Genomic DNA, 109,198 nt, shown 5'->3' with positions numbered 1-109,198 from the left:
TTTTTTTTTGTTGCTTTTTTTCAATTCTGTCATTGATGTTCCCCACCAAATATTTTACCTCAATATTTTTCCCCCTTCAATTTCTATTTTTTTGGTCATCTATTTTTTCCATGTCTACTTTTTCAACAGACTTTATTTACAACTAAGATTGTTTCCGCCTTTTGGTTTCTATTTTTATGAATTAGTATTTCTTTATTTTAGGTGTCCTTTTTGTACTAATACCATTATCTTTAGCATTATTTTAATCTGTTTTTCTGGTCTACAAGGTACTTTTTCTTCCTGAGTATTTTCATGTTTTTTTTTTTTTTTAATGCCTCATTGAGTTAATTCCCTTTCAGAATATTTAAATGGATTGAATTTTATTTTTTAAATCATTCAAACTTTTTTTTAGATTTGATTATTTTGACATTTTAATTCATACATTTGTCTTTCAACTATTTTTAAAATTGTTTTTATGGCCTTCAATTTATTTATTTATTTTTTTACTGTTTTTTTTGTCATGTTTATTGAGTTAACATGTTATTCCTTTTGTAATGGCCACAGTATAATTCTAATAAACATCATTTTTATTATTTTAATTGAATTTAATTGGTTTCTATTTTTATGGATTATTATTTGGACATCCCCTTGCTGGCACGCGACTTTCTTTTGTATGCTTGACCCTGATAGTGATCTGAATTTGAGGGTTCTATTCCTCCGTGCTGTTGAGCAGGATGTTTATCCTCGATCAGCAGTCAGCTGCTCCTCGGGTCACCAACTTTTCAGCTCCTGACTCCTGCAGTGTGTTTTCCCCGTAACTCAGCAGGACGTTATTGCTCACGACACAATCCAGTCGACTCTGCAGCGCTGAAACAAACGCTGACCCAGAAACCCTCCTGAAAGTCGTACGAGCAGAAGCTCCGACCATTCTTCAGGAGGAACAATCCACCTCTGAGATTGTGATCTCCCAAACACCAGCGGAGACTCTTATCAGGCCTCGGCAGCTTCAGCGCCGCACAAACGAAACACAAGAGTCATTGTTTGGGATTAGATCATCGCTGTGTACTCGGGGAGAGAAGCAGATTTGTGCTCTTGTTAAAGTCACAGTCAGCAGTTATTTCAGTTTGTTGCTGACAGAGTCGGAGGTTCAACAGCACAGCCTCACTTCATTCTTCTGTGTGAAGATCTGACTTCACCAAACTGACATTTAGTCAAGAAGTAATAAAAGCAAAATGTTCCAGCTGAGAAACACGTTGAGCTGTGGAGGACTGGGACTTGTTGTTAGGGAGGTCCCTGATCACACCTGCTGCGTGAGATACGCCGTGTCGTGGGGGTGGAGCTAATGCTTCCAACTTCATTCTTGGTTCCTCAGCACGTCGGCTGCGACAACATCCTAGGATCAGACGCCAAGGAGGACCGGTGTCGGGTATGTGGTGGCGACGGGAGCACATGCGAGGCCACGGAGGGACTTTTCAACGAGTCACTGCCCAGAGGAGGTGAGTCCTCCGCCGCTGGGGACTAATCACTTCCCTGCTACTTTCAAAAAATGCGACCGATCTGATGAGTCGAGACATTGTGTACGGTAAATTCCAGACTATAGAGTGCACCGGAATATATAATATTAGTCATCAGAATCAGAAATACTTTATTAATCCCATGGGAAATTGTGTTCGTAACATGCTCTGTACACAACATATCACAATAAATTAAAAAAGAAATAGTATTATAAACAGTAAAAAAGAGACAATGTGAACAATGTGCAAGAAAATGAGGTTCAGTTTGGTCTTTCTCATGCATAAGCCGCGGGTGCAGTGGTTTTGTCTGTGCCGTAGAAAGGTCAGTGGTGCACCTGGCTTAAAAATGCATGAGGGTCACTTCTATAGTAGTTTTGAAAAGGGAGTCCAGCATGAAGACTGACTCATGAAACAAACTGAACTTGAATCAGGAACTCCTCGCGTCTTTTATGAACATTAAAGCACTCAAAATGCGCTGTTTTCATGCGCGTATCTGAAGTTCTGACACCACAGCTGGTCTCAGCTGCTGCTTCTCGTCTCCGGTCCTCCAGGAGACTGGCTCCGTTGGCGGAGCTGCAGACACGCGGGCAAAAACAGCTTTAAGGTCAATAGAACGGTTGTGATTTCATCACTTTGATGTGACGGGGCTCAATGCTTTGTCAGCATGATGCTCTTTAGCCTGTAAAACTCCATATATTAGCTATGTCATTGTAAAAGCTGCAGGGTTCAGACCACGAGGAAAAAGGTAGTGGCTTATAGTCTGAAAATTGTGGCACATTTCTTTTCGTAATGTAGCGAGAACGTTAACACATTTGACTGAAATGGACTCTACTTTAAGTGGTTTTGCTAACAGCAGTCTCTGAGTTCCGACTCCTTCTGCTCACATTTATTTTAGAGCTGATTCCGCCCAAGTTGGAGCAGTATGTGAACAATCAATCCCCGAAGAAGAAACCGCGCTGGTTTGCATTTGTATTCCTGCCTCGCCAAACTACCGACGACACAACTGAACTCTCATCTCTCATTGCTCAGTCGTGCTGGCGACGTCACTGTGTTGCATCTTTTGTGCCGAGTCGCCTCAGACTCAACACACTACCCTTCGGACAGAAGAGTGCTGAACCAGATCACCTTAGAACGTATCTTCCCGTTTGTCGGAAGCGAGTATATATATTGCAAGTCTTCAGCTATCGAAAAAGTGTCAAGTAGAAAGTAGAAAAACGAGACACGAGACACATAGTTAATAAACTTCTTGTGTTCTCTGATACCCGACCTCAAGTGCACACGCAACTCCGCCGCACGGCATCCCTAGTCTCAGTTTAGATGCACGTCATGATGCACCAAATACTTAAAATGCCTCTTAAACGTCAGCTAGCTCCAACAGTTCATTGCAAAGAGCCGACTGTTACCTGTGTGTTCCATTGTGTGTATAGCAGAGCTACTCTGCATATAGTGATCTTCAGTCAGAGAAATACTACGTCTTGCCTGTGTAACGCTTCAAATGTGTCACGCGATGAATTGAATGCATTCGGTTCTTAGAAGTCGGGTGGGGGGTGGGGGGTACGTGTTGCTGGAGCATTGTGGAGAAAACGCAGCTGAAGATATTGTACAAAAGGAAAAAAACAATTTGCAGATACAAACTGATTGTAGATCCAAACATTTTAAGTAAACCTCGATATCATTCATTTATAAAGTTTAATAACTTTGGATCCAAAATTTTGGACTTTTCGAATTCAACACTTTTGACCTTGATTTAGCAGCGTAACTTTTCAGCTGTGTGAAATCTGGTCGTAGAGGAGAAGTGAAGACTGGTAAATACGGTTTGGATCAAAGACTGTGAGTAGAAAAAAATAAAATCAAAGTGGGAAGTACAAAAAAAATCTGATGATCAAAAAATGAAAAAGGTAAACAAAAAGGTGATGAGTGAACCAAAGTTTTCAGTGGCGAGAGAGTAAGGAAATGAGGTTCTGGGAGAAGCTGGGAAACGAAAGCCTGTCAAAGGCAGTCGGAGTTCAAAGTTCAAAAGTTAAGAAAACCAAAGTGTATAGACTCTTTCTGCATGTTTAGAGTCACTCCTGACTGTGACGTGCGCCACACTCTCTGAGGGGTCCTCCTTCAGAAAGCCCATGTGCGAAGTCTGGCTTGTTCTCCCGCCACAGCTGGAGCGAGTCCTTGTCAGGTTGAAAGCGCCGTGTGGCTGTAATATAGGATAATATATGACACGCTGATTACACGGCGGAGAGGGAACAAATCAGAAGTCTGGCTGTCGGCGGCAGCCTGAGGCCGTCCATATGAGCCTCGCGGAGGGAAAACATATTTCTCCTTCTATGGTATGACTCGTAAACCATCTAAAAATACGGAGTCCACATGTGTGACTGAGGTGCTGCTGTGGCTCTGTCCTTTTTGGGTGATTTGGATGGCGTTCTATAGGTGCCGTCGCCATGCATCGAAGGCTGAAAATAGCTTTTTTTTCTTCTCCTCCAGGATACATGGAGGTGGTCCAGATCCCCAAAGGCTCCGTGCACATGGAGATCAAGGAGACGGCCATCTCTAAGAACTACATCGGTGAGAGTCAACACTTGTGAAGACGCGACATGCCAGGACTCGGGGCTTGATCTGTCCTAAAACAGTCACAGCAGCATTAGATTTATATCAAAGGCTTGTGATCAGGAGATGAACATAATGCAGGTCCTCCAGCGCTGGTGTACCACTGCAGCATGCCCCGGGAGAGGCGTCCTGACCAGGGCGTCCTCAACTGTCTCCTCCTGGAGGACCAGATGACTGGGCTTCTCTCTCTGAGAGAGATTAACCATGAGTCATTGATCTGGATCTTCAGTTGCTCCAGCAGGGAGGACTTCACGAAACAAAGACGCAGCCATTTTGGTTGCCTTCTGTGCTCCACATCTGGAGATGGTCCTCCAGAGTATGATGAGGAGCTGAGCTAGGACATTAGATTAACAGCTTAACAAAGGTTGGATGCCTTCTTCATGTCGCCGTGGCAGCAGCCTCATCTCACCAGAGCAGCCTCCTCCAGCTCTTCCGGAGAACGACTGAGCTGCTCCCAGTTTAGGATGCGTCATCTCTCCAGCGTGTCCTGCACTGGTGCCCAAAACATCTCACTAGGGAGGCAACCTAATGAGATTTGTCTTCTCTTGAGGAGCAGACATTCTAGTGGACCTCTTCTAGAGTCTTTCCTGGATGACTGAGCTTACAGAGAGTCCATGCAGAGAAACTCTTGTTCTTTGCGTCACTCCAAATCTGGTGACCTCAGGTGGGAGGAGACGTCCACCGACTGGTGAAGAGCTTTATCTTCTGGCTCAGCCCTTTCTCCACCACAGACACAATCCTCCTGACCACCCTTCCCTCTCTTAAACAAGACCGTCAGATTCTTGAACTCCTCCACCTGAGGAAGATCTCGACTAGGACCTAGGACCTAGGACTAGGACCTAGCTTGACACCATTGTTCCCGGTGGGAGAAGTACCCTGTCCATCACAATGACGAACAGAAGCAGGAACAGGGAGCTGGTGAAGTGAGACGTGGGTCACTTGAAACGCTGAGCCATCTGTCAGACTCGACTCTCCTCTCCTCCAAGTTCACTCAGATGCCCACAAAAACCCAGGTCTAATCCACAGGTCCAGACCAGCAGGGCCATCCTCCGCCTCTAATGGAGCAGTGAGGACGTGTGTATTTATAGCGTGTTGTGCTTAGAGACTCACCTTTGCTTTGACTACCAGACCTGAGATCAGATGCTGGCATCCACCTCACTGCCTTTGACTTCCCAAATTAGATCAGCCAGCGTGTCCACACACGTGCGCCTCTCGCCGGGCACATGTGTGCGTTTCTGCTGAGATGATGGGGAAAAGACTGCGGTGACATCATCCTCCTCCATCTCTGGGTTTTTTCCCCGCAGCGCTCAAGTCTGAGGGAGACGACTATTACATCAACGGTGCCTGGACCATTGACTGGCCGCGCAAGTTCGACATAGCTGGGACGGCGTTCCACTACAAGAGACCCACGGACGAACCCGAGTCACTGGAGGCCCTGGGGCCCACCACCGAGGACCTGTTCGTCATGGTAACTTCAGCTTCAACAGATTTGCCTGTATGTTTAAGAGGGGAAACCAGACTGCCTCAAAAAGGCAACGAGTCCCGGACGAAGACTTGACATAATGTGTCCTGACTCATGTTGAACATGCAGCTCTCTGTCCGTCCGGTTCATGGCTTTTGAGTCAGCCACCTCTGAATAGTGAGTCTCACCTTGCCATTGGACTCATGGGTCAGTTGATCGAGTGAGTCTGAACACTTAGTTCATATCAGAATAGTGAGTCGTGATTCAGCTGTGACTCATGAGTCTTTAACTTAAAGGGAGTCTTAATTTATTTTTGAATTAGGAGAAATGGTCTCGACTTAAATATCATTCATGGAATCTACAATCTGCATGTGCTGTGACTCGAGTTTCGAGTGTCCAACTAAATCACGCAAGACAAAGATGAACTAGTCCTTAACCAGGAGTCAAAGCCAACTGAGATGTCAGCCCACCGTTTCATTCTTGGAAGTGTATTTTTAGCAGAACTGCCTCTGTTTTTAGACTCAGTGTCAAGACTCACAGTCTAGGATTGTCAGGTCAAAAATGACTGATGCCATGACCCTCGAGTTTGGCTCGGGTGTTGCGCACTCTGAGTCAGAAAGGAATCTTGATTGTAGCCCATTTCTTGACCCAGGATTTCTTGACTTGAACTGGTGAAAAAAACGCCCCTCTAGGGTTAAACACTGGCATTTTAGGAGGAAGAACAAGAAGAGCTACATATTTTCGGGTGAAACTGATGATGAGTAAAGCCATCCAGGAATATTGGTGTCTTTCAGATCCTGCTTCAGGAGCAGAACCTGGGAATCGAGTACAAGTTCAACGTGCCAATCCAGCGAACGGGAAGCGGTGACAACGAGGTGGGCTTCAGCTGGCACCACCTGCCCTGGTCCGAGTGTTCTGCCACCTGCGCCGGAGGTGAGACTCGCCTGCCCGCGGCTCCATCCTGGCATGGCGCACGCGTCATTCTTGTGTCCCGTCTGAGCGCTGTGGCTCAGACTCCTGGCGTGAAACTGTGATCTGGACCTGAACGTGGTGGTTTGAGCGGCGGCCTCCTCTCTGGCTTCCACTCAGACCACGGTAACATCAGCTAATCGTGAGTTGTTGTTGGTGTTTATCACAGCGGTAATAAAATCCATGACAAAGACTCTCTGACAAAAACTCCTTCTTTCCTCCTCATTTCTCCCGCGAGCACACGTTTTCTGTATTTTACGCGCTGGCCTCCGTATCACATTACGAGTGCCAGACCAGTGGAAGTGTCCCCGGAGGAGCGCACACACACGTACAGTAGCGCTCCCTCCCGCCGCCGGCAGCCAAAGTAAAGAGCTCCCGCTTCTGTAAAAGCGATTTGCCAAGTTATCCGCCGGAGCAGCAGGAATTTTCAGTCTGGATCTGCGTCCCAGACACGCCGCTCACCATGACGACGGCCGTCTCGGTTTTCCGACTCGGAAGATCGCCCTGTGTGCTTAAACGGTGTTTCCCTCTCTGACAGGGTCCCAGAAGCAGGAGCTGGTGTGCAAGAGGCTGGACGACAACTCTGTGGTCCAGAACAGCTACTGTGACCCCGACGGCAAGCCTCCGGAGAACCAGAGAGACTGCAACACTGAGCCCTGTCCGCCCGAGTACGTACCTGACCTCAGCCTCGCCCTTGGACCGACCCTCCAGTGACATGAGAAACACGAGGTCCAGAGTGGGACAGGGCCCGGCCTCGACCTTTCAATGACCTCAGAGTGTCGTCCAAGTAGACTTATGAAACAGGAAACAATTCTGACACATAATGAATCCAGGCGCAGAACACAGCTTGTGAGTCATGACTCTGAGTTGTTCCTGTGTCAGTGACCTGACTGTAGAGTATGGACCTCAGTCACGGGTCTAGACTCGATTTCAGTCTCGACTTCTGTATCAGGGCTCAAGTGTTTAGTCAATATTTGACTTCATATCAAGTATTTACTATTGGGTCATACTCAACATGTTGTGGGTCTTGACTTGCAGTTCTTCACTTACTGTTTGTTAGAGTCATTCTGAAATGCCTCGTTTGTGCGAGTCTTTCTCTGTAAGTGATGTGACTGGTGACAATTGACTTGACATATGGATTCTCTTTGTCTTGACTCTTGAGTCTAGTCCGGTGCTCGAAGGTACAAGTTTGTAATAACTGCTGAGTCATGGCTTTTACTTGGTGCATACCTTTAGGGTTTTACCTTGACTCATGGGTCTAGACTCATAATTGACATAAGAAGTTTGACTTGTATGTTAATGATTCTTTTTGAATCGTGTCGCAATGAAGAAGCACTGACTTACACTTATGAGTATTGTGACTTGACATGTGACTTGTGAGTCCTAACTTGGGACTTGACTTGGTATTCAATGTGACTTGTTAACCAAGTCACTGAAATGACTGCATAACCTGGACTCAAATCTGTGAAGTTGTTTGTGAAGGTTTTAGCTGCTGCTGCTGCTGCTCTGAGATTGGAGTCTGAGCTGCTGCGTCATCTCGAGTGTTCTGACTCACACTCGACAGCCGAGTGTACTCCTCTACTAAGTGTTCCTCATAATCCCGCTGTGCTACTTGTTAGTGAGTCTTACATGAAGAATCGTCTTGTGAAATGTCACCGACTAGATTCATAGCTTCAGATGTGAAGTGTTTCGGGAGCTGCCAACAATAAGAGGCCTGAAGACTGACCACCTGCGTTTGACGGCTCTGGCTCCCTCTACAGTCCTGGAGGGCTGTGGTGCAGGTGCAACACGAGTCGGCGTTTAGCCGCCAATTGTTCACTGCTAACTGAGGCCTAGGTCTTCGGTGGGCTGACTGGTGCAGGCGGGTATCTTGGAGGTGAATTTAGGTCGACCACATGACCAACCTGAATGAGGAACGTGTACCTGACTCTGTGCTTCGTAGATGCTCCATGAGTCTTGACTAATGTATTGTGAGTCTTGTTCGTGATATTTTGTGCTGCATTCTGCTATAAGAATCAAGACTAGTGAATCGACTAGAATCGCACCTTCTCCTTGTGTTTTGACTCGCGAATCTTGATCGCCAGCTGTCATTTGAGTCGTGAGTTTTGATATGAACTTGACATCTCACTCATGAGTCATGACTCCAACTTGACATCGGAACAGTAGGTCTTGATTTGCAACTCATACTTAACCAGTACTTGCTTCTCAGTCCTGACATTTAATTTATGAGTCACTAGTCAGGAGTAGTACTCATGTGATTACTGAGACTTGAGCTGAACCTGATTTGTGTCACACACATCTTTTATTTGTCACTCTTGACTTGGACCTAGGAACTCTTTATCTTCTTTTCTTGCAACGAGTCTTTCACTTGTGATATAGACTGTGAGTCTCGAGTCACTCCTGCCATCTGAACTTGATCTTCTTGAATTTATTTGAGAGCAAGACACATTTTTCTACTCACTTTTTACAGGTCATGACTTGGACTTGGCATCAACACTGAGAAGACATGACTTGTCTGGACTGAACTTTTCAATGCTTGACTTGTATATTCAAAAGACTGCCGGTGGTCCAGTGGGACTTGAGTTTGACACCACCAGGCTTGATTGAAGACTTGTAAAACTTGACTTGGGGCGACTTGACCGAGAGCAACGGCACACTTGATGTGCCTCTGGTCTTCATGACGCCACACTAGAATAACAACCACTTGTTCTTTCTCTTCTCGACGGAGCACAAAGACCTGAGACTCGTAAAATACAGATTCCACCGCGATAAAATTGCTTTATCGCTTCAACTGCAATTTGTTGTCAGACTTGGCGCGAGCCAAGTGTGTGTGTGCGCCGGCGAGCGCGTTTGCGTGTCGTCTGCAGCCGGGGGGGAAAGTCCAGCTGAACTGGGCCGTGTAGACACCATTGTTGTTGGAGATCCAGGGTTTTACGGCCTCGGCCACGAAGCCGGCGCAGATGTTTGAACACGTTGTTAATTCTGTATACATTCCTGCCGATGATGTCACTTCTCGCTGCGCTGCACTTTCACCAAAACCTGCTGATACGGCGGAGGATTAAGTAATTTTCTGGAGGTGAAGAATGTCTGCTCTTCCAAGAGTTCACATGCGTGTTAGTAACACCTTTAAATCATTAGTTCTTCTCCGCCGCTGTCAGACAGCGTCTGCTTGTTTTGGGATTAACTCTAAACTAATAGCACATGAAAAGACACTTTCACTCTCAAGCTTACAGAGTTCTGGTCTGATTCACCGTTTGTTAAATCACTGAGATGAAGGGTCTTTTGGAGCCAAACAACATTTGCCAAAATCGAGTAGATGAGTCTTACTTATGAGTATTGTTTTGGAGATCAACGCCTGAGTCTGAGGCCATGACTCTCAGTCAGAGAGTTGGAGATGATCAGGTAGAGCAGTTCATCTGAGGATCTTGCTCTCGAGTGAGGGAAGAATAGAGAGTGTTAAGTTGTGGGGACTCTGAAGACTTTTCTTTAAGAAAGAGGAGATCCAGGAGAAACTGGGAGTAGAACCTCTGCTGCTCCAGTTGAGGGCTCCTGAGGGAGGTGTCCAGCTGGAAGGAGGTCCAGACCCAGGACATGTTGCAGAGATGGTGTCAATGTGGGAACCCCTTGGTGTTTCCCCTGAAGAGCTGGTGGAGGTTTCTGCACTAGACATGGGCTACAGAGTCTGGACTTTATCTGACTCATTGTAGAAGTTTCCGACAGTAGTGGGCTGATGTTCTCATGGTGGCAGCCCATCCTCACTCCCATGGCCTAACAGATTGGTGTTGGGACACTGAAGGCAGCCTTCAGCGTTGCATGTAAGACAGTCTAATGTAAGTCAGTGAAGAGAGCGTTCGAACCTCCGCCTGGATGCTACATGGGACAGAAGGCGCCTTCGTTGTCAGCATGGGATGCAGAAGTCCACTTTCCCAACGTCAGTCTATTACGCCATGGGAGTGAGGATGGGTTGATGGAGGAGTGATGAAGACTTGTGGTGCTGCCAGTCGGATCAGAGCCTTCGACCCTTCTCACCCTGGTCATGGACTGTTTGTTCCTCCTCCCTCTGGCAGGAGGCTACGGTCCATCCAGACCAGAACCTCCCGTCACAGGAACAGCTTCTTCCCCTCGGCCCTCAGACTGTTGAATTCATGAACAGCCTTGTTGTTTTATTTTATTTAATTTTATTTTAATTTTTGTCAGCACTTTATTCCAAAACACTTTCCCAGTTGGTGGGATCCGCACTGACCATGGCAATAAATTTGACTCTGACTCTGATTCTGGTGACGGTCTCCCGGTGTCTCCTCACCTCTGAAATCTTTACCCAGTCAGACTGATTTGTCTGATAACATCTGGACCCCTTGTTTATGCCTGAACAACTGGCACCAGGGTTGGCTGTGGCCATGATCAAAAGTGTGGTCTGATATGGGTTTGTTCTCGCCACACGTCTCTACGGCAGGTGGTTCATTGGCGACTGGACGGAGTGTGGGAAGACATGCGATGGCGGCACCAGAACTAGAACCGTCTTGTGCATCAGGAAGATCGGCCCTGCTGAGGAGGAGACGCTGGAGGACACCCACTGCCTCACTCACCGACCCATCGAGCAGGAGGCCTGCAACAATCAGTCTTGCCCGCCCAAGTGGGTGGCTCTGGATTGGTCCGAGGTAAGAGAGCATGGTGTTGGCTGGCCTGCTGGTCAGATCTCAAACCTCCTCCACCTCCTTCTGCAGTGCACGCCGAAATGTGGCCCTGGATTTAAGCACCGCATCGTCCAGTGCAAGAGCAGCGACCTAATGAAGGCCTTCCCGTCCGCGCACTGTTCCAGCACCAACAAGCCTCCGGTCCGAATGCGCTGCAGCTTAGGCCGATGTCCTCCTCCACGCTGGATTCCTGGTGAATGGGGACAGGTAGGTTCTTCTTATCCTTTTTGGGGCACCTTCACTTGACTGTGAACCCTACTGCTCACGGGAGGCAAGGAGCTGCTGGAAAATGTGGGGGAAAAGCCAAAGCTTGCCTGGCAGACAGTTTGATCCTGGCCCTGGGGATGAACCCCGATATTCCAGCTACTGTTACACTGCTGAGAATAAGATGGTTCTGATCCCATGGTTGACATGAGAATGGCTCCCTCAGGTTTGCGGTGCCCCTGGATGTGTACTTGTGTCGCACGAAAATACTTCTTTTACTGCAGAGAAGACTGCACCAGCAAGCCTTTGATCTGAATTCATGTGGCGACCTGAAGTGTTGGGGGGGGTCACCTGGTTGTAAAGTTCCAGTCCCCGTAAAGAAGCCCGAATGTTTGACAACAGTACCGGTGAACCGTTGAACCTCTGCGCCTGCTTGACCTGCACGTGCAGCAGGGAGTCTGTGCTGGAGTCCAAGTTCCACACCAGGCCTGGAGTGTGTGATCTGTGGCAGCAGAATCCTCCGGGCCGTTTCAAGTTTATCTCCACAGACCAGACCCCTCCGTCACTTCCAAGAACTGGGGTCAGTGGAAGAGCGATGAGTCGCATTCTTGGGCTCAGCCTGATGTGACTTAGTGCGAAGCTATGAACACTTCACAAGACGGCTGACTCACGTTGGCGAGGGCAGGCCAAGAAGTGTGCGTCAAAGAGCGCAGCTTGTTATTCTGCAGGCTTTGTTAATAATTCAGCGCAAAAGAGGAATTTTAAACACTGCGCTCTGGTGTTTAGAGGACGCTAGGATGCCGCGCTGCTCGTGATGTCATGGGTTTTCTTCTGCTGAAAAGTGAAAGGTCAGACATCAGCGCGCTTTTACGGTTTCATCTGTGCTGTAAACAGTCGTAAACAGAGCAGAGCTGACTGATAACCTCAGCCAGCGCCATCAAAGCGCGGGCCGCGAGCGGAGCAGAGCCGAGGTTAATGCCTGGCAGAGCAACAGCTGGAGTTACACAGCACTTTCTCAGGCTCGGCGGAGGTGTGCGCTCCGTCTCCACCTCCTCTCGCCTTAGCTGTAATTACAGACTCAGAAAGGAGAGATTGTTGCCAACGAGCGGACCAAAAGGTCAACGCTTGAAATCCTGCTTAAGTCGCACCATTGACGTACACCATCTGTCATGGTGGGCCCTAATAAGGACTCTCTAATTGGGAAGGGATGACATGTGGGATCAGGGGTGTGCGGCAGCCAGAGAGGATCATTGAAGGTGACAGGAAGCCGCTCCGCTCTCTGCATTTCTTCACATCAGACGCCGGCGGACGGCGAGCAGGTCTTTGATGCGAGCGAAGCAAGGCGCCGTCGACTCTGCTGAAGGTGTGTTGGCACCCGCGGCGGCACATGACGGCAGGTGTGCGCTCGTGTTTGGTGTTGAGCTGGTGCCACATGAGTGGTGGAGGTGAAGACAGCAGCTGAGTGTTGACGCGCAGCAACACCCGGCCACATGTAGGGCTCAACAGAGCTGAGCTAGAAGGAGACGCCTTGACATTGTTTGCATTGTTCTATCGACAGTACAAAAAATATGAAACATTACACACAGTCATCATTAGTTTGTTTACTATCGATCACCTTTTTGCTAACGTTTTTGTCCACTTCTCCGTCAACGTTCTCGTGTCCATCCATGGCCTCGCTGGCTTTTCCACGCTTGACTTGACGACGGTTTAGCCTTTAGAAGCCGTGAAGGTTTAGCATGGCCGTGACCTTGTCACATATACTTGAGTCTTTTGCCGCACTTCACTTCAGCGTTAATGGGGAGGTCTGAGAATGACATTTTGCCGGTACAATGAACCCGGACACACCAATAAGAACCGAAAAACCGAAACCGATATTTAAAACCGATATACAATGAACTCTCTCCAGTCAGCAGCAGTCCGTCTCTTCGCATGTCCAGCCAGAATGCACAACTTTAGTTGTGCAAGCAACAGATTTCAGTCATTGTGATGTTTTTTTTTGAAAATTTTCCATCACAAACACTCCTCCAACATGTCCATCTCCATGTTGTTCTACGTGTTATGCATTTGTTTTAATGTTTCCTCTTCGTTTTAATACATTTGATCATGTTAGATTTCATCTTTAAAAAAAGTGGTCATTATTCTGACAGCTGTGTGACAGCTCTCATTTAAACCGCGGCGATACGGAAACCCTGGTGAGAACACTGCTTCAACTGAAGTTACACAAAACGCCGGCATTTTCAGCACATTCAGCAACACCATTTTTCATTATTGGCGTGAAAACCTGCAAATATCAGGCCATTCATCCCTATTAGGTTTTGGTGGAGATGACATCTATTTATTGATGTTAAAAAAACAAGACTTACTGGACAGTGAAGATGAGCGAGTGAAACCTTTGGGGTCAGTCACCAGAGCAGAGCAGCAGCTTCACAGGAGAGCAGAGGTGAGGATGCTGAGGTTCTCACTGGCAGAAAGAAGAAGATCAGAAATGATTTTGGGGACTAAGAGAGGAAGGACAGATGTTTTTGTTTGTGTTGGGAATGCAACCCCCTGAACTGTAGTGTGGGTCACCTATCATCATCTTCATGAGCATGCTTTGTGATCCTGTAAAAACTGTATCGAAGGAGTGTTTCTGCTCACGACCCGTTACTGATGTCCTGATGGTGGACTTTAACATCAGCAGGTCAGTCTTGAAAGCACTTCTCCAGCCTCCTTGATGTCCTCATGTTGGCCGTTTGCTGACTCAGCTGAGCGTTGTGTGTGGCGGCGGGGCATCAAGGGCCGTCTCAAACCGACCTATTTCCTGTCTGCTCGGGTGGTTTTTAAGTGGCCTCCAACATTAAAGACAGTGGTGATGTAGCCCAATAAATCCTCTCTGGGAAACACAAGAACAAATCTTGGAGTGGAATATCAAAGGTGTGTACCAGCTGCATGGTCCCTCCTGATTGAGAAGTGAGTCACATCTGTCCCTCCAGGAGTAGGCGATGTTGCGATCGCAACTATGAACGCCATTCCAACCAATCCCCATAGGCGCTGCAACTTTGTCCAATCGCTGCGACTTAGTCTCCTTTCGCCGACTCCTCTATGCGGCATATGCGGCATCATATTCCCTCCCTCCTTGTTGAGTTGAAGTCATGTGCGACGCCTCTTATTTGCCCACAAATATTGCTGCCAAGGGTCGCGATTCTGAATTCTGAAGGATTCTGAGTCCATTCATAAATGTCTAAATTCCTATGATTGAAATGTAGAAAAGACGGAACTGAAAAGTGGAGCTCACTAGTGCAGCGCACCGTCACCCGAGCACAAACACAAACAAACATGGCTGACCGTGTGATCCATCTCTCTCCAGACTGTTTCACAATCCCGACCCTGTGGAACATATCAGCAGTTAGTGTTTTAAATGGTTGTATGAATGAGCTGCTGAACAACTCCGCTCACACACACACAAACATTCCTCCGTCCTTGTGAGGAGCTGCGTGACAAAACAACAAGCGTTCACTACACACTGTCAGCTCAGAAACTCATCATCATAAAAAAGATGGACTTATTTTGTCATCAGTTTTTATTTTCTTTTTTTCAAGAGATCATTTCATTGCTTGTTTTAGGCTTTGTAGCTTTTTTTCTGGCTAAAATCTGACTCTATTTTTTACAAGCTCATTTGCAGCCTATTTTCCGTCATCATACATGATCGCAACTTTCACTGCAATTTATTTTAAAAAATCTGCGGCAAATGTACACTCTTCCCAAGTCAGAAGCGGTGAATGAAAGGGCTCAGCTGTTGGTCCCGACCTGCAGCTGATATGAAGGGTGGGAACAGGCGGCTAATCTCTGCACTAAGTCAGTTATGTCATGCTCGTGACCTGGGATGCTGAGGCATGAGAGCTGGTGGGATTCCTGAGCCTCTTTCCTTCAGGTGCCGGCCCCGTGACCCCACGTCGCTCAATGAACCTGGACGATGTGTGGCATCAAAGTTGCAGCTCGCCAGTTTCCAAGATCGCGTCTAAGGTCCAATGCCAGATAAAGATGTCCATTCCTCTTAATTGCTTTTTCCAGAATTTACTTAGACCCAGAGAGTAATGACGAGGTGCTGCCATGTTGCATGGTCGTACCCAGAGTACTTACATTAGTGAGTCGCGGATATTTAGATTCAATTAGCAAATTAGATAATGGCGAGCCGACGCCAACCTCGCTCGCTCAGAAGAAGTGTTTTATCAAAAACAAGGCACTTAGAGTGGCAGATGAGGTCGACGTCCGGAAGGACGACGGTCCAGTGGGCCCAAACATGAGGATAAAAGTGGCCCCATTATTTCAAAAACGCGTCATTTACCATGATAAGAAGCTCCACGTCAAAACCTAATGGCGTCTTCTCCCACGGAGTGGAAGCCACTTCTGTAAAATCAAATGTCGCTGACAGGACGCCAGCAGAGTCACGGTCACGCCGTCCACTCGAGTGGTCCAAACCATGATTGATTCGTTCATCGATCGGATCAGTGTTTGTGTTCGTCGCAGCTGGGTTTTCCTCATCAGCCTCTGCTGGCTCCGGACTCAGCTCTCCTCTGTCTCTCGCAGTGTTCGGCGCAGTGCGGCCTGGGCCAGCAGATGAGGACGGTGCAGTGTCTGTCGTACACGGGGCAGCCGTCCAGCGAGTGCGCCGAGTCCCTGCGGCCCGCCACCATGCAGCAGTGCGAGAGCAAGTGCGACGCCACGCCCATCTTAAACACCGACGGTAAGTGGACGCAGAACTGACAGATGTAAATGTAAAAGCAGAGAAGTTTGAATTCCATGTGCCGTATGAGGCTTCATGAAACGGTGTCAGCATCATCCGAATTTAGGAGTTGGCACACAACCTGTGAAAAGGTTGTTTAACTTATTGTTTCATTCCTGAGTTGATGTAGAGTGTGCTCTGGGGGAAGCCATCTTTGAATGTGAACTCAGAGCTGGTGAGGTTTCTCTGACTCTCCAGCTTGGAAATCCAACTCCCGGCTAGGGTTGAGACTCGGTTGTTCCAAGCACGACTGGAACGTCTTATTACAAGCTCGCTCATGTTTGGATGCGACAGTCGTGAGGATACATGGCAGAGTAGAGGTGCAATGTTTATGGTGTTAGTGGTCCGGTTCCATGGCACAACTTAAGCCCCATTCGCCCGCTTAATTCCACTTGGACAGGGTGGGCTCCTCCCCCTCTTCTGGGGGACATGGTGGCGTTCCACTCAGAGACATCCAGGGTCTACCCTGGGCCTCCTCCCAGCTGTACCCCTCACTAGTCCAGGACACCAGAGCCTGAAGTCTCTCCTCTTGAGGCGCACTCTGAGTCTCTCCCAGTCAGAGTTTTCTGTCGCTGATGGGCCGTGGGAAACCTGTTTGCGGACCCATCGCCAGACTTTAGACGTCCACCGGTGAGCCTGGTGAGGCTCGTGCTTGGTGAGGTGGGAGCGTCTGAAGGCATCAGTGAAGAGGAGCTCTGTCGGTGACAGGAAGTCAGCGAGCGTCACATCACTTGGGAGAAGTTCCCCTGGTTAAAAACAGGTCCTCTGTTGAGCTAAACAAGTCGAATGACAAACTCCTCCACACTTGGCCATTCATCTTCCGAGGTTGGACGCTGCTCAGCTCTGCATTTATACATGCGTGTGGTTTGGTGGACGCACGGCGAAGAGCCGCCTTCGATCAGCGCGGTGGAAAAAGCGCGAGCGGTGGCTAATGGGATTAGCTGTAGGCTAATTGTTCCTTTACCGAGGGCAGTGAGGCAACGTCTCGTTCCACTGGGCTGCGCCGAGGCCGTGGTCAGAGCCTAATAAGGGAAGACACTCTGATCGTGATAAGGCATTTAGAGCTCTGCCTGTCCAGCATCCAAAAAGCAGCGTGCTCGCATGTGTGTGTGTGTGTGCGGCGGCGGCGATGGCAGGAAGCCCAGCTGGAGAACAAGCCAGAATCTCTTCCTCGCCGGCCAAGTATAGCTGCAGCCGTGTTCAGTGGAGGTCTGAGGGAGGTGCTGTGGACCTCCAGTGACAGGTTATCCCCACTTTGTGCCTCACAAGTTTAACCGCCACATTGGAGACGACTGCTGGAGGAAAAAAATGCCTTCCAGATTCCACAGACGATTAAAGTGGAACACAAGAAACAGAGAAATCCAAAGTCCTTTTTATGAGTGGAGCAGCCACCCAGAGTGACCCCTCGATCGGGACGTCAGTCTGAGGTCGTGGTTCTGTGCCTGTAGCCACGTGAAGGCTCAGACACCGAACTGGACAGATGCCGCCGTCGTGACAGGTTAAAGAGTCGTGACTCACTCGGTCGAGTGAGTCTGCTGGAGCTGTCACTTCCTTTATGCTGCTGGGATTTCAGAATAAGAGTCTGTCAACAGTTTTCTCACAGAAACACTGAAGTGACTTTTACTGACTTGAACATTAAACTGGACCCTTGAGCAAGTTGAAAATACCACACTCAAAGGTCACCTCCCACCAACAGTTTTTCTTTTTTACTGACAATCTTTGTGTGATGATTTTCCTGTTGTTTCTCCAATCAAGTTGTTTTTAAATTATTATTATTATTATTATTATTATTAAATTAATTCATTTTGTTTTAGATTTTGTCAATTTTCTCATTTTTTTCTTTCAATTTTTTAAAAATAATTATTATTTTATAATAATGAAATGCAAATGGTAAAATAAGTGAAAAAAAAATACAAATCAAGACCACAAATAGGAAATAAAAATGGCCTGACTTCACAGCAGAAGATAAAAATAAATACACATATAAAAATACAACCTTGCAGAGTATTAAAAAAATATATATAAAATGGAAAAAAATATATATATTTTGACCAAACGATAAATTTAGTTTTAAAAAAAATGATGTATGGATGAAATTAAACTGTATTGTTCCCACACCAGCGAACAAAGCACAGACAAAAAGAGACAATTATGTAACAAACATACAAAACAACTGCAGTTTAACGTGATAAAGTCAATACATATAGATAAGATAAGTATATAAAAGATAGTGTGACAGTGACGTTGTGGTGACACGGCTGTCTTGTGTATTCGCAGAGTGCAAAGACGTCAACAAGGTGGCGTACTGTCCGCTGGTGCTCAAGTTCAAGTTCTGCAGCCGGGCCTACTTCCGACAGATGTGCTGCAAGACCTGCCAGGGCCACTGACCACTGCGGCTGCCTGGCCCTCCTCCCCCCTCACCACTGCTCAGCACCGCAAGCTGACAAACTGTTCAATTCCACTTCTGTGAAGTGCAACCTGGAGAAGATGTTTTATTATAATAATAATTATCGTTGCTGCGAGTCGCCCTCTGAGTATTTTAGGAATCCAAAGTGCTGGACACGTCGCTCCGAGGGGGCGACTCCTTGCCACGCTGGGACCGAGACGGTGCTGTCGGACTTGTATGCACTTTTTCATCGAGATACTTTGCCAAGGCGACGGAGAAGTCCGCTCAGCGTACTGTATATTTATTGTACAACCTCTAAAAAGAGCCGCGAAGGGAATCTGATTGTGAACTTGTTCCTCCGAGCTGGACCGAACATGCTGTAGAACCAGTTCTAAAAATGGCCGAGAAGATTTCCCCTGTGCCTTAGTTGGCCGCCGACGTTCACCAAACTGGCCTTCGCTGGTCCTCGGAGACAGCCTCCAAGTCTGAACCGGAAACCCGAGACTGTTTGAGTTTACCAAACGTTAGGTGTGACAAAATGGAGGCGTTAGTTGTTTATGGTTAGTTTAAACACGTCAACAAATCCAGTGAAATTGGATGGGCTAAAAAAGTTCTCTGTGAAAAGGCTACGCTGCCACCCAGCGAAGCAGTGTGCCAAATCTGAGGGACTGTTTATTCTGGTCTGGTGACGTGAAAGCAAAGAATTTGCTCAAAAACTCTTCTAGCCAATGCTAATCCTAAAACTGGAATTTTATTGGTGAATCAAAAATCGAAAGCCTCTATCCTCGTACGTAACGTTTGGCGACCGCTATCTGCTCGATCCTGAACTGCGGATGTACGACTGTAACAAAGTTGCAGAGTCCAGCACTCAGCTCCTGCTTGACCTCAGTCCCGATTCCTCTCAACCGCATCATTTTCTGTCAGTTCCGCGGAGCGCTTTGTTCGCCCTCCCAGTCTGCTCCGAGGGTGACGGCCTTCCCAGACTCCTGGTGCTAACAAGTGGGTGCTAGCTTAAACGCCAGGCTGGATCCAAACTTTCACAGTCAGTGCTGGTCATGTCGTGCATTTGTTACCTCACACTGGGAGCTCAATGTTGAGATTATCGCCCGGCCGCCTCCCGGCTGACATTCCTCTTGTGGATCCCTTGAAAGGTGTTCAGTTGTTTTGCTGCTGCTACTTTTTCGTCGCCACCTTCAATATGACAGTGGTTACTGGACCCATCGCGGGCTGTCGTTTGCGAGGACAGGAAGGTGGCTCACAAGGACTGACTCACCCACTGGCGGGAGCGAAGCCTCCAAGAAGAAGAAGAAGAAGTGGTACTCGTTGCTGTGAACTTTGGCTGTTTGAATGTCATGTTGCTTATATCTGTACCTAAAGTGCAAAAAACAAAAAAAAACAAAAAAAAAACAACAAAAAGAAAACGTTAAGAAAGCTTCGATGCGTATATTTTATATTCAGTATTACTAATTTTTCTAAGTGTAAATTATATGCTAATTTATTGTGTTGTCTCACTCGTACGTTTATTTCACTGCATGCAACTGAATTATAGCGTAGTGAAACAAATGCAGTGATACGAAACTTCACCAACTTTTTTAGAATACAATAAAGAAAAACAAGCAGCTGTTCATCGAGTCGTCTCTTTCTCTAACCGCCGCGGTAACCTCAGGAATGGCCCAGACCTGAGTGACTCTGCAGCACGACTCGCTTTATTGGCTTTCCACTCAAGCGAGCCTCCTCGTCGGAACCCTGCGTTACAGGGAGTCACTGAAACGTGCGATTCAGAAGCTTCCCGAGTTGTAAGGACGAATCGAAGAAAGCAACGACAGTGATGTTGAACCCAGTTACAAGGGAAAGGTGGACGACATCAACGAATCAGACTTGCTCCATGTCAAGATCGCCGACTTACATTTATGCCCCTCTTACATATATATATACAGATCCGGATCCAGACGGGTTTCCATGAAGCTTACGGGACAAATGGTGCAGTACCACTGGGGGGGCAGTGTTGCTGTTACCACCCGATACGTAGCTCTAATGAGACACGAAGAAGACATAACTATGGTGGAAATTCTCCAGGGGCCATATATTTGAACGGTCTTGTGGAAGAGATACTTCTTCCACAGTTGCCATGTTGGTTTAGGATTTTGCTGTTGTCATAAACCAAACGACTCAGGGCTGCTCCCCCTGGTGGATATATTGCTGAACAGCAATACTAATATAAAGAATGCACGGAAGCATGTGATCAGTGACAGTAATGTAGTTTGAAAAGGGCACATTTTCGTATGTAGAGGGAGCAGAAATAGGCCTCTGCAAGGACTTTTTCCTCGGATTGACTCGAGTCTGAGGGACTCACATGGAGTCCGACCACTCAGATCACGAGGAGTCACTCAGATGGGTGGGATTCAGAGGCTGCATGAGCAGGAAATCACTTCATGTCCTGCTACTTCTGCTCAATGATTCCACAAGGCCTGAGGAATTGCTCATGTGCACTTTGGGTTTCAAGTCCTCCATCAGGTACATTTGATGCCATGAGTGCAACTCACTACTGGCTCGAGATCGTACAAGACACTCACAAAAGTCAGGTTCGGCTTTTGGTCCAAGAACATGAGTCACTCAAACAGATGCGACTCAGTTGTTCCACGCGATGAAACTTCCTGTCTGACTCGCTTCCTGTCTAGCGACTTGTGAGAGAATTCATAACACACCCAGGTCAGAGCCAAGGACTCATTGAGGTCTGTGCGAACCTCTTAAACCAAGCCAAGCCAAAGGGAAACTATTCGGGTGAAATGCTGGACGGTCTTCATGTTTACTTCCTGTTTCATCGCTCAGCCGTGACTACGTTTGTGATGCAAATTCTTCTTTCTCTTTGGGCTTCTCCCTTGAGGGGTGATCATCCTCCTCCACCTCCCCCTGTCCTCTGCTTCCTCTCCTCTCAAACCTACAAACCTCATGTCCTCCTTCACCACCTCCATCAATCTCCTCTGTGGCCTTCCTCTCCACCTTCTGCCTGGCAGTTCCAACATCTCAACATCTTCATCTACCAATGTACTGGCTCTCTCTCTCCTCTGTCCATGTCCAAACCATCTCCATCCAGCCTCTCTGACTTGGTCTCCTGAACACCTGAGCACATGTGCTGTCCCTCTGATCCTATCATCATCCCAGAGAGAAGCTCAGCATCTTCATCTCTGCTACCTCCAGCTCTGCCTCCTGTCTTCTCCTCAGTGCCACTCTTTCCAAACCATACAACACTGCTGGCCTCACCACCCTTTTGGACACTTTCCCTTTCATCCTTGCCGACACCCTTTTGTCACACATCACACCTGACTCCAATGATTCCATCCTGCCTGCACCCACTTCTTCACCTCTTTCTCACACTCTCCATTGAGCCTCAGTACTTCAAACCCCCCACCTTCTTTATCTCTGCATCCTGTGACTTCACCTGTCCACTTGGCTCCCTCTCATTCACACACATTTGTGATGCAAATGCAGCGTTAATTCATACAGTTCATGTGGTATTGCGCACCACAACATGAAAATCTGTACTACATTGTACATGGTAGTTGTATGAAGCTTTAGAGTCTCTTTTTCGAAGAGCTAGAGGTGCAGAGCCCGCAGAAGATGCGGGTGGGTGGGTCATCTACGATGAGACATGACATGAGCGTCAGATGTGAAAGCCATCACGCTAGAGTTTAAATGTCTCCAAAAAAGTCTGCAACAGTGGCTTGCCAGCGCTGAGCCTGAAACCCGAGATAGCGGCGGTGTTACTCTTGGCACGGCGGCCCAGGAGCCTCCGCTGGAAGACAGTAGCTGTGTACTCAGCCCGACTGTGAGGTGTAAGGATTAGCCTGCTGACAGATCCCCACGAGAGCCCGCCGTCTTTCCTCAAAGACCACCGCTGAGTCCTTCACGAGAGCCTCGAGTGGCCCGGGCCCTTGAGCACAGCGGAGCTGCTCTCGATGGTGTGGCGGGAGACGAAGCATTCCGCTGCTCTGACAGGCTGGAATGCTGGACATGGATGGGAAGGTCACGGCTCCGGCACCTGCTATCTGCCCGGGTCTGTTTGGGCTCGTTTTTCCCACCGCTGAAAACCTCCTGGAGTTCCCCCCGCACCACGACCCGGAAGACAGTTGACACCGAGCCGCTTTCAAAGAGCATTAGCAAGCAGACACTTGGACTGGAAGTCGGAAGGGCACGTGCGTCCCGGCGAGTCGGCGTTCCGGTCAAACTCTTTGACTGTTCCTCCAGAAACAGGTGGTGCTGGCAGCTGGGTGACAAAGTGCCGTCCAGAGGTTCTTCCCGCCGTGGTGCAGTCGGCGCTTCTGTTGTCATGTGAGATGTCGGGCAGTTCTCACAGCAACTCACTGGTTAAAAGTCCATCACTTGCTGTCAGGACATTCCTACACCGTATTAAAGTCATGTCGCACAAGCCTTCAACTTCCGCGTGTTTATGAGGGACAGCTCGACACGTTAGCATCGGGCGTTTCTGTCGCAAGTAAACTGAGCCTCCAAGCGGCTCAAGCCCTCCACAGAGATGTTAGCATGCAGCTAGCCTCCGGGGCCGACCTACTCTAACAGCAGCAACGCCAGCTAACATGACTCTCCGCCCATTTCTCCCTCTCAACTGATGTAGTGGCGCCACAGTTAGCTTAGCTTCTTCAAATGAAACATTTAAAACTCGCCTTGGCTTTTCATTTATTTATCTATTTTCTTTAGAAATAACATTCTAGTTACTTGTCGGGACGTTTTATCATTAACTTCTTTTCTATGAACAATTTTTAACTGTTCTTTTTTATAAAGTTATTTTTTAAGTTGTAATTTCAGTGTTTAAATGCAGGTTGAAAGCATTAATTTATTTTCACTGTTTGACATGGACATTTTCAGATTTGTTTGAATTCCCGATGACATCATCAGTATTTCCTGTTCACCTGGATCCGGAACTGGGTCAGAACCACCTGTGGAGACAAACGTGGAGTGGAGTGCTGCCGCAGGTGGATCCGGACTTCAACTCTGGACCAGGATGTTTGTCGGTCAGCTCACGTCCCGCTTCAGCAGGCAGGTGGGTCACCTTTACGGGACGACTCCCGCTTCCAGGACTGTCAGCAGGTAAGTGGATTAGATGTCTGAGGAATCAATAGCCAATCACTTAGGCCGGTGGAGGACAGCCAGGCGCTCCGGAACAGCACGCTCCGTGTGTGTGTGTGTCTTAAGAACATTATTAAATCCACTGAGAATGAATCATCCGGCCTTGGGAGCTCCGAGTGGCCGCGGCTGATAAATGACAGCCGGCTAATGAGGACGGATGATGATGGCGGTGAGGAGGAAGGCTGTTGGTTCTCAGTCGTCATGCGAGTCACGTCTCCACGAGTCCTTCCAGATTATGCAGGAGACACAAGGACGTCCAAGGGCTGGCCCCGGGGCCACGAGAGACGGCAGAGGAAGAGAAACAAGGAGATGCTGGGACTCGCTCCGACACCTGTCCGACGCTGAAGGCTACTGAATGGGACCAGGCCCCTGAGGACACCAGACCTGCAGCGAGCGGGCGGCCCCGTGGCCCTCAGGTTTGTTGAGAAGTGCCCGACTCTGGAGGGTCAGCCATGAATCTCTTTGGGCCTCCAGGCTAAGAGCTAGAATCAGGCATGAATGTGTGCGGTTCAGCCGGGACACCAGGCGGGTCACAGGGTGCAGCGACGTATCCTTCAGATATTTAAGACATATCAAAGACTTGATGATTCTCACAATTACTTTATTAAAAAATGCTTTGATTTTTATTTCTATATTTGATTTTTCATTTTTCTATTTTACAAATGGGCCTTTGTAAATAAAAGCATATCTTTCATTGAAGGTGTCATTTTTTTTTTCATTCTTAACACTGTTCTCTTCGTTATAATGACATCTACGATATTATTTTATGACTAGTCTGACACTTCTGCCTCTAATACATTTGATTCTTCCATCCATTCAGATGAATTCTGTGACTTATGACTCTCTTGTTTGCCCACAAAGCTGTTTGCACTTTACATGACTTTTGTCCACCAGCTGTAAGCAACAATTCATTTTGGTTTCTTGGTCTCACTATTCAGACGTTTCTTTAAAAAAGAAAAAAAATCTCAGAAACTAACTTCATTTCTCCAGGTGAAGTTCTTTCAAATAGGTCAGTTTTGTTGTAATATAATAATAACCAGTCCCTTTGATCTCTCAACTCTTATAAGAGTATGTTTCATCTCGAGTCTTTGTTAAAAGGATGTCGAACTCATCTGGGTGTTGATTTCAGTGTTGGACTCTGGAGCAAATGAAGCAGACTGACCGGACCAAAGTGGACTGGAACTGAGCCACACCCAAGTCACCAGACTGGAGTGAACAAATTGGACCCAACAGAACCAAACTACCAAGACAACAAAGCAAAAACCAAATTGTCCCTAGCTGAACCTGACTCGACGGTACCACAATGAACCATTCCAGACCCGGCAGACTGATCTGAACCAGGATGAACCGAACCGGACCCACCTACATCAGAACAAACCAGACTCCTTAACAGTGTGAATCTTTCCATCTGGAGGTTCTCAGATCCAGTGACAGCAGCCGTGTGAGCGCGAGTCAAAGGTCAGGCCGCCATCCATCAGGAGGGTCTCGGTCGATGAGCGTGTCCTAAATACGTCACTCAGAGGCGCCCCGACACCTCCGCAGTTCCCCAAATATCTGAGTGTTTGACCCGGTAATCCAGGATTTTACCCCCTTGTCCGTCAAACGTCTCTGGCTCAGCTGATGATGGAGACGTCCTGCTCAAGGGTCACAGGCAGAAGTGGATTCCTGCCACCGCTTGTCCCGCTAACCGGAGCGCTCTCGGAGGTTTGGAGCGACGGAATGGAAAACATCTCGGAGGGGAGACGGGTGAAGGTGCTTTCTCGGAATCCACAGGTCGGAGGACCGATCCTGTTACTGAGCCACCGAGGGCTCGTGTGACGTGGAGATCCCCGAGAACCTTTCTTTGAAAGGCATTCTAAAATGTAAAGATAGAATCTGAAAACTGAAAAAAAGAACCCGGAAAAAGAAAAAAATGTTCATAATCTGGTGGGAGAATAGCTCGATAACTGCTGACAAAAAAATCAACAATCTTTAAAAAAAAGATTTAAAAAAGGCCAGCAAAAACATTCAAACAATTTCAGACAGACTGGAAAAAGAACAGAACTAAACAAAACAACAAACAAGGGGAAAAACAATCTTCCAAAATTATTCCAAATACAAACTACTCTACAACTGAACTCAGTCAAAACATGATAGAAGTGCTGATATTTGGAAATAAAAAAATGAGAAAATACGAAATACATTTTTTTTCAATAAAATGAAAACAAGAAGAAAAAAAACAAAACTATGGAAATAAAAATAGAAATACATTTCAATGGCAATTCTTATTTCCACAAGCCATAAACTACAGTTAAAAAAATACATGCTTAAAAGAAAAAAAGCTGATACGTGACAATGAGGAAAAATATTGACAGAAAATATAAATAAAAAATGGTTGGCAACTTGATTATAAAGTTCAATAATTACTAGGAGAAAAATGCTTTTAGTGAAATATGACCCACAAATCCTAACTTATTAGGGGAAAAACGTCTGTAGTTGAGTGAGAAAAAAGGAAAATAAATGAATATTAAAGGGCGTGATGAGCTGACAAACAGGTGGGAAGCAGTTCTTCTCTGGGACCCTTCACTCATTTCAAAGGAACTCAGGAATGAGTGAGTCACAGCTGGAGGTCGGACAGAAACATTTTGGGCCCATCGTCCTGTTTGTTTGTCTGCGGAGTCATTTATTGTTGACGCTGGTTTCACCTTCAGCAGGAATCGTTCTCATTCCTCACGCCGCAGAAGGACTCGCAGGACCTCGTGTCTGTCCACCGAGGAGGGAAAGCGTATGTTTCTGTGCAGGCGCGGGCCTCCGGGGAAGGAAGTCTTGTTTTTCTGGGGCTGGCGCGGCGCAAGCGGAAGCCCAACGCCAGACCGGGACTCGTGTTCGGCCGCTGGAGCTGATGTAACACAAGAGTTGTTGGCTTTGGAAAGTTGGCCTCAAAAGACTTCTGCCAGAGAAGCTGAAGGAAATTAGATTTCAAAATACAAACAGTGACAATCCCACTTAGGAGGCCAGTCCATCTGAGGCTGGGCCTGGGCCGGCTCAGATCCCGGGTCGTCTGCTTCTGTCGCGTACGCTCCACACTCCAAAATCCCTCAGGACATTGAATGTTGCTCCACCAACCAGCCAGCAGGAGGCGCCATGATTCTGGCTCGTGGAAGGAGATGTCAATCTTAGACATAGGTTATGAGCCAATCAGTGAGAGGCATTGAGCAGCTCAACCAATCAGGAGGCTGCGCTCCGATCTAAAGCGGGCGACGCGTTCAAGCTTCGGTCGGCAGACAAGAAGAAGGACTGGCGCCAAGTGGACGAATGTTTGACAATGATGGAGTCCCTCACTCTCCCAGCTCATCCTGACGTTCAGATCTTTTTCAAAATTTTAAATGTCATTTTTTTTGCATGTTCAAATTCATATAAAATATATATATATTTTATATATATATGTATAATTTTTCCCCCCACACTTTTTCTTTTATTTCATTCTCGTTGCCTTTTTTATGGTTGTGACTTTATTTTGTTTGAAATTTCATTTAACAATCATTTATTTATTTATTACAATTACACTACAATAATTCCATTTTGATATAATATGAAAATGTGCTGAAGTTGCTTATTTTCTCTTCAAACAAAAAGCTTTATCTTCCAGGCTGCCATCTTTTTTTTATGTCCATGACTCATCTTTGCAACCAGCACAGAGAGACATCATGTCCCCCAGGTCGGCCCCAGGGCCTCCCCCGAGTTGAAAACCTCCTCTTGTCATGGAGCGGCAGCAGTCCTCCTCTGAGTCTCTCCTGGATGACTGAGCACCTCTCTCAAAGAGACTCCCTTCACAAAGACCTTGGATGGAAGGAGAAAAAGAGCTTTGGCTCCTGGCTCAGCTCGGTCTCCAGCAGAAGCATCCATTACCAGCGCTATCATGAGCGCGGCAGCCCAGTCGCGGACACGTCTCTGGAGTGGATCAGAGCCTGGTCTGGACCTGGACCTGGACCTGGAGCTCTTACAGGCTGTTAACCCTCCGGATCACCTGGTTCAGATTTAAAGCCGCTCGAGCCTCATAATGTAACATTAACTCTCCTTCCTGTTCCTGTATGCAAAGTTGAGCATCATCCCAGAAGCGCAGTAAAGATAGAGGTCCCAGGTCCTGGTCACACACGGTGGCAGATCATTTTCCAAAGTCTTTGGTTTAAACACTTTCCTTTACAAACTACGACTGCTCTGAGGCGACCCGAGCGGAGGGCAGCAGCCAGAGTCACCCTGGCTAGCTGGGAAATCTCACTCCACCAACACCATGCATGACTCCAGGGGAAAAAAACAGTCTTTTCACAGGTGACCTTCAGCTACAGGAATGAGTTAGTGAAACACAAAAGCACAGGTTTACCAGGGTTACACTTGTGTGTGAGGAACACTGCTGTCATGGTGGGTGGGCATCCACACTGAATCGTGTTCAATTTCCCATTTAGCTATTTTACTTTAACACTAGTTTAATATTTTTCACCAAGACCAAATGTTCAACTCCAAAAATAGAAAATTGTGTTTAATTATACATTTTTAAAAGATTCCTACAATTCAATTCCGAATCACTTTTGGATTTATTTTCAAATCTTCACTGGTTGGTGACCACACATGGATTCAAACCCTCCACCTCCTGATCTTCCCGTGAGCCAACCAGAAGAGACGTGCCTGTGTGGCCGTCACAGCGCGGGCTCAAAAGCACGACACTGAAAATGAAAGAGAAACGCGATGACCTGGAAGGCTTTGATGAAACGTTATCTCCCCGTGTTGGTGCTAAGCAGGTCGACCTCCGGAGGAATCGCTGAAGCAAAGACAACAGACGTCGGGGAGCAGAGGATTTATTTGAGTCTGACTGAAGCTCCAGACGTCTTGGACTGAGGCGCAGCTGACAGAATCAAACGATGATAACTCTTCTGGCTGCAGATGTTCCCACTGAAGGAGACTTTCCAGCCGATTACAGGGACGGCCGGCTCTCAATCACAGTCCAGATGTTCCCCGCAGCAGGTTTGAAGTGGCGGAGAAGTGACAGGCAGGATGCTGAATGACCACTTCTTCTTCGCATGGACGCGACCTCCGACCCCGCGACCTCACCTCTTGGCCTTCTTCTCCTTCATGATCTTCTTGCTCTCCTCTCTGCGCCGCTTGTTGACGGGGTTCCGCGGGTCGTAGATCTCGAACGTGTCCTCGTCCTGCATGTTGGCATCCTTGACTTTTCTGGTTTGCTCATCAAACTGCAGAACGTGGGCCATCCTAAATCAGACAGAGGGTTCAAAGGGCGGCGGAGGAGGGGTCAGTAAATCACGGCTGGGAGCGCAATCCGCTGACTTTGATTCTTATCAAAGGCACGACTGGGGCTGCGTTTGTTGTCTGCGGCAGCCATTAGGACGCGGCTCGCTGGTCACGTGACCGGAGCGCTTGAGTTACAGTCTCAGCGTGGCGCTACAAACCCGAGCTCATAAAAGTGTTGTTTCTGTTCTGTTTCTGTCTGTTACTGTTGTGTGCCTCGGCATTCACTGAATAAAAACATTACACTTTCATTCAAATGATTTAACAAAAACTTTCAGGGTCAAGAACACATTATTACGATGTTATTACAGCCATGAGTACTCTCAACATTGTTATTGAGAGTTTTATTTATTAGAGTGCTGTAGTATGGTTGTCATGACGACCTGCTAGCTGCTGCTTTCTAAAGTTGTTTTTGAATGTGACTTTGTGTCTCATCTGTCTACTGCCACACACTGTTGTTGCTTCATGTGGTGTTGTTGCTGTTGGATTTCATTGCAGTAAAAGATGATGTTGGGGGTTGTTTTTAACAGTAACCTCCACAAATCACAGCTTAGTGGTGAAGGCCATCCTTCAAGGTCGGAAACAACTTTGATGATTGTGGTCCTTCAGTCAGCTTCAGTCACTCACAAACGTTCTCAAAATCTTCCCTCTGACTTCCGCTACTTCCTGTCACATGACCGGCTCCAGTTAAAGTCGAGCACAGGCCAGAAAACTTGGCGATATAAAACACAACATACATATGACTCACTGAGATCATCAACATTACGAAGGTTTTCTCATTCATCGTGCTGCAGCGAGTTGTTTCTACGCTGACGGAGCTCAGCCAAACCACCGCCACCTGCTGTGCGACTGAACTCAATGCACTCAGAATATAACTGCCACGAATGACGTGGACAGACTATGTCCTGCACAACAACAATATCACAAACACAGCCAGGGTGGGAATGAGCGTCTTGGCGATGGTGGGTGCTGCAACAGCGTCTCTGGTTCACTTGCTATTGTTGAGAGCTGTTTCGATTTGTTAGCTATCCATCCATCCATTAAGTTACTGGTGCTGAAGTCAAGGTCACTTTAGTTGTTGTTTTGTTCGTACTAAACACTGCGTTTATAGCTTATTCTGTGTAGATCATGGTAGTTTCAAAGGTCATGTGCGCCGCCTCTTTTTCAGAGAGGGAACAGATCAGAACCGTGGTTCCATGTGGACTGCAGTTTGTGTCCTCAACTGTGTCTTCTTGCTCAAAATGTGACAAAAATAAAACACACAAAACACCGGCAGCAGAGGAGCGATTCGGATGAGGGTGTTGCGCCCAACACTAACAAATCTTTTCCACCACACACTAAAATGTCCTTTTCAAGTGGCACGGTGACCCACAAACTTGGCTCAGGTTGGACCCGTTTTCTTCTGCGGGCAATAAAGTTTATCTTATCTGGAGTCTGGTTCCGATCCGCACGCGTCTGGAGAAGCTGCTGCAGGTCAAGTTAGCTTTTTTTTTTCTATTCTTTTAACGATCATCACTGTTTCCTGGACAAAGTTACGGGCGCGTGGAGTCTGGATGTGCTGAGATAAGAGTGCACTTGAAGATAGTGAGACGTTTGTGTCTCAGATCTGCTGCTGCTCTTTCAGGGCCCAAACACATGAAAGAATTTCAACTTGACCAGGGTCTGAATGATGGGTCAATGAACTGACATGGATGAAAAATGTTAAAATAATAAAATGAATGAATTCCATGATCATTAATATTTTTGAAAATAACATTAATTTATCATTGATTTATCAAGGTTTCTCAAATAAATACAATGTAATTTATTATTATTATTCTGTAGATTATATATATTTTAAAAATACATAAATATCTGAGAATTACAATAAAATATTTTTTGAAATTATATTTGAAAATAATATACAAACATAAACATAAACAAAACCTATTGACAAATAAAGCATTTCTTTAATTTTCTACGAGAATGTTGATGATGAGAAAATTAAATTTGCCACATTCATTAATTAATTAGAGCTCTTTTTTCGAACTACAATGCAAAATGATGTTTTCCATGATCAAGTGGGGAAAAAAAAGAAAATTATACCCACGGAATAAGAAGAAACTAAATAATTTCTGAGGAGCATATTTTCAATGTAGTACAATATCAATTTTAGATTATAAACCCTGCTCTTAAATCAACAACATTTTTTCTTTTCAAACTAGAATATAAATTCCTTATAAATATAAATAAAACAGGTACATTACAAATAACTTCCATATAAATATAAATAAATAAATATAAACAAAATATTATCAATAATATAAATAAAAAATATTTTTTATTGTTTGCATTTTAATAATATTCACTGTATTTTTCAGTGGAAGGCAAAATATCGAAAAAAAATACTTTTTATTTATTTATTATAAATACTACATTATAACATAGATATATAATATAAATATTTGATTCCATTGAAAGGTGAACCATTTGTTTAAATCCAAAATGTAGTCACAAGAAACAGGAAAGGACTGAGCGCACAGTTCTGAGGAAGGCAGTCCTGCGTGCGTCACGTGTGTGAGTCTGCTGCACAGCTTCTCCAGTGTTCACCTGAAAACGGCAGGAGTTGTGACAGCTCATCTAAACGTCCTGGCTAGACTCTGGCAGACCCCTGAGACTCCTGCTGCGTCAGCGTCCCGCCTCTGGTAATTTGTCTAGCAGTCTCAGTGATGACAGCCTCGCCGGGCCGAACCGACCCGAGCCTCCCGTCTCACCGTCGCAGTACGAACCTCAGTGACGTGAAGCCTCTCGTCCTCTATAATGGGGTGAAGGAATTAAAGCGACGGTCTAGGAGCAGGCGGAGGAGGTGTGGGGGGAGTAAGGGGGTCTACAGTGGGAGTAGACGCAGACACAGATGGAATAGTTTACCTCCTCTGGCCCAGACTTGACTCCTAATGTCTGACCTGTCGTAACCCACATTCTGTTTGGCGGCGCTGCAAGAGTGGCACTGGCTTCCCGCCGCTGTTTTTCCACCAGTGCTGCCGCTCCCTACCTGGCGGGGGAGGCACGCTGAGGTGTCTGACTCTTCTCTCAAATTCATTAGGGGCCCCCCACACGCTGACGGGCTGCACTTCAAGGGGGCTTCGGGAGACTAATAGCAAGTGCAGATTTTGTTATTCCAAATCTCTGGAGCGCAGACACTTTGCACGGACACATGGTTTTCATTTTAAGCGCTCGTCCCCCCGTGTGGCGACCAAAAATTGAGTACAGGAGGAAAACACGGGGTCGGGGGCTGATCTCCTGACGGCCGGTCTGGTGGCTGCAAGATGCTGGCCACATGACCTTTCACATACATTTATCAGCATAGGTGAGGTGCTTCACGGAAGACGCTGATGAGTTCAAGTCGAGCAGAAGGGACAGTCAAAAATACTGTCATCTTCTGACCTGGTTCATGAAACTCACTGCCACTGTCAATTCAGTCCAAATCTACCACCAGCGATGAAGACATCAAAGTGGAATAAAAGAAAGTTCTGAAGTCGCAGTGGAGTATTAGCCCCTGGCCAACAAGGGCCTCAAAAAGAGACACACACCATGTCAGCTCGGCACAGCCACAGTCATAACACTGTCATATCTACTCACTCAGATGTGTGGGACTCACTGCTGTCAAGAAATGGGTCCCTTTTTGTGCATTTTTGGGTGTGTTGCTCTTATAAAACTCTCCTCATCTATTCATTAGTCTGAAGCCGGGGATCTCACATCCATTCACAGCTAAACATTCCCACATTGTAATTGCACAGTGTTATTTTTGTCACATTCATGAGTAAACACATTTGAAACTCGGCGGCCATCTTAGTCAACAGTTTGCGCTCTCTTGTCCTTTCCTCTAAACTGGCAGGAGCAATCAGATCTAGTCTCAAAGATCGGTCTACACGAGTGTGAGGGTGCTCACCAGCCTTTGTCGTCGTCCTCTCCCAGTTCCTCCTCTTCCGGCTCCCCCTCTGGATGTTCTGAGATGGCTGACGACAGCTTGGACTTGAAGCGATCCAGAAGAGCCATGGTCTGTGTGTGAGAGCGTCATCATCCATCATGTCTTCCACACCTGAAATGAGTGCTCGTACCTGCGCCTCTCTGTTGGTGCCTTTCTTGGACTTCTTGGTCCTCAGTTCCTCGTACTTCTTTCTGCCCTCGAGGTACTCGGCCACCGCCTCACTGGTGGGTTTCTTCTCTGCAGGAGGAAAAAAGCTTTGAGCAACAACAACAACAAAACATCCTCATCTGCTGCCAAGTTGAAGGGTTTTCATCAGGGAGTGGACTTGAACACACCATCCTTTGTCAGCTGTTGAAAGTCAATTATAGTGATGATGTGTGCCATCCATCCTTCCTCTTATTTGAGGGTCAACATCATCTCTCCAGGGACTTTCTCCCAGTTGAACATATCACACATCCAGTCCTGAACTGACTTCCCTTAGAAGGAGTGCAGATTCTCCTGGGAGTCTCTCTCCGATGACTGAGATTCTCACTCCTTGACAGAGTGCAGACAGAGACAACTCTGGTTTTTAGGGTCAGTATAAAGCAGGTGACCACAGCCGAGGGCAGAAATGCACCCATCAGCAGACAGCTTCGTCTTCTGGCTTAGCTCTTTCTTCACCACCACAGACGATACATCTGAAGAAGCCAGTCCGGCCATCGTCTGTTCCCACAGTCACAACGCGTTACATCATGATCAAAACAAAAGGCAGCCAGCTCTGGAGCAGCATTTTAGGGCAGGGAAAGTTCAAGATAAACGTAAATTAAATTAGTTCAAAGAGATGACTAAAAATGAGATCTGAGATCTTCCTCCCAATCACATGACCCAGATCAACAACTAGTCGGAATGAAAACAGCCTGAAGACCAACACAAGCCCGTCAGGCAGGAAGCAAAGCAGGTCGGCGATAACCATCCAGTCCTGATGGAGCGTCAAGATAATGTCTCAACTTCATTTGGCTTCCTCCTGAAAAACAAGTGATCTGAGCGCAACAACAGCAGCCTGGTGAATTCTAAGAATGGCCCGATGAGTGCGACTCCCTGCAGCGAGAACCGGCTTCATAAGCTTGACGGATGACAAGATTTGACCAGAACATGATCTGAGGGTGAAGATGAAAGAAAGCAGGACTGGGTCCAGCTGTGACAGCCTGCGCAATACTGACCAGACAATGGCTGGGGCGACCCAATGAAGCCGCCCAGCCGAGATTCCTCTCATCTATGACTGACAGCTTCTATTTGGATCCTCCAGCCTTTCAGATCCGCTGTGATGTAGTGGAGCGATGCTCCAACCCAGTAACCTCTCACTTCATCTTGCTCGCTGATGACCTACATTACTGCAGCTACCTTATGTAATTAATCGCCCGCAGACAAGGAAAGACCCCAGTAATCTGAAACAGAGACAGACCTGCTGAGCTGCGTTGGGAGAAGAGCAAAGCCGGTTTTGTGAGGAACCAGAGAAAACACGCTGAACACACGTACCGGACCTCAACTTGTTGCAGTTGGTTGAGGACGAACGTCTGGTGGGACGTGGTTTCGTTGCACATAAACCGAAAACAGCCTTCATTTCGAGCTTCAAAGGGACAAACACAAATTGCTCTCAGAACTTTTTAATAGTTTTAAAAATAAAACAAAGGCAATCTGAGCAATTGCAGAACTCCAGATTTAAGAAGAACAATATGGACTGGTGGACCATGTGGGATTTATTTATTCGTAGAATAGGCGTTTTCCTGTCCATTACACTGCTTGTGACGCTATTAACCACATTCTCCGGGGTTCAGGACAGTCAGACTTAAAGCTAGACATGACAATGATGAACCCAAGTGAACACATCAGAACAGAACCTCGGCTACATATTGTCTCTCTAAACAGAGTACTGTAGCATAGTCTTTGTAAGTCTGTTGTAAGAACTTGAAACAATCCAAAAACTTGACAAAGAAAGTAATGAGTGGACAACAATGACGCCACAATCAGCATCAAGAACAAACTCTGAGTCACTGGTCGCACACAAGGACGGGACACTCGCCACCACCGCGACATGCGTCTGATGCAGACCAATGCCAGACCAGGCTGTTTTCTGCCATAACACCCATAGTCAAAAGATGAAGTACTGATCATGTACCTCTGGCACAAAAGAGGAAACAGAGGCAGAGTTGCAGGAGGTGGTGGTCAGTGAGGCCATTATATATCGCCACTGGAGGACGGAGAATTTCCGCCATTGTTATTTCTTCTTTGTGTCTCATCAGAGCTACGCATCGGGTGGTAACAACAACACAGCCATGGTTTCAGGTGTTACTGTGCCGTTTGGTCTGTATCCATGTGCTCTGTGGAAATATGCAGAAATATGGTGGAAAGGAAAGCAGAGCGCTGACAGAAGGATCCGTCCAGATCCGGATATGTAGAGCATAAATGGGGAGTGAGAATGAATGGCCAGTGCAGTTCCAGTGTCTTCAATGATGCCATCTAACAGCTCTTGTCCCTGACACCTTTTTAAGCTGTCCTACTCCTGATTTTTAACACGTTGTCACCATTGAAGCTTCATATATTGACGATCATCAAACAGACTTTAGCGTACCAGGTTGAGACCAACACACCCAGACCACTACAGTAAACAAACAACCTCAATGAAGTGGAGGAAAAGAAACCATTTTCCACCAGAGGTAGGAAGGTGGAATCATTTCTCATCACGACGGTCGCTCCATGTCCAGACTGTGAACCTGTGAGGTCACCGGGCAGTAGACAGTGACACACACTGTTTCACTCTGAGACAACACGTAATGTCACGCAGTGCGGCCTCAGAGGAGCTCACCACACTGGCCCCCGGCTGACCGGCGTCTGACTGAATGTTAAAACATTCAACGGCAATAAACAGATGACAGAAGCTGCACTCGGCAAGATCTTAGGCGTTGATATTGTGCCAAGTCATTGGAGCTAACTTCAAGAACCATAAGGACGTGGCAGCGGGTTGCATGCTGAGTGGCATCGTTGTACCCTACACCAGTGGTCACCAACCTTTTTATCACCGCGGACCGGTCTACGCTTGACCATCTGAACGTGGCCCGGGGGGTATGAAGTAGCCACTTTGAACTGTCAGATAAGGCCTCTGCATGTTTGTGTACTTGGCACGTGGGACTCACCGACCATGATAAATCCATATTTCAAGTACGACTCCTGCTATTGTCTGTTAAAAACGTTCTTCTTCATGGAAGTTGTGGGCTCTTCTTCTGACTTTTCACTGAGCCTTTTCCTCTTCGCAAAGAAACTTCTCAAAGACATTTTGCGAGCTTGTGGGTTACATTTTGGCTCTCAAGTGACTGAGGCTTAACCAAGAGAATCCAGTTATTTTTCAAAATAAAAGGTTTTTCAAGATGAAAGATCATTCAAACTCAGATCCGGTACCAATTGGCAGCATCATATGTAACGCCCACCTGACTTTGGCTGGACAGACAAAGCAAAAGTTCACATGATGCAACACAAAAAAATCTATAGTAATCTATAGTAAGTAGTCGTAGAAAGTATGAATGTCCGAGTCATGGTTCACCTTCATCAACTCCTGCTGCTGCATCCACTTCTCCACACGCACATGATCTATGCTACCTCATACTGTCGGAGACCTCCAGTCATCGAGTTTCAGAATCCGCTCATAATAAACCCACAAAGCGTGTCACTTCCTGTCCAGTCAAGCCGAAAGGTAAAATGAGTTCCGACAATCCAAGCTAGACAACAATTGACTTTTGTCACACAACATACAACACTAACATTGAAGTCTTCCCCTCAATAGTTGACTCGGTTCAGGTACTCATTCATGCAATCCGTCATCCCGTGTCGTCCTTGTTAGATTTCATGGCCTGGATTGACAAATTCACCTTTGTGTTTGTGTTAAGCTAACCATGACTGCAAACCCACTCGAGTCGCCCCGCCGGCAATTTCACAAATTCTGAAGCAATCACTGGAACTCCCTTTGAAACATGAGCATCCACTTCCCCCGGTGTCAACTCTGAAGTCTGCTGTCTTGCTCAGAGGGGGCAGACCTTTTATTCTCTGATTTATCGAGAGCAACAAGTGATCCTCCTCCATCAGTCTCGCAGCCCGCTGCTGTGCCTGCTGCAGTCTGTGACATGCTGGATGCTGACTGATGACGCCCCCGGGGTCCAGCATGAGGAGCACACATCACCATCTCCAGCTGTTGTCACTAACTACCATCTTTTGAGTTTGATGGCCTTTCTAGCTACATTCCTGGGCTCTCCTGTCAACCGCAACAAATCACGCCGCTGATGTTGTAGCAACCGAGGGCTGTTGTGGACGACCAACGCCTCTTCCACCAGATAAAAAGGACTCGCGTCACTGCGGAACAATCGGCAGGTTGTTAAAGGGAAGTCGGCGCCGGGCTGGGACACAACATCACTGCAGATCGTCAATCACAGACGCGCATTTGTCAGTTAGTGCTTTAAGGTCACCACTGGCCGTTTAGGATTATGCAACTACCGCGTTTACACAGGAAGCTGGAGGTGAAGTAACAGAGAGCAGAGATCAGCCCAGTAAAAATACATTGTGTTAGACGTGATGTGTGCTGCGGCAGCTGAATCACCAGAGGAAGATAAAAAAAAAACATTGTAAGTGGATGTGAACTGAGCAAGAGAGTTCATTGAATCACAATGCTGAGTCGATCGACGCTCTCACTGTCGTATTCCATGACCGCAAAATCTCCACATCTACTTCTTCTTCATTGACTAGTTTGTTCTCTGTCTAACCAATGACTCATCTATTGTGTTACAAGTGGATCAGGACCCACTTGGGTGGCACCGCGACACGACCCCAGAGAAGAAGAACATGGATGGACAGATCGTCTGTGTTCTTAAAAAGGAATCAACCAAGCTGCCAGTCCTGTTTTTATTCCAGCTCAAACTTACGCTTACTGCAGCCACACTCTATCGTAGATCAAAAAGCTGGGTTTCTGTGACATGTAAACAAGCAACATACTGTACATATCCCAGTGAGGCAGGAATACACCCTCTCGCCCAATGACCACTGGGCGAACACACAGCATTCAGCTACACACACAAACACACACACACTCGCAAGGACCAATTAACCTAGTGAGCATGTCTTTGGGCTGTGGGAGGAAACCGGAGTACCCAGCGAAAACCCACGCAGGCACAGGAGGAACATGCAGACTCCACCCAGAAATGTCCAGAGCTGGTTTCGAACCTGGAACCTTCACGCTGAGCCGTGCTAACCATTGCTCCACTATGCTGCCCACCTTCACAATAATGATCTCTCTTTAAAGATGAACTCTCATGTATTAAAATAAAGTGGAAACAAATAACGCATCATCAAAGTGGACATGACTCAAGTGGTTTTCAACGTGTTTTTAACAGAAAAAATCCAGAAGAACTATACAGGAATTAATTTCTCATGATTAAAAACTAGTGTTTTTATTGTCCTCACTTCAATAAATGTCAAAACTCCACCCTTTGCTTCCTTGTTTCTCTGCCGGGAGATCGGGTACGTTCCTTTTTTTTCCCGCAAGGGGTGGGGGGCAGGTGTCTGTGGTCTCCGCTACAGTTACGAAAAATCTTGGCGGAAACCCTGGAAAGTGTCAAATAACTCAAGAAGACGAACCAATAACTGGCTGATCACGAATGCATGTAATTGGTGTCTCTCATTCGACTGTGTTGCAACACGTCGTCTAAATCAACACTGGAGCTGAGGAGGTGTTGAGGAAATTAAACGCATCTGAGAGCAGACGGCTCTCTCTCTCTCTCTGGAGTGGACTGGAGACCCTTCTGTTTCTGGCTGGCAACAGACGACAGAGATTTGCGGTGCAGTCCGAGAAATCAAACCCAAACTGACTTTTATTTTGTAGTACTAGTGAGTGCTCCTAATCTTGGGGCCTCTGCACTTGAACGTCGCGCCATGATAGTCTGCTATTGCGTTTTACACCGTGAAATTCAAATGAAAAACAACTTGTTTCATCTAATCCCAGCGGAGAAGGAGCACAACAGTGAAGTGCTTCACGTTGTCGTAGCTGGCAGCTTAAATCATCCCACCATCTCTCTCTGTCCTTTGACCTCTCACCCTCAGTCTGCACTCACATGCCTCTCGAGCTGCTTGCTACGGTTCACCTCTTACATCTGATGGCAGATATGAGAGCTGTAACTCACGATGGTTTTTGGGGAGCAAACATAGCTTCTAGACATCACTTGGTCCTCTGAAAGTCAGGCACCATAGTCAAACTACAATCAACTTTAATGATATTTTACTTTAGTTTTAGTTGACTTTTGATCCAGTTCCACATTCTCAGGCTCAGGTTTTGCTGTTCACATGCGGTGGTCTGTTTTGTGACCGTCACAGACATTACTTTTGTTGTGAAAGTTACTTTTTTAAAAATGTCTGTTTCTATTTCTATTCTGCATAAACACTTAGACACATTACATTTTCACACACTTTTTTATGAGGCATTTTTCTTTTTTAATTTCAAAATGCGTTTGGCTAACATTTGTTGCACTTCCTTGCACCATTTTTACATGCTCCTCATTCTTATGGCTGCATGGCTTTTTTTTTTTAAACACACCGATGGTTCTGAGATAGATTTTTACACGCAAGTCAAGTTCTTAATGGACTATGGACTGGAGTCACCGCCCACGAGAATCAGGACTGCAGTACCTACCAATTCTACCAATTCCTTTCACTTTTCCCGGCGCAGAAACTGCATTTCCCAACTCGTCGGAATGATTCCCACTCCTCAGCGAGGCTAGCTTAGTTTTACCCAACTAGGAGGAGATAACAACTGACAGTGATCACAGACATGTTGCATATTTGGACAACAAAAGCTCGACTCACGTGAAGTGTTGCACAACAACATACACATGACCTGAGAGTGACCCCGGAGGTGAGGAACACTTAACTAAAGCTCACAGAAGGGCAGCTCAACACGACGCACAGACTAAAATAAATGAACGCAGCAGGAGTTTGATGCCACAATTTCAACCCTTGCAATTTTCTGCAAGGTTCCACACAAAAATGCAGACCCTTGGGGGCGCGCACGACGTCTGCAACTAATTGTCAAAATCAGAGGGTTGCCTGTGTTTATTAGAGGAGAATGCGGCCCGGACCACCCTCAAATAAACCGATTAAAAACCAACTCTTATGAGCAATTATCTGCATAAATCAGTGCAAGCGAGTCAAAGCTGCCCACGTACCCTCCTTCTCTTCTTCAGCCGCTGGTTTGGAGCTTTCTTCTTTCCTCTGCTTTATGGCCTGAAGTTCCTTCTTCAACTGCCGAGCCTCTTTCCGCAATTCATCACTGTGAAAGACGACGGAAGGTTAAAATATGAACTTAAACTGGTGTGGAGAATTCCACCTGCTGGAAATATCAGAGCTCTAAGAAGCAGAGAAGCACTTCTTTCCATGAACACAAGAACATTGTTTTTCTAAGGTCAACTTTTTTGTTGTGTAGCTTTTTTTGTTCCAAAGTTGAGTTTTTCTTTCTTTCCAACAGATTCTTTCTTTTGTTTTTCTTTTGTTAAGATTCATTGAAGGTTTTTCCATTTTTTTCTAAAATTTTTGCTGTCTGCTTTTTCCCCACTATTTTTTCCTGAATGAATAAACAATTTTTCCAACATCAGCTTGAATGTTTTTTTTCCCCAGTGGCAGTCTCTTTATCATATCTCATTTGCTTCTTTACCGAATCTCTTCTGCAATCACCAACACATTTGTTCATTTCCAGTTTTTTCTTTTATGCCTCTGGTTAACATACATTGTTACAGTTTAATAACCGTTCCAGTTAATGTTGTGCAATCATCCTGGTGCATCAGCGCCTTGTTTTTTAATCCAAAAGTTATCATGACTTAATCATCAACAGTGTGAGTTTTGTTTTGTGGAATTAAAATGTCATTTCTCTTTTATAAACGGGGGTCAACAACATATTTTTTTCTTTCATTTCTTTGTCAATTTTGTGACAGTAGGTTTTTCTTTTTCCAAAACTAATTGTCTTTTACATTCACATTGTGCCATTCTCTTTCGTATCAGAAAATCAACAACTTGAAATACTTCAATGCCTCGAGAAAACTTTGACGTTACCTTTGACTAGACAAAAGAGCAAATAAAGAGCACAACCAATGGTCAAAAAGTTAGCAATACATGGCTGAGAAAATAAAATCAGATAGATGCATTAAACTGCTGCAGACAAGCAGGATTTGAATGACTCTGCTTCGAATTAGTAGCCCAGTTATTTCTCATCGTACACTCGTTACAAAACTTGATCTTGTGTTTCATATTAAATTCTTTATTTGAGCTAAAATCAAATATTATGAGATTTTGGTTTTCCACTTGTCAAAGAAAAACAGTGACCGTTTTCTTTCCCTGAAATAAAAGTCAGATGGCAACGACTGGAACTCACTGTGGTGTCTGATAGAAATGAAAATGACTTTAAATGTAGAATTAATTTAGTCCCAGTTGCAAATGACGAACAATAGGGAGTGCCAAATCATTGCAGGATAATGACATACATTTTCGAAAGCAGTCACCCCGGCGTCTAATAGATCAGCAAACGTTCCATTTCTCCTTCTAATATTTGGCAGTTCTGCACCTATATCTTTGCTTGTAAACACTGGCGGGTTGGGGAAACACAATGCGTGTCACAGACAAGAATGTTCATTAAAAGCTTGCGGTGCTCCAATAAAACTGATGCAGCCTTAAGTAAAATGATTGTTTCCACTTTAAGCCCCAGGAGAGCAAGAGGGTGTAAAAGCCAAAAGAACATATGGAAATGTTTGTTGTTGGAAGTAATTGTCATCGTTCAGAGAACTCCATAAAAGACTTTGTGAAAGGGAAATTACTCTCAACACAGCTAGAATTCCATTTATTTTCAAACAATTACGCCAAAAAAATGTGACCAAATGGTTGGGACACCATGTTCGAGAACTCGACGATGACGCAGGATTTGCTTGAGGATTACGATTCCCCACCAAGAATGTAAGTGAAAGCAGCAGACCAAGACCCAGGACCCAAAGCCCTGGAAAGCTCTGGTCTGTGGACAAAAACCTTTACAAGACACGGGCCTTAGTGTTCACTGCTAATTGGCGGTTTTGAGGAGAACAATAAGACCTGACACAAAGATTTAAACAGTGGAATGGAAAGGAAACTTGGTTCCCAAAAAAGGACCAACCACTCCAAACCTCAGAGTTAAACATTGTTGACATAAATGAATTTTAAAATTTAGACTGGAAATGCGGATCCAAGTTAAATACCAGAAAATAAATTCAAACTCCATTAAGCAGCATCTCTGTCCAAAATCGAAACACATGGCACATTAAATCAGTGGCTTTTCCGTCAAGGAGGAAACGGTTTCATGGCATCCCCAGCCAACTTAGGCTGGCTCAAACCTCGGGGTGGCACCCTGTGGAGACGCCACCTCTCTGTGGTCTAAATCATACGTGGGCAATTAAACCTCCTCTGGGGCCAAATTATATCCTGTCAGGGGCCATCACGCCAAACGACGGACAGCAGAAAGACTCTTGGTCCGGGTCGTACCGGTGGCCTTTCTGCATGAAGTTTGTATGTTCTCCGGTTTCCTCCCACAGCACAAAGACATGCTCAGTCGGTTTGGTAACTATCAAGTCTGTGTGTCCGGCGATGGACGGGCGACCTGTCCAGGGTGTATTCCTGCCTCTTGCCCAGTGACTGCTGGGATAGGCTCCAGCACTCCTCGCAACCCTGAACAGGACTAGGCTCACTGAGGAAGTATTTGTATTTGTTACAGTTAATAAAAAATTTGTTTTCTCAATATAGATAGTGAATAGCGGAAGATCTTTTGAAGCGTCAATAGCTTGGTATCACAATTATGGGTAAAATGTGCACATAAATGGATTTTATCAGAAGGTATTTTTTCCAATACATTGAGGGACATAATGTGTTTTCATGAGCTTTGAGGGAATAAAAATCACACATGAAATAGAGGGAAATACAGTCTTTTTTTTTTGGCCTTGCTTTTCTGCCCTCATGAGGGCCAGTACTTGGCCTCAATGACTTCCATGAAAAACATGAAGTGATGCTCAGGCATGTTGAAAGCTCAGTGAAAGGGATCAGCGATGGTGCCTCCTAGTGGTCATGCAGTGACAAAGTTGCCAGAGAATTAAGTTTCCCAAACAATAAACGTACACGCCAGTGTTGCCACAATTTAGTCTACTGCTACAAGGTTCAGATGAAAGGGTGAAGTCTCCATGCCAATGTCTGGCAGAAGCTGAAGGCAATTTTTCGGAAGTGGAACTGTGCACTAAACTGCAGTCATGCAATGCTCACCGTGACACCTCCGACCTGGTCACCTTAAACCTCTCGAGCTATGCCAGCAGAGAAGATATGTCATGCGAGAAAATGATAATATTTTGAGACTGCTCCGTCTCAGCTACAAAGCACAGGTAAGCTGCGTAGTCTGGGCCCTTGGCCTAGAAATCATGTCAGCCATCTCCAGACCAAACAACGTCTGCTTCTGTTTCTTACATCTGCTTCCCTGGACTGACATTTATTTACATCTTTTCCTTTCATCTGGGTCCATCCGGGTTCTGTTTTTAGTTTTCAGCCGTTCTCTTATCGTTGCTTTTACTCACTTTGATTAAGGAGAAGATGACTTTTAACCAGAGTGAGGCTGCACATATGCAGGCACGTGAGGTGAGGAGGAGAAGCTGAAGAGGACAAAGTATTAGCTCAAGAGAAGAGGAACGAAAGACAGAAAACATGTGCAAGGATTAGATTAGATATCTGGGGGGAGAGATGAGTGAAAATACAGGAGGTGAAGAGGAGAGTGCAGGAAGGGTGAAGACGACAGTGTCATCAGAGCAGCAGCAAAAATGAAGGGGATGCTCTGATAGGATGGTAGTGGTCACTACCACAGAGACTCAGGAGTCAGAAGAGTCCGAGATGGAGAGGAGGGACAGTGTTGGAAAGTGTTGAAAACTCCAACTGTAAAAACAAAGAGAGGTGTCATACGGCAAAATTAGAAAGAACTACTTTGCAAGAATCTTTTCAAGAATCCTGGACACTGTGATGCAAGCAGGGAAGAACTGATCACAAGGATACAGCAGCACACAATAAATCCGAGTCAAGGTGTAGCAAGATGAAATATGGAGGGTCAAGGTAGGGGCAGTACAGTATGACTGAGCAAAATACATTAGCAAATAGACCATAAAGACTATGACAAGACGGGGTTCAATTCAAGAGCAGTGAAAGGGAGAGAACACAACACTGCCGAACTGTTACACCTCGTCTTGCCAAACATGGTTTATTGCCAGTGAGAACACACTAGGTCAAGCAAAGGTGTTCCATTGTTTTGAAAAAGAGACCCATTTGTGAAAGAAATTCACTCCAACTGAGGCAATTCAAAATGGAGAAATTCAGGGTAATTGTTGTTCCGGAATAAACTGTTCTGGTGGGGAAAGTTTGGGTATGTTGTGTTGTCCAGGCGACTGCAACAGTCATTCACTCAAACATTTTCTTTAAGATTATTAATCTGGACTTCCCCATAATTTCGCAGAGATATTGAGACTCACATGAATGAATTCTCAAGCAAAACATTGGCACGCGACCTCATGCCTCTGATAATGTCATTTCCAATAAAGAGCTGCATTTCTAACACTTTGCGATGAGCTTCAAACATCCGCAGCCCAGCCAGTTTATTACTCTTCACTGGGGTTGTGACAGGTTTAATCACGAGTCGTTTATAAAAGCTCTTCATGAAGCGCGGTCGACACCTTGCGAGGGGCTTCCCCTCCTCTGCAAGTTTGTGCCGGTGAATCCTTGGATTGAAAAGATATGCTCGTTTTAATTCTGGTCACTGGTTTTATATGAGTATTGAGGATCAAGCTAGGAAAAGTTCATTCACCATTGCACAGGCGCTGGGCTTGCTTTGAACACGAATGCAGCCAAAGCCAGCCACTGGCTGGATGGGAAATGATTTCACAAGACAAGGAAAAACAAAAGCTGGTCAGGAAGCACCTGTCCAGACCCCACGACTACAGCTTCTTGCTGTTTCCACCACGGGACTGGTATGGATTGGAACACCCATCCAGTTTGGTACCCATTTTGGTGGACAGAGATGCGGGCGCTGCCGCAATGACAACATGAATTTATACTGTTTATTAATTTATCAGGAGACTAACTAGCCTCCCTGCTCCCGTCCTCCTCCAATCACAACCTTTTCCATACAAGCTACAGCCAGGGATTGATTCCGATTTTCCTCTTCAACTCAAATTGTGATTCTGTTCGGGATATTTGGGTCACAACACGAGTTTTTCTTGAATATGGATTCTCACAGAACTGATGAACAGATAGAAGAAAATGTTAACGTCAACATTCTATTTTTATCAAGATTAATGACTGACAATGTACTGAGCGCCGAGCGTGCATCATGCCACTGATAAACTTGGACTCTTCAGGTCAGACCAATGAAATCACTGGCGTTTGACATTAAAGTGCTTGTTTTCGCCCGTCTACTTAGGTCTGGTGGAGCCAGTGCAGCCGGAGCCGGGACCAGCAGTGGATGCGGAGAAACACTGGAGCAGCGGCAGAAAAAGTAAAGCCTAGGTTCAGTACATTGGTACCAAGAAGCTTGTTTGCCCATGAAAATCCATACATTATCCGCATCATTGTAAAAGCCACAGGGGTTAAGACCGTGAGAGAAAAGTAGTGGCTTATATGTAAGGTATGTTGGGGGCTCTATTGAGGACCCAAACAACGTAATTCTAAGGAGTAGGTGAAAATAGGTAAATAATACGCATTATATGGAAATATAGTAGCCTACATTTTCTGTCATTTGAGGTCAAGTGTGACATGAAACAGAGTAATTGTCAATCACAATGAGTGATTGAGGATGAGGAGCCCTGAGCTCGTATATGATTTACAGACTGCAGCCTCTCCAGCAGCACTGACAACTCAGCGTTTATTCATATTTTGGACACTGAAGCAAACTTCGGTTGACTGATCTCCTTTCTGTCTGCCTGCGCCGACACGCTGCAGCTCACAAAACAAAGATGTTTCCAAGGCAACCGGGCAAACAATCGGCTCCACGGACGCGGCGCCAATAAAGGCGAGCAGGACAGAGGGCAGGAAAAGCCCTGACAACACCTGTTAGCACTCACCTTGAGGCTCCGCACAAATTCCTGTCAAGATCTCAACAAGCACCACAAGCTAATGGCTCCCTCACACTTCCAGATAACAAGAGACATTTAATAGTGGCTGTAAAATATTTAATTCAATATTTCGATTAAAAAAAACACTTATCTCTTTTTTGATTTTTCACCGGCTAACGCAGATTTGCTCATGATCTTTTCTATGCAGAGAAAGTGGAACAACAGACAGAGACAAGGAGTCGCTCCTCTTCCATGACACGGAAGATTCAATTCAAGACTCAATTGATCAAAAACATCAGTCAGCAAACACTTTTTTTAGTGTTTTCTGACCGATATTTAAACAAACCCAGTTAATAAAAAAAAGCGGCATCATGTGACGTCACACCACCTGAGTGTTGTATCCAGTGGAGATGTTCTCTCCATCCCACGGTTCATAGGTTTGAACAACAGACAGTTCACACCTTATTAATTCAAGCGAAGTTAATTTTTGTTGTAGTACAAGGCAAAGTTCATACATTAGAGGAGCTGGGTGCAACCTGGCTGCAGTGGTGTCTTTAGAAGTGACAAACACTGCCTCACAGTCACAAGCACACTTCTGCATCTCTCAGGAAAATAAAGAACCAAGTCAGGGATTGAGCAATATGCTTTTTTAAGGGCCGATACCAATATCTGGTGGCTTAGATAAGCCAGTAACTGATATTAGGGCAACATTCTGAACTGATACTTGAATATCACATTTCACTTTTGTATTAAGAAAATCACACTGTGGAGACACTAGCTTGCAAACATTCTTTGAGGAAAAAATAGACAGTATCCATTGTTATACAGAATGGTTTTATTGCTTGAGCTGAACAGAAAAATACTGACTGACTAATTTGCAAAATCGGTTCAATAACCCTGAAGAACAACATGGCATGCAGTCAGTGGTCAAAACTAGAAATGAGACAAAAAAACATACCCGACCAAACCACAGAACCCAACCTAACCATAGAAGGCTAAATGGTATGTTTTGAATGGTAGCCTGTAATGAATTAATTATCAAAATCCAAGATTTTGGACAGAGACCGATCTGATGGAGGCCGATAGCCATGTGGACCAATAAGTGAAAAATGGCCCAAAAATGGCCGATATATCAGTGTGGTCAACCTCTCAACCACGATGAAGAAGTCGCACCATGAAGTCCATCAGACTCCTGAAGTGATGAAGATGTTTCTTTTCCCATTCTTGTACATGTCATGGTTTCATCTTGCCAACACTATCGACAACTATAGAATAGATCAACCCATCTGACAGCGCCACACTCTGGGACTAACCACAGCTAAAACCAGGAGTCCATCGAGGGACGCCATGTAAAAAAACTGACCGTGGCACGGGGAACTTCAAGGCATTAGATACAGGGGTTGGCAAGAGAATTTCCAGCGGGCCACAGTTCAAACTACAATTGTTGAAACTGGGGGACATCTAGTGTATAATAACAATAATTATAATAAAAGAACAGAAAATAATGGCGCAAAAAATGACAAAAACACGATGAAGAATACCTCAATAACTAATATGTTATATTTTCAATGAACACAAAACAGTTTTCTGAAGAAAAAGAAATCTTCCAAAAATTATTTAAACAACCTTAGAAAAACTCGTTTTATTTGGGTTAAAAAATTACTTCAGTCATAAGGTACAATGAACCATAAAAGGACCAACAGTGTTCAAAGGTATAAATTAGGAAAAAGAGAAAAAATGGAACACAGCAACGGGAAATTACACCATTATGTGATGATACATTAAAATGGTTTTAATCTCTTTTTAAATCTCCAAAAATAAATAAATAACAAATAAATAATCTGCTTTTATGATAACGTTTTAACTGCTTCTGCAGCACTAAGAGATTTGTTTCACAAATGAGATGCAACATCAATACTAGTGCAGTGAATCCATGCATGAAAATAGCTTGGATATGCTCCCTTCAACACTGACTGCACAAGGGCCAGATGAATGCGGGACGGGGCCGTGTGTGGCCCATAGAACGCACATTCCCCAGGCCTGGTTCACAGGAAGTGAATACGCCTGTTTTTGCCATTAAACGGCTGATAAATAACTGAAATGTGCCCAGGTTGCTTAATTTGGAGCAATTTTTGAACTTCCCATCAGCACGGGGTTTATTCAGTACTGCCAACTGCCGTCACTTCTTTTTTTTTTCTTAAGTCACAAAACAGTGAAACCTGAAGAGCTGCCGATGATTAACTTTTCATAAAGGAAGCATATGGCGTGATTGGCCCTGGCTCAGAAGTCACTCATGATCCAGAACTCGCGTTTAATACCGCGGTGTCTGGCAGCAGTCTGAGGCTGACGGAGGAATTTGACAACCTTAAAAATAGTGCAGCGATGACTGTATCGAAAAGGTGAAAAGAGAAATACTCTTGCCTTTTTTGGCAGTCTTGTAATCTCATTTTCTAGGCATCAAGTGACATGAAGAAAATGAAATTACCAGTAAGAGTTCAATAAAAGGAGTCAAGTACATATTAAAAATTAACACTGTCTGGACGGCGGAGCAGCAGCTTCCCCCGCTAGGGTGGACTCTAATGACTGAGAGAGTGATGTGGATGAGTGTGCTGGAATAACAAGTTGGCTGGATGAACTCCCCTCAGGGGGCAATCCATGGTTTGGTCACAAGCCAAGGAGAACTGTGAGCTGCAGCGAAGGAATCTAACCACAACACAGGAATTTGCATGACTTTGCACAGAGATGCGGCCCAGCGCATGACCCACGCGGAGATTCTCCGGTGCTGTCGAAGTTATTTACACAATGATCTTGCTGACTCCGCTCATGATGCAAGACAGAAGTGGAGCGTTTAGAGCATCGCATTTAAACAGTTTTTCTCTTCCTTGTAAATATTTCGACTTGTTGGAAGCTGTCAAGCCCTGACACTGATCCTGCTCTAAGAACCCTTATATTTATATTTTCCTTTGCTTTCAAATCCCCCGTTGCTGTCTGGAGCTGTTGCCAGTCAGCAAATGCCCCATATTGGGCAGACATGCTACAGTGGGCCAGCGATGTGTAAACCTGGCAGCTCCAAAACATACACAGTGGCCGCGCCAAGAACTGGCTTATCTCAAGTAGTTTTCCGCACATGAGGGGAAAAAAGAAAGAAAACCGTGCCGAGCTGTTTCTGAAAAGGTGTTGGCTTATGACCGATGACAAGAGACAGGTGCAGCCGGTTAATGCGCAGTGACACTGCATCCGGGTCAGTGCCACCGGCTCAGGATAATTAACGGCTGGTCAGAGGACAGAGGAAACTCGGATAGGAACTTGGTTTGGGCTTGACAGGGGTTTAGCCTCGACTCATTACCGTTCATTCATTCACTTCAAGCACAGCACTTTCACCAGTGACTGTGCAGGACTTCACCATGACTCTTGACTTCTGACGCCCTTAACGTGACACAGAAATACCTGCACTTTCAGATTCATCAGTCACAACCACAGGACTGAAGATTTTTTAGTTCATTCTTTTTCATTGTTTTTTCATTCAGACAAACTGCTAGTTTTTGCACATTAATTTCTTACTCATTTTCATCACGGCATTACTTAGTGACATCTTTTTGTGTGCACAAAATACTTTTGAGGAATTTGAGGGTTTTACTAATTTCACCTCGTGTCAACTTAAACCTGGTTATTTTCATCCATTGTCTTTAAGTCTTTATTTACTAGCACACATCCTCAGTAACATACTTCACTGTAAACAATCTGGCATGGTTGCTAATGGAATTTCAGAACGAGCTACCAGATAAGAGATGGTGTGTCATGCGCCAACACGATGATCACACCTCCAGGCATTACCTGATGATGGTGTAAAGATTATGAGGTGCAGTTTACTAGCTTTACAGGAGAAGCGAGTGTGTCTGGCAGACGCAGCCACACTTTGACCCGCCAGCATATGGAAGCATTTTGCTTCCCCAGTCGTGCCCCGTCGGTTTAGCGAAATGGCGATTACCGCATACGCTTGGTTCAGCACTGTCTTCTAAAAGACGAACCCCCAAAGAGGCCAAGCATCTGAGATTTGATCAATAGTCGCATAAAAGAAGCGTCAAACTGTGAGCAAACAAAGGAAACAGGAATTAGCAACCGCACAGAAGGGAGCGCACACAAATGCGCTGAAGAACTGGATTTGACAGATCTGTTATGGCTCTTTACACTTAAACATTTGGAGGCTTTACTTTGGTGACATTAGACGCAGCCGAGTCACTGAGGGATGTTGTGGTGCTTCATCTGGCCGCTGGAGACACAAGGATAGTTTTGACCTGATGTTCAAGCTGTTTTGGTTTCAGGGAGACTGTAGATTTCAAGGTTGTCTCAAAAACATAGACGGGAAGACGGTTGACATAATAAATTCACCGCCGACCGCAGTCATCGGGAAAACATTAAGAAAAAGCAAAAGACGGTAGAGTAGTGTAGACTGTATTTCATCAGAGTAGCGTGTATCAAGATGAATTTCTGCTTTTGCCAAGAATGTATGTTGCAAAAACAAAAGTGCAGTGATGGTCAAAAATGTTGGATCTCCCCCCGAATCAGTCCATAAAGGATATTCTCAAAGGCAAATCTTCTTCTTCTTTCTCTTTCGGCTTCTCCCTTCAGTGGTGGCCACAGAAGATCATCCTCCTGCATCTCCCCCTGTCCTCTGCTTCCTCTTCTCTCAAACCTACAAACCTCATGTCCTCCTTCACCACCTCCATCAGTCTCCTCTGTGGCCTTCCTCTCCACCTTCTGCCTCGCCGTTCCAACCTCAACATATTCCTACCAATGTACTGGCTCTCTCTTTCCTCTGTCCATGTCCAAACCATCTCCATCCAGCCTCTCTGACTTGGTCTCCTAAACACCTGAGCACATGTGCTGTCCCTCTGATCCTATCATCATCCTGCTCTCACTCCCAGAGAGAAGCTCAGCATCTTCATCTCTGCTACCTCCAGCTCTGCCTCCTGTCTTTTCCTCAGTGCCACCGTTTCCAAACCATACAACATTGCTGGCCTGACCACAGTTGTGTACACCATCCCTTTCATCTTTGTTTCAAAATAAGCATGTAGGAACAAACTACAAGAGTTTTAAAGTGCAACAAGTTCAAAACCTGACAGGAGTCAGATGTACTGGCTTCCAGTGAGATTCCTGTAGTAGAGCACGCGGAGCGAACAGACTTTCAGAGTAACTGTTCTACGCAACTGAAGCTTGCTACCTGACACTGGTCACATGAGGCAACCTTGCAATTTAGTTGGTGCACTATGGAGAATTTAAATCAACAACTGGCCAGCTTTGCGGGAATAGCATGGCAATGCCTCCAAGACTGTCCATACACATAAGTGGTGAGATGAGCGCGAGCTGAGAGTCACAAAAACAGGTGCTTCTTTTGTAATTGGAGCAGCACAGCCTGGAAGAAACTAGGAGAAAATTTACAGTTCAATATGCAGGAAATAGTGGTCCAGAGAGTTACAGTGCGGAGACTTATTCTACCACTCGTAAGCCAAATACTCAAGAATCTGAGCATAATGAGCAGTACAACTGAGGCACTACAATGATGCCAGTGAGACCACACCCATTTTAACCATTTTAAGCAATCCCTTGTTTTTGCCTACTGAATTACATTAATGTTTTGGTTTTTTTTCGGCCAGGTGCACACCACATTATTTGCATAAGAAGGACTTGAAGGTATAATGGAAGAGGAATGGAGTGAGTGGACTTCTTTGGATTTGGGGACTTAGAGTTAGACCTTTTATTTATTTCAATAAAAACATCTCCTTCTTGTAATTGAGTCTTCGTGGTCACTTTGCCATTCATTCAGAGGACATTCACCTCGACCTGACAAAGGTTGATTGTTACAGTGAGGTGGTGACTTAGTTACACGATTGAATGACCATAGAGATTTGTTAATTGCAGGTTACATTGTTCGACTTCATGATGATACAAGTCTGGTGCCGTGGACAAGACACACATTTAAATCCCAAATGGACACATCACAAGTCTGCTCAGACACTTCAATTCCCACTGAGCGACAAGAGAGCCGTTGGTGTTCCCCCTGACACACGGAGCTGCTCAATAGGCAGAACTGAGTCAACAGTGTGAGTGCAGAATCACACCAAACAATACCCTCTTTGTCCTGTCAAACACTGCACCTACCCGACGCCTCTTTGATTCCCGGCCAAGACAAGCTGCTGTGTTGGTTTACAGTTCTTGTTGCAAGACAATCTGCACTTGTGTTTTCTAAACTACGCTCCGGATGGCAGTCAGTCAGGAAGGGCAGCTACTCATCTCTATCATTCAGTTCATGTTCAGACTTCAGATGTGGGCTATAGACAGGCAGGCACGTCCTCAACTGGAGGAGTTCCCCTTAACTGAGGATGGTGTAGCACAGCAAGTCACACATGACTGTAAATGACCATAAACAGAAAGATCGAAAAAACTCTCCATATGCTGGTAAACTCGCGGTGTTGGTGGTAAAATCCCAAAGTGGGGGAGTGGAGGCTACGCTTTAATAGCACTGGGGGCTGAAACAAATCGGCACCAACCCAGTCAACTTTCTGTCTGGGTTGGTTGAGAGATGAACATGAAGTGGTGGGGAAGTATCTCTGGGGAGTGCAAGTCAAACATGTGGATCAGTGCAGTGTCTTCAGCCTCGAGGTGAAAGAGACAGTGGACAAAGCTTGACTGACCAGTGGATTTCTCCTCTCACCTGTGGTCACCAGCTTTAGAGAGACTCAGACTAAGGTAGTTGAGGTGGCTCTTGTCAGGATGTCTCCTGATCTAGTGAAGTCTTCAAATGGGAGGAGGCTCCAGAGCAGACTAGGGCTGTGTATTGGCAAGTGTCTTGCGATAAGATACAGGAGTGTTTGCAACATATTTCATTACTGTAAATTCAGATTACAGTATATTGTAATAAGAGCCATCATTTTAAGGAGGAAAATCAGACCATACAGTCCAATAGCATGTGCATGAAAACGACTTAACGTTATGATGTCAATCTAGTTAGAAGTTTTAGTTAACTCTCAAAGTCCAACAAAAGAATAAACAGCTCCCATAATCACCCAAATCACTCCAGTGCGCATAAAGAAGTGCAGTAGCATATCCAAGTACCTATGTATTAAATACCAATGTAGTCAACTTAAAATATCAAGACAATATCAAACCATCAGTTATTGCAATATCTAAGCAAAAATAATGACACAAGAGAAACTATACAAATCACGGAGTCAATATTGCCATGTTTGAGCGTATTAATATTTTCTTACACCCATATGGCGGAGTGAGGACACACTGCTGAGATGATGTCTCACAGTTGACCCAGAGCTTGGCATTCCTCCAGAAGAGGAGGCTTTCGGGAGAAAAGGAAGTCTGGACTTCCTCATGACGTTTCATCGAAGCGCGCTTTGATGAGTCGGTCACCATTGATATTACTCCCTGAGAGGCATACATAGAATTTTCTTGTAATTAAATTAAAAATAAAAATAAAAATATATTACTGATAAAAAAAACTTTAAATAATAAAAAAAAAATCTAAAAAATATTAGTATAAAAAAACAATAATAATTAAGAATCTGTAGTTGTTGTTGATTCTTCTTCTTCTTATTATTATTATTGTTGTTGTTGTGTTCATGTTGAATTTCCCCACTGTGGGACAAAAAAAGGACATCTGATCTAATATCAGAGTGCAAGTCCTGCTCCTATTACGACTCTTGTGGTGTTTAAGACCAAACGTGTCGGTCAAGCAGTTTAACAGTCAGACGCCAGCGTCAACAAGACGATCAAGTACCACTGGAGTGTATTTAGTGGTATCTGTTGCTATGCTGAACTCGTCATTAATAGATTTTAATGATTGTTTGCAAGTGCGTCTCGGCCTGCGGGGCGTCTGATCTCATGAATCACTCATCACTTCCAGATCTCCTCTTGGACTCCAACAGTTGAGTCACCGTGGAGTTTGAAAACAACAAAATCCTAAAACTCCTTTTTTGGGGCCTCCACACTGAGAGGAGACGCTTTTGATCGTAGTCAGGGTTGGATTGTCTCTTCAATGTTGCTTCGAGGCTTGCGGTCATTTGACAAAAGATATAAAGCCACGACCTTCCTTCACTCTTGAACAAGATGCTCCTCTACAAGGGGAAGATCTCATCTCCAGCCTGGACACAAAGGTCCACCCTTTCATGATATATATTCCAAGGAACAAGAGAATCTTGAATACACACTAACAATTGTGCAACATGTGTCATCCAGAATAGAAAAAACATTCAAATCAAAAGATCTGGACACACAAAGGAGTCAATTAAGAATCAAATCAACGTATTTTAAATATTCAATAAACCTGAAGAAATCGAATAGTTCTGTTTTAGTTCTGATTGAGAAAGTCTTTCCTGACTCAGCAGAAATGTGAATCTACAACAGCCTTTGTTTAAAATCGTTAAAGGCTTCTCTGGTTCCAAGATCAACGCGATGTTTCTGGCTTATCAACTACTTTTGCTAAATCAGCGCTAGACCAGCGAGACAAAGAGCAACAGCGCCACCATTTGGATGTTGACGAAGGTTACAATTGCGTGAGAGACCGCAAGGAATTAAATGTTTGACAGATTACTGCCACCTGCTGGATCGGACTGCCACTACCAGAAAGGGCTGTAAATCGAGCTTCATTTCGCTATGGATCAATTTGGGAGAGTTTGAAACGCACATGCGGGGGCGTTTCTGATACCATCAGAAGCAAACAGATCACGGAGCATAACTCCTTGGATGGTCATGTTCTCTATTCAGGCTATTTTCACAGAGGTTTATGTCTATTTGTTTCAATAAAAGCTCAGTTTTATGGAATAAACTTACCTGCGGTTGGACTTCTTCCCTCGTTCCTCGTCGTCCACTTCGGCCACCTTGTCTGCTTTCTCCTTCTTCAGCTTTTGACTGATGAGTTCTCTCAACTTCTGTCTCTCTTCATCATCTTCAGAGTCCTCTTCATCACCATCATCATCATCGCCTCCCTGTGAGAATGCATGGTGACATTTAGATCCGAAATGACCTTCCGAATCTTCTGCTTGACCTTTGAGCACTGACAACTTTCATGTGACTCACCTCTCCAGACTTCTTCTTCTTCTTCCTTTAAAACATTGAGACATGAAGTTTAGACAGTCAAATAAGCAGATAGGTCATGAGAAATGATGGACACACGTACTTGTCCAAGGCTGGGACGGAGCTCAGACTAGGGTCATCTTTCAAGAGGTCATGACTGCTTTTGCTTTTCCCTTTCAGTGTCTGACAAAAGACATGAAACGTAGAGTTGGATTCTCATTTTACAATGAGGTTAATCTGTGATCTGAGTGTGAAAATCCTGTGTTAAATATTTTAAAAACGCTATGAGACACATGTGTAAAATAACATACGAAAAAGTGATTCCTCTTTCGCAGGAAAGTTCTAATAATACATTTTGATTCAGGTGTAGATTTAAGATTTCTGTTTTGGGAAAGTTTTGTACCTGACTTGCTTGAGTCTCCATCTCCTCGTCCTCCTCAGCTTCTTCTCCAAAAGAGAGCAGACTGAAGTTCCTGTAAGGTCCCAAAAATATCAGTGTAACAGTCACAAAAAATGACTTCTGATCAGCAATAACATTATGACCACTTGCAGTGTGGCTCTTTGGAAGGCTGACTAACTGCTGTTACCTTTCCAATATTCAGCAGGTGGTCATAATGTTGTTGCTACCTCGTTTGTCTGAAATACTGTCCAGAAAACAGGTGATTTCCTGTGTTTATTAGAAGACTTGACGTCATTATACAGTAGATCTTACTTTGTCGCTTTGGACTGCGATTTTTTTGGTTCATCTTTCTCTTTTTCCTTTTTGGATTTCTTTGTTTCCCGAGGAATGATGTCATCAAAGGGACAATGTAAAACCTGAGACAGACAGGAGAGTCATTTGGCTTATATTTGGACAGCAATTTTTTGCCAGGATAATACAGGAAACTACCTCAGTGCTCCTGATCTTGTGGGGATTGAGGGGTCGCTCATTTTGGTCGCAGGCCACTTCTGCTAATCTGAGCAGGTTATAGATCGTGTCTCCAGTCACCTGCAGTTGCATTCATTAATGGATGGTGGAAGATTTTTTTAAAACACGTTATTACCTTCCCAAAGATAGTGTGTTTGTTGTTGAGTTCGTCGGCGCGTCCCAAGGTGAAGAAAAACTGGCTGCCGTTGTCATGAGGACCAGAGTTTGCCATGGCAACCAAGCCTCTTCTGATGAAGCGAAGCCTGGAGTGGAACTCGTCCTAAAACGTGACCGGCAACACAGGCTCAAGAGAAGAATCATGTTGATGAAGGAAGAGCGCACAGGGTAAATACAAACCTTAAACGGCTGGCCATAGATGGACTCGCCTCCCTCCCCTGTTCCAGTAGGGTCGCCACCCTGAACGATAAACTCGGGCACCACTCGGTGGAATATCGTGCCATCATAGTACCCTTTAAAAGAACCGACATATCACTGTAAACACTATTAATTCCCGCTACTGGGTTGGTGTAAGTGGATGGTTCACCTTCCATGCAGAGCTGCACAAAGTTCCTGCATGCTTTTGGAGTCTCCTTTGCCCACAACTCAATATCGATTTCACCGGCACTGGTCTTCAGCAGGACCTGCGACAGTTCAACAGCATTCATAACTGAACTGCCGAAGAAGTACGCGTCTAACGTGCTTCGTTTCAAATACGTGGAGTTGTGAGGTCAACCTGTGTGTCAAATGCCAGCTACGAACACGTAAGACTCCAACTTGACTATTTCAAACATTCAATTATTGACACTTGAATTCGTACGTGTTCTGGATTTGAGGAAGAAACTCACCTTCCCGTCCGTCGGCGGCTCTTGAATGTAAATATTGCTCATTGTTCCTCGTGGGTTAGGATTGTATTTGGAGCCGATTTACGGTTAAATTCAAAGAGTATGACTTCTGAATGTTTGATTTCAAAACAAAACATTTATCCCTCCATGTCTCAGGTTAGCGCGTCGTTTAACACCATTCACCCGGGGGTGGAAAAATAACGACCTTTAGTTTGTAAGATAGGAATGGCAATTATAGAACTGCAATACAACTGAAGATAATATTTCTCCACTTCATAATATTCCAAAATATATTCCAATTTGAGCTCTGCTTTCTTAAACTTGAGAATGATTTCGCAACATGTATATTATATTTACCCCTACTTGCAGCGTTTGGTTTGGCCCTTGTACTGCAGTAAAACTGCTCCGTGTTAAACCTAAGGAATTCGTTCCACTACGAGCAAAAATGTAAAACTGTAAAACATAAAAAAGTTTTTTAAAAAACTGTATTATATTTCAATCGTGACTGGGAGGAAAAATGCATTTTATATTACTATTTTACGATTTTTGAAAATCTCTTCTCTCGCGGTGCTAAACGGAAGTGCCATGTGTTACCCTTAAACGGGTCGGGATCGCATGCAACAATGGCGGAGTGTGACAACAGTGTGGACCTGAAGAGAAAAGCAGAGGAAGTTCCAGAACAAGATGAAGAAGAGGATTGGGTTGGACCGATGCCGAGTGAGGCGGCTAAGCCCAAAAAGAGGAAGGGTCAGTATCAGGCTCGCGCGGTTCCTTGTACATCCCAAAAGGTGGTGTCGAGCCGAACTCTGCAAAGTTACCGCCAATGGAGTCATCGTGTTTACGTTTCCGCTCTGAATAGAACTTTTGTAAACAATGGGCTCTGAAATATCCTGAAATAGTATTACGGCGTATACGCCGTGATTTGTCGTGCAACATTTTGTGAATGCTGTAGCTTAAAAAGTTCACCATTTTGAGAGAGAATGAATGAAACCTAAGGAAAGTATCGATACGTGTTACATGTTCTGAGAGTACTTTGTTTTTTTACTGTCTACTACACTTAAAGTTATCAGGTGAATTTTGTCAATAAGAAAGCCTGCTGATGATGTCTTAACAGATGCAATGCTGAATGTTAAAATGGCTGCTTCTATCGTTTCAGTCTTGGAGTATGAACGTGTTTATCTGGACAACCTCCCGTCCGCCGCCATGTATGAGCGGAGTTACATGCACAGAGACGTCATCACTCACATCGTATGCTCAAAGTAAGTCGCCACATCTTGTCACCTGTCTTCATAATATACCAGTCGGTTCTTATTGAGGTTGAAATGTGTCTCTGCAGGACTGACTTCGTCCTCACAGCCAGTCAGGATGGTCACGTGAAGTTCTGGAAGAAGAAAGAAGACGAAGGGATTGAGTTTGTCAAACACTTCCGCAGTCACCTGGGTATGATGTTAGAGGAAGTTGGACATTTTTTTAAGCACATTTTGCATCATGGGTCTGAAGAGGGATTCTGGGGAAATGCTGCTGAACTCTGAGGACAATCAAATTCAAAGCCTTTTGTGCGTCTGTCTGTGCGCAGGGGTTATCGAAAGCATCGCAGTCAGTGCTGAGGGGGCGCTCTTTTCTTCTGTGGGCGACGATCAGGCCATGAAGGTTTTTGATGTGGTCAACTTTGACATGATCAACATGCTAAAGCTTGGGTGAGTTTGAGTCCAACATTTTTAATTCAGTTTGGTCTCATTTCAGGGTATAGTGTCCTCAAAAATGAGAGGTCAATAGTAGTTTCACAGTGGCTTGTTTTGTCCCTGTAGGTACCATCCTGGTCAGAGCGAGTGGATCTACAATCCGGGCGACGCCATCTGCACCGTTGCCTGTTCTGAAAAGTCCACAGGAAAAATCTTCGTGTACGATGGTCGAGGGAGCCACCAGCCACTTCACGTGTTCGATAAGATGCATTCATCGCCGCTCGCCCAGATCCGCCTCAACCCGAAATTCCGAGTCATCGTGTCAGCCGACAAAGCAGGCATGATGGAGTACTGGACCGGACTGCCCACGGAATTCCGCTTCCCCAAACATGTGCAGTGGGAGTATAAAACGGACACAGACTTGTATGAATTTGCCAAACACAAAACATACCCCACCAGTCTGGCGTTTTCCTCGGACGGGAAGAAGATGGCCACCATCGCCACGGATCGCAAAGTCCGAATCTTTCGCTTTTTGACCGGGAAGCTGATGAGAGTGTTTGACGAGTCCCTAACGGTGAGTTATGAGAAGCTTTGCTTCATAAAATGGCTGAAAAGAGATGAATTCAGCTCTGGTCTGATCGGAGGACTGGAATGTTCCAGATGTTCACGGAGCTGCAGCAGATGCGACAGCAGCTGCCTGACATGGAGTTCGGACGCAGGATGGCGGTGGAGAGAGAGCTGGAGAAAGTGGACGGCGTCCGACTCACCAACATCATCTTCGATGAGACTGGACACTTTGTCCTCTATGGCACCATGCTGGGCATCAAGGTCATCAACGTGGAGACCAACAGGTGAGGAGCGCACACGGGTTTCTCGGTTTGGTTTCTATGGCAATAACGTCTGTGTGTGTCCCAGGTGTGTGCGGATCCTCGGGAAGCTGGAAAACATCCGCGTGCTCCACCTGAGTCTGTTCCAGGGCGTCGCCAAGACCAACCAGGTGGCCCCCACCGTGGAGATGAAGGCGTCGGACAACCCGGCGCTGCAGACCCGCGAACCCGACCCCACCATCTTCTGCACAGCGTTTAAGAAGAACCGCTTCTACATGGTGAGAGCCAAACTTCCATGCACCGAACCTCAGGTTCTGACTTGAAGGAAACATTTTTCAGTTCACCAAGAGAGAACCCGAGGACACAAAGAGCGCCGAATCGGACCGAGACGTCTTCAATGAGAAACCTTCAAAAGAGGAAGTGATGGCCGCCACTCAAGCCGACGGCCCCAAGAGGGTTTCCGACAGCGCCATCATCCACACCACCATGGGAGACATCCACATCAAGCTCTTCCCGGTCGAGTATGTCCATCTCCAAGTCACATTCACATGTCTGGAACCATAGTCTGATGTGACGCCACCTTTACACTGGTCCATTGTGCGGGTCCAAGAAGGTCTTGCACGGAATAGGCCCGAAACCTCGCAGGTCCATCTGGTCTCCACCCAGATTCCTGAACCTCATCTTGTGTGTTCTATTCCATCTCTCCGACAAGACACAATCATCTCACCACCTTCTGTTCTGCTCTCAGATGTCCTAAAACAGTGGAGAACTTCTGCGTCCACAGCAGGAACGGCTACTACAACGGTCACATCTTCCACAGAGTTATCAAGGTGAGTCGATTCTCCAGAGTAGCGCCATGGCCGCTCACTCACATGATGCCTCGATGTCGCAGGGTTTCATGATCCAGACCGGAGACCCCACAGGAACCGGGATGGGTGGTGAGAGCATCTGGGGTGCAGAGTTTGAGGACGAGTTCCACGCCACGCTGCGACACGACCGGCCGTACACGCTCAGCATGGCCAACGCCGGAGCTGGAACCAATGGATCACAGTTCTTCATCACAGTTGTTCCGACGGTAAGAAGCACTCCTGCAAACATGTCCAACCTTCTCCCTTTAGCGCCCCCTATATTCACTTTCGTGTCTCTGCAGCCCTGGCTCGACAACAAACACACCGTATTTGGGCGATGTATGAAGGGGATGGAGGCGGTCCAGAGGATCTCCAACGCCAAGGTCCACCCCAAAACGGACAAGCCATACGAGGACATTAGCATCATCAACATCACCGTCAAGTAATCGCGTCTATCCGCGCTCTGAATCATGTTTTATATTAAAGCTCTCTCCACCTCATGTCTCCATCTCTTGCCAATGACAGAGTCGTGATAGACAAACAACGGTTTATTGTACAGCATCACATCAGGAAATGTTGACAAAGGCGACTGTCACAGGCGCGTTGTGCTTTAGAGCTACAGGAAGCTGAGATGATGTCGGCGCAGTCTTCGCACATGATCAGATCACAAGTGTTCGAAGAATGACGGGGAAGCGGGTCGGAGGCAAACCAGTCCAGGCGCAGGAATGAACATCACTCCAGTCCAGGCAACAGACTTCCAGTAACAGATAAGCAAAAACACCCGTGTAAGACTGTTTCAAACGCAACGCGTTGGAAGTACAAGTCTGCATGAACCGTTCTCACCGCGCTAATAGCTGAACACTGACCCCTGGTGGTTCACCGGACATAGCAACTTGCATCTGTTGGAATGCAGACTGGATTACAAGTCAGGTCTTCCAGACTATTAAGTTACACAAGTCTGACTTGCCTCCATGAAAACAGGTTGATCCAATACAAACACAGGATTTAGAGTTTAAGTCAGAGCTTTCTTGATATGTCCAACTCAGACTTCATGATTTATCTCCTTAATTCAGACTGGAAACTACATTTTACAGTTTATAAATCCTGACCTCAGAAACAACAATAATCTCAGACTATTAATGTAGGAATTCTTGTATTTATGATCCTCTTAAGTAAAAATACTGACATTTAATGTCAGAAAATCAGTTTAACAGAAACTGATACTTTGACTTTTTCATTTTAAGAGCTTTCACATCAGGCATAACTGTTTATAAACGTGACCTCGCCTAAAAGATCACGTTTTGAACTCGAGTTTGGATATTTCAGTCTGAATTTTGAGCGTTTTAAAACACAAAAACAAATGGAAAATCTTCTCTGGAAGTGGCTAGCTGCTGTTAAAAAACACAGGGATGCAGCGAATGAGATTTGCTCCTTCTGTACCTCTTAGTGTCTAATACCCTGGTGCTGAAAATCCAGACTCGTACTCCGGGTTGGTGGAGTTATCCCGGACACGAGTGTTCCACAGAGCTCCCAAACAGCCGAGTCACGGCTCGTCATCTGAGCTGCAGATTAGCGTCCTGCTTCAACTTTCACTCTTGACATCAAGACAGCTGAAACAACAGCAGCTCATCAGCTGTCAGTTGATCTTAACTGAGTCCTCCTTGCAAACAAACCAGTGTGTCTCACAGATCTGCTCTTCAAGATGTAACCAGGGTTCCTTCCTGCTCATTTTCCTTTTGGACCTCTTGGGTCGGCTGCAACTTTGCTCGTGGGTAAGCATTCACCAGCGTGTGCCGGCCACACGGCACCGCACATGCCCTTCCTTAACTTGTGAGGAGATGGGTTCTTCTCCCTGAATGATGCCAGCGGTATGACAATAAAAGAAACATCACATGGAAGAAGAGCGGAACACCTAGATATAGATCTTCAAGATCTGTGAGTCGGTTCTGAACGCAAGATTGAGCCCCTTAAAAGAGCTGACCTTTCTTTAGTCAGCCTAATGTAGTTTTTCTTTTCCTTAAATACATGTGTTCTCTGATAAAGTGCTGTCAACTCTGTCACCGTTGGTGTCACTCTTTTCCATGGCGTTTTGGGAACACGACAGAATGCATGTTGAACATGGAAGTTGAAGGCAAATTTTGTCACAAATAAACATCTATGTTTTTAATCTAGCTTTGTTTTAGATCCACTTTTAGATAATGTGAGAGCATGCTAGGACGGTTAGCTTAAAAGAAAACCCTTTTTCTTATTTAAAGAAAGTGTTAAATAATAAAAGCCTTTATTTGGTAGACTATATTTCTTGATTTACGGAGATTATTTTAGAGGTTAATTCCTAATAAACTAAGAGGAAAAGCTCACCAACAGGTTTCCCATTGAAATCCTTGTTCTGTCGACGAGGCTTGTTGAAGTTCACCAAGCTCTCCTTGTGTTTCTGAGCAATCAAACTACAGTGTCTCTACGTGGCCAACAAGCTGCTTCTCATTTGAATGTTTTGACCTCGTGGCCACCACGTGTGTCCGTGTTTCACAAGTAACATTCTCACGGTGGTGTTGGGCACCGTCTCCTCCTGGCGTCATGCAGGAAATAAATTAAATAGTTCAAGTCCACGACTGGCGAGAAGCTGCCTGAAGAACTGGAGCCGGGTTTCAGGTGCGAACGGATGAGACTTATTTACATCTTCGTTTCGCTGGTCATTCCACGATGGCGCAGGGAAAGAAAGATGAGGGAGGGGGCGGGGCTTACAGCACCAGCCCAGGAGTTCAGGCCACGTCCAGGACCCCCGCAGCCACCAGCTGCCTGGAGAGCCAATCCAGACCTTCGTGAAGACCCGTCCCGCTCCGGGCGTCACAGCCCTGGATGTGCCAGCTCCGCCCGCAGCAGAGTTTGTGCAGACTCAGCAGTTCGGTCATCTCCTCCACTGACACGCAGCCGGGCACGTCCTGACAAGAAAATGGGTCAAATCAAAAGTCAGAAACACATGTTTTGGTTCAACCAAATGAAAAAAAACAGATGCATTTTAATAGTTTATCTTAAACAGGAAACATCACAAATGATTTGTATTCATTCACTAATCTTGATTTTTTAAAATTATTTCACATTTTTACTTTGAAGATTTTTAAATCCAAACCTATCTGATAAAATATCATACATTGACATATATGGCAATTCAGAAAACAAAGCAGATGGAAATTAAATAAACAGAAAGCAGTCATGCTTTTGAATCATGTGATGAGTGAAATTATAACTGTAAATAAAAGTGAACATCCAGCTTCTTCAGTCATTTGAATGCTCACCTGCTTGTTAGCGAAGATGAGCAGCAGCGCATCTCTCAGCTCCTTCTCTGTCAGCAGTTTGGCCAGCTCGCTGTGGGCCTCCATCAGTCGGTCACGGTGGCAGCTGTCAATGACGAACACCACGGCTGCCAGGGGACCAACAACAGTTAAGTTCATACAGTTCCACCCAGTCATGAAAGTTCTTCACTTGTCCTGATCAACTGAAGTCCTGCTCCTTCTTGGCATCACTAGATTAGCCTTGAAAAAGCCTTGAGTAGTTTACTTCTTAATCCACCACATGAAAGCTTTGCTCTTAACCATAGAACCCCTCCCCCTTGACTGAAAAAGACTTCACCTTAATAATAAAATGCCTTCGCCCCCTTTGATCCAGAGCAGGCTTAGTTTTGAGCATAAAAGGTCTTGACCAAATATCTCCTCTTTATGCTTGAATTTCCTCTCAGATTTCACCTTTTATTCACCTCCACCATCAACAGTTTGGCTCTTGAACCTTTCAATATTTTAACATGGATCTCATGGGACTCGAGCTGTTAAACAAGTCTCAATCTTCAGCCTGGAGTCCCTTCCGACCCTGATCTTGAACCTTAAATCTTAATCTTGACACCTCTTAAAAACTGGTTACAATTGCAAACTGTTAACAGCTTGGACTTCTGGCCTCAGTCTGAAGGTTCTGCACTTGAGCTGAAAACCTCCTCTTCCTGACACAATCCCAGTGCTGTGTGACCACCCTTGCATGGTGGCCTCCAAGGTTTGGTCCAGGAACCTGTGAAGACCCCTGAGCGTCACAGTCTTGGCCTTCAAAAGACCTTGATTCTGAGCTTTTGACGCATGACTGGGACCTCAGAAACACCTGACTATGAGACTTCTGCCTTTGACTCCTAAAAAGTCTTGACACACTAAAGACCTCGAGCTTCATCTCTTCTGAAAACTAGCTTTTGTCCTCAGTCCTAAAAGTCACCATGATTTGGACCATTAAAGTTAACAGCAGAGGTCCTGACTCTGGAAGTGAAGAATGCTAGTGTAGTAGCAGTAGCAGTAGTAGTAGTAGTAGTAGTAATGTTGGACCACCTTGCGTGTTGAGATAGTAGTGCTTCCACAGAGGTCTGAGTTTGTGTTTCCCGCCGACATCCCAGATGGTGAACTTCAGGTTCTTGTACTCCACCGTCTCCACGTTGAACCCTTCAAACAAAAGCCAGTCAGTCAGCTGTCTACTCCAAACCACCAGTGGGGTAGTGCGTTGGCAGTGGTACCGATGGTTGGGATGGGCTGCATGAACTCATCCTGTTTCAGTTTGAAGAGGATGGTGGTTTTGCCAGCTGCGTCCAGGCCCAGAGTGACCACCCGGATCTCCATCTTTGGCCCGATGTGGACCCGGTTGTCCTGGAAAGAATCGAGGAGGATGAGATGGAGGCACTCTCGGACATAGCTCTGGCGAGGACCTACCTTGGTGAAGGTGACCGGGATGCCGGCGTCCAGCTGGATGTGGTCGGCCAGCTCAGTGAACTGGTGCTGCTGCTTGTGCAGAGTCTCCAAGAGACAGTTGATCTCCTGTTTGGCCAGAACCACCCGGCAGTCGTCCTGGACCCAGAGAGAGATTGTTAAAGTTCACCTGCGAAACTTCAAGGTTGGTTGATCTGAACCCGGTCTTTTCAAAGAAATATTTAGTTCTAGTTTTGAGCCAGAAAAGTTCAGTCAAGACGTCTCTGCAGAGTCTTGTCCCCTACAGTCTTGTCGTGCCTTAGATGTCTTGATCAGAAAATCTTTGAGATCTTTGTGTTGACCTACACGTCTGCCAGTTCCCTAGACCTAGTCTCCAACAAGTCCTGGTCATGGCCAGCAGGGGTCTTCAGTCACGGTCACGAACCCGAGAGACCCTGTGTCCTTACCTGCTGCAGTGTCTTCTCGCAGTGCAGACAGGCGGTGGACACCTGGGAAAGCAGGATGGTCATGTCCTCCTGCTGCTGCCTGAGCCAGATCAGCCGCTCGCGCACGTGGGCGTCCACCACGCTGAGGGCCATCTCCTCCTGCCGACACAGTGTCTCGTGGAGGTCGGCGAAGTACGCCCGGACGCAGGAGCGAGCGCTCTCTGCCGTACCTGGGACCTGGAGGGGAGAAGAGACTTGTCACGAGTCTGACCACTTGGAAACATCTCGTCATCATCTTATCATATTAGAACGGGGCAGCGGTTTCGATCCATCAGATCTTGAGTCCATATTGCATGATGGGGTGCTTTTCATTCTAAACGTACAAAATGATTCCACTACTGTAAAATCATTGCTTCATGAAATTCAAGGAAATGTATTGGTTTATCAGCGCTACACAGTAAAACAAAAAGAAATACATCAGGGATAGTGATCACAACTGCAGTCTCCTGTCTGACTCAGCACGTGGGTGTTGTAGTCGGAGAGAAAATGTTCTTCCATTTCTTCTTTGAATTGTAGATTTCCCCTCTCCACTTCATGTCAGTTAGCATGGAACACATCAATTTCTTCCAGTACAGCTGACATTTTCAATATGTTTCAGCTACTCAACACTACTGTGAGAAAAAAAAATCTGGGTCAGACTGAGCAGCTCTCTCTCTCTCGCCTTCTCTCTCAGCGATGTCGCAGTATGGTTTAGCAGTGGTGGGTCCCGCAACACCGCTGACAGAGTAATCCCCACATCGGTGCACGTACCGCTTTAAGAGAGTCATGTGACCAATACATGCACGCCAAACTGTGTTTACAAGGAAGCGCATCTGTCAACAAGACGCAACTGCTGAAACAATCTACTTTCACAGTTCCTTGTGAATGTCTTTGTGGAATATGCAGCAGCTCCAGGGAGAACGTTGTCTATCGGAGAATAAGGCATTTATTTCAAACTCCTTCTTTTACCCAGTTTGTCCCTTGTTCCATCCTAATTCAAATGAATTTCATGGTAACTCTTAGTTCACTATTCACATTATTTTTAGCAAGAAATGCAACTTAATTTGGAAATTTTTAAAACATTGGGAAAACTATTTTTATATAAAAATGTGTAAAAACAAAACACCACAAGCATCCTTATTGATATTGTTTTCACTTAGATTTCCACATTATGATACATGCTCACATTACTTATGGATATGGAATAATACAATATCAATGCATAGACTTCAATGATATTACTGTGTACACTAGGTCATCAAGTCAGTGCCAATTCTGTCTGTTCTGTCAAGTAGCTTGCCTGCAGCGATTCGTAATGTCCAGCAGGTGTCAGTATTCAGTGACACGGTATCAACACAGCCTGGCGAAACACTTCATGAGCATCTACCCATCACTATGGTTAAGAGTGAGACTCACAAAACATAACAACCTTGTAACTGAAGTAATACCTTTTACGCAAAAAATACTGAATGAACCGTTTAGCAACACAGCTCTGTTTGTCTCCCTCTTTCCCAATGAACTGCAGCGAACTGTGTACGTTCAATGACTTATCTTTAATTTCAATATACAAGCAAGTGCACGTCACACAAAGAACCGTTGAATTATTATTATTATTATTATTTAATTGCAGCGGTGTCCATCCATCATCCTACAAATCTATCTAACCAGAAACCCACTCATCATACACCCATCCACCCAACATCCCACCTGTCATCCCACCAGCTCTACAATCCTTCCATTCACACTCAGAAACTGTTGAAAGTGTTGTATCTCACGTGTTCGGTGTGCGCCATGCCGACGCCATCCTCCACGATCTGCTCGCCGCCTTCTATCTGCTGCACGATTCCCACCAGCTTCCTGGAATATTCTGAAACCTCCTCCGTGAAGGTTCGGATGCAGTGAGCCATGTCCAGGATGGAAGCTCGGATCTGGTTGGCCTCGGTCTCCAGGACGGCATGCTGGTGAAGAAATACTTGGTAAGTAACATTTACTGAACGAAGGAATGTTGGGAAAATAAGAATTCATCTGTCTAGGAAATACTCTGGTACCTTGTGTCCCTGGTGTTTGCCATACTCCTTACACACACAGCACATGAGTGGGCCCGACTGACACGGCTCCTCCAGACACACAAACTCGATGGCGTGCACTTGGTGCTGCGGACATAGCGTCTTCTCGTGCGGTTTGTCAGCGAGCGGCACGCGGCGGTGTTTAGCCAGCGTGCGGGTGGAGTGCGTCAACTGCGAGCACTCGCCACACAGGTGGGTGGCACACACAGTGCAGTACATGGAGGCGGTGTGGCTCTCGTCCTCATCGCAGCGGATGATACACTGTCAGGACACGGGGGCCGTGAGCGTCCAAGCCTGAGATGCTGAAAACAGGTACAACTCACCTCTCCCATGCCGTTCAGGGAGTCGTCCGACATTCCCGACTGGTTGGAGGCGCCATTCTGGAGTCGCTCCAAGAGCTCAAGAAGAGCAAAGTTTTTCTTTAGACCCCACACTCCCGAGTCACCTGAAGATTGAGACCGATCTTAATGAGCAGTTATACCTATAGCATTATTAGTTTTATCTGCCAAATTAAAAGCATTATCTGACACATCAGAACCACAACAATTACTCGGCAGAGTGAGATTTGCAGATCTGCATGCAGACTGTGGAACTGAGTGCAGCTACTGACCCAGCTCTGTCACTTGTCTGTCGAAGGGGCAGCGGACAGCTCGACCGTGGAGGGGGAGACGGGTGAGGCAGTCGTGACAGACCGTGTGACCGCAGAGCAGCAGACGGGGGACTTTGTCCCCCTGGAGAGAGAAAACGTCCTCACACACGCCACACTCCAGCACCTGAGGGCACACGCCACACACACACACATTCACCAGATGGATGAGCATTACAACAATTGATGGAGCAATTGGTGACAATGATGTTCTGCCTTTGAAACATAAACAAAAACAGATTTCATTTTCTGACTGAGACTCAGTGTTTGGATCGATGTGATGAAGGAAGGGGATCCAGACAGGTAAAGGTGGAGGAGGCTGAATGGAAATGTCACAGACAGTAGCTGACGTTTATATGAATATTTTAGAGGGAGAAAAACTAATGTGGAACTTGTGAATCATCCATGTTCACGACATTTTGCAATAATAAAGAATTTAAATGTGATTTTTTCAAGAATGTTTTGTTAACTTGTGTCTTTGTTTTATCATTAACTCTCTCGTGATGTTGTTAGTGTGATGAATTGAATAAACAAACGCATTTGTTTAAGGGAAAATGATTATAACGGAATACCAGTGATATATTTGTGCGGAATAAACATTGCATCTTTACAATTGCTAACCGTAACATCGTTAGCTCGTGCAGCCGGTTAGCCATCATCCTCAGCGAGCCGCAGGACCACTGCAGTCACGCTGGAGACAACAGTAACCTCAGATGCATCGAGAACGATTCCTATGTTAATGGAGGTGAATAATAATAGCTTGAAGCCTGAGGACCATGTTTGAACCACTGACGCAGCAGTCTTGACTCAAGTATCAGCAGCCACGAAGGCGAATCCGTCGGTGGCTCGAGGAGGCTCACGCACATCATGCATAACAGTGGACTAAAATTGCTGGACTGTCGATGAGGAGCAGACTTTAGTCACCTTGACAGAACCGCCGGATCCGCCTCGGACGTGTCTGACGCAGGGGTCCATCATCGCTGCTGCGGAGCTCTGCTTGTTTATTCCTGCAGCTGCAGCGGCGGCCATTTTGGACCAGAGCGAGGCGGAGAGAACGGTGTCGCCGCAGCGAAATAGCAATCCCACGCATACTTCCGGTTTAGCATCTACTTACGTCGCAATGTTGATATTAATACGCAAACTTCAATATTCAACGTGAAAGTCGCCTTGCTGTGCTGTGTTTACTCGTTTAATCGCTTCAAATAGCGAATAAATCACTGTCTGTTTTCGGCTTTTTATTTATGGATCTAATTTGTTGCAAATACCAGGAAGAAAAAGAGAAACTGTGTAAACAATAGTAAATGAATTTGATGCATAATTGTGCAAAAAAAATGCATTTGGGATGTTTTTCGACCAACTGTTTTCCGTGGCTATAGCTTTTCACCCTGTCCCTTTTTCCCTCTTAAAATGTGTACGTAGCTTTGGAAGAAATAGTCTCGACCCCTTATTGAAAAGATTCCAGAAACTATTTGCTATTCAAACTCTGCCCCCACGCGCACGTGGATGACGTTTATTGTTCGCGACCCGGCTACCTAAACAGAAGCTACCCGAGCAGCGATACATTTCTCTGCTGCCTCGGTAACTATATACAACGTTTCTTTCACTGTTGTTGTCATAGTTTGAGCCTTGAGTTGCTTGAACTCTTCTTTGCTTAGAATGCTCAAAGAGAGTAATTCGTTTCATACGTTTGCCTGGTCCATGTAAGCGTGATCTCCATTCAATCTGGTGCCATATATGTATCTTTATTTAGGCGTTAGATCCGTGTCGTGAAGCCTTTGTGTTCCCGGAGCAAATCACACATCTGCTCATGTTGTCTTTGTATCTTCGTGAGTAGGTTTCAAATGAGGATTGACGTTCCCTCAAACGAAGGGTTATTGTTTTTTATTATTGAAGCTCAAATCCCTTATTTTTTCTGCTGTAGTCACTGATGTCCCAACAAGGAGCGCCGGCTGCAGGGGCCGCCCCAGACTCCCCATCGCTGCTCGTCACATCCAATGTACAGAAGTACGCCATTAAGAAGAAAAAGGTTCTGACATCGGAGGAGAGCGAACTGTTCGAACTGACACAGGCTGCGGGAGTCACCATGGACCAGGAGGTCTTCAAGTCAGTCTCTTAACTATTCATCAACAACGCAAAAAGAAAACCCTCAAAGTATTACAAGACAAACATTTATTTTTGTTTTTTTACCCCAGGATCATTGTGGACCTGCTGAAAATGAATGTGGCTCCTCAGGCCGTCTACCAGACCCTGAAGGCGATGTGTGCTGGACAAAAAGTTTCTGAAGGTGCTGGTGGAGATGCCACCTCACACACAGCTGCTCCCACAGAGGTCAAAGGTGAGCAGTTATTTTGTCCCTGGAGTGAATCTATTCAGTGTCCTTGGTTCAGTTTTATGTGATGTCCATATCTGAGCATCCAAAATGGTTTTCACTACACTTTATGCCAGTACTTAGAGATGAAGAATAGCCATGTGTGGTGTCCATCATTGTCATGATGCTGTAAGAAAGAAGAAAGAAGTTGAGCTCTTTCCTCTCTGGCTTCAGCTGTGCAGTGAACCTTATTATTTGATGCTTTGCCTGCCTTTTCTGATGTTTGGCTGAAATGTCAGAAGCAAACAAATATTATTATTCACACATTATTCAATTATTTACATCAATGTCCACATTCAGTCCCTTGCTGTACTTTAAAATGAATACCGTAAAGCTAATTTGTTTTTTAAAAAGGACCACAAATGCTTCCTGTCACTCCCTCTCAATCTTTCATTGCCACCCTCAACACCTGTGTTGCTCAGTTACTCAATACTTGACCTTTTTTCCAGGCAGAGGACACGCAGTCTTCTATTGAGTGGGCTTTTCTGAAGTCCGATCGCAGGGGTAGCAGCGAGGCACAGACTTGGCCTGACCAAACGCTTCCATGCAACACCTCCCCATTTCTTCTGGGTGAAGTTCCTCTGTGAACTGGAAGACATTATCATGTCCTGGGTCTGACCCGGGCCCCCCTCCCACTTGCCTGCGTCACTTCACAAGGGCAACATCTTAAGAAAACGCCAAAGTAATTTAAACAGGCTTCTGTTGATGGCGGCGAGCTGTGGATTTACATTGAGTGTCTCCTGGGTGTCACAGCTTCAGTTTAAAGTAGGGATGTCCCAATCTGATAGTCAGGTATCGCTATTGGCTGCTGAGCCTGCTATTTTTGGATGATCAGTAGTATCAGATTTAGGCAGAGGTTTTGGTGATCCGCTGGCGTCTCGCGGCACAGTGACACGCCACTCAGCCTCGCTTATCATGCGCTCGTAGCATGCTGTTCAGTTCATTTGGGGCTCAGTGAATGGAATGGAAATCGAGGATTTGCGCATAACTGGACTTTACGGGTATTTGACTTCACGCTTCACTGTAGCATTTGTTGCTTTTCCATGGTTAATACTTCCGCCATGTGGCACAGACCAGTCTACAACAACATCATTGGCTGTGTTGCACAGATGATGCGTTCGTTCTTAAGGAGAAACTAATACTAGAAAGATACTCCGGCTTGTCTTTTTTTAAAACAACTTTCATTTGATTTTGTGAGGGCTAAGACAAGGTCTCAGAAGAATGTATGAGAATTGACTTTGTTTAAATGTTATTGTTGTTCTGCAATCTAGTTCTTTTGTTGTTGCAACATAATCCATACAGTCATGTTTTTAACTAAAGCATCTGTAGGAAAAGTGTTGGATCAGTGCCTGGATCAGGACATCCCTAACTTCAATGTTTTGTGGTCCTGAAGAGTGGAACTTGACATTCAAGATGCACGCCATCTTCACGACTTGACTGTCTTTCATCCATGTGATGTAGCTGTTCTTGGCCGATCTTCACTCTGCATGACGTGTCCCTCTCTCTTTGTCGTTCCTCTCTTTCCTAAAGAAGAGGATTCTCTGGTTTCAGGGAAAAGCCCCAAAATGTCAGCACCAGCAGCCTCCAAAAGTGCTCGGGTCAACACTAAGATCGTGGTCTATGGGCCTCAGGAGGCCGCACACTCTCAAGGTTTAACACCCGCTGCATGCTACCTTCAATGTTATGATGCATGCAAGTGGAACGTGGCGGTAGCGTTGGTTCACCCTCACCCTCTGTGCTCACTTCTCCCCCACATGTGGTTCGCCACACGCGCCTTGTCCTGCAACATGATGCAGCTTGGAGGTTTAATATTGCATTTTCTCATGCCTGTGCCACTCATCATCCGCTTGTCTGCATGTCATGACTCGGATGTCCTCTCATGTGTGAACTCCATGCATCCTTCTGTGTCATCAGTGCGCAGTAAAAGTGGGGTGAGCCACAGCGAAAAGTCCCGGGAGCCATCCAGCCAGCGGGTGCAGCGACAGCCCAGCGCCACAAGGGGGCAGAAGACGAAGAGCTCAGGCAGCAGTAGCTCCTCGTCACAGATAAACTCCACCTAATCCTTAGGTCAGTGTCCAATCTGTGCGCGGAAGGTAATTTAATGAAGTGAATGATAATTTCACCTGTCAAAATGTTGGTGTCTGTGAATGAGCGCCCCCACACCCCAGAAACCGTCACTGCATTTCCTTTTTATACGAAATAAATGAGCAAATAAAACACAGACATGTCAACGTCATTCTGTTTTCTTTCACCGCATTTCCTTCTTGTGTTAGCTCCACTTTTATGACTCGATGCACTTCCCCATAGTGGACAGACGGGGGCATGGAGGCCATTATATAAGCCATTAAAAACAACTAGAGTTGACTTTTCCAGATGTTTAAAGAAGAGATTATCAAGTTCTCTTGAATGAATTGTGACATTTTAGCAGGAAGGGAAAGTATACCTATAACTATCCATTCAGTTTCTTCCCCTCATCTGAGGTTGGGTTGTGGGTTCAGTGTCTAGATCAAAGGTCAAGGCCAAAGCCTCTCCCTCCTCAGAAACCCCTCCCAGTCTCCGTTGCAAGTCAACCCATGGGCGAGTGGGCCTCCTCCCATTTGAAGGAGACAACTTCTCCTGTGAATCTCTCCTGGATGAACGAGCTTCTCTCTCTAAGACAGAGTCTTTGTTCACTCCAAAGCCGGTGGCCACAGGTGAGCGGAGGAATCCAGCTTTGTCTTCTGGCTCAGCTCTTTCTCCACCACAGACAGTCCTTGTCTGTCTGTCAGTCAACTCGAGTGGACCAAATGACAAGACTTTTTCAGCAGTCCAAATGTCTCACTCTGTTTTTATGAGAGGGATTGGCGATTTAGAAAAAGACATTTCTAGTCACAGCAACCACTGGCTTGCTACACAGATCAATTCCTGGTGAGCATTTCACCATTATTTTTCCACTGACTGCTGTGTCTGTTGCTCGCACGAATCTTACGGATCCTAAAAGCCCAGGTGAGAGACGGATAAAGAACAGCGGATATTGAGTCAGCCTTCACAACACTCATCAGAAAAACCCACCTTCAGAAGTCTTCTCTCACTTACATGGGATTCACCTCGAGCACAATCGCACACGATCCTCCAGGCAGCGATCGACTTCCTCTTGACAATAACTACCTGCTGCTCCGCCTTTGTCTGCAGCGGTTGTGTGTCTGTCTGATGCACTCACCTTGAGAGAAAAGCAAGAAACTGTTAATACATCTGAGTTTAAGTGTCACTTTCACTCCAAATCTCCCTCTCACTTCACTCTCGCTGGTATTGATTATCAAGATGGAATGCAGCATAAAAGGCCCCGTAAGAATTGAGGAAATGAGGTGTTGTTGTGGCCGACCGCCGATAGGGGGCAGTAGAGCTATACAACACACTGGCTCCTGTGGTCCGCTTGCTGTCAAAACATGTTGAGATTATTTTGCCGCACAACAATGGTTTATACAGCGTGCGTGTCACTGTCAAGTAGTTTCGAGATATAATAACCTTGACTCATGGGATTGTAATTCCTATAGCCCCAAGTGTCTTTTTGTATTTGTTTGCCAGTAAATGTGTCACTCAGCTATTTAACGTGGCCTTCAAAAATAGCCAAGTGTTCATCATATTCGGGTTGTTATTGATTGAGGTGCGAGAGGTATAATGCTACACCAAAACTTTTGTCGTGGTATGGTTCTCAATTTGAGCAATTTTTGAACACAGTCTGATTCTTCGTCATTGATTTTGGTGCTCAATCGTTGGCGCCGCCTATCCCAATATTTCACGTTACTTTTCCTATGTTTTTAAGAAAACAGTCATCATTTTATTGTGCAAACACAAACATGCCCTGCACGGCAAGAAGCAGCTTCGAGACGCTCAGGGAAGCAATTCTGATTTTGACGCCTCCATATCGGTATGTGGATTTTTAAAGAGGCCCACAACAATATGTTCCCTGATCGATATTTTGAGTTCACCCCCCGTGGGTCATGGGGCTAAATTTGAAGCTGCTTCTGGTGGAAGGCGATGTTTTGTGAGAACCTGAAGTGGATTTTGTGATCGGCCCTGGTGATGTGTAGGTGTTGAAGTGTCCCCTGGCATACACACACACGTGGCATGGACCACTAGACGCCGTCTCACTGTGCTTAGGACAGCAAATGGACGTGTGACTGGGCCTGGTTTGTTGCCATGTTGGTGCCCTACCTGGGTCCCTGAATGGTGAAGGACCACGGAGTTTCAGTACCGGAGTCTGAATGTCTTATGCGGCAGACAACCTTGAGTCTAATCCAGTCTGACCGCTGCTGTTGTCTGATTGGTTACACCGTGCACTGTTGTGGGTGGCCAAACTAAAGCCTTCAGCATGTGAGCAAGTTGTGTATAGCAGGGCAGGAACGCTGCAGCAGAAAGTGAAAGTGGCCCTTGTTGAGCACTGTAGTCGGTATGTTGTAGCAGGGTTTATCCTTCAGTGTAATGTCACAGGAAGGTTTGATTCAAGGGTTCGGTGCTGTCCCTTGTTGGTACTCCAGTTTCCTCCCATAGTCCACAGTGAGAGTCAGTTTAATCGATGACTCAAAATCGCAGTTAATCGTGGTGTGTTTGTGTGTGACTCCCACCGAAAGGGAATGAAACGAACTGCTCGTGTGTTGAACGATGTTGGTATGCCTGAGACGAGAGGCTGGTGTTGTCCGGCTCAGCGGCGGCTCCGGGGTCCTTCGGTGGGTCTTTTATGTGGCCGTTTGTCGTGTTTATGTGCTGCTGCTGCTGCTGCTGCTCTCGCCGCTCGCTGCATTGATGGCGGCAGGCCTGTAATTGATGGCACCATATTGCTGTGGTGTAGCAGGTTTAATGGGGCTTGACAGAGCAAGAGAAAGCGGCAGCATCCAGGGAGGGAAAGTTAACCCTTTCACACGCACCTTCACGCACCCATCCCCCGCCCCCCACTGCCGCATACAAACACAAAAAGATGATTAGCTTGATTCCTCTGTGGTTTGGTTCATGATCATGGATGCTCCTCTGGCGCCGCTCGCTAAAATAAATATCTGCACGCTCGCCGCTGTTCACGCTGCGAGGAAGCTAAACATGTTTGACAAAGGCGGGGAGGGACGGGCGGCGAGGAGGAGGCAGCAGACTTATTTCCAGGGTGACAAACCTGTCATTTCCCACCATCGCTGACCCGCACGACCCGTCCAGGCTCTCCACTGAAATATTAAAACTTACTGCAGTCCTGAGGACACATGGTGTGGCAGTGACAGGAACAGATGATGTAGAACCTTTGCCTTAGATTCTTTCAGTGCTACATTTGGCATCAAGACAATCCATATATAAAGCAAGAAAAAAAATCTAGGGCTGGTTATCTGTATCAAATGGCTAGATCAGGCACCAGACTTTTTTTTCAAGAACCGATTCAATCTATGAGCCCAAATATGAGCCATTTCGCTTTGTTTGACATACCCTAATGTCTGCTAGATTTTGTGATGATGCATCAAACAAGGTACGCAGCCTCGTATTTGTGTTTTGTTTTGTTAATTATTTCGTGTATTTGCCATTCTCTGTTTATTCACACCGGTAAAAGCCTTACCTATAAATAAAGCCCCAACTTCTGTGGTGAGCCTGCAGTATCGTAGCAGCTGTGAAAAAGTGCCATGAAACCATCACTAAAAATGACATAGTCTTAGACAGTCAAGATGAAAAGGGAGCTTGAGCCACTCGGTTAATGTTTTGTGCTTCGATGTAAAAATTATAAACAAAAATCTCACCAGTGAATGAATGAATAGTAGTCGGTAATACAGCAAACATTCGATTTAAAATAAATAGAGACAAAAATACAGTAAATATTGTAAGAGAAGGTTGTGGGTTTGATTCCAACTCTCTGATTGATTCCTAAATGGCACTTGTATGTTCTCCTCGTGCTTCTTTCCAGTGGTCACTTGGGTTTCCTCAGAGGTTTAATTATATGTTGGTGTGAGTGGTTGTCTGACTGTCTCCTGTGGTGGACCAGTGTCCGGGAGCGTCCCCTTCCTCTCCCACCAAGCCGCTTGAAGACTCCTGTGACTAAAGGAGTACAAAGAAAAAATGAATCATTGTTTTAGAAACAGTATATAAATCTTGAAATGGAATAGAACTTAATATTTAGTGATATTTAGTGGGTGATCAGAGCTGGTATCTGTGTTTTTTTCTCTACAAAGTCCTAAAAAAACACCCACACTGTTGTGTTCTTGCCTGCCCAGCTCGCTGCGTTCATGGAATACCTGGAAACCTGCCTTCCACGTGCTGCTAGGGAACCACCATCATGACTGCTGACGTGAAGAATGGCTGAATATGAGGGTCAAGCTTTATTTGAATCATTCGGATCTGAACCCATCAACATTTCTCACTCAGTTTGCCTTTGTATAAATGGGACATTGACTCAAACAGAATTTAAGGGCGGATATAGTTTGTAAACAGAGGGGGCTCTATGGTTATTTTAGATTTATATCTAAAAAAAATAAAAACATATTACAGGATAAATCAGCTTTTCTAACAATTTAAATCGTATTTAAAGTCTTGGTGGTTATAATAAATGATGAGGCATGTTAAAAGGTGAACCATGCGACATTAAAAACTAACAAACTGGGACGATTGTTCAGTACCCTCTTTGTCCGTCTGAAACTTTCCATCATTTACATTTGTATTACTGTCTGTTAGTTTCAAAGAAAGATACATTGACAAATAAACTGAATCTGAAACTGAATTAAATACTTTTTTCCCCTTTGGGATGCGTTTGCTCAGCACTGCTGCAGAGCCGAACTTCACCGATAGGGGTCAGTGTGGATCCAGCCTCCTCCTCGCCCGGATCCTCTGTTTCCAGCTTATTTATATATTCTTGGATGTTTATTTTTGTTTTGAGTGAATTTCATCGGCACCGCAGACTGTTCCATTAAATAGTGAGCGTTATCCTTCACTCAGCGCCAACTGTACACGCTATATGCGCCATTAATCAATAGAGGCGATGACGCTGTTGTGCGCGCGCGCGCGCGCGGGCGTGCGGGGTCTGAAGAATGAGCCAGTCGAAGCTGTTGGCAAATCATTAATGGAAGGTGTTTGGTCCTGGACCGAGTTCTCACACTCCGGCTGTGTGAGCTGCTCCCAGGTGACAAAAAAAAGTGCAGAGTGGCGCTATTTTAAGCGCCGATCTCGCACCTCTCCGAGGTTTCTCTTCAACCCCCAGCCCGCCGACTTTCCGTTCCCGTCTGAGCGTCTCGTGTCTCCGCAGAGTGGCGTCCGCCACCCCAGCCGCTCCTGCTCTCTCAATTCAGAGGGCGCTCTCCTCCCCGGCGTGTTGTCCTGCCGCACTCTTCATCAACGCACCGGCCCTCCTCCTCCTCCTCCTCCTCCTCCTCGCACCTCGCACCTCCGGCTCTCCTCGCCATCCTCCAGCGGGCCGGCTGCAGATTGGCTATTTCCTGCACGCGCCCAGCCGAGCTCTTATCAGCAGTGGAGTGCTGATTGTTGCTCTGTCTCTCAGGATGACCGACAGCTCAGGCTGCGCTGCTGAAATGCCTGATTTGGTCAATGTTTGTCTGTGCAGCCTTATCTTCACGCCTTATATTAACTGCCTTGACAGTATGTGCCGGCAGTCTCTCTCCATCTTACCCCCCCCTCCTCCCTGCGTTGCCTGTCTCCGTCCGCACACACTGGGCTCCACACTCTCCATCACTCCTCCTCTGCGAGCTGCATCAGCATCTTTGCAGCCGTAAACATCCTTTTATTTCTTGTTTATTTTACGCCACTGAAGCATTAATGGAGATAAAAGGAAATCGGTGAACGCAAAACCTGTTCTAAACATACAATTCAAATGAAATGAAATCGAATTTTGGCTAATTTGGTGAGTGTTTTTTTCGTAGTTGTCATTGAAAAGACCTGTCTGGTTGCTGAGGTTGTTTCATAGGTTGGTGTGTAGTAAACCTGGTAGGTTTGTTGGATTTCCTCCTCCAACAAGGAGCAGTTATTGGGCCAAGACTGGTCACCCGCTGATAAAATGCTTTACACCATGGTCGCTTTACGAGGACTCCTCTTCTTCTTCTTCTTCCTCTTCTTCTGCTTCCTCCTCTTCGTCTTCTTCTTCTTCCTCCTCTTCTTCTGCTTCCTCTTCTTCTTCTTCTTCTTCCTCTTCTTCTGCTTCCTCTTCTTCTTCTTCTTCTTCCTCTTCTTCTGCTTCCTCTTCTTCTTCTTCTTCCTCTTCTTCTGCTTCCTCTTCTTCTTCTTCTTCTTCTACTTCTTCTTCTGCTTCCTCTTCTTCTTCTTCTTCTTCTTCTGCTTCCTCTTCTTCTTCTTCTGCTTCCTCTTCTTCTTCTTCTTCTTCTGCTTCCTCTTCTTCTTCTTCTTCTTCTGCTTCCTCTTCTTCTTCTTCTTCTTCCTCTTCCTCTTCTTCTGCTTCCTCTTCTTCTTCTTCTTCTTCTTCTTCTTCTTCTTCTAGCGATGATGGTATGGTTGTCCTCATTGCCAAGGGATAGAGGTCCAGCTAGTAGGGAGTGTACCCCGTTTCTGGTTATTGAAGTGTGGTCCTTCCTGCTGCTGTACAAGTCCTGATAACCAGTCTGTGCTTGTGTTGCAATGAAGTCCAAATTCCATACGAGTGGTGATACGCATGTCTCTGTCCTGTCCCGGCCCAAACAGGTACCTGCGTGTATCGGTGAGTGACATGGTCAAAACTCCTGCTGCCGTGTCAGACACCCGCTGCCTGATCTGAAAGTGCTTCACTCCTACAAGGGTGCGCTCTGGTTATAGGGTTCCCGTGACTCTCAGTAATCCTGCCTCTGGAACCAGCTTTTGGAGTGAGTCCAAACCCTGACTGATAGAACCAGGCACCGGACAGGTACACCCCCATGTTAGTGTCTGTGTTGTTTGCTACCTTGAATTGTGATAGACTCGAGTGACTGTGAGAAGCGTGATCATCTGCCAGACAGCTTTGCTGTGCAGCTGCCACCTTGTCTCGGAACTAGAAACCATCACATAAAACTAGATCCCCGACTGGAGACGCAATACGGCCACCTGTCGCCGAAACGTTTCGGCTCACTGTCATCAACGCGTTTGCAGTTTTCTGAAGATGACGACTGACTTCTGCAACACTTCTGAGCGATATAGTCTGTTTCGATCAGACATGGGAGCCAGTAGAATTCACACACACTTGGACCCCTGTTGTGTTGCAAAGATGCACAAAGATGAGAACATAACAGCTGCCTTGATGCCATCACTAAGCAGGGCACGGAAATGCAATCCACCCATCGGTGTCCTGCCTTCCTTCTCCCTAGGAACCTCCTCTAACTGCTCTGGTGGATTACAGAGGAGCTCTCTTCCCAGTTGCATCTTACAAGGGAACTGACCAGGAGATGTCACCACAACTGCCATTGGTCCTGTTTTTTTGTTTTTTTTTTCTTATAATGCTGGTGTCCACACATGAGTGGAGAGGTCCACCACCTACAAGAGAGGTTTGTCTCATGGTCCAGCTCTTCCTTCACCATGACCCCTGATACATACACCTAAAATCATCCACCAGGGGAAGGACGTCATCTCCAGCTGGGACAGAACATCCCACCCCTTCCCAACTGAGTACCATAGCCTCAGACATAGTGGACTTGAACCTCATCCTGGCTGCTTCACATAGGTGTCGCAGGGCCGCTGCCAATCCTCACGAGAAACGAATGGGACGTGGAAGAAAAAGCCGAGCGTCCAGAAACAGCCTGACTGACAAAACGTGTAAACAAGAATATCAAGAGCCAAATCCAGATGGAGTTGCCAACAAAAGTGGTCTTCTCTAAGTATCTTGTTATTCCGGATGGAGTTTGTGTGAAAGTCTTCCCGAGGAGCTCTCGCAGATCCAGAGCTGCTAATTGTCACAAGATCAGAATCAGGATTTTAATCATCTTTAATTAGCCTGCAGGCAAAGGTGTTTGTGTGCATGTGTGAGTCACATGTTTCCCAATTCCTCCTAATGAAGGCGCAGGCGGAGAGCGCTCTACTCTCCAGGCTTCCATGAAATTAACAACTCTGCTTTATGATCAAGAGCACCTGTAACCAAGTTGGTGAGATTTCAAAACCCCCACATTCGGCACGCTTGCTGGAAGAAATGCCTTTCTTCCTCTTCTATCAGAGTCTGGGTAAAGTCACCAGACGATCGGCGGCGACTTCCACCTCACCAAGATGCTCCCACACCAGTGAAGAGATATAATCTCTCAACCTGGTCCTGGGTCAACCCATTGGTCTCCTCCTCAGCCCTGACAGGCGGCGCCCAGGTGGCATCTTCATGCCTTGGGTGGATGCTTCGGAACAGCAGTAAACACATTCAGGTTCTGAATCTGGTTCTTAGTCTGTCTGAAGAACTCCCACCAGTGGTACATTCAAATGAGTCCGACACCATCTGAAATATCCCAAGTCACTCTGAGGTGAATTGTTTCTGGGAGACCGAGCCCCTCACCATGTAATCCCAGATATTCTCATATCAGAATGTAATCTCTACTTTAGGTTCTACCCTCAGGTCTTCTATGGATGACAACAGGAGGCACCATTGATGATACTATCCAGATGAATGTCCAGTATAGGTTGGAGAAGAGATCCTTCCCAGGTGACAGAGGATCTTGTGCTCCTGTTCACATGTGAGGGAAGGCTGGGGTTGGACGCATGCGTGGCTACAGCATCTTCAGTCATGAGGACTACCAGGTCTGTCCTGGTGAGGGAAGAGCTGAGCCAGAAGACATAGCTTTCCATTGGAGTTTGCCTCTTACCGGTGGTCGTCAGATATGCTGAGACCCAAGGACCCAAGAGTGTTCTCTGGCTGAGCTCATCCCAGTGAGACTCCTCCACTCTTCCAAGAGACTTCACTGAAGTTTTGGCTACCCACATGTCATTACATGGATATATGTACGGCATGTACAGTGCCGCCGCCTCCCCCTCCCCCTGCCACTACCCCGTCACTTGCCCAGGGCTTCATTATAAGTCAGCAGTGTTATGTCATGTTGTGTCAATGGCCTGACTCGCAGACACAATTGCAGCCGCAGTGTTTTGCATGTGTAAAGAAAGATTATCGACACTTTCGCTGCACGCTTTTCCGCGCTGGGTTCATGTATGTGTGCACCCCTGGTTGTGTGTGTGTGTGTGTGTGTGTGTGCGCAGCCCATCATGCTGCTCTGGCACAGGCCCATTGTGTTGGCGTCTTACGCTGGAAAGATGCCAATGACTACCGCCATTGTGTGCTGTCTGAAAAGAATGAAAGGGCACACACACACACCGCAACTCACCTGTCTGTCAAACCTGAGGCTGCTTGTTTGTGCGCTTATGTGATATTTACACACACTTATGCTCCTGTTACTTTTCTTTTTTTTCTTATCTGTGTTTGCAGAAACGGGAGCCTTCTTACAAGTCGGACGTGTGTGTTGTAGTTTCAGTTGCGTATCTTGTATTGCAAGTCTGTGTACATTGTACTTCGAGTTGTGTGTCTTCTGGTGCAAGTATTTGGTCTTGTATTTTGTAGTTTTGTGGTCTGAGCCTGTGTTGTGTATGCTCAGTGTATTTGTAGCTCGAGCATGTGTTTTATGCTTTAAGTTTGCTTTTTAAACTTCTGTTCTTTTACAAACAGACACCAGACATCGGTAAACAAAACAAACTAGAGGAGAAAACCAAAACAACCAAAAGCAGAAAGTTCAACTTACTGAGCAGCAAACACATCGTACAAACAGAACAACAACACCAAAATAAATAGGCAGATAAACAGCTTCAGTAGAACATAACCACACACAACCAGGATATAAAAAAACTGAAGCAAACCCAGATGAGATTAGCACTAGCAGAAGGTAGGGAAGTACAGACAACTTTCCAAATCACTAAGTTCAAGTTAAAGACATTGATCTGATGTGACGCTCTATTTTGAGCACATCATTTCAGAGCCTGCTCTGAGGTCTTGTACCCTCCACCCCCAGTCTGCCCCCCCACCAGCACCTTGACTACACCCCCCCCAACTCTTTGTTCCCTCTCCATGTTCTTCATCTTTACATGTTCACTTCTGACTTTCCATTTTGTCAAAAATGTTCTTCCCGCCTGTAGCCCGCCAGCACCCCTCATATATTGTCTCAATCCCTCCCCTTCCTCGACACCCCCCCACCCTCCTCCCATCCTGGCTTCTCCCCTGGCAGGCTGGTGATTGACACTTACAAATTACCCGGCGGCAGTGGCATTGTGTGTGACCCCTCTCTCTCATCTCCAGCCCGGCGCCGTTTTGTCATCTAATTACTGTGAATCCCCGGCCCGCTCCCCCCTGCTGCATTTTTAATATGCCCCCCTATACTCTCTCACACTTCTCTATCTGGCACACGCACCCCTCTCTTCACCTGAAGCCTACCTGCACCTCAGTCCGTCTCTCCGTCCCCTCGCTCGCCTCCCGCCCCCGCCGTCGCGCCACCACCTCTCTGGAGTGTCGCTGTGTCCCACACTCCACGTCAATCTCTCTTCCTCTGTTTTGTAAACAAAACTGGTCACATGATCAATAAGTGCTAATGAGTTTCCACTTCACTTCCTCGTTCTTTGCGACGGTCGCCGTCCTCTGATCCTCTCGTAGTTTCATCATGCATGAGATCGGAAAAACATGGATCTACCGCTGATCTGGACTGATGATTTTAAATGAGTATTAAAACAAGAAGAAGTGGTCCAGACAGTTCCTTCCTAGTGAGGTGTGCAAGTGGGAGGAGGCCCTGGGACAGACCCGGGACACGCTATCTCTCAGTCGACCAGGGAACGCCTTGGTATTCCTCCACCACTCACAACATTGGACGTAAAAACGCATTATATGTACAGAAAATACTGACAAAAACATAAGTAGCATGTGCAGTAGAGCAGTGTTTTCCAACCGGTGTGCCGTGGGATATGATCCAGTTTCATCTTATGTGTCCAGTGATGGAGACGATATGACGACATTAAATAATGAACAATTCGAACCTGATGAGAGGAGATCACAGGGATTCAGTCACTTTCTTTCTGTACACTATAGATCAGACCTGGGCAAAGTGCGGCCCGGGGGCCATATGCGGCCCTTTTCCTGTGTTTTTGCGGCCCTCATGAGGTCGGACTAAAACTATACAACTGATAAGTAGTCATTTTTTGGACTATTTTTTTGTCTTGTTTCTTTCTTAGCATTACTATTTCAAGAATGATTATAACATGTTCAGGACTTAAATTTCTTTTCATCTGCCATTTTAGTGAGTATTTTTTGTTCCTCAAAATACATGAAAAGAAAATTGAAAATATATATTCTAATTTCCTTTTAATATTTCATAGATATTTTTGCTCTAGTTTCATTATTTATATTCAACTTAAATTGCATAATTGCCTAATAAATGCAATATTTTTATAGGTTTCATGCCATATTTGCACTTCTTAATATCTTTGCTTCCATTGAATGGTTCGTTCTTTGTTACGTAAGATTTTTTTTGTCCCGTCATGTTTCTTAGTCATCGCCGCCTTCCTTTTGGCATGATGGCCCCTCACTACTGTCACAGTTTATAATGTGGCCCTTTAGGAAATTTAACTGCCCACCTCTGCTATAGATGTATGCCGACGCTCCTCGTACATCACTCGCAGCGCGCAGTGTTGCGCACAATGCTCCTCTTCCCCCACACTCGCAGCGAAGAAGTCGGTCAGCTGCGCCACTTGCAGTTGTTCTAATGTGACCACACACCTTCACTTGTAGACTGTCGAGGTTTGTTTTGTGGTTTAAACTTAATGCAGAACCAAATAACTGCACTGTCAAATGGGAAGAGAGACAGAATCATTATTGTTGTGAAGCAAGCTGAGGCAAAGATGTTTAAGATCTGACTGGAAATTCACCAAACTAGAATAACATCATGCAAAATAAAAAAATCGAAACAGGTTATTTATAAATAAATCATGATGTCATATTGCCCACCCCTTCCTGGAAACACATTTCCTGGAATTTGTTTCTGCAAACAACATGCCAAAATAGTAGCGTATAAGTAGCTACAACTTTTCACAAATTAAAAGGGATTTTCTTCAGGACTTTCAACGAAGCTGCTCTTTGGCTGAGGCACCATTGATGGTGAGCCTCGGGCTTTTTTCAATGAAGGAAGTGTTCTGCGGCTTGAACGGTGTTGTAAAACACTGCAGTATAGGATGTGCAGTTTGGAAATTCAGCAGTGGACCAGCTATTCCAAAACTAACTCTATAAATATAATATAAACTAATATAAACTCTATACATGAGAAACCAGGCACAAGCCCTCTAGTGTGGTCCAGGGGCACGGTCCCCTCCTGCATCTTGAGGGCCACATTTTGCCAACAGCCTCACACATCCCACCGATAACGTGCCGCGTCGACCAATCAAATGCAAGTCTTGCAAGATCTTGAGATGGTGGGCCTGAATGTCATATTTGTTATAAACCTAGACAGGTTTGAGGTGGACAGACAAATCTTTGAATAATACCTCAGTGTCAGTTTGGCCAGTTGGAATGCAAAATGCATCAAGAGGTGCTGTTGTCCACATTTGTACTTGGAGATGTCATTGATCTCCTGTGGATGGTGACATGTCAGATTGATTGACAGCTGTTTTCCGCTCAGCTTTGTCATCGTCCTCCTGACGTCCAACATGCCTTCACATTAAATACACACACAATGCAGACGTACCGCCGTAAAAAGCGAGGTCTGCTATGATAGGATGCTACGATGCTTTGGCTGTTTCCGATCACCGCTTTGTTGCTGTGGCCGCAGACAGATTTCTCTTCCTCATGCTTGTTACCGCTGCGAAGACGTTTGCATCAACCAGTTGTGGCACCGCGACTTGCTGTGCATTTCAATCTCTCATGGGTGTGAAATGACCTGGCTTTTGCCTCGAGGCCTGGAGTTTGACTTGTCCTCCAAAGAGGAAGAGCATGACTGTGACTTCCTGTTTGACCTCAGCATTTTAGATTTACAATGTCATGTACAAAAAAAGTATCGGTCATTGTTTTTGACTGACTATTGAGAGTAAACTGAGTACAAAACAAAGAACAGTTTATGGCAACACTTTCAGTGTCGTCTTCATGGCAGATGAATAAGCAGGGTCTGAAATTGTTCATTTCAAATCAGTCAACGTCAAGGACAACGCGATTCAATCATGACTTCATTCGAAATGAGCCTGAACAATTGAGTTGTATTGAGTCCATTTTTTTGTCATTTTTAAAATGACAATATCACCTCTAATACCATTGTATTCCATGTAGAGTATGAATGTAGTTTATTTACTTTGTGTTTAACTTTATGCTTTGATTGCAAAAGAATAATTGTAAAGATGACAAGGTCTGGACTTTAGTTTCAAATGGACGAAAATGTACTGTATCATGACAACCTATACTTCATTAGCAGAGTTCCCAACGCGAGTAATCCTTCAGCAGACTGCACCTGGGCTCACTGATTCTCTTAGTTTGAATATTTCACAGCAACTTAAGTACAAATAAAGTAGAAGGAGGAACATCACAGTAAAACATACATATTCTAGCATAATTTTTTAAATTTAGTTTGTGCATGATTTTTTCATTCATGTTTGTATGTCTGTTTAAGTGAAAAAAAAAGCGTTTTTTAGGCTAAAAACTGGTTGTCAGCCTCGCAAACTTGCGTGTTAGTTTCCACTGCAAATACAATTAGTTGTGCTCATTTGCAAAGGTCCTTATTTTGTATCATGTCGTTCCAGAGCCATAAATGATTACAACTTTCACCACGATTAAGGTCATGGTCAAGGTCAATTTTATTTTTATAGCACATTTACACAGCGAGTTCTGACATGCCACAATAAAAAACAGGACTGAAATAAGCATTTTTTTTATACGCCTCAGATAACAAAAAATATATTAAAGACACAGAATGGTAAAAACACAATACAATAAAAACAGGAGAAAGGATGCTCAGGCTTTTATTAAAACCCATGCAAAGCTTGGATTTAAAGAGCTCTAGTGATTGTGCAGCTCAGATACAGAAGCAGCTCTATCGCCTCAGGTCTTGAGGTTGGTCCTGGGGCAGCTTAGGAGGAGCTGGGACGATGCCTTCTGAGTCGTGCGAATGTAGCAGCTCGGAGAGATGCAAGGGGCCAACCCACGAAGACGTATAAAAACAGACAATACAGTTTCAACTGGATCCTAAAAGCATCAGCAAGTCAGTGCAGTGAGGTGTGTGTGATGTGTTCCCTCTGCTCTGAGCCGGTCAGCAAGTAAACAACTGCGTTCTGAACCAGCAAAAAGAATCTGCTGCAAAATCAGGCATTTTGGGCTGAAATGATTATTAAAATCAAAATGGTAGTATTCACTTCAGCGGCTCCAGGTTCTGACGAACATCAAAATCTGATCCGAGACGAGTCTTTGAAGGAACTTTGAAGGCAGTAGCTCACTGGGGTTTAAAACTCTCTCCACAAAGTCCGTCATTGCTGCCACTTAGCCAGTGCGATGCGTCATCCACTCCTCGATCCTTTGCAGGTTTGATGAACAAGCTTTCGTACCATCGGTTGTTGTTTTGGGACAAGGCAAAATAAATGTGTAAAACTGTGCGTATTTGCAGGCGGCATGTTGCTTTTAAATTTTAATTTCTCCACGCTTCAGTATATGTTCAGGTGACGTTATATTTTAGTAGATAATTCATAAAAGCATTATTGAAATTATATATATATATATATATATATATATATATATATATATGAGCAGAGTTTTTTCTCTTCTTTTTTTTTTTAATAAGAAATCTAAAAGTGTCTTCCAAGAATTTCATGAATCTCTTCTCCAGTGTGTGAAAACTCCTGCCAGTTGTTTCCTGATTATTGGAATTCATTCTACACATGCCTTTTGTTTTCTTTATTTGTTGTATTTTACATTGCATTTTTCTTATCTGTTGTTGCCGCCAAAGCTCCGATTGAAAAACGGAGGCGTCTGCATTCCTCCATCCAGATGATTTTTCTTCCGTCGTACGCATTAAGACTGCTGGGGCGTCCGATTTATTAATTACGCCTTCTGCACAAACACTGCTTTTTTTTTTAATTGTTCCTCTTCTGTGTATGATTTCTAATTAATATGATTCATGTCTGCTCGCGGCTCCGGTCCTTGTATTTGCGTTACACTTTTCACATACAAAGGCGCCAAATTCCATAGAAACTCATTCTCCAGCTCAAGGTGACGGATACTGGGACGTGTCTGGGTTCTCGATTCACCGGAGAGGCACGAAAATTGCATCGAGGGATCTGAACAAAAACTCCACTGATGCCTTCACTGTCGCCTATAGATACGTTCCTTTGACAAGGTGAACCTTCGCTCGACTAGAAGCGAATGTCCGCAGAGTTCCTTGAATACCTTGTGACTTCAGTCGAGCTTCTTTCTTTGTGTGTCGGCGGCTCAGCTGCCCACACCGGCGCCACGCTCCCCGTCGACCCCCATCTCCCAGCTAGAAATCAGTCGAGCTTGACCGCTGCGGTGCAGCTGTGGAGGAGGGAGCGGCGGCGAATGCAGGAACTCTTCATGTTGATTTTATGAGCCGCCTGATGGTCACTGGGTTGTTTGGACACGTTGCTGTTTATGAGTAGTGTTGTACCGAAGCTGAGCTCACGACTGTTTGGTCTAAATTTGAGCCAAGTTGTGACGAAACTGTTCTTTTTTCCTTCAGAACATGACTCCATCTGAACATCCATCGAAGGGACTGCACCACATATCTTTTACATCCGCGCTACCCGCTCTATCTTTTCAATAGCTATACATCACACATCGCATCAATACCTGGTGTGTAATCAATTGATCCTAATCCGTGCTGCGGGACATAAAAAATACACCCATTTTTGTCACAGATTCGTAGGTACTCTGCTATTCTAAATTTTAAAAATTGTCCAAGTGGAGGATATGCACTGTAGCCGAAAGGCCCTTCTGTGAGCATCAATTTTCTTGTGCTATGGTTTAAGATTATGGCCCCAAATGGTGTTGGATGTAGGATTAAAAGAGGATACCGGTAGTTCAGCAACTGCATTTGAGTGAAGGGCCAAAGTCAACTGACAAAAGGTACCTATTGAGGGCCAATGTGATGAAGACTGGACTGAAGAATGGACTGATCAAGGCGCTGAAAGGACGTAAACAAAAGCAGATGTTCCTGTCACTAGCAGAAGGTGGTGAACTTCAGAACCAAGGTGCAATGACTGCATCATAGATACAAGTTGTCTGTTTGGCATGGTGGTCTGAGTGGAGGTGTTTTAGGTCTCTGTGACAAGTGGTGTCAGGTGTAGCAGGCTTGCTTCCAAGGACACTGAAAGCTTTACCGTCGTAGTTCCAATTTCTACGCATCCTCACTCATAGGGCGTAATATGTTGATGTCCCTTGTTGACACCAAAGGCAGCCTTCAATGCTGCATGTTGATGGCCTGGCTTTCAATTGAGGCACATGTTTCGCCTCCCATGTCTTATCCTGACGCACTGGGCAACGCGTCACATTAAAGAAGGCAGAGGTTGGGCTTAGGTAAACCATGGGGTGGCGCTCCTTTCATTTTACACTTAGCATTTTGTCAGGTGATATTTAAAGCCCCCTAAAATGGCCTTAAGCTCCTACCCCTCGTACGCCTCTTGTTCGACGTGGAATGCTCCTCAAGAAGGATAATGTTTTTACTCCATTGAACCATTGGGGTCAACAACGCGTAAGGCTGACTTCGGCCTCAACATGGGATGTAAACGTGCTCTTCCCAACAACATCAACATAATACACCGTGAGAGTGAGGATGGTTTGGTGTCGCAGCCATTTAAGGCAACACATCATCTCTCTTACATTACAGCTCTGCTGGCTGCCAGTGTTGTCACGATGGGGTTGGATAATGGTGTGTATCGTATTTGCAGCATGCTGGGAAAATGAGTCGTCACAGACAAAAACATGATCGAGGACAAGGGTGTTTGAGAGCTGTACCAGTCCTTGAAGGATTGTTGAAGGGCACGACGAAGGAGCGCTAGCCTTCGTAGCAAAGGTGGTAGCCACGCTCCTTAAGTCTGAGTGTGCCTTGTGATCGTGCGAGTGTGGTAGAGCTCGCACTGCTATGAATGGTATCAGATGTGGGATTGCACCCTGGACTTGGTGCTGCAGTTTGCTCCATGAGCGGTACCAAACCTTGGACCTGGTGCTGGAACCATTCAAGGCTGTAGCAAAGGCGGTGTTGAATGACCTTTTCTGGATGGCCGTTTAAGGAGTCTTCAGGAGAGATTGTGCACAGTGTTGCTGGTACTTGTGGTGTTGATGGGCATCAGTGGGTTGCTGATTAAAGTGAATGCTTGCCAAGATCTGTGTCAAAGATCCATCTCTCTCTCCGCGTCTGAAGCACTACCTCTCCAGAGTGGAGCCAGCTGTAGCGTCGCCCCCATGTTATTTAGGAGGTAAAAATGTGAAGAGAACGGGGAATGCCTCAAGACGACGGCTGACACCGAGCCGGAGGTGGCGAGCCCAGGCGAGGGTCGACCCGCTGCTCCACCTCCTGGCGTTGCTCCAGGGTGCGGCCGGCTCTGGCTGAGCCTCATTACCTTGTCATGAGTTTGGAGAAATATGGGCCTCCAGAGAGCGAGTCCCTGACAGGAGGAGAAAAGGAGAGCAGATGCACGGGAGGCTGGGTAATTGAGAGAGAAAAGGAGGAGAGATGTTGGCAGGGCTGGAAAAATAGAGCGAAGGTGGGGTGGGACGGAGGGTGAAGCGGGGCAGTGGCGAAACTAATGGTCCTGCCTGGAGAGATAGTAGTCAATCAATCATGTTTAAACAAAAGCAGCGGGCCCAGGAGAATATTTAAGAAGTGCTTATTTAATTAAAAGTCCCTCAGCTCATATTTATGGGCCATCCGTCCCTCAAATATTAACCTTCCAGGTCCTGAGAGACTCCGTGGGCCGAGCCTTTATCCATTCATCTGTGTGATCCTGAGTCCATTGTACTTCGCTGGTTCTCCTCAGTTATTTCTATTATTCATACATCCATTTGTTGAATTCTGCTGTGGGCCACTTTCATCAGAGTGAGGGGGGATGTGTTTGCTTTAACGTCTGCCTCAGTCAATGGGCCAGTTAAACATGAAGGCGCTAATAATGAGACACTGCTTCGGCAGATGAGGCGCTCACTCTACGCAGAGTCTCTGGTGGATGCATCGGCTATACACGCTTTTTTTCAGTCAGAACTGTTGCCACCTTTCCTCCCTACTTGTCTCAAGCTGTCGAGATGCGATCGCAGAAACTTGCCATAAAAATGCCCGCCACATCATTTGCAGCGCAATAATGCGGTGCGTCATGTGTAAGTATCACCAGAGCTCATAAGCCTCGCCGTGCAAAATGAGCACCCAGTCGGCGGAATACTACTCCAAAGTGGAGTGTTTGTGAAGGTCTTGAGGTGAACATTACCTGTGATCGTTCTCTCATTAGGAGCTGAGAAGACTGTGAAGTGATGCCGTCGACGATGTGTGTGAGTGCGGGAGAGAATTCAGCCTCATGGGAGGAAACCGCGCTCAGGTGAAGGCGGGATGTGTGAATGGTGCCGACGCGAGTTGGAGCGGTGTGAGGTTGCATGTTTTTGAGGACGATGGAGTGTCAACACGTGAACGCAAGTTGTGTTTACTGTCGTGAAGAGAGTTATAAACAATAGCTGCAAGAACTGCTGTCACACTTGTGGCATTTGGTGGTCACATCAGACATCCATCACATTCAGGCTGAGCCTCAATATATATATCTATATCAGTGGTTCTTAACATGGGTTCGATCAAACCCTCGGGGTTCGGTGAGTCTGTCTCAGGGGTTCGGTGGAGCCTCCGCCGCAGAGGTCCACCCCTCAGTCTAGTCTGCAGTTAGTGTATCATATTTTATTTTTTACTAAAGAAGGGTTCGGTGAATGAGCATATGAAACTGGTGGGGTTCGGTGCCTCCAACAAGGTTAAGAACCACTGATCTATATATATTAAATATCATTTGATCTGGATTAAGGCCCACATATGCTCCCTTTATGTACAAAAATGTACCCCTCCTTTTCAAACCTTGTCACCGTCACTGATCACACGCTTCTGTGCCTCCTTACATTGGTATATCTGTTCACCGATATATCCTCCAGGGATAGCAAATTAAAAGATGATACACGATCTACGCCCAACCAATGCAGAAAAATATAGCAGCATGCTCTCTAAATATAATAAACAGACCGCCCACTCAGCGCACAGATCCAGTCGGACCTGACGTCATGCTGTGAAACGGTTAGCTTCGTGCTTCTCAGATCGGAGAGGTGCATCCAGGTAGCCAGCGAGTCCTTGTTTATTCGAGAAACTGGTGTGATGGCCGGTGAATGTATAGCCGAGCACTTCCTCACATCCTCAAAGATGATCAACAGTCTTCTTTTCCCAGGAGGGACCTGTCTTCATCTCATCACAGTGTTGTCATCTCCCTCATCGGTTCCTTCCTCCTCACTCTGTCTCCGATATTCTCCCAGTGTCCCTCTCATACACCCATTTCTGATCTTGTCCTTTCTTGTCGCTCCCAATGATGACCTCGGTGTCTTCGTCTCTGACTCATCTGACTCTGACTCCTGTGTCTCCAGACCTCCGGCGCGTCCCTCCTTCATCCTCATGAACATGCCACATCACAGCGTTACAGCTCACACCTGCTGTCTTCACCTGAGCTTCTCGACACCACTGTCCCACCAAGCTTCACTCCTCAGTCAGCCACGGAGACTATAACCATGACAACTGCAAACAGGCGTCTGACGATTAACGCCGTCAGGCTATTTAACAGGCAAAAACCTAAAGACTAAATAGTGCAATAACTCACAGCGATCATAAAAAGGTCTGGAGTCATTAGTAAATGTGATTTCTATCTCCAGTGAGATCAGGACCGCCGAGACGATGCATCATCATCTACGGCAGACGCAGTTTGTTATTGATTCATATTCCTCTGCTGCATTCCTCCATAAATCCCGCTCACAGACGCCGTCATCTGAGCGCTGCAGTGAAGGAATCCAGTTTAATCCGGTTGGTTTGGAGATTATCGACGACCCAGGTCGCGTCTCACCGACCCGCGAATGTCATGTTTGGGACCCGCCAGGCTTTAATGTACTTGTGGAACCGAGAAACGTGTTGAAATGTTCAGTACAGTCGTCGGCAGAACCTCATGTCTGCCACAAGCTACTGCAGGTGTACTTTTCTTTCCCTGCTGGATGCTTCTCTCTGTCAAACCTTTTCAGAGTGGTTATTTCTTCAGTCTTTTTCTTCAACTTTGATCTGTACTTTTACGCGAAGATCCTTATTTGCTACCTCTTGAGTTGTGATACCTTTTGGTCTTCATTTTTTACTTCACATACTAACTTTTTTTTTCTTTGAAATTCATTTTTGGGGCGATTTTTCCTTCTTTTAATTTTCTATTGTGTTCAGGTTGATATGTGTTTTTTCCATGTCCTTATTTTCTATTTTCTTGGCCTTTTACTGCTTTTCTTTGGTCAGCTTTCCTCCAAGTTTTTTTTTTTTTTCTAACTTCAGACTGGTCAGTTTTTTCTTCACTTTTCTGGTCTATTTTTTGTCAACCAAATTTGGGGATTTTTTTATTAAGTGGTGCTGCAGTTTATTTCTTCTCTTGTCTTTTCTTTGGACATGTTCATGGCTTAATAATTTCTTCATTTTCTTGTCTTTTTTTTTCCCCCCAAGACTAATTTTCCACTCTGTACTTGTTCTTCTCAGTCTGTTCTTTCTGACACCGTTTTTTTTTTTTTTGTCTCCAACTTGTTCCTGTCGTCGGTCCTGGTTCATGTAGTCTGCTTTGGCCAGTTTCGTGACATGACCTCTACAGAAAGATGTGACGATCACGCGGTTGAGAGCCTAAAAAAAGCACTTCCTTGACAATTCCAGAGGTTTTCCAGTATAGACTCGGTTCCATGGCTCAGCCGTGACCAGAATAACAACTGAACTCTTGGAAGTGTTTTCGTGCTGTATTTTTGAGGCGGACGAGGAGCGAGATATAGAGGGAGTGAGGGTATTGCTGGAAAGCGTGAAGACAATAATGCAAACTGACACTTTAGAAATGAGATGCCGGTTGCCGTGGCAACAGGCCCGGGCTCGGGGCTACGGGAGAAGGGGTGAGGGTGAGCAAGCGCGGCTGAGGCGAGGTTGAGATAGTGAGTAAATTATGTTTGATTAGAAGCAGGAGGGTTTGAAAAGAGGCGAGGAAAAACCTTCGCCTGTGGTGAAGTCAGCGAGACAATGAGGAATGAATCGACTCGAGTGTTTTCAGCCAGGGTGTTCATCCCGGTTCTGAAACTTTGACGAGTGTCCTGCTTTTGTCTTCCCGCTCCCCGGCCGGTTTCCTTTACAGGAACACGCCAGAGCGCGTTGGACCTTTTGAGCCCAACACAAATGGAGCATTTAGTCACTCAAGGACTGAGCCAGTGAATATGCTGACGCCGATGTCGCGATCCCATCAAGGAGACTCCTCCGCCATTACCTTCAGCCAAACCTGCCGAAAACCTGCCGACAGTAACAGAGTCGCTTACGGAGCAGTGACGACAGGTTCTCTGTTGAAATAAGCTTATGAGCCGCAACATACAAGCATCCCTCTAACCACAGGTGACTGAGCACTCGGCTGCGCAAATGAACTTTGGCCCCGAACACGTCTTTACTGGGATTAGTTGTGTCTTCATCCTTTGTTGATCATTATACTTATGGTGTATCTATTTTATTAACATCTTCTTCTATAGCAAATACATTCTAAAAATTAAAATGAAAGAATATGGTGTGACAATATCTCAAATCTCAATATCTCAAAAAACGACAATAAACCAGTTTTTTGGAAGATAATACACTTTAAAAGTTAGAATTTGAATGTTCCATCTGACATAAATAAATTACACAAAATAAACAAACAAAAATTTTGACATTTGAAATTTGGATGTATCGATATTTTCCGACAAAAATTATTTGTCATTAAAATTCTAAAGTTCAGAAGTTTTTTTTTTCAAACACAATTTACTCAACAGGATTTCGTATTAATAAAAATTGGATCATAATAGTATATACTATAAATATTGTGAAAAGTATATTGTTTATTTTATTTTTTATATAATTAAGTTTTCAAATATATAATATATATAATTCTTTTGTATTGAATTACATATAACATTTTCCTAATATTAATATAATAATATATTAATATCAGACATATAATGTCAATGTATCATGCTTTTCTGAGAAATTCTTTTTTTTTTTCAAATCTTTTTCTCTTGTGAGCCACAGGGGGCACTCGCATGGAATTGAACATTTGATCTTTTATTTTGAACAAATGATCGCCGCATTATTACAAGAGACCCATCTAAACATCCCAACAGATATAGACATAATGAGACCCCTCTTTTAAAAACTTAAACACACAAAGTCATATCACACAACAAGCAAAACTCTCAAATGAAAAGGCGTGAATAAAACCAGCCGACAGACGACTCACAAAGCCAAATCCGCCAGGGATTAAAAAATAGACTGATGAACACAAAGAGGTGAAAAGAAAGAGAGGTAATTAATTACTAAACCCTGACGGGGCGCCCCTGAACCCAGCGTCAAGGCTCCGGCGCTGGTTTGGTTCTTGAAAAATTTCCATGAGGAATAAAAAAAAAACAAGACGTGAATATTTGCTGAATAAATCACCTTTTAAAATAACAATTTCCTCCCCGTCAGTCGTCCAGATTTCTAATTTCACTCTCTGTCTCCTCATTCTCGTCGTCAAACCGGTTGAAATTGTTTGCCGGCGCCTTTGTAATGAAGCGCCGTCGTCAGACATGTTAACATTTCACACTGGAGGACGAGTAATTACGCCGCACAGCGGGTGTCCGCCACGCACCTGGTCCATGTGGAGCGCTGGCGGCGGCGTGTCATCTGTTCCACCATCAGTCGGGGGATGTAGCGTAGCAGGATGTGGAGTCAAGCGCTCGGCTGTTGATGCTGGTTTTCATTTGTGGCCCTCCCGTTCAAGGCCGCTCTCTCTGTCCGAGCGTGTGTCCTGTGATGGGCAGCAGACCTGTCCAGGGACTCTCCTGCCTCCTTCCCTGGGTACTTCCAAGCGTGTGCCAAAGTGAAGGCCTGGGGGCCACTACTGGCCCCCCCACATCTTTGTGTGTGGCCCACTAGACTTTCAAATGTGCTTAGGAAAACATGCTAGGAATTGATGTGAAGTCTCTGTAGTTTTCTGAGGTGATGAAGATGAGGGAGGTGAGGATGACAGAGGAGGACGATGAGGGTGAAGATAATAAAAAGGAAAAGGAAGAGGCATTGGAAAAGGAGGAAAAAGAGGGTGGAGAAGAGGAAGAGAAGGAAAATTAGGAGGAAGTTCACGAAGAAGTTGGAGGAGGGAGAAGAGGGTGAAGATGAGGAGAAGGATGATGAGGAAGAAGAGGAGGGTAAAGATGACAAGGAGGGGAAGGAAGGCATTGATAAAGGAGGATGAGGAGGGTGAGGAACACAGACAGAGCAAAGGTCTTCTAACATAATTAATACACCACTATTGAATGGTGTCGTGAGTGTAAAGAAGGAGGCATGACCTTTGACCTTTGCAAGTCAGGTCTTGTCTATGTACTCTGTGTTACTGCCATGACTTACTTCATTCTTCACCTGATTTACTGAATACATCTTATACATTTGGTCACGTATAAACGGAGTTCTTATGTTGTATAAACTGAGTTCTGAAATGAGTTTTCAGCGAAGCGTTTCAATCCACAAGAACATGAACCTTGTGAATGAACGCACCCTGGAAATATGTCGCTTACTGATGACCTCACGCCGTGGTTCATGGTCGTCGACACAGTCAAGAGGATGAAGACTGAGTAGACGCTGTGCTGTTTCCTGGACTGAGATGAATGGGTTGATGCCTACAGTGGAACCACAGGGTCCAGTTTTCCTGTCACAGTCCGTCCTCACTCCCATGGCACAATATAGTGACGTTGGGAAAGTGGACTTTTGCATCACATACTGACACCGAAGGCAGCCTTCCGCGATTCAGTACCGGCGGGTTCAGGATGGAGACGGACCGTGAGAGTCTGCTTACTAAGTGGAGAATGACTGGTGAACCATGATGAGGGGAGAGGAAGTGGACTGGTCAGTGCATCACCTGGCCCATGATGATTTAGAGAGTCTACTCTAGTACTACTCTAGTGTGTCACTGTGTCAGAGGCTCAGTCATCCCGTAGAGACTCAGTGTAGAACCCTGTGTTCCTCCAGGAGAAGAGCAGGGTCTTCTGGACTAGTGAGATGTTCACCTGGGTGGAGGTCCCCAAGGAGATGCTCATGTCACTCAGTGAAGCGCCGCAGAGGGTAAAGAGAGCGCAGCCTAAACGTGTGATGGTTGGGACACCTGTCCAATGCGTGAATGTCTGTGGCGTGTCAGCAATGTTTTACTCACAATAGTAATTTCAATAGCAAATACTGTGGAGGTCCGAAGTCCTTCCTCTGACTTCAGAGCTCAAATTTCAAAGCTTCCTCGATAAAACGGGACGGCCGATCCAACCACGTTCATCCCAAACTATTCCTGGAAGAAAGTAAAAAAAAAAAAGTCGAATCGACACATATTTTTCTTCTGTGATCTCACCAACTCTGATGCTTCGCCGGCCGTCAGAACTGCTTCAATTAAAACCGACCAGCAACTCACCAGCATTTCTGTTGGTTTTTCTAAGCACTGACACGCTGCATGATAAAACTGGCGCGCACAAAGTTTAGTGGAAATTGCCTCCACCAGCACGGCCGACACACAAACACACACACGCTCTCACGCGCACGCACGCACGCACGCACATGCAGGCGGCAGAATTGAATGCGATAGGGAAGTGAAAAATGATTAACCCGGGGTCAGCTCTCAGCCTCAATCTCGGCAGCGCTCAAAGAACATCCTCGCCTGATTTACACTCGTCATGTTCCACAGCACACATTTGCATATATTTATTAAATTCATCACACGTTGGAGAATAAAATATAACGGGGAGGGGGGGACGGGGGATGTTGCATGAGGAGACGGAGGGAGGGAGGGAGGGAGGGGGTTCTTTAAAGGAGGCGTGTTTGCTGTAGATTTCATTCATATTCATCCTCTGTCTCTGTTTTGTTCATTAGCACGGAGGTCAGTGAAAGCATCAGATGACAGCGTGTGGCGGCGGGAGAGAGAGGGGGGGTGCAGTGGCCGCTGCTGGTCAGGCGATTGAATTGACCTTGTTATCGTCGTGACAGACTGTGTTATTTATCAGTTAGCAGATAAGGCAGTGTGGACGTTGGTGATAGTCGTCCTCATGGAAATGAGGCCACAAACATCCCACGGCGTTGCTTCTATCTCCGAGCGCTGAAGAATGTGTTGTTGTCAGGGGGACAACCGCGGCGGCGGAGGTTAAGGGTCCAGGATTGCCGTCTGTGTGACAGGAAATGGCTTAAAAGTTGTGGCTGTTCTGCTGTAGAAGGCGGTGAGCAAAATCTCTGCGCCTTCGTGGTCAAGCTCCCTCACTCAGGAACACGAACCGTGAATGCATACGTCACGACCAACATGATTCAAGTGAGTACGACGTGGAAGCAGGTGACGCGACTTGTTTGGGCCGTCAGGGTCGTAGCTTCAGCATGCGCCAACTAGTGATGGGTCAGTGAGGTATCATGAAACAGAAGTGCAGGGTTGATGAAACAGTCTCCTCATTTTCAGAGGCCACTAGATGGCGCTCTTGGTTTAGAAATGATGTGAGGTCCAAACATTTTACAGCAGACAGTGCCATCTGGTGGCCTCTGAAAATCACAAAAACCTCTTCAATCCTTCACTGGTGTCAAGCTACATGTGTCGTATTAAAAGCTGAAAAATCTCCCGTGCATAAACCAATCGGATCCTACGGTGACATATGCACTCTGGGAAAATTCATCCGAAAGAAGAATTGAAATGGAAGAGAAACTTGTCGTAGCAGGTGCTACCGTTCCCAACTCAACACGTTGATCCTCTCCCCCCTTCTCAGGGGTCTGATGCACCCAAGTCTTTTGCTGCTTAAAAGTACTACAATTCTGCCATGTAGTACCTTCCTCCATTTTAAGACCCGCCCCTGCAGACTCCCTTGACATAACCTGGGTTGGGGTGACGTCGTTTTGGTCTTGTGCCACCAGGACCCGACACCCTCCGACACCAGTTCTTGTTCCATGTCCCCGATTAGTCACACCTCGCCCTGTCCTGTGTTCAGGAAGATCGTTTCATATGACCATCACCTCATGTTCATCCCACTTTTCCCATAATGCTCTTCTTCAGGTGCAATGAAAGTGCCTTGCAATGATTGTGTTTCCTGAAGTGATGCAGCTGTAAGGCAGTATTTGTTGTAGTAGTAAAGGTGGGAGCAGACCGAGCTGTAATGGTCTTGTCAGTAGCAGTAGACGCTTGCTTTAGGAGCAAGTAGTAGTCCCAGCATCAGTACCTGTTGTAGCAGTGTTTGCTCTGTGGGTTTCAGAAGTCGGAGTAGTCGGTGTAGTCCTAGAAATACTGCTAGAACTGTATTATTGTGAGTTGCTGTTGAAGTTCTTGCAGAAATACAGCATTATACGTTCAGCTTTACGAGTGCAGTACTATCAGTAACAGTAGAGGCAGTAGTAGTTGGAGCAGTTGTACTGTAGTAGTTTTATTATGATGAGTCATGGCAATAGTAGAGATATTGCTAGCAGTACTCGTAGAAGTAGTTGATGCATGTCAGCTGTTATACCAGTGCAATACTGGTAGCAGTTACAGTAGTATTGGCTATAGTGCTATCATTGAGCTGTAGCGTCAGTTGTTGTAGTAGTATTAGTAATTACAATTGTAGTAACAGTAATGGTGGTATTAGCCATAGTAGTGGTATTAGGACTGAAGAACATATACTCTTATACACGTACAAAGGCTCGCTCTCTTTCGTGCTCTCTCACTCTCATTCTGACTCTGTCCCTCTCTCTCACACACACACACACACACACACTGCGCCGACGTGAGCAGCGGTGTCAGGTCGGATCGATAAGGCTGAGACCCGTCCAGAACTCTAATCCGTCCGTGGTGGGGCGGGAGGCGAGCTGTCAGTCACAGTCCCACTAAATGGACATCAGTCAGCACCTGTCTGTCGCCACACCTGTCTCACGGCTCTGACGGCTGTAGCAGTCATTCTGCATTATTCTGAGAAATCCATGACCTCATCATCTCAGTACCACGAGTCAGCACAATCACCACATGTACTGTCACCACCTCATCGCTCATTGACGCTCATGACCTTGCATTTATCTCCTCACATATTTTACTACCTACAGCATTATTATTATGATGACTATTATTGTTGTTGTTGTTGTTGTTGTCCACAAATAAGGAAATTCTGTGTTGCATCCTTCCAAGACAAAGTTCAGTTTTCACTCCTAATTCCTCTCCCAAATGCAAAATCCCCAAATTCACTCTGGTCTGAAGACAATAGATGAATATTAAGTGAATATAGAAATACATCAACTCATTTCCCCCATCGTTGCCTTGATAGGGAAGTTTTTATTAGCATTTTTAAAAACTTTCCATTAAGCACATTCTTTACATATAAACATCTGACATTTATATATATATATTTTTTTTAATTCGATTTTAATTCAAAAGCAAACTATGTATATACATATATTTTTTTAAAGGTGAATATTTCAATGAATGATTGAAGATCTTTTTGATTCATTATTTGTATATGTATCTGTATATTTGTATTTATATGCATGTTTTAACACTTGAATCATGTTTTTAATCATTAAAAAATCCTAATAATCCAAATTTGTATATTTATGAAATACATTTGCTATATTTATTACAAATACAGATTAGAAATGAGAAATGTAATATAAGAAATAGAATGTAAATTATGATACACCAGATGGATGTATAGTTAATAATATCAATAATGAATGGATTTTGTTCATGTATATTTATTTATACCTCTGCCTTGGGTTCAAAAAGTAATTTATGCAAATTTGTTTACATAAAATATGTTCTAATTCTTTCATATTTTACAGACAGATTTATTTGATATTTCATGTTTAATGAGTGACAATAAAAAAATGCTTAAGGTGAGCCATTTGTCTTGGCTGGTTAGGTTTAGGCTGAGAGGCTGGGGAAAGGGTTATGGCCATGAGAGGTCCTCACAAAGATGGTGCAACAAACCCGTGTGTGTCTGTGTGTGAGATAATGTGGAGGAAACAGATGGATTATATAAGACAGTCAATGTTGTGAGTGTGTATTTGTGAGCACACATATAAATAAATAACAGAACAAACAACTCTGGAGTGGCTCCAGATCTGGGCCGGGCCTGGTGCCAGTCAGCCTGCCACCCTGGAAGCTTTCTAAAACACTTGGCAGGAGTCGTCGCTCGCTCACACACACACGCACACACACACGCACCGGAAGAGGCTGTGGTGGCAGCGGACCAGCAGAGTGTGCCAGGACTGGGACACCCTCCTGGCATGCCGGGACCCGCCTCAGGAGCTGAGACTGTGAACTACAGCTGCACCCGGACCTGGTCTGTGGTGGTCCGTGTGCTCCGAGAGGCCGGCGCCATCACGCCGAGACACACAGAGACGGCGACCTGGTCCTGTGCCATCAGTCTCAGCTGTGCCAGAGGCCCCCACCCGACACACACACACACACACACACGCTCCCCGACACCTCCACCCCTCAGGCCTGGACCTCCCGCGTACACCCCCTGCCCCCCGCTCCTCCCTGCCGTTAGCCTTTGTGGGCTAATTAGCAGTGAAATTGGTGAATTGCAGGCTCGGGCACACACACACACACACACACACACACACACACAGAATGAATTGCAGACTCAGGCACAGCAGTTCAGACACTTCAGCACAGCCAAGCGCCACTTCAGCCCCTGAAAAGCCTCTGAAATGGGGCACAAACACAAAGACAAGAGCACAGAGGAGAAGAAAGCATCCCGGTACACCAGAGAGGAGCAAAAAAGAAACAAAAAAAAACTCATGTTTGCTTCATTTTCTGACGTAAACATGCGGTAATTGTGAAAGAAATGAAGCTGGAGAGGAAGTGAAGGAGAGGCGCTTCCAGGATGTGACACAGTTCACGTGCAACTGAGCCCTTCTGATTGGTCCCGATAGGTTTGGTGAGGCATGAATGAACGACACAGTCAGAGAGCCAGTGATGAGACTGTGACTGAGACCAGTCTCTGAGATCACATAGGACACCGAGATGTCAGCGTCATCGAGTCAAAGACATGATGTGCTGCGTGAGAACCTGCCTCATGAACCATACCCACCAAACGCTCGGGTCAGGAGAGACAGAGAAAGATGAGGATCAGCTCCTTGAAGTCGGACCATGGATCTTGGTCCTTACATCTTCTGCCAAAGTTGCAGTTTCAGTACACTTGTTCATGAGTGAAGGATGGAGGAGGATCAACAGAGGTGGAGCCTGTAGACAATGCCTCTCCACTCACCTGTGGTCACCAGCTTTGGAGTGACCCAAAGAGGAAAGCTGAGTCATCCAGGAGAGACTCAGAGATGAGCCAGCAGGAGAGGACAGTGTGAGGACACGGTTGTGTCTCTCAGCTGACCTGGAACTCCTTGGTATGTTTCTGGAGAGAGGGGTGTCTGGACCTCTGAACTGTCCTCTCGCCCTGATCCCCAATTTGAGGGAGAAGATGGATGGATGGATGAATAAACAGCACATGGATGAATGCATGTTGTGGATGGATGAATATACAGGATGCCTGGAAGGATGGATAATGATGGCTGCACAGAGGGATGGAGGGATGGATGAGTGAGTGAATGGTGAATTATGAAGATCAGATCTTTTTGATTCATTATTTGTATAAGTATCTATCTGTATATTTGTATTTTTATATGCATGTTTTAACACTTGAATCATGTTTTTAATCATTTAAAAATTATAATAATCCTAATTTGTATATTTAATAAATACATTTGCTATATTTATTACAGATACAGATTAATAGAAGCAGTAGTAGTTCTGACCTACAGAGAAATATAATAAAAGAAATAGAATGGAAATTATGATACGCCAGATGGATGGACAGTTTAAAGCAATTGTACATAATGAATGGATTTTGTTCAGGTATATTTATTTATACTTTTGCCTTGGGTTCAAAAAGTAATTTATCCAAATTTGTTATAAAATATAAAATATAGATATAAAATATGTTGTAATTCTTTCATATTTTACTGACAGATTTATTTGATATTTCATGTTCAATGAGTGATAATAAAAATGCTCAAGGTGAGCCATGTGTCTTGGCTGGTTAGGTTTAGGCTGAGAGGCTGGGGAAAGGGTTATGGCAATGAGAGGTCCTCACCATGTCCCCACAAGGATAGGAAAATAAAAGTGTGTGTGTGCTTAAGCATATCTCTCCTAGTGAGGACCAGTTTTGGGGATCAGACCTCCTTGTGGGGGGCCTTATGTCTTCGTGGGTCAGGTGCATGGTGAAAGTCACCGGACATCCCTCGGGGTCTTGAACCCTTGACTTGGTCACTGGACCCCCGTCTCATGCTGACGGAAGCTCACCTGTGTGTGTGTGTGTGTTTGGGCTCTGTTTCGTTGATGGAGTGAGGTCTCCTCGTCTGTAATGACTCCAGTGATGGACGAGGTGCGTTCCATCATCCGGCGAACTCGCCCTGCTCCCCATAAATTACCTCTCATATTAACAGGCTGTATTAAAACCATGTTAGGGCTCTCATTTAAAATTAATAAGTGGTAATTATGGAGGGAGGAAATCGGACTGGGGAACCGGGGAGGGTGGCAAAGGGAGTTCGTGCAGAGAGTCACTCGTTTTTTTCACCGCCGCCCCACAAATACGGCGCCTCGACAGGTACATTGTTTTGCGGAGATTGAATTTCCGCCTCTGAACGAAACGGTGCGACTTGTTTTATCTGCAAGTGTCAGGCCTGAGACGACTCTGTGCTCTCTACTCTGCACAGAAGCATGTAGATTTACATCCGCCAGCTCTTACAAGTCGACGGCTCTCACCACACAAGTGAAGTTAATAGCTACGAGTCAGACGGCGCTGATGCTTCCAGAAGAGGCGCCTGGATCACAACTCAGGGAGTCAGTGCGGCTTGCCAGCATCGTCGTGGCGTTGGAGAAGACCACCTGAAGGTCCAGCTTAGACATCATAGAAGGCAACAAAGCCAGAAACAGCTCGTGCTGACACGTCTCTGGCTACATCTGACAACTAGTGGTGGCACTTTTACGAGCTAATCTCAATTGTGTCAGTAAGAGTGGTCTCCAGACAACAGGGAACCTTTGTCAGTGCAGGAGTTCCTGCTCCACTGATGCCACTGATGCACCAGACACGTGTCAGCTAGGATGAGAACAACAACAACAAACATGGAGGAATCCTCCCTGAACCAAAGCAAACGAAAGCATCTGTTTGCTTTGATTCAGGGAGGTTTTTCACTACACAATGTCCAAGGTTTCCACCACTCTGAATGGACTTGAAAGTCTTATAACATTGAAATTCTTATACAAATATTTTCAAGACATTGAAAGAGCTTTAGTTTAAATAAGGTGATATAAAAACTTTACTGTAGCCACCATGGTGGTTTATTGTGCTGTTGTCAAACTGATGCAAAATAAACAATAATATGTTGTTTAAATGTATGGATGGATCCATCATTTGATTCAGTCATAAATTCATTCAAATTGAAAAATGTGGCTTCTTGTGGCAAATATTCTGATACCATTAAACTCTGATTCATTGAGATTAATTAATCACAAATTCTAATAATCCAACCCAACACATTTATTCTTTGTAACTGATCTGTTTCGACTCCCAGCGACTGACTGATTGTGACTGGAGTCCTGCCCTGGACCTCTGAGGCTGCTGCTGAACCGAGGCATCGAGACTTGTTCCCACTTCTGACAGTGGAAGTGAACATGTGCCACCAGGAAAAAAAAATCTTTCACCCCAATTGGCATCTCAGGTTAATGGCTGCATACATGTTCATACTGGCTGAACACTGACCTCCGTGTTCCTGTGGAGCATCTGAAGGAGACGTCTGGAGAGAGGGAAGCGAGAAGTGAGGCAGGATGTTTGGATGAAATAAAGTCAGATAATCGGCAACTTTATGAATGTTTCGAGTCCTACAAGTACGGTGGTCATAATGTTATGGCATAGTACTGAGAAGCTCCTCACGGAAGCAGCCACTTTGTTGCTCTGTCGATAAGCGTCTCCATCCAGACGCAGAGCGGCAGAACTCTGGATCCCGGGTCATGCAGAGGCCTCGTTTCTCTCCGAGATAAAAGAAGCGTCGACCTGCCCAAGTGTCCGGCTCATCCCTCTCTTTACCCAGGACCCCCCGGGGACACATTAGTCTCCTAATGCTTTGTCATCACCGCAGGTTAATGGACCTCACAGTAGTCCGTTAAGAAGCGGCTGATCAATACCGAGCGCGTGCAGAAACGGATAAGCTTGTCTTTTCTCCGGCAGAATGAAGCTGCTGGACTTTTTCTTTTGCTGGCCTTTGATGAGTCGTCGATATGAGTCAGTCTGTGTAAATGGGAAAATTAACCGTTGATCTGGGAAGGAAATACAGACGCCCTTTTTTCAAATGTTCTTCTCTCTGCTCTCAATCCAGGACTGTTTTATTAGCCCATAGATGTTATGCTGAATAATAATAATAATAATTATTATTATTATATTCCTTAATAAAAAAAAAAAATCTAAGATTGTATTGGCTGTTTTAAAGAAAAGACATTTTTGATTTGTTTATTTTGATTCTCATGTAATGTTTTTATCATTTTATTTTACTTTTTAATCATTTTGGGGGGATTCAAATGAAATTGTGAAATTCACATTTTCTTCAGTAATATTTAATAATACGTTTTTTTGACACACAATTAAATACCTCTAATATCAATTAAAAAAAAGATATATTGATGGCAAAATATTTATTTTTGAACATGAAAAAAGAAACATAAATCAATTGAAAAATGTGGAAGAAAAAAAAGAAATAAACAATTGTTTCATGTCATAAAATGGAATATGGAAATATGGAACAAAAATAGCGGTTCAATTTCATTTAGACAAATATTGATGATTTATATTCCAAACAGTCATCTTAAGCATAAAACAAAGTATTAATATGACACATCCTCTAAATTGAATTTAGTAAATCCAGCTGAGAGTGGACCAGTTCTGCTCTCCTGTGACCTCAAGGTAGGACCAGTTGGGTCCACTCTGTGTTCAACCATAATGGCCCCATATCCGGACCAGTCAGGTCCATACAATGTTCTGAAGAGGTCCCACATCTGGGTCTGTCGGGTCCTCAAGAAGGCCTTTCACAATGACAAGGTTCTGCTTCTGGAAGCAGTTCCGTTCTGAAGTCTCAGAACCTTAGTGCTTTCCATCAAACCAGCACGTATTCATAGCGTTAGGTAGCCTTCCTCAACGCTACGGAACTAAAGTGGGAGGAGCTTAAAAAGTCTGACTCAGGTGGAAGTCAGCGACACACGGGCAAAATGACAGGTCGCTGTGACATTCTGAACACGTTGGTCACTTTACTGCAAATCTATTTTCATCCAATTATCAAGCAGGAGACGACTCTTTACCATGAGGAGACGATTGTGTTGGACACAGACATGTCTGCTGCATCTGAGTTCATGTGCCTCAGCCTGAGCGAACCAGTACTTGCAGCACTTCTTCGACTTCCCTCTCTTTACCAAACAAAAGTGGCCCCACATGTAGATGGGTTCCGTCCTCAGTGCCGGTCGAAGTGTAGTTGTTCTTAATAGGGACAGAAGTTGGACTGCGCCCGGCACTGCTGAAGCAGTTCAGACAGTGCCCCCAGATTCTGGAGCGCCTCGGGTTCAGACCTCAAGAGCTGGACTCTGGTGGAGCTGCCGAGCGCAGGAAACACGAGAGACATCATTATCTCGGGTGTGAGTCTTGCACCTTTTTCAGATCAGACTGACGGTGGGAGGGTGAGTGGGGCGAGTGAGGGGGTGAGAGAGGAGGGGCTGGAGCTGACCTGTGAGAAAATGAAGAAGGAAAGAGGCTGGCTGACAAGGTGTGAACCCACTTCCAGCAGCGGAGCTCCCTCTCCCACAGCAGAGCTTTTAATTGTGTAGGTGTGCGTGTGTTCTGCAGGCTCTTCAGCAGCAGTTCGCAGGCTCATTTTAAAATCCTTGTTGTTGGGCTCTCCGTCTCTAATGACGGGTGAGGGAGCAGGAGAGGGGGTTGATAAATCATGTGGTCAGTGCGGCCTCGTGTTTATCTGCTGCTGTCGGTGTGGAGCTGAGATACCAGGCAAACACACATCAGCAGGATGACAAAGGACCGGGGCGCCGCGCGTCTCTCCCTCTCCCCAGCACCATCAGTGCTTCCGTCGAATGATGGAGATTGGTGACGCCGGCGCTTGATTCTGTTTATTCGGATATTTACGTGTCAAAGACTTCGCCTTAAACCGCTGCTCATTTATTCTGACACTTCAGCTTCTTAGATTTGGGGCCACCAGATTTGTATCTCCTTTTTGTAAGAGTTTCCTTAACGTTTTATTTATTATGTTATTTAGTGTCATTACATTACTTTTTTTTTATAATAACATATTTTTTTTCTTTTTTGTTTTAACTTTTTATTATAACTATTATTATTATTTCTAAAATAAAATCAATATTTTTTTTATCTTTTTCATTCCTCCTCTTCTGACATTTCACTTTTTGTTTTTGTTTAACTATTTCAGTTTCCATAAAAGGCCATTTTTTCTGATCATCCATTTCTTTACGAGGGAGGTTTTTTTCTGTCTGCATTTATTTCTTCATTTCTTTTGACGATCTTGTTCAAAGTAAACAACATACACGATTGACTTTGATCAGACAGCTGGTTTAAAACAAATGTTACTTGCTACATGATTGTATTCATTTATAATAAGCATTCCTGATGGTTAACATACTTTTTTGACAGCGTTTTTTTTTTTTCTTCTTGGTTTCCTCTCAACTTTATTTTAGTTGTTAAGACTTGGTTTAGATTTATATTGATGATGCTTAGTGCCAACTAATTTAGTTTTCCAAGGCATTTTTTGTGTTTATTTACTTATTTGTTTTACTCCTTTCTTCTCCTGTTAGTTCATCCTGGGGTCAGCAAACCTTCTAACTGGGCAAGTCCACACTTCTGTGGTGACTCATCCTCATCCTTGGCTCTACTTCCTCCATGGTGCCAGGAGACCTGAACCAAGCGACCCTAGTTGTTCTACTGTTGGTATCAACCCTTTCAGCCCAGTCCAGTAACATCCATACCGTGACGCCACTGTTACTGCACAGGCGTCCACTCAACCTCTGCCCACTCTACTGTGTCGACCACTGTCAACCATGCTGTGATGTCATCAACACGCGACATATTTCTGCAGTTTCATTTCATCAGTTCACACCCGCAAGTATGGAAACAAATGCCTCCATTAAAAGAAAAGAATACTATTGAGAACCTGTCAAAATAGATAAATACACTGTAATATCAGTTGATAGATCAATGAAAACATTTTCATGTTTATAAATGAAAACAGCTTCTCTAGTTTCATGTGTCAATGGATCTTTAAAGAGGAAGTCATTGTTGAGATAGAGAATTAGGGAATAAAGGTTTATCAGGTGGGAAATGAACAAGTAAATGGACTTGTCTCAGGGTCAAACATCAGTCATCGCTGCTACCCACAGAGCTTTCTATCATTTGCTGTGTTGTGGAAGGTTGGGGCTAGTCCCAGCTACACAGGGCAAGAGGCATCCAAACGTTGCCGGTGCGTCCTGGTTGCGGATCATTCATTCTAAACATCTTCTATGTCTCAGCATCGTGACGACTCTGAAACCTCGTTTCTTGTTAATGCTCCGAATATTATGCAGAGAGTTCCATGCGTGTTGACACGTGTGCGCCCTCGCACCCGAGTGTGACAGCCGGGAGTGTCGGCGTGTCACCGGGGCCTCGGTGAAAAGGCAGAGTGTGCATAAGTGTGTGCGGTGGAGGGGTGGGGGGGAGCAACAGGCGTGTGGGAAGAGAGACAGATTGCATTTTAACAGCCATCACTGTCATCTCCAACAGCTGTCCTTCTCCGTTCTCCATTCAGAGTCCGTGTTTGCATTGTGTCCCCCGTGACCTCGCTGGAGAGCCGCAGACGAGGCAGAGGAGGAGGCGAGGAGCTGCTGGGGCATCTTTGTGAGGCGCTATGGTTTGTTCCCACTGACTTCAAACACATTATTTCATATGTTTTTAATGCAGACGTGCGGCATAATTTGTGAGCCACAAACACACCGATGAATAATGTAAAATTACTGAGAGTGACACGAGTCGAACGCTCACCATGGTGGACACAACTCCTGGACCCTTCAAGGACAAGTCCGGTCATGGACTTGGTCCAGGTAGCTAACCCAGTCTGCGGTCCTCCGATCCTGTTCCAGCGACGCACTGTATTTCTCCTGCAGGCTAGTGCCCTAGAATGCCCTCTTGGCCTGGTGGGTAAAGTCAAACTATCAATCGCTGCCACGCCCCTTGCAGAGCGACAGGCCCAAGAAATTGTGCTCTGTGTGCTCACACCAAGCTTGTCCCTGGACTGAGGAGTCCATCTGGAGCAGCGAACCCCGCTCCAGATGGACTCGACGTCTGTGGACTTCAAGGCTTGGTCAGGGT

General features: G+C 45.4%; 5 protein-coding genes across 16 annotated transcripts in view; 3 read left to right on the top strand and 2 right to left on the bottom strand.

The window, feature by feature from the left end:
- adamts6 (ADAM metallopeptidase with thrombospondin type 1 motif, 6) overlaps window positions 1-20,506 on the top strand; it is a 56,443-nt gene extending 35,937 nt beyond the window's left edge. For 3 of the 5 annotated variants that reach the window (XM_053859755.1, XM_053859747.1, XM_053859738.1), the window contains exons 17-25: window positions 1,352-1,475; window positions 3,972-4,052; window positions 5,399-5,562; window positions 6,351-6,489; window positions 7,064-7,193; window positions 10,979-11,183; window positions 11,250-11,426; window positions 15,990-16,146; window positions 18,463-20,505. In XM_053859755.1, the coding sequence (XP_053715730.1) occupies window positions 1,352-1,475; window positions 3,972-4,052; window positions 5,399-5,562; window positions 6,351-6,489; window positions 7,064-7,193; window positions 10,979-11,183; window positions 11,250-11,426; window positions 15,990-16,146; window positions 18,463-18,572 (1,287 nt within the window). In that variant the 3' untranslated portion in view covers window positions 18,573-20,505. Of the gene's footprint in view, window positions 1-1,351; window positions 1,476-3,971; window positions 4,053-5,398; window positions 5,563-6,350; window positions 6,490-7,063; window positions 7,194-10,978; window positions 11,184-11,249; window positions 11,427-15,989; window positions 16,147-18,462 lie in introns of all 5 variants that reach the window. The other 2 variants (XM_053859773.1, XM_053859763.1) reach the window with 2 other exon arrangements.
- A 7,648-nt stretch (window positions 20,507-28,154) lies between these two features.
- Window positions 28,155-57,312, bottom strand: cwc27 (CWC27 spliceosome associated cyclophilin). The gene is made up of 14 exons (XM_053882067.1): window positions 56,954-57,312; window positions 56,653-56,749; window positions 56,466-56,578; window positions 56,245-56,388; window positions 56,091-56,189; window positions 55,914-56,017; window positions 55,605-55,674; window positions 55,305-55,384; window positions 55,205-55,229; window positions 54,959-55,113; window positions 40,196-40,299; window positions 33,091-33,197; window positions 32,922-33,031; window positions 28,155-28,957 (listed from the first exon to the last, which is right to left on the bottom strand). The coding sequence occupies exons 1-14, from the start codon at window positions 56,993-56,995 to the stop codon at window positions 28,795-28,797; spliced, it is 1,413 nt and encodes a 470-aa protein (XP_053738042.1). The 5' UTR covers window positions 56,996-57,312; the 3' UTR covers window positions 28,155-28,794.
- Window positions 56,022-60,951, top strand: ppwd1 (peptidylprolyl isomerase domain and WD repeat containing 1). 2 transcript variants are annotated; one of them, XM_053882035.1, is made up of 12 exons: window positions 56,023-56,453; window positions 57,532-57,697; window positions 58,107-58,209; window positions 58,287-58,390; window positions 58,527-58,647; window positions 58,759-59,206; window positions 59,293-59,483; window positions 59,548-59,737; window positions 59,799-59,980; window positions 60,208-60,289; window positions 60,352-60,534; window positions 60,610-60,915. In XM_053882035.1, the coding sequence occupies exons 2-12, from the start codon at window positions 57,574-57,576 to the stop codon at window positions 60,751-60,753; spliced, it is 1,872 nt and encodes a 623-aa protein (XP_053738010.1). In that variant the 5' UTR covers window positions 56,023-56,453; window positions 57,532-57,573; the 3' UTR covers window positions 60,754-60,915. The 2 variants fall into 2 exon arrangements, with proteins under 2 accessions (XP_053738018.1, XP_053738010.1); XM_053882043.1 differs by lacking the exon at window positions 57,532-57,697 and having other exon boundaries at window positions 56,022-56,453; window positions 60,610-60,951.
- Window positions 60,843-69,264, bottom strand: trim23 (tripartite motif containing 23). The gene is made up of 11 exons (XM_053882057.1): window positions 69,138-69,264; window positions 68,178-68,340; window positions 67,891-68,012; window positions 67,550-67,828; window positions 67,277-67,459; window positions 65,484-65,699; window positions 65,041-65,175; window positions 64,848-64,977; window positions 64,666-64,776; window positions 63,601-63,725; window positions 60,843-63,246 (listed from the first exon to the last, which is right to left on the bottom strand). Exons 1-11 carry the CDS (start codon window positions 69,240-69,242, stop codon window positions 63,067-63,069), a joined length of 1,749 nt encoding a protein of 582 aa, XP_053738032.1. The 5' UTR covers window positions 69,243-69,264; the 3' UTR covers window positions 60,843-63,066.
- Window positions 69,265-69,633: 369 nt separating this feature from the next.
- mzt2b (mitotic spindle organizing protein 2B) lies at window positions 69,634-108,657 on the top strand. Of its 7 annotated transcripts, none has more exons than XM_053882112.1 (6): window positions 69,634-69,791; window positions 70,135-70,316; window positions 70,406-70,548; window positions 72,112-72,231; window positions 72,496-72,648; window positions 108,639-108,657. In XM_053882112.1, exons 2-5 carry the CDS (start codon window positions 70,141-70,143, stop codon window positions 72,639-72,641), a joined length of 585 nt encoding a protein of 194 aa, XP_053738087.1. In that variant the 5' UTR covers window positions 69,634-69,791; window positions 70,135-70,140; the 3' UTR covers window positions 72,642-72,648; window positions 108,639-108,657. The 7 variants fall into 7 exon arrangements, with proteins under 7 accessions (XP_053738087.1, XP_053738078.1, XP_053738070.1 ...); XM_053882103.1 differs by lacking the exon at window positions 108,639-108,657 and adding an exon at window positions 79,228-79,834; XM_053882095.1 differs by lacking the exon at window positions 108,639-108,657 and adding an exon at window positions 76,800-77,572.
- Window positions 108,658-109,198: the final 541 nt, after the last annotated feature.

This window comes from Synchiropus splendidus, chromosome 1 (assembly GCF_027744825.2).
Source record: "Synchiropus splendidus isolate RoL2022-P1 chromosome 1, RoL_Sspl_1.0, whole genome shotgun sequence".
NCBI lineage: Eukaryota > Metazoa > Chordata > Actinopteri > Syngnathiformes > Callionymidae > Synchiropus > Synchiropus splendidus.
This window is presented reverse-complemented; position numbering and strand designations above follow the sequence as displayed.

Excerpts from the sequence above, each read along its gene's own strand:
- cwc27 (XM_053882067.1), bottom strand. The coding sequence starts at position 56,995 with ATGAGCAATATTTACATTCAAGAGCCGCCGACGGACGGGAAG. Across the intron at positions 56,750-56,953 it reads AGCCGCCGACGGACGGGAAG|GTCCTGCTGAAGACCAGTGC; the intron begins GTGAGTTTCTTC and ends GAACTGTCGCAG. Across the intron at positions 55,385-55,604 it reads TGGAGACTCAAGCAAGTCAG|ACACTGAAAGGGAAAAGCAA; the intron begins GTACAAAACTTT and ends GTCTTTTGTCAG.
- ppwd1 (XM_053882035.1), top strand. The coding sequence starts at position 57,574 with ATGGCGGAGTGTGACAACAGTGTGGACCTGAAGAGAAAAGCAGAGGAA. Across the intron at positions 60,290-60,351 it reads TCTTCCACAGAGTTATCAAG|GGTTTCATGATCCAGACCGG; the intron begins GTGAGTCGATTC and ends TCGATGTCGCAG. Across the intron at positions 60,535-60,609 it reads TCATCACAGTTGTTCCGACG|CCCTGGCTCGACAACAAACA; the intron begins GTAAGAAGCACT and ends GTGTCTCTGCAG.
- trim23 (XM_053882057.1), bottom strand. The coding sequence starts at position 69,242 with ATGGCCGCCGCTGCAGCTGCAGGAATAAACAAGCAGAGCTCCGCAGCA. Across the intron at positions 68,013-68,177 it reads CAGACAAGTGACAGAGCTGG|GTGACTCGGGAGTGTGGGGT; the intron begins GTCAGTAGCTGC and ends CTCAATCTTCAG. Across the intron at positions 64,777-64,847 it reads GCAGCCCATCCCAACCATCG|GGTTCAACGTGGAGACGGTG; the intron begins GTACCACTGCCA and ends TTTTGTTTGAAG.
- mzt2b (XM_053882112.1), top strand. The coding sequence starts at position 70,141 with ATGTCCCAACAAGGAGCGCCGGCTGCAGGGGCCGCCCCAGACTCCCCA. Across the intron at positions 70,549-72,111 it reads TGCTCCCACAGAGGTCAAAG|AAGAGGATTCTCTGGTTTCA; the intron begins GTGAGCAGTTAT and ends TCTTTCCTAAAG. Across the intron at positions 72,232-72,495 it reads GGAGGCCGCACACTCTCAAG|TGCGCAGTAAAAGTGGGGTG; the intron begins GTTTAACACCCG and ends CTGTGTCATCAG.